The sequence below is a fragment of the Oreochromis aureus genome, linkage group 5, assembly GCF_013358895.1.
Source record: "Oreochromis aureus strain Israel breed Guangdong linkage group 5, ZZ_aureus, whole genome shotgun sequence".
NCBI classification, from domain to species: domain Eukaryota; kingdom Metazoa; phylum Chordata; class Actinopteri; order Cichliformes; family Cichlidae; genus Oreochromis; species Oreochromis aureus.
In genome coordinates, this window is record NC_052946.1 from 16344168 (window position 1) to 16460211 (window position 116044).

General features: G+C 39.4%; 8 protein-coding genes across 15 annotated transcripts; 3 read left to right on the top strand and 5 right to left on the bottom strand.

Annotated features, from left to right (window-relative positions):
• Positions 1–3617: 3617 nt before the first annotated feature.
• Positions 3618–33997, top strand: mapkapk2a (MAPK activated protein kinase 2a). Its single transcript, XM_031747757.2, has 10 exons — positions 3618–4403; positions 21547–21686; positions 26933–26997; positions 27437–27516; positions 27652–27778; positions 27887–27962; positions 28055–28179; positions 30871–30956; positions 31111–31191; positions 32180–33997. Exons 1-10 carry the CDS (start codon positions 4158–4160, stop codon positions 32321–32323), a joined length of 1170 nt encoding a protein of 389 aa, XP_031603617.1. The 5' UTR covers positions 3618–4157; the 3' UTR covers positions 32324–33997.
• A 4638-nt stretch (positions 33998–38635) lies between these two features.
• On the bottom strand, positions 38636–47498 carry il10 (interleukin 10). Its single transcript, XM_031747775.2, has 7 exons — positions 47361–47498; positions 46343–46892; positions 40396–46260; positions 40175–40234; positions 39890–40054; positions 39166–39228; positions 38636–39046 (listed from the first exon to the last, which is right to left on the bottom strand). The coding sequence occupies exons 3-7, from the start codon at positions 40558–40560 to the stop codon at positions 38951–38953; spliced, it is 549 nt and encodes a 182-aa protein (XP_031603635.1). The 5' UTR covers positions 40561–46260; positions 46343–46892; positions 47361–47498; the 3' UTR covers positions 38636–38950.
• A 5362-nt stretch (positions 47499–52860) lies between these two features.
• On the bottom strand, positions 52861–56043 carry il19l (interleukin 19 like). The gene is made up of 7 exons (XM_031747881.2): positions 55693–56043; positions 55030–55242; positions 54546–54734; positions 54358–54420; positions 54026–54178; positions 53875–53937; positions 52861–53125 (listed from the first exon to the last, which is right to left on the bottom strand). The coding sequence occupies exons 3-7, from the start codon at positions 54705–54707 to the stop codon at positions 53030–53032; spliced, it is 537 nt and encodes a 178-aa protein (XP_031603741.1). The 5' UTR covers positions 54708–54734; positions 55030–55242; positions 55693–56043; the 3' UTR covers positions 52861–53029.
• Positions 56044–57760: 1717 nt separating this feature from the next.
• LOC116326558 (proline/arginine-rich end leucine-rich repeat protein) lies at positions 57761–67208 on the bottom strand. 5 transcript variants are annotated; one of them, XM_031747902.2, is made up of 7 exons: positions 67080–67208; positions 62296–62731; positions 62023–62208; positions 61765–61922; positions 61494–61690; positions 59673–59748; positions 57761–59487 (listed from the first exon to the last, which is right to left on the bottom strand). In XM_031747902.2, the coding sequence occupies exons 2-7, from the start codon at positions 62725–62727 to the stop codon at positions 59397–59399; spliced, it is 1140 nt and encodes a 379-aa protein (XP_031603762.1). In that variant the 5' UTR covers positions 62728–62731; positions 67080–67208; the 3' UTR covers positions 57761–59396. The 5 variants fall into 5 exon arrangements, with proteins under 5 accessions (XP_031603762.1, XP_039468436.1, XP_039468435.1 ...); XM_039612502.1 differs by having other exon boundaries at positions 67018–67183; XM_039612501.1 differs by lacking the exon at positions 67080–67208 and adding an exon at positions 64222–66046.
• An 11122-nt stretch (positions 67209–78330) lies between these two features.
• zgc:113307 (uncharacterized protein LOC553753 homolog) lies at positions 78331–93746 on the bottom strand. 4 transcript variants are annotated; one of them, XM_039611932.1, is made up of 6 exons: positions 93647–93746; positions 91315–91433; positions 81306–81637; positions 80818–81142; positions 80213–80530; positions 78331–79155 (listed from the first exon to the last, which is right to left on the bottom strand). In XM_039611932.1, the coding sequence occupies exons 3-6, from the start codon at positions 81615–81617 to the stop codon at positions 79004–79006; spliced, it is 1107 nt and encodes a 368-aa protein (XP_039467866.1). In that variant the 5' UTR covers positions 81618–81637; positions 91315–91433; positions 93647–93746; the 3' UTR covers positions 78331–79003. The 4 variants fall into 4 exon arrangements, with proteins under 4 accessions (XP_039467866.1, XP_039467865.1, XP_039467867.1 ...); XM_039611931.1 differs by having other exon boundaries at positions 93620–93742; XM_039611933.1 differs by lacking the exon at positions 93647–93746 and having other exon boundaries at positions 91315–91511.
• Positions 92046–95794, top strand: fmoda (fibromodulin a). The gene is made up of 6 exons (XM_031747837.2): positions 92046–92110; positions 92659–93046; positions 93671–93793; positions 93909–94049; positions 94133–94400; positions 94697–95794. Exons 2-6 carry the CDS (start codon positions 92681–92683, stop codon positions 94846–94848), a joined length of 1050 nt encoding a protein of 349 aa, XP_031603697.1. The 5' UTR covers positions 92046–92110; positions 92659–92680; the 3' UTR covers positions 94849–95794.
• Positions 95795–100996: 5202 nt separating this feature from the next.
• Positions 100997–108287, top strand: slc6a14 (solute carrier family 6 member 14). The gene is made up of 15 exons (XM_039611775.1): positions 100997–101474; positions 101866–102010; positions 102121–102252; positions 102789–102950; positions 103233–103326; positions 103414–103546; positions 104528–104668; positions 104757–104892; positions 104980–105072; positions 105398–105523; positions 105621–105739; positions 105862–105961; positions 106050–106159; positions 106332–106499; positions 106675–108287. Exons 1-15 carry the CDS (start codon positions 101409–101411, stop codon positions 106828–106830), a joined length of 1881 nt encoding a protein of 626 aa, XP_039467709.1. The 5' UTR covers positions 100997–101408; the 3' UTR covers positions 106831–108287.
• Positions 108288–111762: 3475 nt separating this feature from the next.
• LOC116326465 (acidic mammalian chitinase-like) lies at positions 111763–113338 on the bottom strand. The gene is made up of 6 exons (XM_031747787.2): positions 113114–113338; positions 112888–113008; positions 112585–112767; positions 112384–112503; positions 112134–112272; positions 111763–112052 (listed from the first exon to the last, which is right to left on the bottom strand). Exons 1-6 carry the CDS (start codon positions 113230–113232, stop codon positions 111883–111885), a joined length of 852 nt encoding a protein of 283 aa, XP_031603647.2. The 5' UTR covers positions 113233–113338; the 3' UTR covers positions 111763–111882.
• Between the last annotated feature and the right edge of the window lie 2706 nt (positions 113339–116044).

Below are 116044 nucleotides of genomic sequence, written 5' to 3' on the forward strand. Positions count from 1 at the left end.
AAAACACCGGTATCATTTCTTCTGCTGTGTCCAGGTACTATATAAAATCAGCTTTGGCAGAGCTTGGCCACCATTTAAGTCTGTATGGTGAAGCTTATAGGAGCTAACATTTTTAGATCTTGATCTGTGATAAAAGTCCTATTTTTGTGGCAAAGATTCATGCTAGAAACCTACTGAGAGATCTGGGTGCATATTGACATGATAGCATCACATTTCTTTGCCCTGTTCTTCTGTAGTGAAGGTGCTCTACTATCTTTTATTATGAACCTGTGTAACATTTCCTGTTATTGGCTAACAGGAGTGACACTTGGTGTGGTCTTCTGCTGCTATAGCACAGATGCTCTTCTGCATACCTTGACTGTAATGAGTTACTGTCAGTTTTCCTATGAGCTCAAAATGCGCTCACCATTTCCCTCTGACTTCTGACATCAACAAGACACTTTTTTTGTCCAGAGAACTGCTGCTCACTGGATATTTTCTCCTTTTCAGACTGTTTTCTGTAAACCCTAGAGATGGGAAAATCCCAGTATATCAGCAGTTTCTGAAATATTCAGACCAGCATGACTGCCACCAATAACAATAAAAGTCACTTAATGATCTTTTTTAACCATGTCTACATGGCTAAATGCACTGAGTTGCTGCCATGTGATTAGCTGATTAGATATTTATGTTGATAAGCAGCTGAAGAGTTGTGGTCAGTGAGCATATGCGGCATTTCTACTTAATTGTGAGCCAATTACTGGCAGATGAGTGTATGTGTATTTCCATTTAAGTTTTTTAATAATGTGGCGCTACTTTGGATAAACCTTTAAAATCTTGATTTCACACATTAAACATATCTTAGTGGTATTCTCTCACTTCTGATGGCAGTGAAGTAGACTTTGATTTCATTCAGCAACACGAGCAGTCAAACTTTATCCTACTCACAGAAAGAAAGTTAACCAAACTGACCTGTGACTGATGGAAGCACAATGAGAATGACCGCATGAAGTTTTTTATACTACATATGAATACTGCAATAATGATTGTGTTCTATTAACATTCTAATTTTTATTAAAAGGTACTTTTTAAGTTGAAATCTTCAGAGGAGGTGCAGCATGATTGAAATAAACAATACTTTGCACAACAGGAAACCAAAGCATATACATTGTTGGAAGATCGTGTTCCAAACAGATTTTTCAGATTGTTTTTAGATTTGGCTAATTACCGTTTAGCCAAATCTAAACACAACTATATTAGTATCCTACATACCAAAGCATTTCAAGGGAAAAAGCTTTGCAAGCTCCTTAGATCACTGTTAACATTTTAAAAAAAGTTTAAATAAATAAATTAATGTTAATGTTATCCATATTGTACAATGTACACTTAATATTCTTCTCCGGTGAGATTAAAAGCACGATGTAATATGCTTTGAGGAAAGCGTTTCGTTAAGACTTGTCTGCCATCTTCTGGTAAAAAAGAGGCGCTGCATTCAATTTATAGCTTATCTACCGCCATTAGTTCCGGACCACGTGCTTGACTCTGTAGTAAGAAATTAAAGTGGCAGAAAAATAAAGGGAAATATTGCACTCATCTATTTGTGCATGTTTTTGTTTGTTTTAATTGCAGGCTCGTTGTTATTAGGCCAAGGCCAGCATCACACCATATTAACTTGAATAGGGAACCAATAAGTCACTTTGCTGTTCCTTTGGCAACCCCCCCCCCCGAACCTCCCCCAAAAAGAAAAACAACAACAACAACAACAACAAAAAACTGCTTGCACTCATACACTTTATCTTTTTAATATTTCAGAGGCCAAACAGGAGACCTTTCCTCCCGGTGCAGAGGTGCATCAGTGAACTCACCAGAACAGCTGAACGTGAGCGTGGAATATCCTCAACAACCTTCCGCTTGTTTCAGAACTGTAGAGGAGGGTGACGCTTTAAAAGTAGCTCACCAACCTCTATTCTAGATTCAAGGACATGTGAAGAATACATCCCAAAGTCTGGGAAAGATGGAAAGTGGACTTCCTTAGGTTTCTGAAGACGTGTCACCACCTCATGTAAGAAGTGTCTTCAGTTCTGAAAATAAAGGATGGAGAAACCCAGGTATTTAACCCCTAGTGCCTAGTGGGATTTTTCTCCTTTGGAAGTAATCCTGAAGATTATCACATGAGCCAAGGTGTGAAAAAAAATGCACAGGTCAATACCATCAATGGGGGTTAAGGGTTAAAACACTGTGAGACCTTACCCCACCCTATTGAGGTCACCTGAGGCAAGGTGTGAGGGAGGGTTAAAGAGCCAGGGAGGGGATATCAAGACTGCATTGTAGGTGGCTGATAGCTGGTGTTGTAAGCCACCTCTCCTGTTCACCGATGGCTGCTCACAGTGGACATAGATGACCTCCTGTACTCCTCTTTCAAATCATCTGTCTTCTTGGTCTAAAATGTGGACATTATCATCCTCAAAAAGTGACCTTTATCCTTTAAATGCTGATGTGCAGCTTGGGTCAAGTGTACTAGGGTTTCAAGACATGGGTCTCTCCAGCCTCTTGGATGATGTCTCCACTAGCTTAAAGAAGTCCAGCTTCCTTTTTTTAAAGCTCTTAAGACTACCTTGACATGGACGACTGAGAACCTACATAGACTGACCTGCAGAGGCCCATCTGTTCAGTTTCCTCCTCAGTCATGCTGGTTACCACAAGTCTTCCCTTATCCTAATATTTTTTGTAATCATTTCTTTTCCACAGTTATTGTGTTGTCTTATTCCCTTGCAGATTAGCAACACAATGTATCCATCAGTCCTCTGAAATACAACAATGTTGCAGTGATTTAGGCTGTCAGAGACTAGCTACGTGCTGTAAAGGTACCAGAGTTTAATGAAAAACTTACGGACCAAAACACCCTGTTATATCTGTGTTTTGGGTTGAAACTGGAAATTGTATAACCTCAAGGAAGTTTTCATTTAATAATTAGAATGTAAAAATGATTAAAGTGATTGATTGCATGGGCTCTCGCTAGCATTCAGTGCTGCTTTTAGGCAAATAATAAGGTTTCATTGTTTGACAATCACAATATTAGTAGTTGCATACAAAACATTTTATATACTGCTGCCCTTTGACATTTGCATACATCCAGGAAAAAGACAAAGCAAGATAGTGATGTGTGTACAATCCTGGTTGCTCTGTAACTTGTATTTTCAATACTTTCATGCAGATTTGGGTTCTAATTTACCAATATCGTGGCTTTCCCAAAACAAATCAATGTGTAAGTAGGAACAGCAGAATTAAAGGCACACAAGCCCTAGCACTGAGGTCACCTATAGCACTTTGGTCCTTCTGGTCAGAGATTAGTGTGTCTATTTTCGTCCCTGTCCCTGTTAGACTGCTAATAAACTCTGGAGGGGGATCTCTTGTCTCAAAGACTGGCAATTAAAACCCGCGTAGCGCTTCATACTGTCATATAGGAAACACACAATAAAAATGCAGGTTACTCTTTGATTATCTTTTGGCAAAGTAAGTCTCTGTTCTTGTAAACGCCTGTGCGTGTGCCCTCTCCTGGCCGACGCTCCAGTCTGTTGTATGAATCCAGCCGTTTCCTTTGGCGCACTTCTCCTTTAAGCGCCGAAAAAAAGCCCCGGCCATATGACGTCAGAAGCTAAACCTGCTGGGTGTCTGTCCGTTGGAAAGTGAAGTGTGTTTGTCGTGCTATTGCTATCGGAGTTTTTTCCCCCTGTGTTGCCTGTCTTTCGTTAAGTGTTTCTGTTGTTTTTGTTTTTACTTCCCTCGAGGGGTTTCACGGTATCGAGTGAAAAAAACAAACCCTACCGCTGTTGCCGCCTTAGAGGATGTTTTAGAAAAGTTCCTGAAGGGTTCTTTGAGGAAACCGGTGGACGGCGGACACCACCGGAGATGGATAAGCTAACCGATAGCTGAGTTGTTAGCCGAGAATCACAGAAAAGACTCGAGCTAGGATGCTAATAGCTAGCTAACTTGGCATTTTACCGGCTAACCGAGTGACTTTGTGAACCTGTATCGTTAGAACTACTGCCAGATTTTCCTCGGGCCTGGACGCGACGCGCTGAGCAGTTTGTCAGAGGCCAGCTAACTCAGGAAGACTCGGTCTCTGTATTAAGAACAGTATTGTTGAGGGGAGGCTGCTTACCTCTCAGCCCAAGACTATGAACATGCTATCAAACTCACAGAACCAGCCACTGTTTCCCAACCCGGCGGGGCAGCAGAACCCAGCCGGGCAGCAGAACCCTTCGGGTCAGTTCCACTCCTTCCAGCCCAGACCCACCTTACAGATCAGGAAGAACGCAATCACTGACGAATACAAGGTGACCAGCCAGGTGTTGGGGTTGGGAATCAATGGAAAAGTGCTCGAAATAGTACAGAAGAGCACTGGCGACAAGTATGCCCTAAAGGTAGGTCATATCTGTAATGAAGCAACGCAATTTTGTACAGTAGTCCATCTTTTGTCCAGCTATGAGTTCATGCAGTGGTCACTATTTTGCAATTAAGACTTTTAAAGTTCAATTCTACATATCTGGACGCTCTAATAGGAAAGCAGAACCAATCACACGTTGAGCAGTTCATTTTTGTCCCACAGTGTCGTTTTTAGACTTATCATTTAGACATATTTCTCCTTGTTTGTTCTCCTGCAAAGTATTACATTTAGCCTGCTGTTTGGATAAAACCTATCAGGACCTCAAACTTTTAGGAAATTCGACTTTTAGTTTGCTTACATTTTACAGGATCCAAATTTCTATTTTTTTTGTCTTTCTCTTCATTAATGTGGTAATGTTGGTAAAAGTTAATCCACGAATTAAATATTTGATCACCTTTGTCAATAATTTCTTACCCTAAAATATAGCCCGATGTTGTCCAACAAGTGCCTTTTAACTCCTATTATTAGAACATGTAACTTCATCGCACTAAGGTGGTGCACAAGCAAATAGTGAATTGATACACAACAGGTATCTCGCCAGTTCAAGTGTGCAGTGCTGCTTCTTGTGACTGGAGGCTGGTGTGTGATGTTAAAGGTGTTTCTCAATTGTGGTTTTTTTTGGATTTCACATTGTTATTGTTTTACGTGTCACCCACTTCCACCACTTAAGTAGTAACAAGGTAGAATGTCATACATAGCTTTAAAAAAAAAAGTGTGTATGAGTGGGGGGTAGGGGTTGTTAGGGTTGTGGCTGTAAAGTGACACTGCAGTATCAGGATCTACCTCTTAAGAGATCATTTTCTGTATTGGTCAATCATTGATAAAGGACAAACGTCACAACAGCTATACACACACAAGTGACTGAAATGTTATCCAGTGAGGCCAAATATCACAGAAGGCTTTTTTTCCATCATCATGATAGGGAGTATAATCTTAAGATTCTCAGCATGCATAACTGTTGCACAGTCCTCCACAAGTGAATGAGTCAGGGAAAGACAAGATGAAAAATACAAATCTAAAACCTGAAAAAACAGGTGACCGCTTTCTCTCTTTCTCTGTGTGTATGTTTCAAACAGCAAATTCCACACAAGCTCCCACGCAACCGTCAGTGAGCCATGTTTTTGTTTGTTGTTAAAACACTTGTAACAAGTATAAACTTAGAAAGTCATGTTGAACTTTCAGGCCTTCTCAATTGTCTTCTCAGCTGTCTTGTGTGAGCAGGGGCATTATACATTGATAGCGCTGCATGTAAAACTATAGCTGCCTTTTATGTGAATATAGTTGTCATTTTTAAAGTGGAAGTGGGCTCAGTTCACAGTGCAGTGTAAAACATTTCTAGTAAAGCAGTATTTAATATCCAATAGAAGTGCAAAGGTGAAAGCAAGTTGGCACAAGGTTGCAACTTCCCATGATTATTGTTGCAGTTGATCAGTAATTCATGCCCTTCAAAAATCAGTTTTGCGTTCACACTGTGAAAAATTTTCCAAGTTAAAGGTCCTCAGATTGCACAGAAGTGGGCTGAAATTCTGTACTTATTAATTTTTTTCCAGGATTTTTGAGCGCTTAAGGCTGAGGGAGTAGAGAAGTTTTTTCCAAGTATGATATAATATATTGGGTCATTCTTTTATTAAATCTTAGTCTTATTAGGTTTGACTGAATGTGGCATGAGTGGGGTCCTGGAGGGTAAATTCAGTTGCAAATGCTGTCAATTTTCCATCAGTTTCAGACCAAAAATATCTAAATTCTTTCTCAAAAGAAGTAAAGAAAAGATATATGAACTGCAGCTGGTAACTAACTAGTGTTAGCTAGATTCTGTTTCAGAAGTCAGCAATTCATTTTAGTGTAACATTTTGAGAAAAGTAGTAACAAAACCGTCATACTTTGATTAGGTTAATTATATTCATCTTAGAATATGAATATAATTAAATCCATTTCCAGTGTCAATTTAAATGATCCAAAACTGAAAAATACTTTGCACATCTGCCTTATAAGATCAGTGCACTAGAGAGGGATAAATGGCAGGCGGTGAGAGGGAGACTCTTACAATTGGTAATGAAATCATTTTGTTTACATCATTGTTAAATAATTTTAATGTTGTAATAATAAATCTATTTTCTTAATTTACTCAGTACCAAAACTAGAGATGTTCCTGGCGACTAATAGACCTTTTCCACTAGTACCTACTACCTGCTTGGCTGGACTCAACTCCATTTTGCAGGGTTTTCCATTATGTGGTAGTACCTGGCACCAGGTACCTACTTGGCCTAGGTTCCAAGTGATCTGAATTAATTCAAAAATGTGATGTCAACAGACTCCATGCCACTGATTGGCCAGTTATTGTTGTCACTCAGTGAATCATGAGAGCAGCTCCTTCAAAACCACAATCTTTTTGAAACCCAGCAACAAAGGAAAAGGCTACACAAAAAACAATATCAGGGTTAGCAGAATTTGGCGAACCAAACTTAGCAATGCTAGCAGCAGTGGCCTTCTTCCATGCTAGCATTCACACCCTGACAAACGGCCACTTCTTCTTTTTTTTGGGTGACAGCCATGCTAGCCGGCTGTCATCTGTTTACTTTACCCCTTGCTTGTTTGCAACTTCCCTTCAAAGAAAAATTAACAGACAGAATGGGGGTTGCATCTGTCTGTCAGAGCTACAGCCCAGGTTAGTGGCCAGTGGGGTCATAACATCTTTGATCCTCTAACTGCTTTTTTTTTTTTTTTTTTTTACATTAGGTCCTTGTCCCTTAGAGACAATATCTGAATACCTCTCCTGTATCCTTAATGATATGTTTTGACACATCACTATATGTCAATAAAGATGTGGTTCAACTAATTCTGACATCCTTAATTCTGACATTAGAATACCAAATACCAAACTAGCAGAGGTATTTACCAGCAATTTTATCAAATCTTTATTAAATGCTGTTTTAGGAAATTTTCTTTGCAACTGTAAGGGTCTTAGACTGGTTTGGCCACACCGCTTAACTGAGAAATGGTCTCACCCCTGAGCAATAAACTCCTGAACCAATCCATTAAGCCACTACAGACTATTCATAGTCTCTAACACTGGAACACCCCATTAGATTGCAAAGGAGCTTTCTTCTGCTGCCTAGTAGTTTTTTCTTTTCTTGTTTGTTTGTTTGTTTGTTTTTTACCAACTTTGTTTAGCCAAAGTGACAGATACCTGTTAAATTGCATGCATTAATGACTAGCCAATCTGTTTATTCACAAAGTGTAGAATATGGTTCATGCAAAATATTCATTTTTTCACACAGCAGCCCAGGTTGTCAGTAGTCTGGTACTTAAACTGATCCAGAGCTGCAGGCAAACTCCTGAACACTGTCTGCCTTGCAGAAAATTAACTGCTAGGTTGGGTTTAGAAGTAGGTATCAGTTTATATAACTCGAAATTAGAAATTCTAATGGCTTTGCTTAACACTAGCGTTTCATCTAAGTTTCTCTGTGGGGCAGGGCATTCAGGACACTCCATGAGGGATGGTCCATGGCACCCTGAGCTCCCAAAGACAGGTTCCAGAGCTGTGTTTCACCTAGAACAATATAAGAATAAGTTAATATAATAAGAATAAGAATATTGTTTCCATAACACTACAAAAAACACTAAAATTGTAATTCTCAAATTGTGACTATGGTCCTGAGCCTAAATCTAATATGAGCTATAATAAATAAAGCAACTGCTGCTGCATCTCCTGACTCTGGTCACTTGGTGAAGCTTAGTAGTTGGCATTATTGCACATTAATATAATTATTTTGAATCTCCAAGCATTCCTGTGTTGAGAGTTGTGTGAAAGTCTGAATCTGTGTCATTTTCTGGTGGTGTTGTGACATTTATGAAGCTAGTTGCAAACACCCAGTGCAGCAGGTTTTTTTTTTTTTTTTTTTTTTTAATAGTACCATAAATAAGCCAAAGCATTTACTGGCATAACTGAAAACTTAACAATACTAAAAATGAATCACACTGAGCAAACACTGTTTTGTGGCATCTCTCCAACTAAATATACAAGTCTGAACTAAGTAAAGTTGATACACATAAGACACCAAGATGAATATTTTTTTTCTTCCTACCTGCATGCGCTACAATTTACTTTGCCTGGTTCCTTCACTCCTGAGTGTTCTTTATTCTGGTCTAGGTGCTGGGAAACTTTGCTATTTTGTTACTGTGTTCTTTGCTTTGTGTTTCTAGTGCTGTAAATGCCCAAATGAAAAACATGGACCTTAAACAAAACGTAATGAAAGTCTTAGTTTCACCAATTTATTCTGGCCGACTGAGCAAACAAACAAATTGCACTAATGCTTTGACCTATTGCCTTTCATCAGATACTGGGGAAAAAAGGGAGGTTGGGTCACGTGATTGCTTGTATGACAAAGATGCTGCAGTTTGGCGTTTTCTTTTTTGTTACAGTGTACAAGCTGAATATTTAGATGTCTTTTTTTCTTCTGTTGGATATGGTGGTTTAATGCTTTTTCTTTTTAGGTGTTTTGTATCTCTTATTGTCTTTACGGCCGCTACATTGAGAATATTTTATGCCACGCAGTATTATCACATCTCATTTGATATGCCAGCTGTAAAGGTTGTTGATGTCTGAGTGTAATCATGTGGAGCAACAGTTTTGTTTTTTGGTTTGAAGGTGGGTGTTAGGGTCATTTAATTTTAGACTGGTTCACGTGGGAGGGGTTTGCCCTTGGTAATTATGGTGTGGTATGGGTGTGTTTATTACCGGGCAATAATAAACCCTGTCTTTTGCATCTACCACTACCCCATTGTCCATGCACATCCGCAGCGCCTATGTCGTATTGCATCTGCTAATGCAATCAACTTTTTAGGGGCCAATATGGGTTTTTTTTTTTTTTTTTTTTTTTAGTGTTTGTTATCGTCAGACTCGAGTGGCTGTCAACAGTGGATCATTTTTATCATTTTAATCACAACACAACAAATCTTTTAACTGCACAGATTAGGTTCACTAAAATGACTGAAGTTATAAAATCTGAACCCTTGAGTCCCTCCTAGGATGACAGTGGACAAGGTGGGGGGGGTCACTGAGTGGTTGATGAAAATGACATTGTCAGACACTAGATCTCAACCCACTGAAGTCCTATTGGAGTTTTTGGAGTTGCATATTCAACAGTACTATAGACCACCATCAAAACATGAAATGGGGGAATATGTATTAGTTTTAGAGACTTGCGCACTCTCTGCCAAGGCACATTACAACTGGCTGCACTTTGCAGCCCATAACCTAAGATATGGGGTGCCATATAGATTTTCCGTTTTTGGTCGTGTTGCCAACCCCGAATTTCCATCAGCAAAGCAGTCCTTCCCCCGATATGAACATGTATATTTAAAAATATTTGCCAGAAATAGCTGCCAACAGTGACAGAGGGTTTAATTAATATTATATTGTTGATAGTACAAAGTCAAAACTGTTGTTAAGACCTCACTGATAAAATGCAATTGAAAAATTAGATTAGAAGACATGTTGTTGCAAAGACACTCCTAAAATGGAAGAACAAATTACAGTGATGAAAGATAACGTTTGGACAGAACACTTTTGTTCTCTCTCCTAACCGGAGACAGAAGTTGGTGGGGATTGCTGTTTATGTATCACAGTTACAGGAAAGTTGGTGAAGATTTTACCTGAACTTTGTGCACTGTTTGAATGACAACATACATACGCTTCCACATAAATATTCTTATGTTTTAGCATCTAGACAGATGGCTTTGTTAGCTGCCTGTCTGATTTCATAGACTCAAACAGTAATATTGTAAAAAGCTACTATTTATTTCTTCCATCATCATTTCTTTCATCTGAGCCCCAACTAGGGGTTGGTTTAAAAAAAATCAAATTTCCGATTCAAATCGATTTTAGCTTGAATAAAGCAATATCGATTGATTACATCCTGAATCTCAGGTTAAAGCTCACCAAACTATTTCAACAACTGCCAAACAGCTAAAACAGCAAACGAGAGCCAACATGTCACAGATTCTGAAGCTGCAGGTTTTGTCACTCTCTGACCAAAATTCACTGAACCAGCAGCAAAAGAAGATCAAAACTATGTTTCATGTTTGATAAACATTGTCATTAATTCCCTCTTACTTTTCCTTTCTGCTTCTAGCACGATAAAATCACACTTCCTGCACAGCTCTCGCTCTCACTGTGTACTTCAGTTTCCCATCTCAAATCTCTGTTTTCTGCATTATTTGCTTGCTTATTACGCACCAGTCTACTGTTGTGTACAGCGCTGTGGGCTGCTGTTGTTTTTTTTTTTTTTTTTTCTTTTCTTTTTTCACAAATGATTAAAAATTAAAAATGATGCCAAATTGCAAAACTCTTAGCGCCTCTAATAAAACCTCTGTAACTTTGCTCTGCTTCACTTCAGCAGTATCAGGTAATGTTCATATGTTGATTCATATTTTTCTTACATTTTTGATCTACAGCAGGATATTTTTAAGGCGGTCATCTGCTATAAAAAGCCGGGCCAGGAAAATCTCCTTAATGTTTTTCTGTTTAATCGTCAGTTACTTTGAATCTTTGCATCTGCTGTGATGCTTACACCTCTGATGAAGTCTCACAAGTGTCAGCTTTGTTTTTTTATACATAGATATAAAAATGTGGATATGTGCTGATAAATTATCATAACTATAATATTTCTGACTGAGTCAAAATTGAATCTAATCGAATTGAATCGGGACACTGTGAATCGGAGTCAAATTGATTATGGAAATCAGTGACAATACCCAGCCCTAGCCCTAACCACCACCTCCACTCTCAGGACTCTGCTGACATCTCCCACAGTGGAGTCAACTTGTAAAATGTATTCTGGAACCAGGTTTTATGGTAGTAACACAGATGAATAATTCATGATTATTCATCTGTGTTTGCAAGACGGACTGTAGTAAAGAAGCGGAGTCCCTGAAATAATTCGTTGCAACCTTCTGATGTATTGTGCTTAATATAGTTTGTCACACAGAAACACTAGCTTTGACTTCTTGACTTTTGTGGGAGACAGTGTTGTGTGTCCTTGTTTGAGCGTCTCATGAAGGCAGTGTTCAAAATATGTGGTACAACCGGGTCCGCAGGCTACTTGTGCTTGTGGTGTTGAAAAGGGCGAATTATAACATAAAAAGAGAAGAAGTGAAAACAAGTGTTTAAAAACTATGAATTGTGTCCACTGCAGTCCCTGTCTATGCTTATCAAATTGCAATTTTGTTTGTTGATGGAAGCAACAGACTCCGTTCTGGAGGTCACTGGAATGGGAGAAGCCTGTTGCACTCTTCCAAATTTTGGCCCACTTTTTAGCCAATTGGTATTGGCTATGCACAGCCAAACATGTTTGTATACATTCACAATCCCTCTCCATAGGCAAATACCTAATGGATGCATCTCTGTACCAAAAAATGGGCACAATTTGGTTTCCCTTTAATGTGTCCTAACACAGGTTAACCCTCACAAGGTGTGAAGCACTGCTGGTGTTGTCTTACAATGCCTGCATTTTTATGCTGACAAGCAAGCAGGGCATTGGAAGCACTCAAATTCAAGGCCACATTTTAATCGAAACACAACGGGTTTTTATCTGTGCAGTTGTTACATGACACATTTTAGAAAATGAAACGCCTCCATACAGTCCTAATGGGATAAGGCATTCATTAGTTCAAAGACTTGCTCGATGCCAGAATGCTACACGGTTTCGCAGTTTTACTGCTATCATATTTTTTTCTTTCTCCCTCTAATGTGTGGTAGAAAATGCAAAATAATGCAGTTCCCATTTGAGCACACTGTGTGTGTGACTTCAGTGTCAGGACTCCTTGCTGTGCAATTTCAGTGGTGTCTTCACAGTAACTAAGGAGGCTGAGTACAGCAGGCACTTTAGAGGTTTAAACTTGCACGATCTGGGCGGGTACATTTATTTTTTAGATCACTGAGGATTGTGCCTGTTTATATAGGCTTGTTATACATTATGACTGAACTGTGTTCCAGCTGGAAGTGAAGTTTACAGTGAAGCCTGTTTGGTTGACAGAAGGGTTATTTTAGTGACATACTTTAGCGTTATGTGATTGTAGTTGGCTGCAGTTTGTATATTATTTAAATAAAGACAAATAAATGATGTTAGATGAACATTAACAAACTAACAAAACCATAAAAGGGAATGCAGAACAAGGCTGAGAGGGCTTTAGGCCTTCTAGACAATATGGGCTTAGAATGAGCAGAGATATTTTGGAAACTGTAGCGATATTTGGAATAAATACATCACCAATGGCTTTTATAATTCTGTGTGGGTCTAGCTTAAATTATTATAACTATATATTCTGTTTTGGAAGAAAGCAGGCATCTTGCTGTAATCAAGTATTTTCACTAGACTAGGATGTTCGCATGATGTTGACCCACAAATGCACAATTAACAGTTTGTTCTCAAAAGAAGATATCCCTCTGAAGTTTGTTCGTATCTGGAAAGGAACCTCCTGTACTGTGCATTATTAAGGTGTTTAAGCACTTTCCACATGAACTGAATTTTATTATCAATGCTTTCTTTCTCTAAATTGTCAGCTCCTAGTATGAAGTCAGCGTGATGTGGCCATGTGTGAGTAGTGCAGGTAACTGTCACTTGGACATCGTGTATATTGCAATATTTCTCGCAGTGAGAGGCAAACTTCCTCTTTATGCATCAGAAAACGAAACTTTGAGCAATTTCCCAAACTGATTCTCCTGACGTTGTGTGAAAATGGCTGTAGACAGAGAAACTAAATCCTCTGGTCACATTTTCAGAGTTGTTCCAACAGTTGTCCCTTCTGGGGTAAAAAGAAAAAAAAAAATGCTTGACTTATTCAAGTGAAGTAAACACCTGTCAAGGTTTGTTGAAGAAAAGAGGAAGGGGTAATCTTAGGCAGTTTAAATGTGTGTTTTTGTGGTTTGCATTTCCACAATTTCACTTGGACTACAGAGCAGAGGAAACCTGTCTAAATGGCGCTTTAAAAGTAGTGTCTTTTGAAACGGCTAATAAAAAGTCTAACATCATAAATTCTTGTGACTTTAGGCTGGTAAGTTGTCTGATTAAGTATTAACACTGATGGAGGAAAAACTGCTCACGCGTTAATCATGACATGGCAGGAAAAGGAGGGACGAGGAGGAAGGAAGAGGTTCTCCTTTGGTCTCCTTTGAGTTATTTCTCTACCCTTATGATTTTCCCCTATGAGTTTGCCATCTCCTCTCTCTCTCTCTTTTCATTGCTAGATGAGGAGCTACTCGTGTTTCCATTATGCATCTGATTACCTGCTTAAGCAAGATTGAAATCCCCCTGCTTTCAGCATACATTTAGTCATCACTGATTTGCTGTGTAAAGTGAGTTAAACAGAATGTATTACTCAATAATTTAATCCTTAAATCTCTAAAGGTATTCTTTTTATTTTGCCATTAGATACCAGATGTACCAAACTTCTGGCTAAAAATATTTTTCACTCTTAGAATAAATAATTTCGCTTACAGGCCTGTTAATCTACTGAAACTCTGATTTGAATGTATTTTCAAACTGAAAAATAGTCATGTTTTTCATTTTTAAAGAGTGAAGGGAAAAGGGGGATGTCTGAACAGCAAGAAGAAAATGAACTGACTTGATGTTATAACTCTCGGTGTGTATATGTACCTTTTTATCTGTGGGCAGAGAGTGGACTGTTTACTTATTACTTAGTCAGTAGCTACAGTGACGCAGATCATAGGTATGACGCTGAAACAAAACCTGTTGGGTTTTTTTTTTTTTTCTCACTACTTATTGTCATTTAAAAAAAGACTATTGTCTACTCTTTCTGCTTGTTTTCTTAGTCTGAAGGTCACAGGCTCAGTGACAAGTGGGATCTGTATCATAGCATTATTTAAATCTTTATTGCTGTCAATGTGGTGGCATATTTACCTCCCAAAAATGTGTTTGACATTTGCCACAAACAAAGAGATTAGCTCAAGCCTCATAAACATCTCAGGGGATTTAAGCTTCTTTGGCCTAATATGATTTAATCACTTACGTTGTCTGTGATCAAGTGTAGTAACCACCCAAACATGTAGATGTTGCTTGACTAGTAGATAAATGAGGTATGGTGCATCTCTTCTTTGTGAATGTGGTCCCTGTGAATAAATAACTAAGATTCAACTTAAGCCACCCACACATACTGACCATGTCTTTTTCTTGCATCTCTTTCTGTGGAGGGAAGTGCTTTTGGAAGGATGTGGTATTGTGGTTGTGAAAGATGGTCCCAGATGTAGGTAGGCAACTGTAGATGTGACAGAGTAATTTCCAAGTTGATGCAGTACTTTGTGAAACTAAATTAGCCCGTTTCTGTGTACTTGCAAGTTAATCTGAATCTGAATCAGAATCAGAATACTTTATTGATCCCTAGGGGAAATAATTTCCCCTAGGGATCTTCATGTAACATAATTAGGTATATTTTATGTATTCATCCTCAGTTTTTTTTGTTCTTGCTTCGTGTATTTTTTTCTGCTCGGGTCTTATGATCAGTTCCTAATATGGAAAGAGCACGGTTAAATAGTGCTGAATGGTGTTAACAGTAACGGGAAGTGAGTGGTTTTTCTTGTTCAGAGTTCATTCATGCAACATATCACATAAATCTGTTGCTTTTGTTTCAGTTGTGACACAACACTAGAAATTCACAGATTTGAAGCTAGTTATGGTCATTTAAAAGCAAAAGTTGCTGTTGTGCAACTTTACAGCTTAAAATCATGATGCAAAATAACACTGCTGAACTCTTGAGGATCCTTAATATTCAGAAGAGTGGAACTTCCTTATAGCTCAACTGTTCTGGTAACTTGTCCCGCTAAACATCTTAGTTTGTCTGTCTGAAAACACTCTCACACACTCACACCTGTGACTAACCGGGCACTGGTCACATTGTTGGCCCGCTGTCATTTGAAAGCACTTGATAACACGCCAGTTTGCTTGTATTTATATAGTAAAGCCACAAGTGCAGGTGGGGATTTACACAATGAATCACAGGGTGGCCAAAGGGAGGCGGTACTGAGGCTAGCTAAAAGGAAGGGTTAGAGTCAAAATGTTGCTAAATGTCATTAGTCTCTATTTCACTATTTCACTTCTATAATAATTCTGTCCACTGCCTCAAACTGTCTCCATCTGTCCCAACTTAGCTGCTTCTATTTAAAAAAAAAAAAAAAAGAAAAGGAAAAAAAAAAGCTCCATCATCTTTCAGTCTATATTGGGAAGTGAGACAACTTGGTGTTTTTTGTCATAGAGACATAGTCCTGTCTCATTTCCTCCTTTTAGCAAGCCACTTGTTTTTTTTTTTTTTCATGAATTGAAATGCTGAAAGCTATCTGTCCTGATAGGTTCACAGTCATCATTATTGACAGAACTTCAGTGCCGTTTGGTCACTGGTGAGACATTCAAAACATAGATTTTGTTTTTAAATTAAACAAATTCTCAGCTTAAGTGCCACAGTTGAAAACTGTGTTTACTTGCGACAAACAGTATGTTCTGTGCAAATGTTAGCTTTAACCAGCTGTCACAGGACCAGAGGCAGAGCACATCTTGGACAGATTGTCCGTCCATCACAGGGCTACGCATGAACAAGCTGCATTATTATTTTTTTATGTGTTTTCTAGCTCAGAGTGACAGACCTATAGAGCTCACCGGGAATTCGAGGTCTTTGTTTTCTCTCTCAATCAGCCCATCTTACTCTTACCTCTGTATATCTCTTTATGTACAAACATTTCACCCAACTACAAACAGTATTCACCCATGGATGTATAATTTGCACTGTGCAGGGTGAATTTGGATCTTTGCTTTGTCTTGACATGCAGTCACTCTATAAAATTCTGTTTGTATTTAGCTGAAAAATGAACTTTTTACTTGTTCTGACTGCAAAATTGTACTCCTTTGTATCTGCATTAAACAGTAGTATTGGAGACTGCTTATTGAAATGTTAGTAAACGTACAGATGTATGAATCTAATTGCGTAGATGTGCAAAACATGATTTCATGAAAGTGTGCAGACACACAACAACAGATGTGATTGTATTTTGGGACTTAACAGATGTCTTTAATCAGATCATGTCCTATTAACACACAAACATGTTTGGTGCTTCACTGAGCCCACAAAAGGAAAAAGTCACATACAGAAGCAAGTCTACTGCTAGAGTGTTGTTTAACCCTTTTTTGTTTTTCTAATTGAACCTAGCTTAACCTATCACCTCTCCACTGAATTACACTACCCTACCACCCTCTGGTCTCACTCTAATCAGCCCTGGGCTTTTCCTTGGCCCAGGAATAGCAGGTGGAGGATGCTTACTTCCTTTAGCGTAACCCCATCCCACCTCCCACTGTCCTGCTCTGGGCAGGGGAGCTTTTGTGCCGGCTAAAGGAGGTGTATTGTGTGCCCATCTGTCTTCCACATATCCCTCCTTCTCTCCACAAGCTTCGGTCTCAAAGGGCTACCAGCAGATTGGAGGGGGGGTTGCAATGCAGTAATGCATCAGCTGAAAGGTGACGGGAGTATGTTCATCTGCGCCCATATTCTTAAAGAGGTGGTGTGAGTGTTTTATACATTTAGTTTCGTTTCCAGTACATGCATGCACACTAGTCTTCATTTAAATTTTGCTTTTACAATTGGGCAGCATAATGATAACCATAATAATAGCATAATAGTCAGTGTAACAATAATTCAGTCATTCTCAGTCACAAAAACTGAGCCACTGTAGCTCGCTTTCTAGTGTAAACTATTATTAGTGAGGGTGCACAAAAGACCAGAGGGCTAATATCTAGAAATAATTAATAAATAATACCAAATTTAAAAACATTTCCACAATATTGGACTGTTTTGTTGTTTCTCCTTACAGGGTGAGTCCCAGGTTGTGACCGATATTCAAAATATTTAGTGTTTTAGAGTTTAAAATGAACACATTTCATGTAAATAACTATTGCACAGTGTTTAAAGGCCTACACCATTAGCATACTCTTACTGATGGAAAACAGCCGGTGCACTAACAAAGTGTTCCCAGTGTAACTCACGCTTTGTTATTGTACTTGTTCTGTCCAGAGAGATATTACAGTGTATTCGGTAATTAATTGAATCACAGAATGTACTGAACTAAGGGAGTTGGTTTGGTCTGTCTACTGCAGCAGCTGTCTGTGTTTTAGGCTGCTTTTTTGATCTTTTATCTCTTTTTTTTGCACCTCTTCCCCTTTGTACTGAACTCTGCTTTCAACAGCATTTGACCTACGCATAGCATCATCACCGTCTGGCTATGTACTGTTTTTGTAAGCCTGCCTTTGAAGGTTGCAAACTCAAAATCCTTCACTCTACATAGCCAAACGCCTACATGAACAGACACAAAGACAGCAACACTAATTTGTTAAATATGCCAGATGTATTAAAAAATGGTCTATAGTAATTTTATATACTAAATTGGGAGCATATATGTGTATATGTACTTGTTTTATGTGTTTAAGGTATTGGGCTGTTTTTTGTGTATGTTTGTTTGTGCCATTTTATTTGTATCTAGAAGCTGGGGTATGTTTGTAGTTTACATTGCCTATTGTTCCCGCCTTCCCGCACTCCAGGGGCCCGTTCTTCGTACCTCGCTAAGTAAGTTAGCCGGATTTGAATGTTGACGATTTCGCGTGATCTTGGATCATTCGGTTCTCCAAAGCTCATCCGGGACTTGCTGTCATAGCAACAGATCCGTAAGCGTAAACCTGGTCGGGAGCAGGCTTACTTTATGTAAACAGGATTAGATCGCGGCCACTCAGGTATGTCCGCTGCATTTATACGAAAGCAACAGCGATATTTCGCCACTGTTTTACCATAAATAAATATTATCAATGTAACTAAAGATAATGCAGCATTTGATTCTTTTATTGATTTCATACAGATACATACAGGTCATTTCCGAAAAAAAGGGAAATGTACTATTAATCATTCTATGTCATGTAGTAGATTATTTCAGATGTAATTCATATTTTAGGGTAGTAATAGTAAATTACTTCATGCAATCAAGATGAGAGACCACGGCTATAAAAGCGAAGGTGGATTTGGGAAGTCTGTCGCAGCCATGTCCTGTCCGTTTGTACGCGAGCAAGGAAGGTGCAAGATTGATAAGGAGAGTATTCAGAATTCAGCGTATATTGCGGGATAGACGGGATATATATATATCTATATATATCTCAATCTCAATTTACTGTGCATGCTTCAGTCACCCCTTGCATGGGAACAGGTAGAAGTGATGGAGTGTAAAACTACACAAAAAAACCCCACAATGTCAATAAATGTCACAGTACAAAAAGCATTTTAATTAAGGCAACAACCAAATATTTTACATTGTACAAATAGCACCAGTTATGAAGGTGCTGCTACTGCACCCCGGCTGCTGGTCTAAGGAAGAGCTGCCCCCAGGGATGCCCTCAACAATGGGTCTGGTGGCATTCAACCCTTCACCCGTTGCCTACTGGTGGTGGTCAGAGGGCCCGGTGGCGCCAGTGTCCGGCAGCCTCGCCTCTGTCAGTGCGCCCCAGGGTGGCTGTGGCTACAACGTAGCTTGCCATCACCAGTGTGTGAATGGGTGAATGACTGGATATGTAAAGCGCTTTGGGGTCCTTAGGGACTAGAAAAGCGCTATATAAATACAGGCCATTTACCATTTTTACCATTTTTTTAATTTTATTTCAAATGTGTAGACTGTACAGCCTGCTGTCAGGATGAAGGACATGTAATGATGTGCCTTGCTGCGCTGTGGATTTGTAATTATCAAAGTCCTTTTATTTTTTTTAATTGATTCATAAGATGTGCACAAAATATCAACTGTTATCAGTTAATTTTTATAGCGGATTTAAATGTCACAGAAGCCTCTGTTCCCTTCATGCCTGTGTATCCATAGACTTGTTCCTTTTTTGACGAAGGAAGTAAGATCCACCCTTGTTTGTTCTGTTAGAAAGGGTGGTTGAACTGTGCTGTGAGTTCAGTGTTGAGATAAAGTGGACTCATACATCACGCCATACTAACTCCTCCTGGGTAACACTGTCACTTTTTAATGGTCAGTGAGCCCTAAGACATTTGATTCTCACCTTAACAATTCATCTGTTTTGTACCATGCAGGGACATTCCAGTGAAAGGTTTTGACACAGTGACTTTTTTGTTTTTCCCACTTTTCCCACTGGAAAGCAGTGGTGACATCAAAACCAAAACATAAAGCATTTGGATATGGGTAGGAAGTCAAAAAGTGTAGTGGAAAAGTGGAATTTTCAATTCCTCGCACAGCTGCCGCTTATACTGATAACGAGCTCGTGCATACTTAGCATTCTCATTGCCAGCTTCATGATAGTTGCCTGGAATTTCTTTCCAAATTCCTTTAGGTGGTTCCCTCATGTGGTCAGCATAGTCCAGTTCAACCTAACCGTCTCAGTTTGGGTTAAGTTAGACAATTATGAAGGCCAGATCATCTGATGCAGCACTGTCACTGACATTAGTCTAATAGCCTGTACATGGTTAGGTGTATTTTGACATTTTAAAATTGTGGTTTTTAAATATACCCTTAGATTTTTCAACAAATCACCACCTAGCACCATTTAATGCTAATGCTGTTTTTGAACTCCAGTCCAGATAAAACATTATTTAGATTGATGTTACTGATGGTCTGACTAAAGGTTGAAGAAAGTTTGTACATAAAGCAGATAAGAATTTACTTTAATTGTAAGATAAGGACAGAATGCTTTCTAAAGGTAGGGTGTAGATGATATGACTGAAACTGTTTTTTAACACGCTGTTTAATTTCTTGTGTGACCTGGTATTTCAAGGGAACGAGGTTATCATGTAGATATGTAAATCTAATGATGCTCAGCCAACAGACTGGACACTCCAGCTGGAACTAAGCCCACTAATTGTGTTTGTGTGTGTATGTGGGTAGAGTTGGAATGTAATACACAACAAAATAAACAGGCGGCGGCTCATTGGCTAAGCTACATGGCAGAATTCTTTCCGTGGACTGACAAAGATATTTTAAGGTTGTGGGGCTACATTAATTATCTTTTAATTAAATTTGTAAATAAAAACATGTAGTCACACACTTCTATCAGCAGTGCAACTGAGTTAAAAAACAAACAAGTCTTTAGAGACATTATGAAAAGTGTAGTTAATGTTTTCCTGCTTGGTATACTTAATCTATTTTCCTTTATTTGCTATTTAAGAAAGGCAGGAGCTTATATTTTAGACCTTCAGGTCCATATTTGTCTAAGGAACTATTTTTACTAGTGTAACAGAGTCAGCTGGTTTCCTGTGTCAATCTCGTAGGCGTTTTAATGTGTTATTTACAATGGGCAGGGTCATAACACCCTGACCCTTTCCTTTAACTTAGTGTTAATTACATGTGTAAATTTAAGTTTAATTACATGTGATCATAATGTAGCAGTAATAAATAATAAAATAAACAGAATATTACATACCAGCTGAGTGTGCCTGAGCATGGCGTTTACCAAGGTCAGCTGATTGATGCCTAGCTCCTCCTGTCCATGTGTTGAACTATCCTTGGGCATTTTCCTGAACCCCGAGCTGCCCTCCATGAATCCATCGGAGTGTCTTTGAATGTTAAGCAAAGTGCTTAGGTAGAGTTAAAGGCACTGCATGATTGTGTATGACTGGCTGAATGAGACACCTAGGTATGTTATAGATTCCAGTCCATTGCATTTACTGTATATTGTTTCAGTGGCTTATAATGTTGAATGGTGCATTGACCGGGTGTAACCAACAGAGGGTGCCACTTTCACATGAATGAAAAATGGCATACTTCATGATTTTTGTCGCCTGATGGCAGCACTGCACTCTTAATGGTTGGTTATTGGTGTGAATTGGAGGCAATTTCCCCCTTGTGGGACTAATAAAGGTATATCAATCAATCAATCATTGGTTGGTCTGCAAATTCAAACTTTTTAATCTCTACTCCAATTAAAAAACAAAAACAAACAAACTTTAAGATACACCTGATAATTTTAATATAACATGGACTTCATTTTCTTCCTAAAGCCTGTTAATTTCTTTTATATTGTACATTTTAGATTTTTATTAACCTCCATGTCTCTCTCTGTTGTTCTACTCAGATGCTACAGGATTGCGCCAAAGCCCGCAGGGAAGTGGAGCTTCACTGGAGGGCATCACCTTGTGACCACATTGTGCGTATCATCGATGTTTATGAGAACCTCTATCAGGGCAAAAAGTGTCTGCTTATTGTTATGGAATGGTGAGTATGCAGTTTTGGGGTGCTTTTTTTTTTTTTTTTCTTTCACTGAAAACATGCAATTGGGTCTATAAGTTGTTAGACAGTGACACGGGCTTTACAGATTTGACTCTGTACACTGTCCAAGTGGATTTTGAATCAGTCAAAATTGTTCCACTGACAGTTTGATATACAGCAGTTTGCATACATTATCAAAAAAGTCAGAGACTCAATGAACAAACTAATAAAATTCTGAATTTGAGGTTCATTTTAATAATTGGATTTTAGTAATGCTTTTTCTCATTCTTCAAGTTCAGAACTCATGGGCATGACTAAATGCTGTGTTTCCCTTGAGATGCTTTCCCAGGCCTTTATTGCAGCCACATTCAGTTGATCCTTGTGCGTCTGCCTTCAGTTTTGTTTATATTAGCTAAATATCCCATTTCTCTGTCTTCACTGTCTTTTTAAAAATGTACTGATGCAAAATTACTTGCCTGAGTACTTTTGGACAAACTGTTTTTCAGTTGTATTATTTTATATTGAAATAAACCTGCTCAGATTTAAGTTAAGACATAGAGTCACCACCATGCTACTGTGGCACCCAAATGTGTGATCATCTGCTCAGATTGAGTCATGCAAGAAAAAAATGGCCCCAAGTATCGTAGCAAATCTACAGCAGAAACTCTTGGGAGGAAAATAGTGTTACAACGTCCCAGTGAAAGTCAGGACCTCTGTATGATTGAAATGCTTTGGCTTTACCTTAAGAGAACTGTGCATAAACACAATACCCACAAACCTCAATGAACTGAAGCAACCCTGTAAAGACGTTCCTCAACAACAATGTGTTCCTCAATATCATACTAAATTGTTTTCTGTAAGATTGGAGTCATGCAGAAAATTATGTTATTACTGCTAAAGATGCAAGCATGATGCCAGCTAAGATTAGATGAGCGTCATTGTCATTGTATGCACAAGTGTACAAGAAACTATTGAACTCGGAGCACACAGACAAACAAACAGGTATTCATGGGTTTTACTGTAGCTTTTCAGAAGACTGCAACAGGACAGTAATTTGATTTGAATTTGATAGTGCTCTGGCTAAGAGCTGGAAAACGCATAACTCTCTGGATACTTTTTTGAGGGGCTTCCCCTTCAGAGTCAAAATCAAATTGTAAGGTGGAAGAACCCATGCATTTCCCAGTCGACTTGGTTCCCCCTCGACCTGCCCGATCATGCAGAATGAGCATCTAACCGCTTGACATAGTCATACATTCTCTGAATATTACTTTGAATAAGGATCTTTGGTGCTGGCTAGCTAGCTAGCTAGCTGCCTGCAGAGCAGTAGGCAAGCATATTTTACACTTTCACTGGTCATTGAAGAAAGGTAACTTCCTGATGCACTCTGAATGCACTTACCCTTTTCTGAAGAACAATTAGAACATAACCTAAAAGACTGAACTGTGAAGAATGAACAATATAAGCACAAATCAAGCTCAAAGTTTGGGGGAACTTCTAGTATTTAACAGTGTTGTCTTGAATGCAAAAGGGCTGACCCAGGACCCTGGACACAGTCGGTGGCTGCCATTGTGCTCAAATGCAAAACTGAGGATTAGGTAGAGGTAAATTAAAGTTAATACTTTATTAAAGAGCAAGTACTTATGGATTACATTTTTCATTAATGATACTTTCTTCTTTATTATTTCTTCATTTAAAAAAAATGCTTAAATGGTGGGAGAAAGGGCAGCACGGTGGCACGGTGGTTAGCACTGTTGCCGCACAGCAAGAAGGTCCTGAGTTCAATTCCACCATCAGGCCGGGGTCTTTCTGTGTGGAGTTTGCATGTTCTCCCCGTGTTTGCGTGGGTTCTCTCCGGGTACTCCGGCTTCCTCCCACCGTCCAAAGACATGCAGCTTGTGGGGATAGGTTAATTGGATAATCCAAATTGCCACTAGGTGTAAATGTGCGAGTGAATGTGAGTGCGAATGGTTGTCTGTCCCTGTGTGTTAGCCCTGCGACAGACTGGCGACCTGTCCAGGGCGTACCCCGCCTCTCGCCCTATGACAGCTGGGATAGGCTCCAGCGCCCCCCGCGACCCTGAAAAGGATAAGCGGAAGCGAATGGATGGATGGATGGATGGTGGGAGAAAGTATAAACTTTTCAAAAGGTTGTAAGCAAGCTTAAATTAGATCGATAACAATGTGTTCGATATGTGACAGGATTGACAGGATTTGTTGGGAACAATCAGAGTGTTGGTGAGCATCTTGTTTACTTTCATCTTAAACTTAAATTTCTTTGTTTTAAAATCCATCCAAAAGCCCATTCATCTTTAACCTCCTAAGACCTGAACTCTTCCATGGCATGCATTTTTAATTTCTCTTTGATATTTGGACATATAGGGACCCGATGAATGTAAAAACAAAGAATTACCAGATTTTTTTTTTTTGTTGTTGTTTTTTTTTTTTTTTTTTTACCCAATTTTTGTTTCTGAGAAAAATGAGATCCACATATGGGGATATTTGTTTAAAATTTCAGTAGAACAGTGGCAGTATAATGTCCTCGTAAGTGGATATGAGGCCCTTGTAGAGCAAAATTTAGTATTTTGGTCTAGACAACCCAAAATGTGATGTCCACATATGTGGACGCCAGGACCTAGGAGGTTAAGTATTTCTTGTCTATGGGCTATTATGCCAAACCATAAATCAAGTGAAATTTTCATTTGTTGCTATATAGTTTTTAGTTTCTAGAATCTGAAAGGCAGGTAAGGTAAGATTACCTAGAACAAAGGTGAAGTGATACTCATCTCGACCCTTCTGTTGCTCTAAGCAAATTTCTGTCAGGTTAGTTATTGTAAATCATTTGTGTACAACCTTAGAAGTGACCCATTTCTTCTAAATGACATTGGTACAATTTCCTTGCGTTTGTATTTCCACTTTGAAGCATTTTAAACCACCATCCCCCCATCCCCCACTACCAACTTCAAACACGTGCACTCATTAGGTTTGCGGTTCCAATTTGTAGTCGTCGGCGTTAGTGGACCGATCTGCCTACACACTGACATGCGAAAAAATGGCTGACTCATTTCCTTGAGAAAATGTGCTAGGCATGAAACGCCAATGAAGTTTTCTGATGAAGCTAAATGATTCCTAGAAAATCACCTGTGGACAGAGAGAAACACACATAGATATGCTGAGTAACTGAGTCAGTGTGATGACCTACATTTTTGTTTTCTCCTGTGTTGTGTAAAAACCCAACATGTGAATATGTCAGGTCCGCAACATAATTTTGGAAATTTGGTGCTGGTCATCTCTCCTGCATGACAAATTGGAAGCGGAAGTCTGTCTGGAACTGCTGGATAAACATGTATTTATACAACCTTCAGCGCAAACTTGGTGGTTTGAACCGTATGGCATTGTGGTTATGGGATTTCTTTAATTTCAGAGTGCTAACCACAGCTGCAACTACCACTGCTGATTGCTAGAAACTTTGTTCTTAATATTACACTCTGTTATTAGAGTTTTAGTTCCTTAGAGCAAATACAAACCTGCCTTTATGATATATTCATTGAGAAAAATCAGCTTAAAAAATCCAGTTTTATAACACTGTACCCTCCATATGTACATGTGAAAGACTGTAGCTTAAAATGTACAAGTGTTTTACAGTTTGCTGCTGTTATGGTGTAAAATGTGTGCAATTCCTTTGAGCTTTTGAAAATATTAAAAGAAGTGTGAATTCTCAGCAGAACAGATGCTTCAATAGATGCATTTACATTGATGAACCCTACCGCTTGCAGTGCACAAGTATAAGATAAGTTTGAATAATGGCTGGATTACCTCAGAACTGGCAGTTTAACACGTTGATCTCTCACACTTTTTTTTTAATCAAAATGAGTTCAATCAAACTGCTGCCCATTTCTCAGTATGCAAAATGTGAATGATTAATTTAAAGAAGTTCGAAGTGTGCTGTGGTTTAGAAGCCTTGTCCCGTGGCGTCCCCGGATCTTGCTTGCTTGCTATACGTACGCACACTGCCATATACCATTAGACACACTCGGATACAAAATTGACGTTGATGATTCTACCTGAAACTCTCACAGTCATACCGTGTGTGACGAGATTAAATGAAACTTAACATCAAGCATGCTAAGTGCGAGTTTCTCATACTCATTTGAATTCAGGCTAACATTCATTAGTTTACCAGTGGTCAGCATCTGCTTACATCCTTGACCTTTTCTTCAAGTCTTTCACATGCATATGTCTGCGCCTCATTGGTAAATTACTGTGGGGGTGTTCCGTGTTATCATAATGTGATGAGGGGCCATGCTTGTGTAAGCAGTATTTTATTAAATCTGACTACAATATAAATATAGGTACTTTCAAGATGGCTCATACATAAAAATACTCTGCATAACAAGTTTTGGAAGCATAAAGGGGGCATTTAAAGACCTCAAGGTTGACAGCTGTGTTGAACACATTAACATTCTGTTTAGAGCAGTCTTTAAAACGTTTGCGCAACACAGGGAAGCAGAAGATCAATCAACCAGCAATCTGTCTGTTAGTCATACTAAAAGTGTGTAAAAGACCATAGCAACCTACTTCTGTGCCTTTCACACACTGGCTGGACCTAGTAGATTGCCAGTAAAATAGTAGTAATTTTTATCGTAAATTTACTTGAACTAACTTAAAAAAAAAACATGCAAATTTGAATTGTTGCCGTGCACACTTTGTGGTATACAAGATGAACTAGTTACATTCATGGAAGAAGGAAGTAACTGTAAGATTTAAATACCTTACAGATGGCAGATTAGGTTAGTTTGCAAAAGGTGTGAGAAAAAGTCATTTTATTGGTTTCGCACACTTTTGTTGGTCAACCAACAGACCGCAGACCACCTCTACAAGGCAGAGGAAGAGAGCATCCTCTTTGCTTTGAAACGGCTCGAATGGTGTGCTGTATTTCCTACAACTAGGGCACACACCAAACCCCACATCCTGACAGCTATTTTAGCTTTTGTGCTACCCCCCCACATGTTTCAGAGGACATGTGTTTTAATGTGTTTCGCACATCAGTTAATTTACCAGAGTTTTTCTCTCATTTTAATTTTGTCCCAGTGAGAGCAATTTCCTGTCTGTCTCTATTGGTATCATTGCAACAAGCCATTGATTGTTTGGACATCTGGCAGGGTATCACGCTGTACATGCAATAACCTGGAATCAAACACTGTAAAGCATGTGTATTTACTGACATAAGGCTTTTTTTTTCTTTTTCTTTTTTAGCATGGATGGTGGCGAGCTTTTTAATCGAATCCAGTCCAGAGGAGACCAGGCCTTCACAGAGAGGGGTAATAAACCTATATTGCCCTACAAACCCCAGCATTTCTTACAATGCTTTATGATGTGATTATGTAGAGCAGGGGTGTCGAACTCCAGGCCTCGAGGGCCGGTGTCCTGCAGGTTTTAGATTTCACCCTGTTTCAACACACCTGAATCAAATGATTAGTTCATTACCAGGCCTCTGGAGAACTTTAAGACATGTTGAAGAGGTAATTTAGCCATTTAAATCAGCTGCGTTGGATCAAGGACACATCTAAAACCTGCAGGACACCGGCCCTCGAGGCCTGGAGTTCAACACCTGTGATATAGAAGATTTGATTCATCATAAAGACATAAGCATTCTGATACCAGCTAAATACATGCCACAGTCTCCATTTGTGACGCTTGACATTTGCTGTCACAGTCACTTAAAATCTGTTAAAAAACTGAATTGTCTCATCACTTCAGAGGCTTCTCACATCATGAAGAGCATAGGTGAGGCTATCCAATTTCTACACGCAATCAACATCGCCCACAGAGATGTCAAGGTACATGTTCTTTGCATTGGCTTATCGTACTTATTCATAAGAAATAAACTTGATTTTTCTTTAAACTGAGGATGACTTAAAGTTACTAATGTTGTAATCTTATCTTTTTGCTGGATTCCTGAATACTCCTTGCAGCCAGAGAATTTACTGTATTCCTCAAAGAGACCCCGTGCCCTGCTCAAGCTCACAGACTTTGGTTTTGCCAAGGAGACCACCTCACTTAACTCTTTAGCTACTCCTTGCTACACGCCCTACTATGTTGGTAAGAACCTGTTTGTGTTTATTACTACGTTACAGCTGCTCTCATTGATAACTATTTAAAAACATCCCTCTCTTGCCTTTTCCTTCTTTTCTTCCTTATGGCGTACAGCTCCAGAGGTTCTCGGCCCAGAGAAATATGACAAGTCATGTGACATGTGGTCGTTGGGTGTCATTATGTATATCTTGTAAGTTCTTGTTTTTTCCTCCCTCTAATCCTTGTGTTATAGATGTCACATTCAATACGAAAGCGTATAATGATGCTTTACAACTTCCACAGGTTGTGTGGATATCCTCCGTTTTATTCTAACCATGGTCTAGCCATCTCTCCTGGGATGAAGAAGAGGATCAGAAATGGTCAATATGAGTTTCCCAACCCTGAATGGTGTGATGTATCAGAGGAAGGTAAGATCATAAAAATAGACTTTGCTAATGCAACATAGAAACTAATTTAACTGTATATGGGTTTGTAATATTTCCTCTACCAGTCAAAGGTTTGGACACACCTTCTCATTAAATGGTTTTTCTTTATTTTTACATTGTAGATTCTGACTGAAGGTATCAAAACTATGAATGAACACATATGGAATTATGTAGTGAACACAAAAATGTGAAATAACTCAAAACATGTTTTATATTTTACATTATTCAAAATATCCACCCTTTGCTTTGATTACTGTTTTGCACACCTCTTGGTATTCTCTTGATGAGCTTCATGAGGTCATCGCCTGAAATGGTTTTCCAACAGTCTTGAAGGAGTTCCCAGATATGCTGAGCACTTGTTTTTCCCTTCACTTTGTGGTCCATCTTATCCCAAACCATCTCAACTAGGTTTAGGTCAGGTGACTTTCTAGCCAGGCCATTTGGCGCAGCACTCCATCACTCTCCTTCTGATAGAAAAATAAATGATGGTCCTACTAAACGCAAACCCGATGGGATGGGATGGCATGTTGCTGGAGGATGCAGTGGTAGCCATGCTGCTTCAGTGTGTGCCTTCAATTTTGAATAAATCCCCAACAGTGTCACCAGCAGAGAACCCCCACCATCACACCTCCTCCTTCATGCTTCACGGTGGGAACCATGGATGTAGAGACATCTGTTCACCTTTTCTGCACACAAAGACATGGCAAGTAGATCCAAAGATATCAAATTTGGACTAAAGCATGGATTTCCACTAGTCTAATGTCCATTCCTGTTGTTTCTTTGCCCAAACAAATTTCTTCTGCTTGTTGCTTTTTTTTTTCTTTTTTCTTTTTTTTTAAAGTAGTAGTTTCTTGACCATAAAGGCCTGATTCGCACAGTCTCCTCTAAACAGTTGATGTAGAGGTATGTCTGCAACTGGAACTCTGTGTGGCATTTATCTGGGCTCTAATTTGAGGTGCTGTTAACTTGGAATTTCTGAGGCTGGTGACTCGGACGACTTTATGCTCAGCAGCAGAGGTCACCCTTGGTCTTCCTTTCCTGGAGCGCTCCTCATGCAAGCCACTTTCACTCTAGCGCTTGATGGTTTTTGCGACTGCACTTAGGGACACATTCAAAATTGTAGCAATTTTCCAGACTGACTGACCTTCAGTTCTTTAAGTGATGATGGACTGTCTTTACGTAGCTGATTGGTTCTTAATATGAATTCTAACAGTTGTCAGATAGGGCTCTCAGCTGTGTACAAACCTTGACTGCGCAACACAGCTGAGGGTCCCGAGCCCATTAAGAAGGCAAGAACCCCAACAAGGCACGCATGTGAAGTGAAAACCATTTCACGTGACAACATCATAAAGCTCATTGAGAGAAGGCCAAGAGTTTGTAGCACTATCAACAAAGCAAAGGGTCACTATTTTCAAGAATCTAAACTAAAAGACATATTTAGAGTTATTCAGCAATGTTTTCTTTGTTACAAAATTCCATGTATTTTGTTTCATATATTTAATGTCTTCAGTATGTATCTACTGTAGAAAGTAGTAAAAATAAAGAAAAAAAAAACATTAAATGAGACGGTGTCCAAACTTGTGACTGGTGGTGTATCTATATGTAAAATGGAGCTATGGAGATGCCTTATTTCTAAACAAGAAATTTCAAAATAGTATCACTTTCAAGTCTTTATAAAAGATTTCACCTAAATATGACAATCAGACTGGTCTTTACTTTATTATCAAGAAATAGAAACTTGATGTGTTTCACATCCTGTCGTTCACATTTTCTACAATTGAAAGTGATGCGTTTATTCTGTGATGGATTTTTGTTTAAAAGAGAAAATGCAAGCTGGTGTTGCTCTATACCTTCTAAAATGACTCTAGTTTTTGTGGAAGTTGTGTCGACTGATGGGTTGTACTTACTGTAATGCATTACTCAAGAAGCAGTGCAGTATTTACTGTCGATAAAGTCGTCTACTTCAGAGTGGGTTTTTTTTCTTTTTAACCACAAAACAGACAAAGCAGTATATCAAAGAAAGATGAACTCTAGTGTTTACAGTGTTTTGGTTGAGGCAGCCAAAGTATTACCATCATACCAAATCTTACACACTTTTTTTTTTTTTTTTTCAATTCACATAACCTAATTTAGGAAATAGGCAACAGAGGTGCTTAGCACTATTGTACCACATTAAAAAGATTTGAACCTTGTGGTTGCCTGGGTCTTTGCTGTGTAGAGTTTGCATGTCGTCTCTGTGCCTGGGTTTCCTCTGGGCACTCTGGCTTGCTGACACAAGTTATTGGTGATTTTAAATTAACAATTTGGACTGGTGACTTGTCCAGGGCGTAGCCTGGTTAAGAACATGAATAATTTGGAAAAGTTTTCAAATATGGGATACTATGGACTCTCCCTGAATTGTGATTATATCATTACATCTGGAACAAACAGACATTCAAAATGCTAATTAGGTTTGAAAGTCAAAGGTCGCTGAGATCACATTACTCAAATCTCCAATTGGATACAGTGTTGGAGTTATTTTGGATTTTAAGTCTCAACTTCACTGTGACATAATTGTCTATAAAACATTCTTTTTGATTCAGTTCCTTAAATCAGATTTGTAAATGCATACAAAGGGTGGTTTCATACAAATGTCTCTTTTATTTTTATTAATATAATAAATTATTTTTGCAGCGAAACAGCTGATTATGACTCTTCTAAAGACTGAGCCCACCCAAAGGTTGACCATCACAGAGTTCATGAATCATCCCTGGATCAATGTAAGCACGCAAGTTAACTTCTGCTTAAACAGCTTACTAAATTTTATTTATTTAATCTTTTTTTTTTCCCCCTTTGGTTAAAATCATGAGTGTTTTTCATCATAATCTATATATTTAAGTAAGAATGAATTTGCCCCTGTGTGTCGTCCTAAAGCAATCAATGGAGGTTCCCCAGACCCCCCTTCACACCAGCCGGGTTCTGATGGAAGAGAAGGACGCATGGGAGGAAGTCAAGGTAAAAGATGCCTGCTTATCTTTGCACCATCCATATGTTGTCAGCTTTTATGGTGACAAATAGTCAAACAGAAAAATTACTTAATGTGAAAGTTGACACCTACCACCTGTTGCGGTTTCAGTTGTTTGATAGGTGCAAAAATCCATTTACATTTGAGTTTTTGGGGATTTTTTTTCCGTGCAAAAATAAATTACGTTCCAAGCAAACATTTTAAATAGCTCATGGATATCAGAATCCAGAATTAACATGGAAAGTTGTATTTTTTTCATCATTCATTTATGAATCCGAAAACACAAACTGCAAGTTTCTTGTGTAAGCAAAAGGTTACGACTACTTCATGTGTTGCATTGGGAATGCTTGCAGCTAATATACTGGAACATCTGTGCTACCTGAACCGGTGTAACCACAAGCTTCAGTGGAACTGTATTTTTTTTTTTTCTTCTTCTTCTCTTCCTCTAACACAGTGTCTGGTGAAAATGGTTATATTAATCACATTAGTTTTCATTCATGTGAACAGAAACTTTTACAAGAAACAAATTGCAATGTTGTCATTGAGACTGTGAGCAACTATACCAACCCAGCGTGTGGATCTAGAGCAGTGTGTGGAAACCAAGCAGTCTACCTAAAAGGAAAAAAAATAAACTTTTGGAATCACATCATGATTTTTGTTTGTTAATCTATTATTTCTACTTGAGTGTGTTTGCAACAGGCTTACCAAGTAAAACAGATGAAGTATCAGTAGCTCGTTGGTCTCTGGTAATTTGAATGGATGGAAATATCAAAATCTGGTGTGAGGGTATTTTGTCTGTGTTGGATTTAAAAATGAAAACCTCCCAGTAGTGACTTCACATCAGGTGCATGCCAGGCTCTGGCACCCGCTTTGCTTATTTGATAAACCAAATAGTTTAAATTTATGTCTCCCATTAAAACCACAGATTTTGATAAGTAAATAAAACTAATGGCCTTGTTTTGTTTCTCAATTTAACAGGAAGAAATGACTAGTGCCTTGGCAACAATGAGGGTCGACTACGAGCAAATCAGAATTAAGACCATTGAGGACTCGACCAATCCACTGCTAATGAAAAGGAGGAAGAAGGCAAACAACGCCGTGGCTACACCTGCTGCTCACTGAAAGATGCATGCATGCCTGCCTGCACATACAAACACAGGTTGTGAAAAGGAAGCAATAATTTGTCGACACGTGAGTCGGGTTGCATGGATTTTTTCTTTTTTTTTTTCCTCAGTGTTTTATTTTTCATGACAAATTGTAATGTTTTGTAAGAGTGTTTGTTTTTATTACGCTACCATTTTAACAACTCATCGCTCTGCAATAGCAGAGGGGATGTTGATCTGTGTTTTTACACCACTGAAGAGATTATGAAATTTAGAAAAGGGGAGAATGGGGAACTGACACATCCTCTCGCCTCTTCTTTCCTAAATATCAGGTTGTGTACTCACAGGGGCTCGAATGTTGGAATAGGAGATGTACGCCTTAGCATTAGCAGTAGTTATTTTACACCCCCCCCACAAGCCTGCTCCAGCCCCAAACCTTTGAATGTTAACTCTGATGGCTAAATCCCAAAAATGGAAAAACAAAAAAACACAGACACACAAGGGAAGGTTTAGTTTTTCTTACATGCAAAATAAGCAGATGTATTTTGAACTGACAAGTGGAATGTAAAGACTCTGTCCTCGATTGTTGGAATCAGCTGGAAGTAAGCTGCTGATTCCCGGGACTCGGAGTGTGTGTCAGGTTCAGTTTGTCTTTGTGAATGTTGAACACAGGCCTATGCACTCACACAGGGGCCGTTCTGACAGAGCACCTCACTCGTGGCCCCTCTCTCCTATCTTTATCTACGCTTGTTTTTCAGGTACACAATTTTAGGGCAGAGAGGGAAGCCAGATTAAAATACAGAAACTGGCCCGTCTTTCTCCTGCATGTAGCTCATAGGAGAGTTGGAGGCAGCCTATACTGTACTTTTTATGAATTCTATGAACGTTTTAGCATAGGCCTTAATGAGTACTGCTAAATCAGCAAATGGCTTTTAACTCGTACTTAACATTTGGTTCAAGCTTTTACCAATGTTTTGCTTCAGAATTTAAAACGTTGCCAGATTATATTTCAGGTTAATGCTATGCAGATGTTTTTTGTAATCAAATTACGAGTGATTTCTGTTTTCAGATGTGTTGAAGAGATGTTGAGCAACTGTAGGGAGTGTTCCCTGTGTTTTTATGTAAGCAGTAGCATCCCCTTGGGAGTACAGAGTGCACACTGGTCATTTCCAGTTACTGTTGGTTGCACCAGGTGTCAGTCAGGATATTCTCAACATGACTAATCTAGTGCAGTTCCATTATCATCCGTCATTTTTTCACAATTCCTCGGAAACTGATAGGTTGCAAAGTACGTAATAGCTGCTCCTCATCCTTGAGCACAGTCTGACTTACCACCAGCAAGCTGTCATCACATTTAGACAAAGTATAATGGTCTCTCCTTCTGTAGTGTTTTGTTAATGCAACAGGACACTTCCCAGCTCACTTTGGGAATCATGGGAATATTATTGTATAATTTTGTCAGTTTAGGCCACTTCACTTTGTAAGATCACATCCACTTTATCAGTCGCATTGCACCTAGAAATTTCTTATGGGGAAAAATGTTCATGAAATGTTTGTGACAATGTTTATTTTTTATTTTTTGTCCCTCCCAACACATTTTTGTAGTGGAAACACAGATGTCTTGGAATCTGTTCAGCTGCCGTACATTTGTCTGCTTCAGCTTTGGATTAAAAAAAACCCCTTAAAACACAAACTTTCTCTTATCTCTCTTTTTTTTAAAAATCGGGATCTGCGTGTGAATGCCTGTGTTACTGTATAGTATGTATTTAATCAAGATCTAATCACAAAACCGAGACTTTGAGCTCTAAAACCCCCTTCCGGTGCCCTCAAAGTAAAACCGAAAGTCTTTCACTTCAAGTTTGTTTTGTTGCATAACTGAAATTTTGTGAAATTCAATAAATAGGGGGAATATATATATATAAAATATCTTCCTCATATTTGACCTATGCCTCCACATTCAGGGAATTTTTCAACTGAAACACTTGTCCGGTTATGATTCAGGTTCTTGTGTCGATTTGGGATTTGTGGCTTTCAGCCGAAGTGCACAGACTCAACTCGTGACCAGTTTGTATCATCCCTGCTAGAATGAGTGACTCCTGGAATATACGCATTTGCGTAGCAAAACAGCACAGTGGCATTGAGTCAACACAGACATTTGCCAACAGTGGGGTGTTTAGAGCAGTTTCCCGCTAGTGCATATGGTTCAGGTGCAAGGCAACTGTAGACTTTGAGCTTCCAGCTCTGAGTGTGACGAAACCCACAGTCATCTCTGTAAGACGTGTGTCTCTGCCAGGTAAGTGAGAGAGGGGGTAAATTGGGCCCAAGGGGAGTCCCTCGTGATAGTAGTCCTGTGGAGATTCTACCCCCTCACTACAAATGCATCAAAACCTTAGGGCGCCCACTCAGCATGCTTTTCACAAAAGATGGGTCCCTGGTCTCTTTCTGCGGTCTGGGTGGGTAGAGATGAGCAGCACTGTAAAATGTCATCACTATATGTACATGTTTTCTAAAGTAATATTCTCAGCAGCTGATGTGATTTGTGATAAATGTGATCAGAGGAAGTTGGTTTAGATGCTTGTTTTTTCCCCCTCATCAATTTAAAAACAAGTGATTAAATAATTTTTCCTGGTCTGGAAACTGTCAGCAGATTGGCCTCCAATATGTTATTGTTGTGTTCACCGTTTTTAAAAGGTGTGGGGAAATGTAGAGGATGGAGACTTCTCAGCTGAGCTGGTGACACACAGCTCAGAGTTCTTTGAAGTGGCATGCCATCCTGATTCTCACACACACACACACATCCTCTCGTACGTGCCGGCTCTGACTTGACCTGCTGTAGACAGTAGAGCCGTAGATGCGGCACATTACCTCAGCAAGAAACCCGCAGCACAGAGTAAACCAGACATGAAATGGAAATCCTTGTTTTGTCAGTTTAGCATGTACAGTGGCTTATCTTTCACATGTGATGGAAATCCACATCATCTTACTGTCAAGAGCAGCCCAGCGTGCATGTTGTGGTTAGTGCGGTCGCTTTGATTGTGTTTTTCTGATAAATTTTCTTTAGGTCCCTGTAACAAAGGCGTGCTTCTTGGAGAAACGCATGTTTTGATCTTTAAAGCTGAGTTGCACAAGGAAGTGTAGTATAGTGCAAGTTATAGATACTGGAAAGCAAAGTGAGGGGCCTTTCTAGAAATAATACAATGGGTGGTTTTTGATTTCTCAGTCACTACCCAAATCTTTTTTTCTTTTTCTTTCTTTTTTTTGTTTAAGAAAAGCTGCTTTTTCCTTGGTTTCAAGCTTTAATAAATAAATTATTTTGGAGAACAGCTTATGAATTTAGGCTCTCAGTGGCTCCTCTGTAATTCTCAGACTGTGGTGCTGAGATCTGAGCTGATGGCAGTCGGACCGCCTGTTGCTGGATTGTTTTTCAAGATTGTTCTCTGCGAATCAGGCTGCATGTTTAGGCTCATTGTGGTGCTACAAAATGAATTTGGGAGCTATCAGATGCCTCATTAATATCAATAATAATGATAATAAGTCATAACAATAGTTGTTATTATTAACAGTTTTTTGTGCTAATATTCTGCCATGAAACACTGTGATATTTATCTTATATGCAGTTATGCAGTGAGTAGTTATAGTCAGATAGGATAGTACTGTGACAATAACAGGCTTTTTGTGTGTGGCACTTTTGTCATTTGAAGGATGTAACCTAATATGGTTATGTCTTTTTTCAACAAGTACCCAGTTGTGCAATACGCGGGGGACTTCTGTTAATATTGTTGTGTTTGCAAAATCTGTCACAACATGATCAGAGCTCACACCGATGTCTTTCCAGTGAACGATGCAGGAAAGGTTGCCAGGAAGAATATCCGTACTGTGCCTACAAAGTGACGTGTCATGCACGGTGCTTTACTCATCGTGTCATGCCAAGGTGGGCTAATGACCTGGTTTTTTTTCCAAGTTTGATGTATTGAAAACTCATAATGACTCATAATTGAGTGTGCCACGTTATACCTAAAGGGTGTCAGTATCCCTGAAGGATCTAAATTTGATGCGTGTGTGTAAAAATATTCTTTGCAAACACGATGAATCTTAATTATTCTAAATAATGAATCATAGCTGGTCTAGTTGACATCTGACTGCTGTTTCCTTTTCTTCTTGGAGATGCTTTTGTTTCCTCACATAGCTTCATGATTTCTAAACAGACATTTTTTTTTTTTTAAAATTAATAGAAAAAGTATTTCCCAGTCAAACTTGACTATATGGACTTAACTGTTGAATTTCAAGTTGTCCCATTATCATAGTAGTTTAAAATCTAACCTTTACAATGATGCGTGAAAGAATGGATCGTTATAAAGAGCTCACCGAATTCAAGTTTGGTACTGCAATAGGATGCTACTATTGCAACATGTCACTTTGTGAAACTTTTCCCACCTCAGTAGTATTCCACCATCAGCTGTAAGTGGTATTGCTGCAAGATGGAAGCAACTCAGCCAAAAGTAGCAGACCACGTAAAGAATCCAGAGGGGGCTGAAGCTCAGATTGCACAGAAGTCACGAGCTCTACTGATTCACTCTGTGTGCAAAGACGTCCATAAAGGCTTCGCTGGATGAGTTTGGTGTGGAAGAATCTGACTGGCCTGTACAGAACCCTGACCTCCCTTAACCCCATCAAATTCACCTTTGAGAAAATATAGAACAGAAATTGCAAGTCAAGCCTCTTGTCCAACACCACTGTCAGGTGGTGGGCAATCATTCCCAGAGACACGTTCCAAAGTGTCATAGAAAGTCTTCCCAGAAGAGCAGAAGACATCATAGTTGCGCTGCCTACGCATTTAGGATGGGATGTCATAAAACCACCTGTGAAGGTGCCCCTTTTTGTCCATATAGTGTAGCTGCAAAATGCCTCAACTTTCAATATGCACTTGCAGCCTTAGAGCCACTCTTATAAGAGGTACCTTCCCTTTGATTAATTGCCTCGTGATCGAGTACCGAAACCTCTGAATAAATGTTTTTTTTTCCAGGTTGCGAAACACATGCGTCTGTGTGCACTGTTTGTTACTTTCCTATACACGTGATCTATGAAACAGATGAGTGAAAGACTTTTTTTGTTTGTTATATTTCCGTCAACAAAATCAGACACGCATGCATCTGTGAAAATGTTATATTCACTGAAAACACCACCAAACTTAATTTTCAAAGATTCCACACAGCCGTATTTCATTTGCCCAAGGAACAGATATTTTAATTGCTTTCTTTATTGTGACCTGCTGTTTGTGAGCATCCCTGTACAATATTCAGAGATGTTGCATTCTGCTCAACGCCATGCTTTAAGTGGATGTGAATATTTAGTGTAAAAGAGTACCAGGGTGATACTTGTGAAAATGATTCTTCAGTTTTTCTCAGCCTGCTTTGAAGCTACTGCTGTCTGAAAGTCCACTCATTACATAACAACCAGATGTGATCTTAATCGGTTTACGTGGAACCGATTCCAGAGCTCTTTGGGGGGAGGGGAGGGGGGGACTGAAGTGTGAATCTGCAAGCATCTTTAAAAAAATCGAAATTAATAAAAAACACTGACCACAACACTGCTGACAAACTGCTTTTTGCACAGGTCAAAAAAATACCAATGCCCTGTTAGAACAAAGTTATGAATGATATCTTTTTGCAAGGTACTGTCATTGCTAAATTGATACTATTCATCCCACGTTGAGTCAGCAACTGACTGACGAAATGTCCTAGAGTAGTTTCAGTGCAGTCCTGAGTCAGGTCAGGAACCTCACTGATGCTTGTGAGGTTGTTTTGTAGATGCTTCACTTTGAAAACAATCAAAGATACTACAGTACACAGAAGGTGTCTGTGTACAGTTTCTTCTTCTTTATTTGCAGTTCAGATCATTGACTGTTGTATGATGCTTTCACCACCACCCCTTCCCAAACCAATCTGCAATTGCTCCCCATGACTTTGTGCTTCCTTCATTATGACAGAGTGGTTTTAGTCTGCCTGTCAGTTTTGTTCTAAATGTGTGTGACTAAGTGAGATTACTTTTGCATGCGTGCAAGTGTGCATATGCCATTGAGGGTGAGGCTGGCTAGTTGGAGTTACGGTAAGTTAAGATACAGCAGTGTTGCTGCTGGTAAGTGATGTATATGGGTCACGTTTGAGGTTAGTGCATCAGCATGTTGACAGTGCAGTCTATGGTTCCTCACGTATACTGCAGCACTGCAGGATGTGATGTATTCAGTGCTCTATTCCTTTTAATGGCAAACGATAGCAGCTTTTACATATCGTGAAAGCAACTCTAAAGAGACATCTGTTATATTATTAAAGTAATTTATTGCAATTTAACAGAAGGCACAATAAATATAAAAAACACAGAATGACACATCTTTATAAATAATTATAACAAATGTAATATTATTATAACAAAGTGTCCTTTTTTTAAACAAAATGATAATGATTCAAAAGGATCCTAACAGAAACTTGTCCATAGGACAAATTAGTTATAACGTCTCATAAAAAATAAAGACAACAGTTCAGTAAGTCCCATACAAAAAATTCACATCTGTCAATGCTTGTAAAAGTTCTTTTTCTCCCAGAGATGAGCTTCATATCTTGATTTGGGTCAGCAGGTCTTCGAGCAGAGGTTATTGTCTGTGTCGCTTAGAAGCCAGGTACGTCTCAAAGTAGTTAAACAATATGTCCAGCTCTCCCATGGCCTTGTATAGACCTCTGCTCTCCATCTGCAGATGAGCAAAGACAGGTTCATTTAGTACAAATGGCGAAAAGTATAAGCATGCACGTTCTTTTGAAATCAGGATTTCAAATATTGCCTCACTGCACGTGAGACTTTGACACTCACCTGAGTGTAAGTAGAGTTCAGATTGTTGATGTCGAACTGTTTTTTGCAGGAGAAGTATTTCCTCTGTAAGAAGAGCAAAAGAGACATGATGTTACTACTGGTAAACTAGGTCTGCATGCAGACAGCATTAAGAAAAGAACCTTTCGGCGGCAACATTCAGTCTCTTGTCTTCCCTTTTTGCACAATCTGGAAGATGCACACTTGTGCATTTCAAAAATCACATGACTAATGCAGTATTGACTCGTTCTGTGAGCACTCGCTTAAACCCGTATCAACCTGTCGCAGGGTACTTGGAAATTTTTTGTCTCAATGAATTAAGAAATTGAATAATTGAATATTTGTAAATGCAGAGTAGAAGCTAACTTCCTTGCAGATGATCACACAAAGTCAAACGGCTATTTTAAAAAAAATCAATATAAAACTAAATTTATGGGTGTATTTTATCAACCTAACCCTATCCACCTGACCAAACATAGTGATTACTTGTAAATAGTTTTGATTGAATTCTGCTCCTTTAATAGCATTCAGCAGTTTCTTTCTTTTTTTTTGCCATCTTCAACGACTTGAGCGAACATAACAAAAAAGTAATATAAAGCCACTGAATGGTACTTTAAGGCATGCACTTGCGTATTCTACAGAGGATACCCGTGACCTTAAAGCAGCGCGAGGTGAATATTTACACGGTTTGTTTTGCTGTGGGAGTTAACACGTGTCAGATACTCACACACTGGGTGACATCTCTCTTCAGGGTATTGAAAATTTCTTGTATGGACTCCACGTGAGGCTTTAAGTCCTTGATCTCTTCAGTCACTCCGGCCATGGCTGTCGGCAGAACCGTGTCCAGGTAAAATTCCAGTAAGCTGTTCATGGCGTAACAGGCAAACGGGCTCTGATGGAGCAGAACACCAGCGTGGTTAGTTTCATGCTTTTCTTATCAAATCCTAAACTCTGCGCATTTTCTGGTTCCGCGAGACAGAACGAGGAGGCTTTTTTTTTTCTAGAATCTTACCTTAAAGGAGTCTTCGACGGACTGATCTAGCAGCGCTGAGTCTAAGTCGTCGTTTGCTTCCTGCAAAAACAGAGCGAAGGAGAAAAAAATAGTAAGTGCGCCGTGAGAGACCCGTGCACCCACAAAGACTGACAGGCAGAAGTGAGAAAGTGCAGCATCCCCGCTGTGGGGAAGGCTGGTGATGCTGCAAAAATGCCTGCAGAGAACATGCTTATACTCACGTAGAAATCTCTGATCCGTGAATAGTCCTGTCTGAGCTTCTTGAGCCTGACGGGGAAGCCCTCCACGAAACGGCAGCAGTGGTTGTTGCACATAGGAGAGCACAAAGCAGAGCTGAAGAAAGACGCGAGCGCCAGGACGCACAGGAGGACGGTCTGAGAAGTCATTCTGCTGGATAAGATGCTGAAGTATTCTGGCTGGAATGAAGAGAATAGCTGGTCCACAGAAATGCTGATGCTCCTGCTGCTGCTGCACAAAAGGCTTTGTTGGATCTTGCTGAATTGCTCAGAAGAGAAAAATGTGTATACTAGAGCTCATCTGTTGCCTTAATTTATAGCAAAATCTGGCGATCCTTTAGGGAGGAGGGAGGGAGGAGACTTACTGGAAGAGAAATGGTTAAACATGCTTCATACATGAAGGGGATTTTTTTTTTGGCCTAGAAGCAGCTAGTGTGTTGCATATGTTCTACCACTCCCATCATATGGGTTGGTATTGACACCATGGAAATAAACTCTGACATCATTTTCTGTGATCAATAACTGAATTAGAAGCTATTGATTCTTTTTTAAAATGATTTTTCATATGGTACTAATATTGCATATATAATAAAAATGCTGCCACCACTACCAGTAATAGTAAATATAGTTATCCTTCCACACATCATTATTATTATCATTATATATTTTGAATTTTTATTCAACCTGTTGCTTTTAGGTGACAAGTTTACACACATCGACCCTACTAAGTTCCTAAAATGAGCAGATAAAGAACTCCAAACTGATTTTTCAGTGTAAAAACTGTGTTTAAAGTCCATGAAAAGCAACGTATGACTCTATTCACAATAACAAAGGAAATCGAACCCCCATATGGAAATGACATGAATTGTGGTTTGACTATGATGACGCTGTGGATTCTCGCTGCATGTCAGACATACGTAATAAGAGTGCTTTTCACTTTGAGTTGGAGTTACTGCAATCTTTCTTCAGATTCCACTATCTTTTTTCAGTTAACCATTTTGCATTAAAAAAACGTATATATGTATTCATATTTGTAATAGGGAAACGGCACCGAGAAGTGATTCAGTAATGTTGGCAGAGTAAGAGGTATTTCCCCCCTTAGTACTTTTTTTTTGAATGGAATGTCCAGCAGTCCAGATATTTGATATCAGTCTGTCCAATTCACACGTCGTCTTAGGTCGTGCATGTTAGGCAACACTGGCATTTTCAAAATACGCCCATTGGGGGGGGGGATCATTCTGTGATCGCCTCTGTGTGATAAACAGACTTTGCAGTCAGCAGACAAATGAAGGGTCAAGCTAAAGTTCATTTACCACATGACACACACATCATTTTGCAATAATATTGTAATAAGAGATTTAATAAAAGGGTTTCAAGTTGTTTTTAAAGGCAGAAGATTTGAAATGTCTAAATTATGGTGTAACTTTCAGTTTGTTACAAAAACTAAACAGAACAAGGGAACGCGTTGCGGTTTGGGTTTGGGAGGAAAAAATCAAGAAGTGGTCAAATCTATCCACGATATCTGTTATCTGTAAAATCTATGGTGTAGTCGTTCACCCGTTCACGAACGTGTAAAAGATCCCTGGTTTGAGACTGAGAGCCGACAAACTCCGTCCTCGGAGGGTCATGAGCTAGTGTACTCTCGTTTGGTCCCATGGTTATGTCATTAAGGCCAATCCAGCGTAAAATCTATGCATGGGGCAACACCTTAGGAAGTAAGGGAACAGCTGAAGTTACTCCATGTAAAATAAATGAATCAGCAGTGACCAGTTCATGGGAAACGCCTCGTACTTCACATCAGTGCATGCATGCGCTCTGCATTGTGATTTTATAATTTCATGTGGTTGTAGTTGCTTTTAAGATGCCTCTGACTAGTCTGATACGTCATTTTTCGTTCCAAAAATGACAAATATTCGGAACGTAATTTATCTAGATAAACTCCTGAGTAATAGAAACCCACACCACACAATGAATGAGGTCTTCAGACCTGCCATTCACAGAACTGAGGTGTTATCAAGGTATGATTATTTCAGGTTGAAATTGTGTTACTGGTATTAGTAATGCTAATCCCGTTTGCCATGAGATATACCTGAAACCATATGCAAAAGATTAGCAAAAATGATGTCATCCATTGGTTTGTGGGCTACCGTTTTCATGCCTCCAGTTAAGCATTTCACCACACCTTCCTGTTGTAGGTAGGTACTGAGTTGGAAACCTTTTTGTCTTAACTGCCTTAATTCTTCGTGGCACAGATTCAGCAAGGTGTCGGAAACATTTCTCAGTGATTTTGGTTCACATTCGCTTGACAGTTATGCACATCCACGATGAGAATCTCTTGTTCCACCGCATCCCAAATGTGCTCTGTTCGACTGAGATGTGGTGATCGTGGAGGCCATTCGAGTACAGTGAACTCAAAGTCATGCTCAAGAAACCGGTTTGAGATGATCTGAGCTTTGGGACATGATAACCTGCTGAAGGTGTCTATGAGAAGATGGATACTCTGTGATCACAAAAGGATGAACATACCCAGTAAGGATCCAATAATACACCAATAATGCTCAGGTAGGTAGGCTGTGGCAGTTAAGTGATGCTAAGTTGGTACTAAAGGGTGCCAAGAACATTATACAGGCAGCAGCAGCCTGACTGTTGATGCAACACCCTGCCAAATGTCACAGCACAAATCGAGACTCATCACACCTGACGTTTCTCACCAGTTGTGATGAGCCCATGCAAACTGTAGCCTCTGGTAACACATTCCCGCTTACGGGGAGAACATGCAAACTCCACACAGAAAGACCCTGGCCTGATGGTGGAATTGAACTCAGGACCTTCAACAGTGCTAACCACCGTGCTACCGTGCTGCCTGTAGCAAGCAAAAACTCTTCTCAAGACTGAAAAAATCTTAACAGCAATCTTAGGCAAGGAAAATGTTACTGAAACTGAAAACACAGTGCTCAAAGGTCAAAGTATTTACTGGGGTAATAAATCAAGAGAGAAGTTGGGTCATTTTCTTTAGGGGCTAAGGCACTTTATAGTTGACTTCTCTGTTCTGGTACAGAGGTTACATCAGTACTCCATCCGTCAATTATAACAAGCTGTTTCCTGGTTTTGAATCAGTATGTAGCACCAAAAAAAGGAAAACCGCATACATTTTAATATAGCTGCCTTTCTCGGGTGCCATTTGCATTTCTGTCTCATTTTAATATTCAATAAAGTAAACTGACAGAGTTGTGACTTTCACACTAGAACTCTGCAAAAGTCAAAGTGCGTGAAGTTTTATCTCTTTGTTTTAGCAATTTGACGATACTATGAAAAAGAATCTGCGCTGTCAGAAAGTTAAGTTAACATTTTCATTACGCCTTCATCTCAGTCTGTAAAAGGTAACCTGTCAAACGAAACCGCAAAGAACTGCTTTAGCAGTGATATTTCCCACACCACACCAAACAACGGTTTTCTTCTGCCAACACATCCCTTTTCGTGCCCTGTTCACAATTTGCTTCAATGAAATGGGGACAAAGCGGAGCCAGAGCTTATCTTGTCGTTTTGTTGTAACAGTCGGCTGGGAGGCGTATGCCTTGTAAATAATTAGATGTCTCTGTTGTCTTTGCTCTTAACCCTTCACCTCAGTTTCTGTCTCAGATGCTGTCATGCACCAGTGCTGAGAATCTGCTGTCAGCGATTTTCAGCACTTTACATGAAATTACTGCTGATATCACATCCAGTTGAAACCTAACCCACTCCTGGAACTTGACAGAAACGAGCTGATATAACAATGCAGACGCATTCAGACGAATGTGAATTTCTTGTGCTCTGCAGACCTGATGACTTGCACTCTGTATTGTAGTTATGCCTTTCCTCAGCCTTGTGCATCACATTTTTTGTCAGTTTATCAGAAACTAAAGCGTCTTTACAGTCACATTCACCACACTCCTCTTTCACTTTCACATTGTTTGTCCGTTTGAATGCGCGTGTGTGTGTGTATGTGTACTCTTTTTTCCCCTCATTTGTAGCACACAACTCTTCTCAGGTATGTTTCAGTTATTGTTTATACTTTGTGGCTTTGGTTATATAAACATAAACAATTGTTATGAAGTCTGCGTGTGTGTGTCTTCACTAGTTTTATGTAGCTTTAGAAATTCTCAAAAAGGAAATTATCAGAACTGCAACTGCAACTACTATGACCAGGGTCAGTAAGTATCGCTTATACCGCCAGTAACTCTCACATGAATGGGTGTGGTAACAAGTTGCATGAGATCTGATGTGACAGCTGGTAACGGGGTGGATAGATGCCTATTTTGAAGAATGCTCAGAACAGTAAAAGAGCAAATTTCTTGGAGCTTTGTCTTCGTTTACTGTAGTTGACCAACAGAGAACTTACGAGTAATTCTTTAGTCACTGAACTGTCCTCCCAGCTTACTCACTCTGGTGAATGTGGTCTGCTTAGTGATGGAAATGAAAAAACAAATTCATCATCATTTATTTATTATGTGATGCACACTTGACTGCGAATCGACTGGTGCTCATATAGCGCTATTTACTCTAATTGAGCACTTGAAGTGGTTTTTACCACAGGCCTCATTCATTCATTCACACATACATTAATACAAGTGCTTTTTGCCAATACCTAAGTGGTTTTAACCTGACATACACACACACACAGAAACACACATGCACATACGCGGGCATGCAATAATAAATAAAACGTTCTCAACAAACTTATTATTTCTGCAGAGCTGTACAAGCGGTACGAAAAACCCTTATTGGTGTGATGTGAAACTTAAGTAGCCCTGCGCTCATGTTGAGTAGTCATCTGTCAACTGGAGACACTCTGAAATTCCCTGTGCACACAGCGTTCAGCTGACCCGGACCTACTCACTCGTTAATCTACTTTCTGGTTTCGTTTGTAACTGATATGCTTCAGTTTGATATGATCAAGAATTAGGTTTCATTCTCCATACTGTCTGTATTATTAGCGTTTTTTAAAAAAAGTCAAAGTGCGTAAGCACATGCACATATTTGGTAATTTGCATATGTGCCTAAGATGGTGTTAACCGCACATAAGTAAGAACTGCTCATTGTGACAGCTCATGTTTTCCATATTCCTTTTTAATGTGTTGTATAAACGCTGAATTGGCGAAAATTAAAAATAACAGTTTCTCCGTGCATCTGTAATGATGAATCACAGTTTCATAGATTCTTATCGTTTTAATTCCATGCTTGGTCTGCTGTTCTTCAGATATATTTTTTTTTTTTATATATGAACACAGTAAGTAAACTGGCTCTTACATAGCACTTTTCTACTCTATGTGAGCACTCAAGGCGCTTTATACCACATGCCTCATTCACCCAATCACTTTTTTCCTATGTGCAAGTGCTTTCTGTCTAATATTCGCACTCTGATGGATGCATCGGGTAAACATCTTGCACATGCATATTTGGCATGCAGACTGGAGCAGCCAGGGATCTAACCACCAACCTTCCAATTAGTAGATGACCTGCTCTCCCTTCTGAGCTACAGCCACTCCAGACAATCGAATAGATATTCTTCGAATTACATAGTGTTTTGATATTATACCCCCTAATAATCAGAGTGAATGAATCATTAAACGATGCATGTTATTTTTTGGGCACTCGAGCTGCATGAACATCATATGTGTATTTAAACCTGATGACCAAAGCTATCCCAACATGATGTTTCACTGAACGTCTTGTGATATTTTGAATACTTGACAACTAACCTTAAGATCATTTTGCCTCTTCCCTTTTTCCAGCCAGTCTCAGTAAGATTATTGTGATGAACATGCTCCCCAAATAGCCACACTGACACAGGGGACATGTTTTGAAACACATCTGCAATGATAAATCAACCCAGTGAGGTGATGGGTAATGAAATACTGACTTTGCTTGAATCCACGTAAAGTCATGACTTGACCTTTAAGTCGTGACTTGTGACAGGCCTTCTGCTCATGAGTGCCTCGAATTAGCGTCTTGAAAACAAAGAAAGCATGATGTACTCATCATCTGATTATCACTCTTGATCTCCCTCCTTGTTTTCTGGACGCAAAAATTGACTCATTCCAAAAAGTTGATGCTGTTCATTTGGACGTGACGTTTTCAATGGGAAAAACGTCTTGTCACGCATCCAAGGGACTTCTTCAGTCTCAGCTGACTGCAGGTTTCCCCAACCCCAACAGTATATAAGAGGTGTAAATCGTTGGTGTGAATAGATTGCAAAGTCCTGGCCTGAGGAGGTAGGTCTTCTGTGTTGTGCCATCTGCTTAGCTGGAGGTTGTTTGGTTTCTCAGATGTATAAATCACGGTAATCCTCCTGACAGCATGCACAATATTACTCTGTTTCTGCCGGGGGACTGGATCCCTGGGTTGGAGCAATGTTTGGCACAGCGAGTATTGGGATCCGGTCCCCCTAACACAAATGGATCAAATGCAGCCACTGGGCAATATGATATCCGGTTTAGGGATCTCTGATCAATGCAAAAGAAAAAGAAAAAGAAAAAAAGCCTATTTAGTGTGTTCCTCTTTCATTCTCAGCAATGCAAAATAAAATAAAATATGGGAATCTTTGACAGTTTACAAACGAGGAAGGCAGGCTTAGTCATCTCAACATGCTGACCTAATCAAATATATTCTTGAAAGGCACAAAAGCTAGGCTGTTTACGTATGAAAACAGAAACCAACTCATGCAAAGCAGCTCCTGAATAAGCTCGAATATGCCCAGAATTTACTGGCTTTAACAGTAAAAAATGTTTAAAATCAACTTAAGTTGCACAAACTGCAATAGAGGCCAATGCATCACATTTTTGATGTCTGCAAGTCTCTTAACTTGGAGATCCAGTTAGAAAAATCAGTAAAATAGCTTTCAAGCTAGTGTGTAGGTTAGTGTTACAAAACAATATAATGCTGGGTTAGTGCTACATGGAAATACTACTCACGCTTGGATCTGTCAAAAAGTTCCATTTCTTGAGCCTGATGAAAAGGCCCTCTGGAGAGAGACCATGAAGTATTGTGTGAGACTTCCGAAGAAGTGCTTGTTGAATGTTAGAAGTCATCCCCCTTGTCGTAATGTCTAGCAAAACCTGGGATAGATATGAGAGGGAGGAGACTTACTGGAAGGGAAATGGTTAAACCTGCTTTTTTTTCCCTTAAATGGTAGCAATGCACATGGGGGCACTCGCATATTCTCACTCTGACATGTGTTCCGTCAGTGTAGGAATGTTCCAGAAATGCAGTCTATTTCATCCATTAAAGACACAGATGCTTTCACCTAATAACACCTGGAGGGATGCAACAGTCTTTTTATCTGCTTGAATTGAAAAAATACTGCTTTAGACAGGGCAGAACTTGGCAGCCAGACTTTTATCCAGAATTAAGCTGCAAAGGTGAATAATTTCCCTGTTATTGTCCTTACATCTGCAACTGAAAGAGACAAAGCAGGAGGACTCTGGCCTGATCTGCCAGAATAAAACTGGTTTACTGAATCATTGACCTACTTTACAAAAATCTTTTATTAATGACAACAACAACAACAACAATAATAATAGCATTAATAGTATTATCAGACCCACTAAACTACTAAAAATAGAAGTGAACTTAGAGCGGCCACATAATATTGCAGGGACTTTACCTTCCAATTTAAAGCACCTTGAGGTGACTCTTGTTGTGATTTGGTGTTATATAAATAAAACTGAATTGAACTAAATTTAAAAAAATTGTCAGAAATTGTGCCCATCCAGTCATTCTCTTCTGATTAACTTTATCAGGGTCACGGGACGGCTTGAGCCCAGCCCGGCTAACACAGAGTCACCAGTCTGTCGCAGGGAGAAAATAAGTTGTGGCTTGAGTCTGATGACACTGTGGATATTCTTTGGTTTTTGCTATGACCCAGAGACGAGAGTTTTCTAGTTTTTCTATAGAGAAGTGGTCAGGTACTCTTTCGGGTTGGACTCTTTCAGGAACTTTTAAACTTAGATGTTATAAAAAAAAAAACTGTGACTGAGTCACTGTGGATCAAAGATTTAAAAAAAACCCATGGGTTAGGGGTTAGGGTTAGACAGCAGGAAAAGACGTGGGAACAAAAGACTCTCCAGGAAAGAAACAAATTAAAATGTGTATTGTGTTTCGGTGTGTCTGTATATAAAGGAAGGAGGGACAAGTGAAAAGAAAATCCCTCCTCAGGAGCCCTGTCAGTTTCTTCCCCCACCTTGATGAGTCCTCAGGTTGATGTGTTTAAGGTATATTATTGGTGTTAGTAATGCTAAATGAATTGAACTGAACTGAATTTGTCATGAGACGTACGGTTCTATATGCAAGAGATGGATGCAGTTTGGTTGGGCTTTGACTGCACTGTCTTGGCATTTTACATCATTTGGCTGTGAAGGTATCTGCCGTGACTGGTTGGGAGTGAGGGGAGGAAGACAGGGCAAAAAAAAATGTATTGAGGTGTTATTTTGTATGCTAACTGTGGCTAGTAGCAGCAGACTTCTTAAGCCTGGATTAAACTCTGCTATGGTCAAGGACAGCTGGAGAAACGATAACTGAGTGGTCATATTTGTTACGCTTCTCTGAAGTCCGGTGTCTGGGGCACACGCACATTTGGTGCAGTGTAATATAAACTCTCCACACACAAGTCTCTATGGTCACTGGGATTTCTGCATGGACCCTAGAGGACTAGGACCCAGATTCAAGTGGACCCTAGAGGACTTGCAAAGGATAATCAAGGCTTTAGAGTGTGTTTTAGTTCATCTGAATGCTGAACAAGACGATTTTGATGAAATATAAACTGAAAACAAACTGTTACAAGCTCAAAATATTTAACTCAAGTGAAGAGTAGGGTCATTTTCTCGAAGACTTCTACGGAGTTCAACTTTTCTTGCAACCAGAGGATTTTTGCATGTTTAAGCAAGTTCCATTCTTGCTTCTCTTTTCAGACCATATAAGTCTTTTAGAGTTTTTAGCGATTTGTTCCTTATTTTCGAAACAGCATGCTACAAAATGCAAACCACACAAAGTTTAACACAGCTGCTTTTCTTGGGCATTTCTGAACAGTAACCATACAAATGAATTCCTGACTTTGACTTAAAAAATGTATGCGATTTCATAATACTACCAAAACGCATCTGTGCTAGGAGTTAAAAAAAAAAATGTTTGTCAAGTGGTTGTTTCACATCATCCTGTTAAATGTAACTGACAACTTAAACCGTGCCAAATCTTTCCTCTTCACACTTTGCTTTACTGAAAAAATAAAAAGAGAGCAAATCTTATCTTGCATCTGCCTGTTCTGCATATTTCAGATGTCTCTTTGTAAGTTTTGGTCTGAACCCTTCACCCCTTCAAAAGTTTCTAATGCTGTCACACACGAGTGCTGTTGAGTGCTGAGAATCTGCCATCAGCGATTTTTAGCACAGTGCCTGAAACCAGATGATGCTGATATAATATATATCCAACTGAATGAGTCCACTGCTGTAGCTCTGTACTGAAGTGTGATGAATGTCAGTAGCTGTTTGCAGCCCTGTGTACGTTCTGTCTCGGCAAGGGGAGGTTTCTAAGTCATCACTTTCCTCGTTCTCTATTTGTCAAATTTTCGTATCTGCCTCGATTGTTATATGCAGCTTTAAGTCACCTCCACACCCTAACGAGGGTGCTTGCTAGTGAAATAGTGGCCCACGCCGCCCACCACTGAGGGTCTTCCAGAGCTTTTGTAATACTTCCTAGGAAACAGAATTGAACGGAAACCAGCATTTCCCTAAATGGTGAAGAATGGTGATTGCAAAAGCACTAGCGGCCTGTTAGGAGACATGTTTGAGTATGACATGTTTTAGATTGGAACATTTGATCCTGACTCTTTGCAACCAGTCACAATTAGTGTGATCAAGTCAAATAATACCTTCACCGTGCTTGGAATTAGTGATCGGAACTGCTGGCATAAATCGTGGCACATCCGTCTGTAATATCCGTCAAACTTTTTTTTTGATCTGGTCCTCCAAGGTGTTAGTCACTCATGACCCGGAGAGCAAGAAAAAAAAGGAACAGAGTGAGAGAGACGTAGAAGGGTGCTGATGAATCAAATGAGAAACGACTTTGAGGAAAAGCATTTGCATTCTGAAAACTGTTTCGAGAAAGCTTTCTAGGAACAGAGGGTGAGAGTTTCTTTGGCCATCCGCAAACTCCTCTCTGTGGTTGCTGCGAACCCTGTAAATATTTATGTGCTGTGTAAGTTATACATCTGTACTGTTAGGTGTGGATAAAGGTTATTACATAGTCTGTTGAGGAGTAGGGCCAGAAAGCAAATTCATGTACCTAAATCATTTTTGAATACTGATGAGATTGTCTTGGGTTTGTTTGATGTGGTGACTTATTGGTAATATTAATATTTTGTTCTATTAGATTCAATTTTAACTGTGGGCTGTGGGCCAAACGATACTGGAGGAGGTGAGCGAGTCCTAATAAGTAATCAGGATTGTGGATATTTGTGTCTATATGATGTTAGTGATGAACCACCACGTTGTTGGAGTAGGATTAAAGCTCTTCATTGGATGTTGCCTTTTATTCTGTTCCCTCTATCGAGATGATCCCACACTTCTCCAATATCATTGCGGTCTGAGCTGTGGGGAGGCCAATCCATGCCTGATAGTGTTCCATTGTGTGTTTGGTATCAATTTCATGCTGAAAATCGAAGCCAGTGTGAGTCAGATGGTTTTTAAATGGGATCAAAACCTGATCAAACTTTCCCGCTTTCATAGTTCCATCAATTTTGACAAGATACGCAGCACAGCTGGCTGAAATCAAATCTCACAATTAGATTAATCAGTTCGTGAGAAGCACTGTTGGCGCTAATCTTCAGTCCAGTTCTTGTGTAATTTGGCATAACTCAGCCTGTTTCCCCTCCTTAAGAATAGTTTATTTACAGTGGATATTAATAAAATGTTCTTATACATTGTTGTAAGTAGAGCTGTAAGTGTCAACAATCCAATCGCTTATATATCCGTTACTTGGCTCACATTTTCTGAAACTAAGCACACGGATTCATGCCTAAGTAAAAGATCTGTACAATATGATCCCACACATCAGGTTTACTACTTATCTCATTTTCATTTTTCAGCAGATTGTGACACCAGAAGAGGAAAATAAATTGGCCACAAGTTTCGAAGAAAGATAGTACAACATTTTAGCTAGAACTTCATAACTTAGGTTTCACTTTTACTCCAATTTAACCTTTATCAGCAAAGTGAAAAAAAAAATGCCAGCAGCTTTATGGATTCACAGAACATGAGAATTGCAGTAAGTAGGTGTTAGTTTTTTTCCCCTGTGCTTCTTTTTATCATACTTTGTGAGGCGTTATTGTTCCTGTGTAAGACATGATTACATGTATACTCTGTCACACGTCTGTTGTTTCTGCTGCTGCAGTGATTAATAATCAGAGGAAGCAATTTCCTTTGTAATATTTGACACAACATTCACAGTATTGGCATGTATTCAAGCAGCTAGTAATCAGATGTCTGTTCAGACAGAGCCAGAGGGCTTGCTACACATCCACTCTTAATCATGAAAGCATGTGTGTGTCCTGTTAAGTCAAATTGTTGAATGTTGTCATTGTGTTTCTTAGATTTGTGAAGTCTTAGTTCAAGCAGTAGGATCAAAGCCGACTCAACATGTCCCTTAAAGCTTGCTCAGATAATGTCCCTCAATTAATTCTTTTTGCAGACGTGACAGGCTGATTTGTTCTCAGGTGATTTATTGGAACTAATAGGCCCAGTCATACAGTATTACAGGCATAAAACAAACCACGCATTAAGAAGCTGAGAAGGCAGAGCAGCCCGCCAGATCAAGTTATCTACTAGCTGTACATCTGCTGCACATAAAAAAGACACATCAGATTAAATGGATTTGATCTGATAACAGTAAGTGAAACACATTCTCTCTTCTTCTCTTCTCTTCTCTTCTTTCAAATATAGATTATATATTAGAGGAAGCATCACCATGACTTCCAGCCATAACTTTATCGTGTCTGGACTTTAAAAGATCCCCTTTAACACTAAATCCCAAATATCATAAAAATCATAAACAATGCCTTTGGACTGATGTCAGTCCTGACAACAGAATAAAGCAATTTGTCCACATGTTCCCAGATACTGTCAGCGTTTGTGCGAAGCAGAATACTAGACTGTGATAAAATGTGGGCTACACCATGAATACTGATTTGAGACAATTTCAGAAAGCACAGAAGCAGACACACGAGCAGGCTCCTAATCTGGTATTAGGACAAACAGTTTCAGAAAACTGCATTTTCACTGATGGCCACTAGATGGTAATGAAGAGCAGACATCAGCTGTTGACAGGAAACTCTCAGAGAGCACACAGTACAGTTGTATTTTCTTTAATTGATTTTTAAATTAAAGTATTTACAAAAATAAAAACAAACATTTAAGTCTAGTAAACAATCTTACAGTAACAGCTTCCTCAGAAGTATACATGTCTGTTTTTGTTTAGTTATAAATATAGCAAACAACTTCAGTCCACATTAGTGGATACAAGTTCTTTCAAGTGAAAAAATAGAAATGCAACATGTCACAAAACTTAAATTAGCACATTTGTAAAGAGCAGCTCAATTTCTTTGAGTTTTGGGTCCCAGTGCTTCCAGCCACTCCAGCACAGTGTCCAGTTCACCCACTGCCTTCTGTGCTGCCCTGTTTGCTTGTAGCTGCTCAGCAGAAAGAGGAACAAGGGAAAAATGGAAAAAAGGGTTAGATAAGAAAATAAATAAATCTAAAAAATACAACATGTGCAAGGTGATACGATTATCATATAAACTCAGATTTTATTCACAATAGAACATAGAAATAATATCAAATGTTTAAACTGAGAAAAAATTAACTGATTTAGAATCTGAAGGTGACAACACACGCCGAAAAAGTCGAGACAGGGGCAACAAAAGGCTGAGAAAGTCAATACAGGAACATTTTGCAACTAATTCAATTTATTGGCAGCATTTCAGTAACGTGACTGGGTATAAAAAGGGCCTCTTAGAGAGGCAGAGTTTCTCATACGTAAAGATAGACAAAGATTCAACTATCTGCAAAAACATCAGCTAATTGTTGAATAATTTCAGAATAAAGTAAAACTGCTTTGATTATCTCGTCATCTGCAGTAAATAATATCATCAAAAGACTCAGAGAATCTATTGTGAATAAAAATTAGTTTACAAGACTTAGAAATCATTGCAGTTTTAGGTATTTTCTCTGTGTGCTGTGTTTCTGAACAGTAACCCTTTTGTGTTTGTTTCTTGTTGAAATCCAAAACAAAAAGTAACATTATTAAAGATATTATTGACATACAACAAAGTTTCACAGATCACAGCTATTTCCTAACTAACTAGGTTATATTAGGAAAATCACAACAACTGATCTTGGGGCTTATTACTGAGCATCTAGATTTTATTGTGTGTCTTACCTTGATAAACTCAGCATGCACTGAATCAATTGTTCTCTGGGTTTCTTCTCCACATTGGCAATGCTATACACAGAAAAGCACAATTATCATTACAATCTATGACAGCTTTTCATTAAATAAGGCACATTTTGAGACTGGAGAGCAAACTTACACATTTATGGATGTCTCTTCTGATGCTCACGAAAGCATTGGCCAGAGCGCTGGAGCAGCGTTGTTGCTCTGGCTCAGATGAGGCATAGTTGCTGAACACTCTCTCAACATAGAAACGCAGCACAAGACGCAGGAAACAGCATGTCTGACCATCCTGAGGGGGACATGGCGAAAGTCAGATTCTAGCACCTTTCACAACCTATTTTCAGAGCCAATATACTGGTGATAGAGACTTAATATGTGGAAGACACTTGTCAAAAAAAAAAGGGAAGCAAAAGTAAATATAAAAGGCAAATCATCATGACTCAGTGGCAACACAACGCAACAGCTCACCTGAACGTTTTTCATCAGTGATCTATCCAGAAGTTTCATTCCGATCTCGTTGTCTTCCGAAATCTATCACAAAAGAAAAGAAAAACACAGGATCCAGTTACAACGACTTTCTGCCAGTTTAATCTGACGTTACACTTGTGCAAGTTCTTGCCAGAGGTTTCGATTGCACGACTGCTCGCTGAACTCACCGCGTTTGATCGTATGTGTGCGTAGTATTTGCGCAGCTCGTGTGTGTGAACACTGACAGAGCAGCTGTCCAGATGCAGAGTTCGGCTCTCCGCAGGTTCAGTCAGACAGCTGAGCAGCAGGAGGAGGAGGAAGGAAGCAGAGCAGCCGAGAAGCATCTTCATCCTGATGATGGCGATCTGGTGAGAAAGCTAACAGAAGCGTTTCGGTTTGTAAGAATTGTGTATTATGTAAAATTGTTGATTGTTGATTAATTTAGGAAAAAGGTTCATCACAGTTTCCTCAGATCATCAAAACAGATAAAAAACTTCAAATCCTCAAATTAAAAAATACTTTATGAGCATTTATAGATATATAAATGGATACTGGATCATTTAAAAAAATTGTTTATAAACTACCAATATCCAGAATAAAGGAAACACTATGTCAAGTCCATCAGCTACCATTATCATTGCCTAGAGAAGCATCACCTGTATTCAGACTCACCTGTGCGCGTGTCACTCAGAGGGAGAGTTCTAGTGAAGCTGTGTCTCTGTGCCTCCATCCTGTGTCCTCTTATAGTGTGGAGTAAGGGGATTTTTTACCAGGTATCGAACAGGTTAAACATGCATGGGACTGCACAGGTGCATGCATGTGAATGGGTTTACAGGAGGAGGAAGTCCGGTGCAATTAAAGGAACTCCCGGTGATGTTTCAGTCTCTGATTGGAATAATGGAAAAAGGAATTACTGCTGATTTCCTCCTCTTTGGTGAGTAGTGCTGTCATTGTGAAGAAAAACTTTCACTCTCAGTGATGCGTGATGTAAATAATGGATGAGTAATCATTGTTGCTAGATTAGAGTTTCATCATTAAAACTGAAGCTGCTGCAGCTTCCGCATTAAGAAGTCACTCCCTGCATCAATTGCCTTATGACCTTTTAAAGTCTGTGTTGTTTTAATGTGATTAATTGTAAAAGAAAGTGTTTTGTGGCAATATCATTTTATTTCGTGTCTCTTTTAGATTTCAGATTGATTGGTATATCTACTTCCAAATGTTGCATAACACTGTGGGTGTGTACTGGAAATAAAGCCTCTCATCGGCTTTTGTCTTTTTACTCGAAGGGCATTCTGACATCACTTCAGTCAACAAGTCCTGATTGGAAACACCTACCAGACCTGCTCGCCAGCCTGTTTGACCAGGGTGCTTTTGGCGTCTTCTAAAACTTCGCTTGCAGCGGTAGGAAGCAGAAAAACCCAATGAAAGTAGGAATAACCTGTAAATGAAGTCAATTAGAGACAGTTAAAAAGCCTCTAATGCTTCTCTATTGTATTCTCAATTCCACCAGAGTTGCAGTCATGCAGTACTACCTCTTTAATACAGAGCCTCGGGAACAAAGTGACTTTTTTCTTACACTGAAACCGGCACTGACCGAATAAAATAACACAAAAAATTGACAAAATTGCCAGCGTAGCCACTGTCAGTTTCTCTCAACCCTTTTTCAACTGTTACTCTTTGAAACCAGTTGAAATGTCAGCATGTTTCATTGAAATCGTTTTTAGACATCTTAAAAGGTAAAATCATCAAGCATTTTAGAAACGAAGTGGATATTAAATATTTTCTTATGATGTATCTTATGAGAGTTTGGCTTAATCCAGTCATTCTTACGTGCACATGGTTACTTCTGTTTGCGCTGTGTTGTGCAATTTTGCAGCCTTTAGTCACTTCCGCTTTATTACATGTTAAACTGTCACAGTCAATAAACACAGAATGAAAAATCCTTTAATTCAATTGTGATTTAAACAAACATGCATGTCTTTGGACTGTGGGTTGAAATCAGAGCACCCACAAAAACACCACCCAGACCATAGGGTCAACATGGAAACTCTACACCAGTGGTTCTCAAACTGCGGGGAAGGCCCCACTGGTAGGACACAAAGGTACTGCCAGTGGGGCGCATCAGGCAAAAAACACAGTGAAGTGAAACTAAATGGAATTAATTTTTTTTTTTATGAAGAATGAACCAAAGCAGTTTGCTGATGCTATTGTGATGGTGTTTCAGTTCTTTCTGAAAAGTTTGGTTGTCATATTTGTCATTTCACAATGCACCAAATGTCTCCAGTTGGTGGTAGAGCCAGGCCCTGCATGCTAGTTCAGCACGCAAACTTCTTTTTTTTGTAAAGTCATGTTGTCCTAACTCGTTTAGCATGTGGTTAACTGCTGCCTTGCTAAATAAACAAGGGCCTCTTATGAAAAAATGTTTTCTGGATGCTAGCACATGTCACTACAGTACCTGTGTATACTGTTCAGCATTAATGTGAGCTTGTATAAATGCTGTCTTTTCGATGAGCTCAGGCTCACAGGAGGTGGCACCATTTCTGGATCTTGTTTTCATAGGATTTTTTCTTTGAATGTTGCAGCTTTAACTTGTATTTGTGACTCAAGCGTCAAACTGTGTTCAGTAACGGTGAGGCCATTCAGTGATTTACACTACTAGGTTCTTGTCTCTTGTCTGGATAGTCTGACTTTTTATTATGTCACCCTGAGAAACAAATCTTCAGATTCTCTGAAATTTTACATTTAGAAATTATTATTCTCAAATAGCCATGTATATATGAGTTTAAAATGAAGCCAGCGAGGAAGTGCACAAACCTGTGGTTCCTGCCACTTGAAGTTAGCTGCCAGAGGAAGTCATGATGATAAAAAGCCAAACTTTAAAGCATTAAAAAAAGGCATTTTTAAGACCTGGTAGAAAAAGAAATGTATATAAATATCCACCTGGATTATTGAGTCGAGGCCTTGGGTGGGTTCATTGACAGGTGCTCTGGCATATACATATCCTAAGGTCATGAGAGAGGTCGTACCTTCTTTGACTGTTTTATGGTATGGTAAACACATCTGTCTGTTTAGGTATAAGTGCCAGCAGATTTAGGGGAGTCATTCAGTCTCCAAACAACCAACATGGCATCGGCCAAAATGCTGACCTTGACGTTATGGTGCTACACCCGTCTTTTATGGTTTTTGCACATAGCCTTTTACAGATAGGTGACACCCTTACCTCTAGCTTCTTTGGAATGTTCCTTTTATAGCTGGTCAGTTACTGACATGTTGATTTTATCCAAAGGCTCATTTTATTGTGAAACAGGTTGGGTTGGTGTCGACTAAGCTGAGAGAGCGGTGAAGCATATTAGAAAAGCGAAATGAGGAAGAAAACTACACTTTTTATTTCAAACATCAAGCATTATCAGATGATCAAGGAGAACTTTTATTTTCCATTGTTTGTACAAAGCTTCTTTATACAGAAGAATAATATACAAAAGATTAGGGATAACAAGAATAAAATGACATTTTTACAAAGAGTATCTTGAAAATCACAGGCACATTTGAAACAGTTTTAACTACATGGAGCTAGTTATTTAAAGCTGGTTATCTCTTTTAACTTCCACTGCGTAGTTATTCGTTGCCTCTGACTGCTGCCCCACTCTGTTGACCTATTCTTGTTAACCTAACTACCGTTTATGTCTGTAGCATGTCTGTAAATGTCCCTGTGTTTTCAGACGTTGCTCAAGCTATATTTTTCACTTTTTTTCTTTACATGAAGTTTTGTAAACAAAAAACACTGATAAACTGCAACTACTACAGAAACCTAACTCTAAATGTCAGCATAGCCACATTTTATGCTGATTTGTAGTGTAATGTTGGGACTGTCCAAAAAATGGCAATAGTTAAATTTGTCATCACAATTAAAGAGCTTGAACCATCCAAGTTTTGCAGTTATTTGCAGTCCCTCTTTCAGTATTACAGTAACACAGCGTCTACTGCTGGGTTAACACCATACTTTACAATGAAATGCACTTAGCACAGAGTCTATGTTTTCATGGATATGTGTGTGTGTGTGTGTGTGTGTGTGTGTCAGTAGTACTGTGCAAAAGTCTTGAGCCACCCCTCATTTCTTGTTGTTTTGGAGCCAGACTTTCTTGTAATTCTTTATAGTAGTGAGCAACAGTTCTCCAAGAAATTAAAATCTTTTAAAAGTTTTTCTGAAAGTTATATTCAGAAGAAATAGGTCAAATAATCCAGCAAAGATCTGAAACATGACCCGAGAGATGCATCTGACCCTTCAGTTCATTTACTGTTCACTGAAGCCTCATCAGAAATGGAAGAGCGGCTGTTAAGAAGCCATTCTTAATTAAGTAAAATGGAGAAAAGGTTAAGGTATGTCAAATTACACAAGAATGGGAGCAAATATCAGTCCTAACAGGTCTTCTTTGAACCAAAAATTTGAATTTTTTAGTTCAAATTATGGTCAATATGTACAGAGGAGGTCAAGAAAGATGTAGCACAGTGTGTGTCTGCAGACAAACATGGCAGAGGCCCTGTCATGGTTTGTGGCTACATTGATCCCCAACAGTGTTGGGGATCTTGTCAAATCAATTGACATCAATAATGCAGAAATGTACAGTCAGATTTTGATCCACCATGTGGTACCATCTGCAAAGTATCTGATTAGCAGAAGCTTCAACTTTCAGTATGACAAAGATCCCAAACACACTGACAAAGCAGTTAAAGATACCAGGATAGAAAAACACACAATTAAACACTGTCAGTCATGGACTGGCCTCTCCAGATCCCGGACCTCAACATTACTGAAGCAGTGTGGAATCATCTTGATAGAGAACAGAACAAAAAGATGCCAACATTCAAGGAAGAGCTTTGAATGTCCTTTAAGAAGCCCGGAGAACAATTTCTGGAGACCACTTAAAGAAATGACAAGAAAGCACATTTTTCACACTTTAATAACAAAATATAAAGAAATGGCGCACAGCTCAAGATTTTTGCACAGTACTGCATGTGCAAGCCCCCATGCCCCCATTTTCCTAAATGACAATAGAGTGAAGGAGCCTGAAGCACATGATGACATCCAGAGGGATGGGAGGGTTCAGGTGGTTTCCATCCAAACGCAGATACCTAAAAACAACAGAACAGTTATCTAATATGTCATTGGGATTTTCGCTCTTTGAACCTGGCATTTCCGGACAAAATTCTTTTGTTCCTGTTTACTTCCTGTTAACACACAGGTCACAGGTGCAGCTCAGACGAGTTCATTCTTTAGGTTAGTGCTGAGACACGCATTATGACATAATGTGAAATACCTTAGCTTGGGAACCTGGCTCATATCACTCGGGTCAGCTTGCACGCTGTATGGGCAGATCTGGGTGCCATTGATGCCTGTCAGGAAAATACACAGTCATTAAGATCTACTGTTCAAGTGCTCACATGTGCATATAAATAAGAAAATATGCTAGTTTAGATTTGACGGTTTTGTTTGTTTATTGTATAATTTATTTCATTATAGCAATTTATATACAGGAAGAGCGGGGTATAGCCTGATAATAGCCTGAGAAGATAATTATCTTAAATATTATGCATGATCTGAATTATTTATTTAAACATGAAGTGCTTAGCATAAATTTTCAGAAGAAATCTTTATTTTTTATGATGTTTTAACTTAGAAAATAGCATGAGAAATGTTTTTAGGAATAAAACAAAGGATACAAAAAAGACAGAAATATCAGTGTGTTTAAATGCTACTGAAGTGGGTATATTTGAGAAAAAAACAAACTCACCTTTAAACAGAGCTCAACTGTAAAATTGATTATACTTTATTGGAAAACACAAGTAAGTATTTTAAATGGGATCACATCTGATTTCTCTGTAATGCAACACATGCTTCAGAAAAGTAAGTGTTTCATGTTGAAAATATGATTAAGTGTTACTGAGTCCACCAATATTAATACATTTCTAACTGTGTAGTTAAAACCCCCAAAACAAAACAAAACCCAGCAGCTAATTCAGTATTTTTAACGTCTTCTCTCCAACGATGTGGAAGAAGATTGCATTGTGTAAGCCCTTAAATTATTGCGTCAAAATAACTAAGAAACATATTTTTAAAATAAATTCAAATACATTGGAACAAGAGGAGATAAAAAAATAAAATACATCTCGTCATGATGATTAATGTCAGTGGAAGTTGAAAAAAAAATGGCCAGAAGCCAAAGTTGTTTTGTAATCGTGGCGCAGAAACAGGTATAACAGAATATCTGAAAAAATACTTTTGGTTTGTGTTGCACGCTGATCAAATTACAGCTGTAGTGTCAACAGACTACACTAATCTGTCTTCATTAAAGTCGGCATAGGACACAAGACAATCGGGTATAACTAACCAAGACAATTTACAGCGGTTAATACATAAGTTAAAAAGAGGGGTTTAAATCAACGACATATAGGTTGCTTCTCCCAAATACAAGAACCAACAGACTTAAAACCTCCTTTGTCCCACACGCCATCAAACTGTTTAACTCCTCTCTGGAGGGGAGAGGGAGGGGAAACAGGAGGACAAAGGAGGGGGGAACAACTAAGCTGTAGTGCCTCTTCACTTCACTGTGCAATACTTTTTGTTAATAGCCAACGGTGCAATAGACTTCAATACTTGAAATGTGCAATTCCCTTGTATTCTTATTCCTATTTATTCTATTTATCCCTTTCGTATATTTTATTTATGTATGTCTCTGTATTTATATATGTGTGTATATATATAATATTCTGCTCACGTTCTGTAACTCCTGTTGGTGCTGTGCTTTTGGAAACCGAATTTCCCAGAGGAACCCACCCGAGGGATTAATAAAGTTTTATCTTATCTTATCTCTTATCTTATATTATTTGTTCAGTTGCCACACGACCAGATCCACCAGATCCAAACAGAAACAGGGAGACACGGACAACGCTAAGACCACATTGAACTGAGAAGCTCAGGTGACCTGACACAGCTGCAAGTTGCTGAAAGTTACATGAAGAGCCCTGACATTCAGCCCACGTTGAGACAAACTGTGGTTATGCTCCCTGATGTGGAGGCCTTGCTTCAAAAGCACAGTGATGACCGCTCACTGGGACTGACGTGTCTGCTGGTTACTTACTCTCAATGGTGTTGTGGTCGAGATGCAGGTGCTCCAGGTGACTGTTGAACAAAGGAATCGAAGCGAGCTGGTTGTGGGACAGTTGCAAGTCTAGCAGGCTGGAGACATTGAACACATTCTTGGGAACTCCTTTATCACTCAGCTGGTTGTAGTTCAGCCTCACAAAAGCCAGGTGAACATAGTTGTCAAAGAAGTTTCTGAAAAAAGACAACAACAAAGATTCTCAGTGGGAATAATCAACTTTGGGACAATGCGTGCGCCGTATACTTGCTTTGGGATGTCATCGATACGGTTCCTATCCAAGAAAAGCTGCACGAGGCTGGTTGGTATACTAGTAGGCATCCTCCTCAGCGTGTTATGAGCCAGGTTGAGCTGCACCAGGTTCGTAAGGCCCTTAAAGCTGTTCTTACCCAGGCCACTGTCACTCAGCTGACAGAAAAGACATCACATATTTGCTCCACAAATGCTAGAGATTTAGTTAGGCTCCATACATGTCTAGATAGCACAGTGTTGTAACAGTGAGGTTCACCTGGTTGTGATACAGATCGAGCATAGTCAGGCTCCCCATGTTGTTGAAGGCCCCAGGTGGGATCTTGGAAATACGATTCCTACTAAGGCGGAGCTGTTCCAGAGTTTCTGGGAGGCCTGAAGGGACTTCATTAAGCTGGTTTCGTTGGGCGTAGAGATACAGAAGTGCTGGAAGCTTTTCAAACACCTGCGCGAGAGATAGATGCAAAGCAACTGTAGTAAAGTGATTCTATTTCTTTAAATCCTGAGCATTTATAGAGGTGAACTCCCTGACCTGCTTATCTATCCGATGAATACGGTTGTTTGCCAGATTGATCCAGCGGACCTCAGAGGCGTTGAGGAAGGGCTCCGAGGTTATCTCGGAGATGTAATTGTTCTGGAGATACAGGTAGTGAGTCCTGGATGGAATCACTGGGATTACACGAATGTTCCGGTTCTCGCAGTTGAGCGCATTCGGGTAGCTTGGGGCGCAAAAACACTCCCGGGGGCAGTCAGGAAAGATGGAAGGTGGGCCCAGGATGGGTGGGGGGAAATCTGTTGGTTCCTTTGGCTCAGGCTGGGGTGGTACAGTTGGGAGACGAGCAGGAGGCTTTCTGGGGGTAGCTGGGCGCCTGGTGGGCTTCTTTGGCCGAGGCCTCTGTGTGAACACTGCCCCCAGTAGGAGGAGCAGAGTCAGTGCCGACAGGAGTCTCGCACCAGCCTTCATTGTCCTAGGAAAAGCATGAAGTGTAAGTAGCGATTTCTACCGACTGTGCAGTATTCACAGTGAAAGGCATTAAGTTAAGGGAGAAAGATGCTTCAAAAAAACAAAAAGAAAAAATAAATAGTTCAATTCAGTACAATACGTCCTTTTGGTGCTTCTTTCTCCATGTGGGTGTAATGACTCAGCCGCGTACAAACCCTCCTTTTTTCCTACAAGGCTACGTGCAATCCCGGGCATTCATCTTATCTCTGATTTTACTAAAAATATCCGTTAGTTTGTATTTCTCTTTGGAAAGATTCCACTTTCAAGCTGGTTGCTGTTCGACCAGTTTTAAGAAGGTGTTTTCAGGGTTGAACTGAGTGAAACAGCATTACCAAAGCCTACGTGAAGCAATGCTCATCTGACTCTATGAAAACATTTAATGTTATATACCAAGATTGTCCCACAGCCTACCTTAAGAATTGCTCCCACACTTCTATTGCAGTTTAAACTAATGGAAGATGGACATGTGTAGCTCCGTAAAGTAATCTGTGTTTGAAGAGGTGGGATTGTCTGAGGAGGAGCCATACTTCCTTAATTTGATTAAATTCAAGGGAGTGTAGGGCAGATACTGATACAGGAAATGAGCGCTTATGAAAGGTTTAGGGATAAAGGCACTATTGTAAGCATGGGTCGAGAGGGGAGAGCTGTGTAGAGAAAGCAAGCCTGCAAGGTTAAAATATGTCAACAAAAGGGAGGCGCACTGGAATGAAGCTCTCATGAACTCAATATGTGTTTACAGCATTTTATAATCAGTGTTTGTTTAAAGCTTCACACCAGGAAGATTTGTTTTGTGTGTGCATGAGGAATTTTCCAAAGTTGCTTGTAAGAAGGAATTTCCATTTTGTATATTTCATCACATTGATCAAGGAGTCATCTTAGGCACACCTATGAGCTTGCATTTCACCATGAGAGGACAGGGGAGGTGATTTGTACATGTTCTGTAACTGACAGGGTTTAAGAATATATAACAATTGTGAGCAAATCGGTTTAGCTACAGTGCTGTGAAAAAGTATTTGCACCCCACGCCCCATTTGTCACACTTTCATGTTTCAGTTTATAAAACACATTTCAACATTAGACTCAAATATCCAGAGTAAATGCAAAATGCAGTTTTTAAATGATGATTGCATCTATTAAGGGAAAACAAAAAATAGCCAAACCTACCTGGCCTGGGAAAATATTCTGTGGACTAACAAGACTCGTTGCATCTGGTGTAAAACTAACATAGCAAAAAGTACATCATACCACCAGTCAAATATGGTGGCGGTAGTGTGATAGTCTGGGACTGCTTTGCTGCTGGACAACAGCTTCAGGTTTTTGCAAGCTCCTGTACAGACAGCATGCTAACGCTAAGCTAGCCAAAAACACAGAGCGATGTTATGAGTATATGCCGACCCAAGCCCAGCAGCCAGACCCTTAAGTTCAACAGGTAAAAAACTGATGAGAAGTTTTTACCTGTTCATGTTTCTACAGTAGAATCACTGTGGCAATCACTTTAAAGTCTCTTTTTGTTGGTTTTCGTCTTTGCTCTGTGTTGTCAGCATTGTGTTTGGGTTCATATGTCTGTCCTCATTAGGATCAAGATTTGCATCGGTGTGTGGGACTGTAGCCTGTAGGTGTATATTGTTAAATGTATATTATGAGGCAATGCTTTTCAGCTCATTTTATGGAAAGCAATGTAAAGAGTAAGTAATTAAGTATTGTACTGCATTACCTTTAATGAAAGTGTTCTGTGTAATATTTGTAATAATTACTTTTTTTGAATAATGACCCACAAGGGGAGAACAAGGGGGAGAAATAACTCCACAACATGCACAAACATTTGACCAGGCACAGTGCAATTCATTTGCATGAATGTAATATTGACATGCTGGTTAGAGATGGTGGTGACTCTCAAAACAAAGCCAGTGAGATCCCAGAATCAATAAGTAATACTGTAATAATAATGGAATCAGGGGCAACTTTTGCCCCTTTTACTTTTTCACAGAGGGCCAGGTAGGTTTGGATAACTTTTTTCTCTTAATTAGAGAAGCCATCATTTAAAAACTGTATTTTGATATTAAAATCTGTTTGATGATCTGAAACATGTAAATGTGACAAATATGCAAAAACATTAATAAATCAGGAAGGAGAGGGATACTTTTTCAGAGTTCTGTATGTGGATAACAAAATTACGTCAGACTGAGACTGAAACACACACACATACATGCTGTTGTTTGGCTTACCATTGCAGGTATTTACCCTTCAGTGAATCGAATTCACTTTTCAAAGTGAAACGATCTTTTTCAGGCCATGGTAAATATGGCTAAATTGTTATTCTCTATATTATCAGCAAAGCCCTGTAAATAAGTATCACAAAGATTAGGAAAAACATAAACTCTCATCACAGATCCACCATTTGTTTCCAGCGCTCTTTCTCTTTGCCTTTGTTCAGTTTGATATAAATCATCAGGCAGGAATGAGCCTCATATCTAAAATGCCTGAAATAACAAATCTGAAGATTTCTCTGACAGCATTCCCTGGCACTGCCCTTCATTTTCCCTCTCAGAGCCTTGCAACCCCTCGTTTAAATCCACAGCCAGATTTCCTTCCTGTCGTGCTGCTGTTACGACCAGAAGTTTGGCAAACAATTAAAGACTCGGTGTCCACAATGGCTGATTCACCAGTTTGTTATTTATGACCTCAATGAGTTAATCTGATCGTTATCAGCATGAGAACTATACTTAGGACGGTAGGACAGAGATCACTGCTAGTACATGACACAAACTGTTGCAAAGCTTTAAAACAAACACGATCTACTGTGACTTTGAACTGGATCTGCATATTTTAAACATCAGATACTTTTGTCTTACTGGACTTGATGAAGACCATGTGGACCTACTAAGTGGTGGTATTACGTTCTCAACGGCTGTTTGCAAGGTTAAAAAGATATATGCAAGCACTGGTGAGATAAAGGTTAAACATTACTAAAAAATAACACATTCTTACTTTACTGCTGATATTTTTCAGACAACTAATCATATGTTTATGTGCAGCTATTAAACAGTTTGCTTTATATATATATTTAAAGTTTAGAATTATCTGGTTAAAGGAAAAGTAGAAAGTCATAGAACTAGTGTGAGTTTTAGGTTATATCTAAAGCATTTCATCCTCAAAAATTTTCAGTTTCATAACGCCCTTTTCATCACTGATGATGGGCTCTTTCCAACCTTCTTTTTTGGCAGAACAGCCCATCATTCCTTTACCAAAAAAAGAAAGAAAGAAAAAAAACTAGCGTTTCATAAAACCACTTTTTAAAAAAAAAGCCCTGACAAAAAGTTACATCATCCCCAGTCAACCTCACTTATCTGAGTCAGATATCTTTAAAAAAAGACCCGTGACTGTGACTAAGCACAATAACCACAAAATTTATGGCAAGCTCTAACATCTACAGATTCTTTCCATACATTTAGAAATACAAAAACTCCAACTAAGTGTGCTCTTCGATGCTCTAATAAAACATGATAAATTTATTAAGAAACCAGACGACAGTAGTTAGAATGTAAACATAGCTGAGAGCAGAAGGACGAGCATCAGAAATCTGGAAACTGTCATCCCCGCGTCTTTGTACACATCGCCATCAGCCAGCTCCAAAGTAGCTGCTGTTTTTCTTTTCAAATTCTTCACACACTTCACAAACCTTCTTATGTCAGCACATCATGTGATTGCACTTTTTTTTCAGTGCATGCTTGTTTTTAAACCAGAACGTTCCATTTCAGCTTTTTAAACTGTTGGTTTACACCCATGTAGGAACTGCATCCATCTGAATTCACCACAGAAGAAGCCAAAAATGTAATTGTGCACCGCCTTTAAAACCCCTGGGGATCCATCTGATTGCCAAAAGTGAGCAATATGGCATTTCTTTTTTTTTTTTAAAACAACGGCTAAAGCTCTTCTAGTCTGCATATTTTCACTTGCACTGCAGTGGTAGCTCTCTGTACTCACTAATGGAAAAAGATGAAATCAAGGTGAGCGTTCAGTAGCAGAGAAAAGCAGCAGAGTCACAGCGTGTGGCAGCTCCCTGGAGGACAGAGTACCACTTTGTATGGCAAACTGTTTCTATAGAAACTCGGCAGCATGGCCCAGCTGTGCCCGTGCCAGGATTCCCCTTCTGTCCACAAACACTTCTCTCACTGCCTCTCCTGGCTTCTCTGTTTCACACTCACACACACACATACACACACATGCACAGAACTCTGTCTGCATTCTTACCTTTACTCATCAGGTCCCATCAAAAACAGCCCCCAGTGGAAACAACAAATAAAGGGTCTTACCTGCCTCTGGTACCTGCCCTCTTTTGTCAAGCCACAAGTTTTGTGTCTTTTCTTCTCTCTGCCTCTCTCACTCTTCTCCTACCCCTCGCTCCCTCACTCCCTCTTGCTCTTCCTCTGTTCCTCTGGTCCCTAGCCCTCCCTTCCCTCTCTCTCCCCCTCTCGCTCTCCTTTGGTGGACAAGCCTGCCTGTTGGGTTTGTTCCCTGGCTTCTTTCCCTCTGAAGGTCACAGTGGTTCTTTTTTTCCCCCCTTAGCTTGGCTCGGAGCCAGAGAGATTTAATCTTAATTCCTTCTGGTAGACCACCGGCTCTTTTATGTGTCTGAACCGTTGTGCAGTTTGTTATTATTTTGTTTTTGTCACACTATATGATGAGTGCGTAGGTCTGAAAAATGAAATAACTAAATACATAAACACCAGGGCACCGTGACGTGTTTGCGTGCCATATTTGCATGTTTGCAACAAGCCTTAGTTTCTGTATCTCAAGTCTTTGATAAACAAACACTGGACCTCTGCGAGGGAAAGCCCAGCTGTAACTGCATCCCTTCTTTGTCTCCCACCCACCCCGCCATTGTTTAGATGACTGCACTCAGATCCAGTCATGTGCTTTTCATTAGAAGCATCTCTCCGCTGACTCCATGGCATCTTTTCTGTGTCAGTTAAATGTCCAGGAACGCTCTTTTTTTTCTTCTTCCCCCTCTAGTGTAAGTACACGAAAGCAGTCTGATTGTCGAGGTCCAACTGTGGAGTCGAGGGTGATGTGTTCGGGCTCTCAGGATGTGGGGCTGGTGGCATGAAGTAGGGTCTGTGTGTGTGTGTGTGCATGTGTGTGTGTTTAGCTAATATGTCACCGGGGGTTTGGAGGTGGACATGTGTTTGCTACCCTGCATTCCTGCAGAGTGAGCTGCAGCTGAACGATAATGAGGTGAACATATGTGGGGATATGTCTTTAAGACACATGTACACACATGCCTCCTTTTCCCGCCGCGCTCCTGTCTCCCACTCAGTCAGTGATTATGATACAGCGTCGGGTCAAACATCTGGACCAGACTGTTCCCAGCAAAGGAAGGAGAGTATACTTTAACAAACAGGTCGCAAGCAGCAAAACGGGTGTGTGTAACAAATACGTCATTTTTTAAAAAATTTTTTCCCCTCCCATCTGCTCTGCTACCATTTACATGTGAGAGCTTTTTAGTGACTCAGCTCTAATCAACGTCAGCGAGTTTTTCTTTTTGCAGCGTTCGAGGATGACATCATTGGAAACAGCTGCTCATTAGCAGCACCAGTCCAACATTTGTTTAATGTTTCATATATCATGGAAATAACACAATAACCAAAAAGTTTACACTGAACATCCACCCAGCCATTTTCTCTCTCTTATCCAATTCGTGGTTGCTGGCGTGGGGGTTGGGTTGGAGCCTATCCTAGCATTCTTAGTGTGAAAGGTGGGGTACACTCGGGACAGATCGCCAGTTTGATGCAGGGTTTAAACTGAACAAATTCTAAATTAAATTAAAGGCTTTTTCTGAATGAGGTAGCCCGCCACAAATTTCTCTTGCTGCTGTTTGGCCCTAGACCCACACTAAATGTGACAAAACTGGTCTGTGGCTGCAGTGTTCTCTACACAGAGGTGGGCATCCATGAAAAAGGGAAAAATCTGCGTGTTAACTAGGCTTAATGTTGGCAGTGTACTCATACCCTACCTACTATGCAATAGTGCAACAAATGAAAGAAACACAACAAAGAGAAATAGCAGCAAACTAAGACATCTATGTTTTAAGTATAATGCAGAGTCAATAATTATTTAGCTTTTTAACTTTCACCTCACTGGTTGGACAGTCACAAGAGAGCCACTTTCTTTTTTCTTTTTTGTAGGCACTGATGAAAACAACAACAACAAATCAATACAGAATGCTGCAGAAAAGAGAGTTTCAGAAATAAGAGACTACATTCTGTGAATTGATCACCATTTAAACCGTGACTGCAATAAAGATTTGACTTGAACAGAATGAGTTGGAAAACCACTTCATTTGATTCAGTCTTTCTTATATAGCACCAATGCAACACAACAGTTGTCATAAGGTGATTTGTGTTTTACGGTAAAATCCTGCAATAAAGAGAAAGAAAGAAAGAAAACCCCAACAATCACACAACACTCCTACCACCAGCAACACCACCCACCCATGAGCAAGAATTTGGTGACAGTGGTAAGGAAAAACTCCCCTTTAACAGGAAGAAACCTCAGGGAGAGTCAGACTAGGTGAGGGGCAGTCATCTGCTCTATCCGGTTGGGGGTGCTGGGAAAGAGAAGTGGGCAGAGAGAGAGAGAAGTGATGAAGAAATGCCCACCTGGCATCACCCCACTTTGATGTTTGCATTTTGATTTATGTTTAATAAGCTACCTTTGACTTAACTGGCTTCCCTCCATGCCACCTACAGCACCAGTTTGTGAAGCACCTCACTCATTATCACCTCTTGTGTCTAAAATGGTGATTCTTGTATTTGCCACAATTTCATAACTGTGCTGATGCATGCTCACCATCTAAATACTGACCTGTTTAGACACCATACATCTGCATCATTTCTTCTTGTGTGTATCAGAGCTTAAGCAGCCTTTGAGGATCAAACTGTGTGGTTTTGTTTTGCATGTGGAAACTGAGTCACATGGCCTGTGGAATGTAACTGCTTGGCCTTGCAGTGTTCAAGTACAGCCAGAGCCTGCACAGAGGTGAATGGATGTTAGGGCTCTCAATTTTTCACAGCTGAATTCAACCTGCTGGTTCTGGAGGGGTGTGTATAATGCCAGACCCTTGTCTTTACAGTAGGAAATCTTTAAGCAGCACTCCTTACTAGAGGTATCACATGCTGCAGCAGCTGTTTTCTTAGCAGATGGATAGAGTGAAGCAGGCTCAGCCCCAAAATGACTTGGTGTGTATAATAATGTGAGAACTTTCCAAGAACGGTCTGTTCTGTCATCTAGAGAGTGATTTGGATGACTGAACTATTTGGTTTAATGGAGTTGCATATTAGTTTTAGCCAGAAATGTTCCCAGAGGAAGTCCAGTGAGAGGAATACTAATATTCTCCCAAACATTTACAGACAACTTTCTTTTTGCTGCAACAGCAAGAAGATATGAAATCCCTTAGGAGAGCGTGTTTGTATATTAAGCTCTGAAGGCCACACCCTCTCTCTTATTTTCAAAGTCGACTCAAAATCCAAAGCTCTCATTCGCTTTATGACTTCTTTTGGCAAATGGCAAGAGTTTATAATAAAACTGGGGTTTTATAGAAGTCTCTGTGTTTGACTTTAAAGGATTCATGCTAAGACAAATCTGGCATCTCATAGATCATTTTCTGATTGCACAAATTATTTTTCTAATTACTCATAAATAAACAGTGTTATTGAAACAAAGTAATGTTTATAGAAATATGAAAGAAGGATTTTGGTCATAAACGCTGAACTCTCTGGGCTAAGTGTCTTCCTTTAGCACTTTAACAGTAAAGCGTGCAGTCTACCCTATAGGATAAAGTCCCAGCAGCTGTTCAACAGCTGGATCCTAAATGCACACACAAAAAAATTCTTGTTATATTATTGATAAACTTAGTGTCTTTTATTGCTAGTTAGGACAAATTCTGGTCGCGATAAAAGCGAAATAAAAGTTTAAGAACTCACTGAGCACCATCAGTGAGTGCGGGTCCAAAAGCACCCGATGAAGCATTTCATGATCTCAAAATGTATATGAAATCATGAAATGACATGTTTTGGCTGCTGTCACACAGTAATTTCCCAAAATTGAGGTCAGATCTGGTTTATGTTATCCTATGAATCATAGTACATAAAATATTAATAGAAATTGCGGTTCCCAAGTATGACGTAAAATAAAGGATCCTCCTGCGCAGTTAAGACTTCCAAATCAAAGATCACGTTGCGTTCAAACATAGTCAGACTTAAACTCACAGTGTTCACTCCCATTCTGAATCAGTAAGTCATGTGTTAGCGATACTTTCCTTTAAATGTGACTAAAATATTTTGTTTGTGTCACTTCTTTGAATATTTGAGCATTACTCTAAAATACGATGTATCTTTGGAGACTTCGATACCAGAAATTTGCCAATTGTGCCGTGGTAGAAGGAGAAGCGGGGTTATATAGAAGTCTTGATCAATTTATTAACTCTGTTAATATCTACAAAATGTTTATCGTCTGCCTTGACAAGTGGCTACAGCGTGGACATGCAGTGTGCTCGTGTAATCGAGCATAGAAAAAAGTGCATGTATTAATGTGTGAATGAGGCATGCAGTATAAAGGGCTTTGAGTGCTCATGTGGAGTACTATATCATGTGGAGTACTAGTAGATAAGCACTATATAAGAATCATTCCATTTACCATGTACAGTTCAAGCACACACACACACACACACACACACACACACACACACACACACACACACACACACACACACACACACACACACACAAACAAACAGTAGTGGTTGATCTGCTGAATTGGAGGTTTCAAAATGATTCTCCGCAAAACCAGTGGGTGATGCCAAGGTGGCTATACACCCTGTGACGCATGGGTCTGATCAGGTGTAATTCACAGCTGAGGGTGTTTAAATTCCTCAGATAAACCAGTGACAGCTTTCATAAAAACAAGCAGCAATGTTCCATAGCTGCGGTTCAAGCATCTTGTTCAGTCTTATCCCTGCTTTTTCACTTAGTTTTGGTTTTATGTGAATTTCTTTCGGTGCTCTATAATTGATCGCAGCACTTTTTGAGAGAAACGAAGTACCCAGCGAATAATTAAATATCAGTGTCTATCATATACTGCGTATTTTAATAGCGCTTTATTTCCTCTAAAGCACTAAAACTCTACTTTCGCGTAAGAGCTTTTCATTCCTACACGTGCAGTTTACATTGTAAACTGTGGAGGATTACTAAGAATTGCCTGTCTTATGAGACAGAGACAGATGAAAGCAGGTTTCTCATATTCTGACTAATGAGCGTTTCTAAGCAGGCTGAAATGACAGCTAATCAAGCTGCTGTTAATGTCGTTTAAGTCTTTCTAGCTGGCGTGCGTTAAAGCAACAACACTGTGAAAGCTGATCCTGACACTGTGCAGCGGTAGCCTTCACACTGACTAACATTATGCACATTGTCTCAACATGCTAAGAAATCTAAAGCTTGACACAGCTGTCATTGCTTGGACGCTTGCTCTGCTTGAACTTGTGGGCTGGCATGAACATGCTTAAGATCTGCATTTGACACCCAATTTTGAATCACAGTTAGATTCTTTTAGATTAAAAAAAAGCCCTCGTGCGTTTATGAAGTGTAAGTGTGATACCGGTGCTAGAGCAGTCTGCATGTTTGCACATGGCCATACTGTGTTGGGTACGTTGCACGTGTTTCACATATGAGGCTGCGTAGGTTAAACGAGGAATGTCTGATACACTTCCCATAAGAGGTCAAACTCTGCTCACGCATAACACACGTATATCATATTCAACCTGGACCCTAAACCTCACATTTAACACCTTTACCCACTCACACAAAGCAACCTCAACCCCCATTCCACCTACTGTCTCCCGTAATGTTTAGTCAAGACGATAATGAAAGTATCGTTTAGGTAAATAAACAGGAAAACCACAATTGCTAAGTTTAATCTGAGTTGTACTGCATTACTAGTTGCCCAAACATGGGTCTCAGACAGGCGCAGGGATTGTGACAAAACGTCAGGACCCCGAGTTATAAACAATACCTTTCAGTAATATGACAACTCTGAGGACTCTGATCATTTATAAATGCAATAAATTTATTAGATCACTCATTTTTCTGATGCATTCATCTTAAAAATAAATAAATACATAAATACATAAATAAATAAAATATGCTGAGACTAAAACTCAAATTTGGCATTTGTTCGAGCAATGTGCTGTTACTCATTTCTTTGGCTGAAGCTTCCAGGCTCACTAACAGAAACTTTATGAAGATTATGCATTCCCCTCCATTTTGCTGAGGCTCATTACTGTAAGCTTATGGCCATTCCTATTTGTGAAAGTGTCTCAGTAAAAAGTAATTGCTGCCATAAGTAACAGAAGAAGTTCTTACTGTGCTACATGTAGAAGGGAGCCTTTAAGGAAGGACAAGACAGCACAATCAGCATCTGTGTGCAGTTTTATGTGTGTGTGTCTGTGTGTAATGAGAGGGCTGGAGGTCTTAGTCCTGCTTGTAAACAGGCCTGTAAATGTAACTAACGGCTTCCTCAGTCATCTCGCCAAAACCACAAGACCCATGCAAGTCTGTGCTGGATTCCAAGCTAATATCTGTGCCTAGCAACAGACTCTTCACACAGCTGGGCGGTTCCCATCAGCTTTATATATAATTACTCTATTAGTCACTATAGGGGGCTGGCACATGAGCACATTCATGATTTTTCCTTAATTGTTTAACACAGATTTAAGGAAAGGTGACTTTATGGGGAATTGTGGGCAGTGACACAATTACCCAATTCACTATCCTGCAAGTACTCTTCACACACACAACCTGCAGCGCAGCTATGGACACACAAGTCAGCCAGTCTTTTACCTAGAAGATAAATAAAGACAGAGATGCTTATGTTTTGTTAACAATCCGGTTAATTCATTGCCACCAATCTCTGGCTTTTTCCGATGAAATATGGGGTTAATTTACTTCTCCAAAGCATCCCCTCACTGTTAAGACAAGACAAACAGGGAAGAGCTGAGAAACAAGTAGAAGAACATATGACAGAATTTGTAACTTACCCCAAGATCTTTCAGATGAACTGGAAAGTCATTCATAAGCCAGAACTAAAGGCCCAGTGAGTATTTAACCTTACTGATGTGCTGCTTTCTGAATGGGCCAAAGCCCTTAAGCTGTTTGCACCGTGGCATGGCACTATGACTTAGTCAGCTATGTTAAACTGGCATTTAAATAACCCATAGCTTCTGAGGTACCCATCAGAGCTTTCTAATTAGTTTATATTTTTATTTCATTTTGTTTTTAATTCAGTTTAATTTCAGATTCCAGAGTGGATTTTCTTCTTTTACTTTAATTTTTATTGTTGGAAAATGTTAAGTTTTAGTTTATTTTTTTATTACTATCAGCATTAGTTTTAGTCTTTTTATTTATTATTGTATGGCGGGCCAGAGGCAATATTTTTGAAACTCAGTACAGGTATTACAATAAAAACACAGAACATTTTCGAAAGCAGATGACTCAGTTTGCAAGAGACGTCCATGAAACCTTCATCAGTGAGGCATGTTTATTGATTTGTTTAAGTAGTTTAAGCGTTTTGCATTTTCAAAATTGAGCTAAAATGGTATTTCATATCTATCTATCTATCTATCTAATCTTATTTTTAGTTTAGTTTCAGTTAACCATATTAGCATTGGCGTGCAATGAACTGTGGTCTGAGCTGTCAGATACCACACAGCAAGTGCTTAAATATTATCTGAAGTAGCAAGAAAACATCCTGCGCCAATGCATTGCCATTTCACCGCAACAACAAATAACAATTAGAGATAACATTAGTTTCCACATTGTTCACACAGTAGCAAAAAGCCCCCGTTATCACACTTCCTGCACACTTGATGCAACATTGTCATTTATTTAAGTTTTTGACTGTGGAGTCCAATGACTCAAGTTCAATATTCACTCTCCTCGGCCAAATACAGGAGGGAGAAGTGTGCGTTTTTGGTGCTAATTTCTCAACTATTTCCGGTGTTCAGTTGCCAGCTGTCTCTCTGCTGTTTGGCACTGAGAACGTGGTGTAATATGGGTTAGAGCCAGTGACAATGAACTAATACAGAAAAATCTGTGACTATAAAATCAACACAAACAATGTCATAAAACTCTGTAGCACTTTGAGAAATCTTGCTCCAAGGCTTCGGGGTCTGTGCCTACATTAACATATTTTTCTTAGCAGCTCAAAATCAAGAAGGAGAACAGATCAGGAAGCAGCTGGGAACCATCCAGAAATATTTGCGATGGTAAAACAGATCATTGACGGCAGTGAATTAAATCGGAGATTCAAAGAGGCGAGTTTTTCCAACACCTGACGGGACAGTTTTGCGGTCAGGGGGATGTGATATGTGAAGCGTCCTGAGCTCTGCAGTTTTTTATGTTGCTCTTATGACACCACAGGGAACTTTGTAGCAGATTGTTTTGACTGGTGGTTTCCAAGGCACAGTTTAGTTCAGAGGAGAGGAATGGTGAGAGCCTTAACGATTTCACCAGCCAGAGTTTTGTTCTGCTGTAAAGATAATACTCCTGACTATGAATAACGTCTAAACTAACATGAGCTTTCAGTCTCTTTACAAAATTTAATACTTATTCAAACATGAAACCCCCAAAAAAACTGAATACACAGAGAGGCTTTTGTATTTTTCCAGATCCATTTTGCAATCTTTCCACTTTGTTTAGGTCATCTTTTGAGCAAATCAGTGAGTCTGGAAGTAGAAAAGGGAAAAATTACACATTATTTTACAGTGAAGGACAATTACCACATCAGTGACTTGCAGTCAGTGCACCAACAACAGCACCTTCAGTCGCTGATTCTTCTCTCAGTGGTGTTTTAAGCAGCCTTTGGGGTGTTAACGCGTGCCATCTGGCTCCACAGTGGGCTCTTCTGTATCTGGCAATCTCACAAACCAACACCTGCACTTCTCAGATGCAGGTGTTGGTTTAGAGATACTATTAATGGCTCACTCTAACAAAATATGCACCATATTTTAAATGTGGTTCCCCTTAAAGTGCACTTTGTTCCAATAAATACGTGGCTTATTTATGATCATCGTGCTTCATGGTTCGGAAAATGAGAAATGCATTAGAGGTCTGGTTTAAGTGTGGGAGGGTGACTGATTTATAGAAAAAATAAGCTAAAAAAAAAATAAAGATTATTACCACAGTTGCTCTCCATAGGTCATTAGTGCAACCACGTTATTACATCTGCCAAGGAGGTTGCAGTTTGTACAATACCATTTTGTCAGGTTACAAGAAGCTTAAGGGAGCGGTGGAACGTGGGCAAAAGAGGAAGCTTTTAAGTCCTGCCGTCAGTGCATTATGCGCTCTAATCACTCACAGTGACTGCATAAAAAAGATATTTAACAATACACTGATTTTCCACTCTTTATTATTAGCACATTAGCAAATTTGCACATATTGGCCTGTCACAGCTAATCATAGCTGCCAGATATGAAATTAGGTAATACCTCAGCAAGATCTCTATCAAAATCAGCTTTGATACACAGACTCAGAACCACATCTTAAAAACTCTTTATATCACCCACCACTTTTGCGGTATGAAGGAACATATCAGAGAACAGCCGATTATTGGGTTCAGTGATGGTGTGCTCACTCTGACTGCCTTTTCAGCAAGTTAAGACCTGTAGATACAGCACACCGTATTGTTCGTATTATAATTATAATGCTTTATTTCCAAAGGTGAATCTAAGGTTATCTTATCACAGAGCCACCATGTTTACACAGGGAGGAGATTGGGCTCGATGGGTGGGTCAAGTATGACCATAGCAAGTCCTACATGTTTAAACCCAACTTTTGTGACAACAAAAAGAGGTAAAAAGATCAATATATTTTCTGCTGATTGTAGAACTGCTGACATCTATAAAGTTTCACAGAAGGTAAGATTATTTGACCTCCTCCTATGTTAACAGTATATATATGGAAATTTGGGGAAATAATTCATTTTTTATAACAGAAAGATGAGAGGACTGATGTCACTTTAAACATGCTGATGAGCTACGAAGCAAAAACAAGGGAAACAAGTGGAAACTATTAGCACAGCTCTGAAACGACTGTTACTCAAAATAAGGAGGTGATCAAGCACGTTTCTGAAAATGTCAAACTGTTACTTTAAGACAGCATGATGTGGTTTGTATTGTGTTTACAGTCCCTCAACAGCAACACCGAACCAGCAAGCTTTTTCCTTCACTTTGTCTCCTTCCACCACGACTTCATACGTAGCCAGCAGACTGCCGGCTGGTTGTCACTGGAACAAACTTGTACACTATTTTATGGTTGATGCTCATCCCTCAAAGGAAGTCTGTGTGAGTGACTCCTGACTCTGGTAAAAGTGGGTCCAGACATTGGACAAGTATGTTCAGACCATCAAAAACATGCAGCGTTTGGAAGAAATTGAATCACTGGGAAAATATGGTAGTGGATTTAGTGAGAAAAAGACAAACCCAAGTACTGTTTTTAAAGTTTTGAGTACCTGTATTTAAGTATTATAAACTATAATAATGATTAAAGTTTCATTTTATTCACTTAAAGAAATCATGCGCGTGTGCTGTTTTTGTTTTTTGGTCTAATCTAACATAGTTCAGGTTTTCAAATCTTTGCTTATGCTAAGTGAATCTTTCCCACTTATTTTATCGAATTAAACTGAATTTACTTAAACTGATGATGCACCTATCTCAGAAATGATCTATGTCTCACAATGATTGGAAAATGAAGGAAATTACGATTATGAGAGTTCTACCTGACTCTTATTAGAAAATACTTTTCCTTTATCTTAGATTATTAGTAATAGTTGTATTAATATTTGATACTAGTCAGCAGCATATAATTCACTGGGGAAATACCAAAATCGCAATTATACATACATTCAGTGCTGATTTGAGTCGATGGCCTTGTGTTTATCTTTACAAATGTAACTCCCACACAGTTCTCAGTATTCACTGCAGTCGGTGACAAAACTAGAAAATGAAAGGTATTATTGCACCCACTTTGTCAGTGCAAATAGAACACCAGCTCGAGACATTAGTTTTACACCTATCGGCATCTTTACATCTTTTCTTTTGCCTCACTGAAATCTATGCCAGTCAAGGTTATTCACCACCACCAGCTCTGATCAGCTGATTAGACGCATAATAAACAGTGAAATGACAACAGAGTGCAGAAATGTTGTGCACAAGTGGCAGTCTACTTGCAATAAGTACTTCAGTGCATAACCAGAGGCCATTTCGAGGTATCGAGAAACAGCCCAAGGACTGTGGTCTTCACTGCATTTGTATTCTGTGTTTTCCTCATTAGGCTTTATTAGTTCTGACATCACTGTGGGGAGATTGAAAAGTTTAAATAGACAGTTTGCAGTTATTACATTGCTGACATCATGTAGCTGCATAAAAATTAAATCACAAATTTTATACATACTGGGTTTTTTTTGCTTGAAAAAAAAAAGACAGGTACGCATGTGATATATATGTATATTTTTGTTTTATTTTATTTATCATGGAAATCAGTTGTTGATTTGAGATTTAAAGAATCTAACAATAAAGAGGTTTACAAAGTCTTCAAAGCATGCTTCAGGTCATGTTCATTTTCCACCCAGCTCCACATGTAGACTGGTGTGGCTGTTAAACAGGGTGCAGCTGAATGAGTCAGATCCACTCCTGGGAAAGCTACTGAATTTTGCCATTCATACATGCTTCCTTTGCCCAAGGGCAGCTCAGTTTAACCAGAGCACATCGTTCAGTAAACTCAAAAATGAGATGGGTTGTCACTGTTCCTATTCACTAATAATACACAGATGTTTAAAACCTGATGATGCAGAACTTGGAAAAGAGAGAAAGCCACGAGGCTGCAGTGGCGGTATAAGAAAGGGTTTGATCAGAACCTCTGTCATTACCAATAAATAACACTGGTTTAGGGTTAAGTTCAAGCTTTGCTATCTTTTGAAGCTCAGTTTTCCTCTAACCACCACCACCTGGCTGCGTATCTACATATTTGAACACATAATCAGACTCTTCTCTGGTTTTAAGCTTTAAAGCTGGGCTGTTAGAGTTCACATTATGAGCTGGATATTGAAATGCTGAGTCGTAGTTGGAGGTTTGATGGGCTGACAGTTACACAGAGCACCTCTGTGTTGGTTTTGTGTTCAAAACGTAGAGTCAGATGTAAATACGTTGAAGGACTCGCAGGCAGAACACCCAGTCGGGAGGCAGCTGATGGTAGGATATTTTGTTTCCATCCAATCGTAGAAACTTCATCTTGGAGTAAGACTGAGGTCCCACCTCTCTGCAGAAACTGGTCACATTGAACTCTGTGGTGAACAGACAAAAAGGTATTTCTATTTTCACAATCTTTATTCACTGGAGTCACAACCATATGAATAATGCTGTCTCGCCAAGACATTATAGGCACTAAGCCAGTCTGGAGAGCTGTAGTTTCACATCATGTGCCATGTGTTCATCACGTTCAGAGATAGATCAAAGTTGAACTGTGCAATCTGCAGAAATCCGTCTTCTTCCCATAGAGTCTGCATTTACCATCTTACAGGTGCTGCAGTAAAGATGAAGACAGAGGAAACCACAACACCCTCTTCATATTTCTCTGAGCCATTTCAGTAGTAAAATGTCTTTCAGGCCAGAGCGTGCGCTTTGGCAGCCAAAGACTGCAGTAGCAGTCAGGCTGCTTGCTAGACGATGAGGTGTATGTTATTGTGGAAGTATTTTGCTGTCTGTCTGTCTCGCTGGTACACAGCCCCACTGTCTGCTGCATCACACATTCAGAAATGAGAGCAAACTTGAATGCCTGAACCAAAACTGCGTGCCAGTTCTCTGCCGCTAAATGGTCATGTGAGTCAGGTTTTGGCTGAAAAGTCAAAAAAATCAAACTGATGGGGAACAGACGGAGAGAGAGGAAAGGGGAGACTGGAGAGGGGAACAGCATGTGCTTCTGGCTCATCTGGCACTCTTACCTTCGAATCCATCACAGATGTTGTCATACCAATCCCCTCACTTTTTTTTTTTTCACTAGCTCCACTTTCCACACGTCTAACCAATTAATATCCCCTCTTCTATTCTTACCTCCACCCTCCTTTCACTCCTTTTCTTTCCTTCTGTCCCTTTTCTGCCTTCATACTTGCCTCACCATCCAAACCCAGCCCCTCCCATGTCTGCATACAGCAAGGAGAGCCGCCCATTTTTAAATGGGATGGGCTGTGAAAGCTTTCCACATTTCTTCTCTATTACAGCAGGGCTTTGTCTTGTTGAATGGTAACATGTATGAAATATTAGGCAACGTGAATTCAGTAACACCTCTACTATGTAAAAGGTGACATCTGTCTGTGCATGCTTTGCTGAACGTATAGTCCTCACCTTGTATTTTATTGGCCTCCAGGTAGAGGTACTGGAGGGTGGTGGGGACTGTGGGAATAGCAGTGAGTTTATTATATGAAAGGTCCAGCTCCACCAAGCTGGAGTGGTTAAAGACCTGCGAGTGGACCCCACGGTTCTGCAGGCCACAGTGACTTAGGCGTAGATACTTAAGGTTGAGAAATCCCTCAAAACTGTCCTCATCCAGTCCAGTGAGAGAGTTGTTTGACAGATAGAGCTGCTCAACGGAGGAAGGTAAGTGCCTGGGAATGGTTGAAAATGAATTCCCGCTGAGGTCCAACAGGTTCAGACTGACCAGACCTACATGACACAAGTCATGCACACACACAAACATGCAAAACTTAACACTGATGCTAAAATAGTTTTTAGGACAAAACATTTCCCAGTGAGATGAACAAACATGTAAAAATATTCTTATCTTTCCTGGCAGTGTTTCAGTACAATACAATTTTTTTAAATTAATGACTTGTTTTTCTGTTTGTTTTTTTGTCAGCAAGATAAGGCTGAGCTCTCTCTTACTTTCCAGCCATACGTGTTCAAAGTAAATTGTGCATGAACAAACAAAAGGAAATGACACATTACGCTACCTCTGAGGTCTCCCTCTGTGATGGTATTCAGTCTGTTTCCCTGCAGCAGCAGCAATGCCAGGCTATGCATGTTCTGGAAAGCTTCTGGGCTGATGCTGCTGATTTGGTTGTAGGCCAGTCGCAGCTGTTTGAGTCCAGCTGGTAAAGCACTGGGCACTGAACTCAGGTGGTTGTGGTTAGCAAAGAAGTACCACAGCTGGGTCTGGCTCTGCAAAGAGTCCTGCTTCAGCTTGTCGCTCTCCAGTTGGTTGTTGTCCAGAATGAGCCATCGAAGCCCGGTAACGTTGGCCAGCACAGAGGAGGACAGGGTTGAGATGTTGTTGCCCTGATAAGAATACAATTCACTACCTGAGGAATTTTGTCATTTAACACTGATGAAAAGCATATAGAATATATTGTAGGTGAAACTGAGGTGAATCCTCAGTTGGTTTACAGTAGACCACCTTAAGATAACACATGCTCACTGTCCATGTCAGTGTTTGTCTTACCTGTAGAAACAGGTATTGAGTTCTGTCCGGCAGGCTGTCAGGGATGTGTGCCAAGGCTCTCTGGTCACAGTAGAGTGCTGTGGGCCACTGGATGGGGCAGTCACACTCTTCAGGGCAGGGCTGCGGATTATTAGCGCGGAACCAGGCTGGATCCATTCGCCCCTGCAGACTCAACACACTGGGCTCGCCTAGCAGGCGGTTAATCCACAGAGGAATGCCTCCATAGTCCATATCAGCTACAAATGTGGCTGAAGCAGACTGAAAACCACTCAGCAGAAACAGGAGGCCAGAGCACAAAAGAGCCATGGACATGGCTGGGGGGATATGTTATGCTGTAAATGAAACATTAAGAAAAACCTGAACACCATCGTAGATTTTACAAGTAGTTTTACAAGTCATGATCCGTACAACTACTTAAATTAGAAAGGAACAATATATCCGTAAGCCAGACCTGGAAGTGTTAATTTTGGATGGTCTGCCAGGCATAAGAGCTCCTTAATAGAGTCTAGGAGGAGGAGCTTCAACTATATAAGCTCCGACGCATCTTTTTTTTCACAATCATGTGAAAAAGAAAGTTTTCAAAGGACTCTGTGCAGTAATCTGAAAAACTGAAAAACCATGAATCAGTAGCATTTTCTGTATGACCTCATGAGTCTCTCACAGCGTTGTGGAGGAAATTTGGCCCATTCTTCTTTACAGTGTTGCTTCAGTTCACTAAGTTTTGCATGCATTAATTTATGCGGAGCTCTTGTGAGGTCCTGCCGCAGCATTTCAAGCTGAGGTCTGGACGTTTACTGTACCATTGCAACACTTTGATTCTTTTCTATTTTGGGTGTTCTGTTTTAGATTTGCTGGTGTGCTTTGGATCATTGTCCTGTTAAATGACCCAATTTGGGCCAGGCCTTAGCTGTCGGACAGATGGTCTCATGTTTGCTAGGTGCCCAATCCCTGTGGTTGCAAAACAGGTCCAAATCATCACCCCTTCATGAGGTGTTTGTGCTGATATGCTGTGTTTGGTTTTTGCTGAATGCAGTGGTGGACTTTATGTTTAAACATCTTCACGTTGGTCCTGACTGTCAAAATGACATTGTTGCATAAACCCCTTCCAATGAAACCATACTTGTTCAGTGTTTTTCTAATTGTGCAGTCATGAACTTTAACATTTAACATATTAAGTTTGACATGTAGCTCTTGAGATTTTTGGAAGTTCTCCAACATTACTTCCTAAACTGCACTGTTTTTATGTAGAGCCTCAAGGAGCCACTGGTGTGACAGTTCATGCCTAATCTTGTTCTATCTGTCTCTGTTAAATTCACCAAATTAATAGAAGTGTGTGAGTGTAAAGTTCCTGAGTGTTTCTTTTAAAAAGACTTTATTATTGTCAAAGGTGGCAAGTAATGAAATACCAATACTTGTTCATGTCCTTAAGAATTCAGGTATCTGTGTTTTACGTGAGTATTTGTTTTTCTGACACCTTTTTACTTTCATGTTGTTTACCGAAATATCTCTACTGTTGGTATCCATCACAGGGGCTTGTTGCATATGAAGAAATGGGGAAAAAAAACAAAAATGAAAAAAATAAAATAATTTATGCATCTTTTACAGCACTATACTGGGGGAATGATCTACACAGCATATCTGGTGTTGATATTTATATGCTGTGCTCACAGTACCTCAATATCATGATCCTCACTTAAGATCAAGGAGCATAAATAGAGTAACATGGCAGTTATTTTGATATGTAATTTTTCTATCAACTCAACAAACATCAGCAAATTTGACCTATATTTTGTGCTATTCAAAGGTTGCATGAACATACTGGGCAGTTTAGTGCAGGCTACACTGGTTAGTGATGTGTTGTGTTGGACTGGTGCAGAGCAGCTCTGGTGTTCATGGTCAGTGTTAGGATATAACAAGGGTAGCAGACAGTAAATTAAACTGGTGAAATTAACTCACTAATTTTCACCTTTACATCAGTTTTGTAGCATCTAGGGTTGGAAGTCAGCCACAATAGTTTGTGAAACATCTGCTGATATCTTGATGAACTGGGTTGTGTAAATCCACAAAAAGTAGCAGCAACAGTAAGCTAATCACAGCCTGCTGCAAAGAAATTCTACTGGAGATCACAAAAGGAATTATTGTGATTTGTTTCTAAATGATTGTTTTCTCAGGTTGCACCACTGCAACTTAGCTTAGGGTCACCTACTGAATCCCACTTTAACTCTTGACTTTACTCATTTTTCTGTTTACGCATGAAGCCAAAGTCACCCATCTGCAATATAGGCAAGAGCAAACAGAGCTAGTGTTTAAGCACATTCGGTGTATTAAAACTTAGGTTGAAATAAAGTTTGCCTTCTATTTACTAATATGATTTTATTATTATCGTTATACAGCACAAGCTTCAGTTTCCTTCGCAAAAAATAGCTGGCAGAAATATCCTCAACCTCAGCTACTTTTATGTACCTTGATTACATTTCAAAGGCAGTACTTTTACACTTTTACATGAGTAAAGAAGCTGAATCAGTGCTTCTGCTGGAGTAAAAAGTATTTTTTGCATGCATGCATCTGTACTTGAACTCAAGTGAAGTACAAGTACCATCTCTGATTATTAAACTGTTCAGTGTGAAAATGAATTATTTTTATCCATCTGAAGCTTCAAAAGTTAAAGCTAAATCTCTGTGTGAAATTGTCTTTGTGATTATTTCTCTTGCAGGATAAATAAAGTAAAATAGAGCAAAATGAATGAACAATAAAGTATATGGCACAGTTTTCAGTCGCTGTGTGTGCAGATTGTTGCTTTTGCTTGCACATTTCTTCGAATTCAAACTGAATCTGAGAGAATAAATTTTCCTACCTTCACATAAAGTGCACAAGAGGACAAACACACACACACACACACACACTCACACACACACACGTATGCAGACACACCTACACATGCACACGCAATTACACATCAAGTTACCGTATAAGATAGCAATTTGTAAGAAATGTTTGCAACATCAGGAAGTTTGACTTGATCTGCATGGTTGCAATGTTGCATTTGCATTCCACACTTACAGTACTGTCTTACACTGCAGCACTGCCAAGAGATTTACTGTAACTAAACAAACACACACTCTTATTTTCATCATTTCCAGTTTTGCCATCAATGCAGAAAGAGGAAATGGAGGTAAACTGGAAACTAACCGCAAACTTACCTGTTTGTTTAGGAGATACAAAAGGAGACAGGTTGTCCTAAATCCCCAGTGATCAAACCCTTGGGATCTTTGAATGAGTGTGTGTCAGGATGTCTGCATGTGTGTATGTTTTCAGGCTACCGGCGGCGTATGCCCCGTCTGACACATTCCTCTGCTTCAAACGCTACCAGACCTCCTTCATAAACTTCCCTCACTCACTTCTTCCATTCCTCGTCTATTAGCCCGCAGTAAAAGCAGGACATTTGGTGGAAACGTGTTTGCTTGCAGAGACGCACAAAAAGATCTGAGAAGGTATGCTAAAGAAGCACAAGCAGGGGGGAAATGAGAGGAAACTGGATTTGAATTGATCAGCATGCAAATTGTATATGTTATTGTTCCTCGAAAGAGTGTGTTTGTGTTTGTGTGTGTGCGTGTGCGTGTGTGTGGTGGTGGCGGTGGGGGTAGAGTATGTGATCTGCCTAGAGGCAATTAAGCTACAAAGTACCTGGGGAGCCAAAGAGACCATTCTGTGTGTGTGTGCCTATGCGTGTGTGTGTGTGTGTATCTGTGTGTGCGTGTTTGAAGGAAAGAGCTTCTTGAAAACAGCTGACCAAAAGAAAAGAAAACGATCCCACATTCCTTTTCTGCAAAATATTACTGAGAGAGAAGAGGCAGTGGGGAAGAAGCAGGCAAAGTGATCTCCTGATCACATCATGTAAAGAGCTCCCTCTAGGATAAACCATGGAGAATCACAATCCTTAATGTGGGCTTCAAAATGTATTAGAGGGGATGGATCATTTCACTTTAACCATGGAGAATTACAAGAACATGTTCTTTAACCAAAAATACCACATCCTAACTTTATTTTGACTGTGTGGACAAGTGATTTTAAGTGTTCATTCCAGTCACACCATTGTAAGCTTTTATTAAGTATATATCACAATTTGCAACAAGACCAGTGGAAATGACGCTAGGTAGGAATACGACCGTCCACGTTCACTCTGCATTCAGCAGAAACTATCTATGATCGGAAGTGTTTGCCACGCAGCTGCTCTTAAAAGACTAGAGCCACACAAGCACGATCAGTTTTGCCTCCTTACGACTTCCCCTCAACTTCAAGGATTACATTTTGACACAACTCAGAGGAGAAACCCTGCTGAAAATGGTGCACGAGGAGGTGATTTTGAATGCGATATTATAAAACGATGGGTTCTAAGTTTTCTGAAGTTAATGTTTCAATCGCATTTTGTGGATTACCAATGTTCACCTACCTATATTCACCTTTATTCTTTATTGCCTTTAATTTGTTTTTATATTTAGTTAGTCATTAGTTTTTCACTATTTGTCCCTGTTAATGTTGATATTTATTTACTATTGAGTGGTGGCTTTAATTTTATTCCCCGTGTTTTAAAGATTAACAATCTTTTTTATTGTTTGCGGCTCTTTATGAACTTAGTATATTCCTCGGATTTCTGTTCTTGTCATTTTTGTTACCGTTGGCATGCAGGTTGGTTCTAGTTAGTTCTCTCCTGTGTTCCTTGGTGTCCCAGTGACATCAGCATTTTCCTTTGTCTTTCCATATTCCCATATCTGGTCCTTTTGTCTTCCTGTGTCGAATTAGTTTTGTCTCCCTGTTCAGCCATGTCTCCCTTGCTGTTTCATTTTTTCATTTCCTCTGTGTCTTTGTGTTTTAGTTTGTATTCTATCTCTTGTTTCAGTTTGCATGCTTCTCCAGCGGCCCCCGTGCCTTCTTGTCAAGTCTTTGAATCTGTGAAACTGTGTTTAGATATTTCCTGTTTTGTTTTGTTAGTCTCTCGTCTCTTGTGCGATGTGTGTGGTTTTGCTTCCCTCGTCTTGCTTCCCCAATGAGTTCCAGCTGTGTTCCCTGGTGTTTCCCATCTTCCTAATTACCTGGTGTGTATTTATTGTCCAAGTCTTGTCTATTTATTGTTGTGTCTTCTCCACATGGTACTGTGTATCCTTGCACCGTGCTCCCTGTCTTTTTCTCCTAGAGTTTCTTGTAAAGTAAAGCTGAGTTCGAGTCTTATCTTCTAAGTCCTGCACTGGGGTCCACTTCCTGCCTTCCACGCTGCCAAACTGTGACAATAACATTGTGTAATCACAGTGCAAAGAGCAAAAAAAACCCCAAAACATAAGTTCAGCATATTTTTTTATCTCCTTTCTCTTAGAATAGTACAATCATAGTCATGACTTAGAAATGCTCACTATAAATGCCATTTACACCCACTATATTAAGGATTCCTGTGAGTATTTTTAAGAACTGACAATAGAGACATTTAATAAGATTAAATAGTAAGTGTTTTGAAATTTCACCTTGTTTAATGAAGTACTCTTAAACTAGATACAAATAATGTCACACATTATTCATCATAATCCTAGATTATTATTATTATCATTATCGCTATTATTCAGACTGTATCATAGCTTTTTTATGATGTGATGCAATAATCTACAATGAGACAGTCAGATCAACACTTGTCTGTTGTTTACAATAGCATCATTACACAATTATTTATGTAACCACTGACAAAAGGTATAATGTCATCGTAGACGTGTGAATCACTCGGAGTTTCTTGTTTAATTTCCTCATTAATGAGTCATCGTCTTTTGTCCCTGCCAGCTACCGTCCTGTTTATGAGTAGATGCACGTTACCATGTCTGCGTAAGTCTCAAGGGGACTGAATGTACAATACAACATTATGACTGATGTTTTTTGAACATTTTCACTTTATTCGTTTTAAACTCATAATGTTTTTTAACCTAGTTTAACCTAGTTTGTGCAATTTTTTTTTTAAACTGTCTGCTTAACATGTTTATTTTAAAAGTGTTATCAGCTGACCAGAGCATAGTTTGAGCTGGAAGTTGTGATTCTGCTTTCCTCTTTCTCGCCCTTCTCTCTGATTGTCTTCAACAGCTTCCTGAACACATCCTTAAATTTCCCATCACTTACACTAGAGGGCTCTCTTTCCTCACTTATCAAAAGCACACGTACCGCATTAATTCCACTAAATCACATATAAGCCCATTTGAAAGATGTGATTTATTAGCAATTTGAAAAATAATAACCAACTCAAAGACTTCAGATGAATTATGATGTGGCAAAAGACTCCTGGTTGTTCTTATAAGACAGATATAACTTTCTTTTGGAGCCATATTCTTTCTTTTAGTGTTACAATTTCCCCCAGGTTTATGGGCCAAAGCACAGTGTTGGACTCCAGATGTTGCAGCTGGAGTCTAAGATGCAGGCAGCTATGCTGAGTCACCAGGACACCGTTCAGTGCAGTTTTAGCGCCTCCGTTCTCAGCGTAACTCAAAAAGATTTAACACTGGTTGAAAAACAAATTATGTCAAGATGTTAAGAAGTTAAATGCTTTTTGTTTGTTCTTTTTATTTTTTATTTTCCTATTTTTGCTCAGGCCCGTAATTATAACATACTTCTTTAAAGAGCTGTGCGTTTTATCCATATGAGAAAAGGTTGAGAATCCTGACATGGTGTAAATTTAAACATCTGTTTATCATTTATGGTTTATGTGGAAGTGTGTGTGCACGCATGTATCTATATGTGTGTATGTGTGTGTATACATCTGCTTTCTATTGCATGGTTTTGCTGCCCCTGTGCCCTAGGGTGCCATGGGTTAAGTTACCTTAAGGAGTCCCTTTGTCCAAGTAGACCATAACACCTTAAAATTCAGAGTATTTTTTATTAAGTGTGCATTTCCTTCAGTGATTATTTTATGCAGCATTTAGAACTGTGTGGAGGACAAGTTAGAATCAGCTATATTTGGAGTGGAGTGCAGTGAGTGAGGAGATCAGGGATGCTTGAGAAGAGCTATTGAAGCTGCTCGTGTGAGTGTGTGTGTCATTAGGGATGAGGTAAAGCATGTTAAGGTTAAGGTTAGTGTCCAGGAAATGAGAAACACAGAGATGTGCAAACTATGCAGTTTAAGAAAAAAATGCATCACAAGTCGTAGTGAATTTTTGTAGCGAATCTCTATTATTATCTTCTTCCATACTTTCTTTTTCAGCAACAAGTAATACACAACCCCAACATCACGTCTTACTTAACTGTTAAACACTGGATTTTTTTAAATTAGTGCAAATTTATGAGGGCCCCATGAATCTCTACCTCAGCCAGCGGAGAGAACATCTGACTGCCATACGTATGTAACGGAGCGCTTTGGCTCATTTTAAGCAACGCGCTGCAAACAAAGTGTGTTTTTCCTGTTTGACTTCATGCTGGAGATAAAAGAAGTTAGTGTGTTGTGCGTGTGTCTTTTTGCAGTTACTTCTGCTTGGCGTTTGGCTTGTCTGATCTCTCTTTGTCAGTGTTTTGGTTTCTTGGTATTTCTTTGTTTTTTTGCACAAGGAGAAATTAGCAGGCATTCCTGCGAAGAGTTCACAGTCTGCGCTAGAAGGATTAGGTTCTAGCTCAGTGCCGCTCATGACCCAGTTTGGAGACGGGGGGGCATGGGTGGGGGTTGGACATGTTTGTGGCTCCTAAAAGTCCATTTTACCCTTTTACTTTGAAGACCTTGAGTCATTTCCCTCACTTTCAAGGGTAGCTGCTGGTAACCTTGAGAATGTGTCATACCGTGTGACAGAAAGGTTATCTTTGTCTCACGCATGCACACGAATGTCACACAACTTTATCTGCCTGACAATCTCATAAAAGCAGATTTCAGTATTTCAAGAGTTATTAACCTCATAACCTCATGTTTAGGGGTTGACTGTTAATTATCAGTCTCTTGGTTCACTTCACAGGTGTTGAACACAACTCCTCAGATGTTTTAAGATGTTTTAAAATCAAATAAATAACTAAAACATTTTACAGGAACAAATATGACTGCTTAAACATTTTGCCAATGCTACATCTGTCTGTGGATGCCTGCAGACAAAAAAGAAAGAGGGAAGAAACTTTTGGCTTAGATGTAATGCAATGTGGACATCTGGTCACTCTTTTCTTCCCTTTTTTTGATGCATAAAGCTTTTTGCTGTCAGATGTCGGACACAATGGCTACAGGAATAACAGCCGACGCGAATAACATGTATAAGGCACAAAGCCAGTTTACACAGCAGAATTTCTGGTGTTATTTCATCTGAGATACTTTTTTTATGACGTGTTGACAAGACAGCTCTTTGATCACTCACAGAGAGCCTGTCTTTTACTGATACAGTCTTTGGATGAGGCTCCAAAGCTACATAAGTGGATTACAAAATTAGCATTTGGGGAAATATGCTGACTTAAAAAGAGTCAGACTGAGTGTGACATCATGTGCAGATTGTTCAAGAGTTGCTATGTTAGATGTGATACAAAACAAAGCTTATTCCTTGAGTTGTTGCATTTGTGGAGGTTGCTCACTCTCACGACAGCCTGCTTGGTCAATTTACGTCTGACCAAGTCAAGAACACTCCTAAGATCGTAGGGGTATCGTTGTCTACAGCTATAATCGAGAGGCATCTCTATGAATGGAAATGCAGAGGGTTTACAACAAATCACTGGTTCCACTCATGAACACGAAGCCCAGACTATGTGTTGCTAGAAAACATCGAGTCGACACAGCTCTGCAAACAAATCTATGGACAGATGAGACCGAGATTAAGATCATTACCAGAATGATGGAAGGAGAAAAATCTGAAGAAGGAGAGAAAAAGCTCATCACCCAAATCATACCACATTATGTGTCAAACATGGCGGAGGCAGCGTTATAATGTCGATATAGCTACCGGTGGAACCGGGTCACTAGTTTTTATTGATGATGTGACTGCTAATATAAGCAGCAGAATAATTTTGAAGTATACAACGCTAAACTCTCCGCTCAGATTGAGTCAAATGCTGCAAAACTGATTGGACGGAGCTCCACAATGCAAATGGATAATGACCTGAAGCAAGCTGCAAGAAAGCAAGCATTTCAGTTACTGAAGACAAAGAAGAAAAATCCACAAACAAGCCGATGTAGATTTTCATCAAGTATTAAACACACTCCTTATATTGAAATAAGTGGTGTGTTTAATGTTTATGTTAGCTTGTCCAATTAGTTTTGAGTCTAAAAATGGGGGACTATGTTTAAAAATGGCTGTAAACTTTGTAAAAAGTTCATGCAAATCATTTGAAAAACCCTTCAAAGTAAAACTGAAAGTTTGAACTTTAATTACACATTGACTGTGCGATCCAGTGTGGTGGTGTGCAGATACTTTGTCTTTCTCCCAACAAATTTTGGACCTAACTGTTTGTATCTTCATGTGTTTCCAAAAATCTTTCCCTGTATATAGTTAAAGCTCAGAGATTTCATCAGTATGTGTAAATATTATTTTCGTGGAAAATTATAGATCTTCCAAGCTTACATCAAAGGAGGAGAGAAAAAGCGGGATAAAAAGAAGAGAGAAAAGTTCCGAATAACCAATGATTGAAAAGATGTGGAGAGGGCAGAAAATGAGTAGAAACACTGGTTCTTATGGACGCTGAGTTGGAGAACATAGAGAGGCAGGAAGAGGCCCACATTGAGACCAGACAGACAACATAAGGAGACTGTCACACATGGTTTCATTTAACCCTTTACAAGATGTAAGCTTGTTGTAGAAGAGCGCACCCATGTAGAAAAAAAAATTAAACAAAACATATATGTAGGTTGAAGGGCATCTAGGTTTTGTCTTAAGGTTATCTTATTATGTTTAATAACGTTTAAACCAACGCCTTACACGTTACAACACAACACAGGTAAAACACTTGTCAGCATATTGAAGCAACTACAAAAGAAGCACATGCAAGGTGTGACAAGGTTTTTGCCGTGTACTATTACAACAAAACTGACCTGTGCTGTACTCCTTTTTCTGCATCGTTTCCCCACACAGATCACAATAAAACCTCCCGCAGGTGTGTGCTGATAAAGGTATGCTTGCTTTGAGTTATTCCAGCTGTAATGATGACCTCCTAAAAAAAGCAGCAAGAAGAAAAAAACACAACCAATTATCCAACTTTTCATTATTCCAAATTACACATTGAAGTTGGCTGGTGAGTGTCTCACCTGCTAACAGCACACCTGTGATTTTATGTTTGTAGCTGCAATAAACTACGATAACAAAACTTCCACTTTTTTTCAGTGCTACAGCTAAAGAATATGTAGTATCAATTTCTGACTCATTTTCACAGGTATTTGCATTTGCACCATATGAACCAAAGTTGGATCACTTTATCATTGCCACTTATGTATGACTTTTATTTTACTACCCTTTATTGTGAAGAAAGAGAGGGGGTCACTTGAAATGAGGAAATGGAGGGCTTGAATGTGCTGCTCGCAGATGGGAACAATCCCTCGAAGCCACTGCATCTCACATCATTCACACTGGAGGGGGAAAAAAAAGGCTTCGGAGTGGGCTGTGGGCCATTCCCGACCAAATGCAATGGGGTGCGGGCAATTGGACAAGGGGGTGGAAGTAATCAAAAGCACAAGAACAGACAGACGGGTGTGGAGGGGGCTGGCATGACAGAAGGGAGAGCAGGGAGGGGAGAAAAGACGTTTCATACAGTGTGTGTCAGAGTACCCTACAGTCCTGAGCACACTCACTCAGAGAGAGAGCGGGGGACAAGAGGGCCAGTGCTTTGATCGGGTAGGTGTGTGTGTTTGTGTGTGCACGCAAGTGTGTGAAATCTTTTTGTTTTCTTTTAAATGGAGATTTATACAAGGCTAAATGAGAAGGTAGACTCAGTAAGAGTAGAGTAATTTTGGAAAAGTAATCACTGAATGTTTTAGCTTAATTTTTACCATAAGCAGCAGAGTGAATATTACGAAACTGGCATTCAAGGAAGGCTTAACGAAGCCAGGAAAGGCTTTTCTGAGCTTCCCTGTGGACTAAGACCACTAAGAACGTGACTGCCTGCAGCTAGTAATATTTTCAAATAAAGTCCATGCCTGCACTGCACCTTAAGCCTAAGTAGGACAGAAGAATAACAGATTTGTTGGCAGTTATACTTCTGAAAGATTTTTTTTGTTCTTTCAAATGTTTAATTTTGCATGTTTGAGCGTTTCAAAACGTTCTAAAACATCTGTAAGATGATAAATCTCGAACATTTTGGTGATTTGTGAATAACTTTTTCTATTTTTTGGCCTTTTTAATACCAGTGCGTGTCCCTCTGTTCTATCTATGTTACATTACAGTTAAGATTTGAGATCTTCCATCATGCGTCTGGTGATCTTCTTTCTTTTGTCTGCCCTGATTCCCCTCGTTCTCTGCCATGGATGGAACTCCTGGACAAATTACTGGCAGAGCCAAGGATACTTTTATGGCTCCCAGTATGCAGACAGAGCATACAGTGTGTCGGCGTGTCCTGACGAGTGTGACTGCCCCTCTTCCTTCCCTGTTGCTATGTACTGTGACGGGCGAGGCCTTACCGCCGTGCCACCGATTCCCTCCCATATCAAATACTTGTATCTTCAACACAATGCCATCACATCTTTGCCGGACTCGGCTCTAAGCAACGCAACAAATCTGGTGTGGCTTATGTTGCATTTCAACCAGCTGACATCTGAATCAATTGGCAAGAAGGTAAACACGTGGTCATAGGCACATCCAGACACTCGTGTGTGAGATTACATGAGTTATTGTCGCGATAAATAGCGGTACGATGGCTGACAGGTGTCTAACAGCCCGAGTTGTGTTTTTTTAATGGTGTGTGTTCTTAATCCTCAAGTTAATTTCCTGTGTTATCTTTTTTTTAAAGAAAAGAAGGAGCCAAAAGGGGGAAAAAAACATGAATAAATACTGTGGTTAGTTTTCTGTCATCATATAATAAACTTGTTATAATTTGAAACATGTTTGGGTAAAGCAGTCTGATCAGCAGAGCAGATGCTCACACTAAACCAGACAGCAGCTCGCTACATCAGAGCCACAGACCTTGTGGTCTACAACCCCCAGCATTATTTCTCCAATGAAACACACTGAAAAACACTTTCACACACAAGCAAAAGTGCACTGTAAGCTGAAAATTAGCTGGTCGTTTGCAAACACATAAAAAGATGTAGTGTATTATCATTTCAATATCACAACCGACAATAGTGCATCTATGCTCTGAAAAGGCCCCTTTCATCATTTTTATTGTAAAAACACCACATAACTTACCATGATTTTTCTTTTTGGGTTTCGTACCTGCTCATGTTGATCATTTTGCAGGCATTTCTGAAGCTGGGGGGACTTGAGCGTTTATATCTACAATACAATAATTTGACCAGCATTCCTTCAAACCTTCCCCTCTGCCTGAGAGACCTGAGAATGGATAACAACATGATTGAGAAGGTAAATCTTCTGACTTTTTAAAAGTTCAAAAATTCACATTCACAGCCCCCCTGTTTAGTCCGACATCAGGTGAGACATTACGCTATGCTTTACAGCTATTGCCACTTTTACCTAGGTGTCACCTGCAGACCTAGAGGGAATGGATAACCTCACTATCCTGTACCTTCATGATAATGCTCTCTCAGAGGTGGGCTCATCGCTGAAGGGGCTGAACTCCCTCACACTGCTTGACCTCAGCAGCAACAAGTTGACAAAGGTAATTGTTTATCTGTTTGTTTCTAAATGCATTATTAAGCAACCAAGGTAATCTCGTTCAGAGATGCTGTGTCACTGTCCCAGGTCCCAGCTCCGCTACCTGCATACCTGCACCAGCTCTACCTGGAGTACAACGCCATTGACTCTATACCTGAGGGATTCCTGAGCCTCTTCTCTCAGCTACAGTATTTTAGGATGTCGCACAACCTGCTCACAGATAAAGGCGTCCCCGCTAACACGTTTAACGTGTCTGGGCTGGTGGAGCTGGACCTGAGCTTCAACAAACTGGAGAGAATTCCTTCAGTTAGCACCACGCTGCAATATCTTTATCTGCAAGCCAATCAGATCAAAGGTGAGAGTTTCTTTGAAGAAAGCATTTTTTAAATCGTCATGTTCTACATTACGATACAGTTTTCTACCTTTAAGCCAGTTTTGTTGATTTCACAATAAGAAATTTCATGATCGTGTATGTACTACTGTGTCATGCACACTTAGATTAAACGAGAACAAAAAGTTGTTTGCTGGATTTTGAGAGATGAGCTGTTGGGCATATCTTTTCCTGAGGTGATTTATACAGTTATACTGCCATTCTACAGTTTTGCATGAAAGTAAACTCATCGCTGTCTCCACTCTTTCCCTTGCCTGTAGAGTTTACTATGGGTAGCTTCTGCAGTGTCGTGGACGTAACGAATTTCTCCAGACTCTTAGTGGTGCGACTGGACGGAAATGAGCTCAGTCTTGTGGACATCCCCACCGACGTGGGCCATTGTCTGCGCCAGGTTCTCGACCTTGAGATCTAAGCATGTGTACAACGCAGTCTGTGGCTCAGTTCACCACATGGACCTACAGCAGGACTATTTTTTGACAACAGATTACAGCAGATATAAGTTGATATCTACAGCAAGTAGCAGCAGTTATTAAAACACGGTATTTTCCTAGTAGTGATTGCAGAGAGGATCACTGTGAGCAAGCTTTACTGGAAAGTCCTCCTCCTCAGCCTTTAATCACGAAAAAACAACAAAAGCTGAATCAAATTTAGCAATGGTTTTCTGACCTTCATCCTATTTACAGCATACTCTGTTGTAATGATTCTTCCTCCATATTTCTTGACGCATGCTCAATCATCCAGGTAGGGAAATGTCAAAAAGTTGATTTTGTTCATGTGGACGTAGCATTTTCAGTGGGAGAAACATTTTGTCACTCATTCAAGTGACTTCTTCAGTGTCAGCTCACTGCAGGTTTCCCCAACCTAATAAACAGGTTGGTGACGCTACGTCCAGATGAACAGAATCAACTTTTCGGGACTTCCTCCATGTGTTTTATTGCTTTGTATAATAAGGTGATGAATAACAGTTTGTATCATATATACTGTGAAGTGTATAATTTCAAATATAGATCATATAGCTCTTGTAGAATACTAAAACACTATTATGGTGTCTACTGCATGAGAATATGTTATTGCACTTGGTTACATTATTTTATCTTTCTGAGAGAAAAATGCTGTGACAGCTTGATTCTGTTTAAGATCGTCTTTTTGCACAGTGAAATTTTCTTAGAGACACAGAAAATGTCTCTGTTCCATGAGAAAAAATATGGATATCGTACTGTAGTAAACCAGACATGCATGGGGCTCATGGTCTGTGAATTAGGATCTCTGTAAACATTGCATGGATTAATTATTATCCTGACAAAGGGTTTTTGTTTATGAAGCCATTCCAGAATAAATAAAGTTAATAAAGATCTGTGTCATTTTTGTCCTATATTGATCAGCCAATGATGAAATGCAATACTGAGGTGATCAGTCAAAAGTATAAACTGACTCTCTTTTACTGTGTAAAAGCATCATCCTGAGGACATTAATTCAAAGTCAGAATGAAGAGGGTGTTCACAGTCAGCAACAATAAACCAGACTTTCCTTAAGACAACATACTGATGCAGCTTATCCAGTGAAGGTTGTTGTCGACCAATAATCTTACCAGCAGTTCTGACGATCCTGTTCAGTTTGTTCCTAACTGCCACGGTCAGGTTACCACACGATACTGAGGTAAGGATGCTTTCAATCAAGCTGACATAAACTTTGATCTGGGATCCGAGGAGATTGAGTCAATGGCTTGAAGTTTTTGTAGCTATTCCTCAAATGGTTCCTTGTAACAACTTAAATAATAAAAGCTCAAGGTTTCCCAGAGTTGATCAGTTATATTCACTTCACTGTTTCACGGTGTTTTAAGTGTTGTTTTTAAATAGTGTTTAATTTACAGAATACACTTTATTTAAGATAACAGGCTGCTGAATTGTCACATATTGCTACAACAAACTTCCTCAGTAATTGGGTAGAGATGAACACAATAAATAGGCACTCAAACAATCAAAAAAGCTTTATTCTTGCAAGCTCCACCTGCAAAGTTCGTGCTCTTTGAAATTACTACCCTGAGCAGGAACTTTGGGGGATTAAAATAATTTACCTAGCACTTAAGTTAGATCCGGGACGCTGGGGTCGAGCCACTTCAAGGTCTCTCTAGCATTTCCTCCTGCAATTGAAACGTGGCTGAAAAGTGTGTTTGAAGTCTTTGAATTAAAGTTTACGTTGATCTTATCTCTCAATGTTAAATTCATACTTATTTCAAAGGTTAATAACAGACATGAGCATGAAGCGAGTATCAGTCACCAGTGAGGGTTTTTAGGGCCTGATGCAAGGTTTCTACATAGTAATTCCCAGGATAAAGAGGTGTTTCATTTATAGCTTATTTACACTTTTAACCCAAGGTGCCCACAGAAACCAGTTCCTTGAAAGAGAGAGAAACCACGAGGAGTCAAAGCCCTGAAGCTGCTCATATGTTTATCCAATAAATTAACCCAATATAACACTGAGGAAAGCTCTTAAGGGGATACTGGCACAAACAAGAGGCACTGGATTCCTTAAAATATTTATATTTTTTTAATTGTACCTCATTAACCTGAATTCTTGAGACTAATTGCTCCTCTAAACAGCTAAGGCGATTTTCTCATGGCTATAGAGATATTTATCAGGCTGGTTGGCTTTACTCGAGAGGGAAACTACGACTCTCTTCTTCCTTCTCATGTTTCTCTTTAGTTCCTTTTAGCTCCATCTTAATGGCCTTCCATTACAATTTAAGTGTATCTTTTGTTTTTACATTTCTTATGCCCGCCATGCTGCAAATGGAGGTTCTTCTGGGATGGACTTGTAATGCTGATAATGTTAACGATGATGTGCCGTTGCATCAGGGCCTAACCCTCTACGCGTCAGCTCACCAGATGTGGGATGGTCAGAGGACACATAATGTCTAAATTTAGGATGTTTTTCACTGTAGTCTGTGGACACACACCACAGGATCATCATTACAGGAAAATGTACATCAAATGACTTCTGTGGTTAACTTGTGGCTAAAGGTCAGTGACCAAAATAGCAGAGAACTCAGGTACAGACCATTGCAAACAGGTACAATGAGTACAGAGAACAACTAAAGGTCTCACACTGTCTGAGTAACTGCCACTGGGCAATAATACTATTTGCTCACAGCTTTAAACTCAAAAGCACTGCTATCAATAAAAGAAGGATTTGTGTATAGTTATGGTGGAGAGTAGTAATGACAACATATGACTCACTTCCTGTTTCTCTATTTATATTCATCCATCTTTGAGTACTGAGTAATTTCGAGGACATTTCATAGAAATTGTGGGAACTTTATGCTTTTACGTCATAGAAAACATGAGAAGATGAAAGGAAAGAAGCAGAGAGATGCAACAAAGGTTGAATTTGAAGCAGAGATGTTGCTACTGCTACTGTACCCATGCACAAGGAAAAGTGCATGAGTACACTCACCTTAGGAGGATTTACAGTTCTTCCACAATTTGACAGTTAGCAAAACAGACTTTGAGGTACTAGCATGACCACTGACAACAACCAGTCACTCACAAACCAAGTTAACAGATCTTCAATTAGAAATTAGCATTAGCCAAACCAGTTACCTAACTTTGTCCTTATAAAATAGAGTGATTACTCACCAAGGTGATCAACTTTTAACAGCTGCATTTTGATGCCTAATAACAAGCTGCACGAGCAACGACCTCGCTCCCTCAGAATAGTTTTCTGTAGTGATTTGATTGGCTCACAGCAGCTTTGGAATATTTGAATAACCATGATTTGACTGACTGGCAACTGTCTTACTATTTAAAAAGCTGAACATTTCACTGCATGCAAGCAAAGGATCCATAATTTGGTCTTGTAAAGCACAATGTCACACCATTCAAAGTGAACAAGAGGTAAGAGTGTTAGCGCCTCATGTTCAGCGTGACAGCATCTGAATGCTCCCAAAACAAAGATACATAGAGATAGGGTGCATTTTTTCATAATCTCTTACTTTTGTAGCAAACTGTATAGTAAAGACTGGATTATCTGAGTAAAATCTGTTGCCCTGGAAAACACAAATAATTCATTAACCGTCCTCGACTTGTTTAACTCCTTTGACTCATAAAACCTGTGGAAAGAAGCTCGTCTAAGTCTGAAGAATGAACAGAATGTGTAGAACTTGTTGGCCTGATAATTACATTTGACCTTTGGATATGACATAAAGTTCCACTGTTATTCTGGGATCTATGGGAAACTCCAAAATCCAGCATACACAAAGCAGGGGTCACAGGCAGCAAACCAGCAAGGCAATCAGAGCAGACAGGGAGCAGGGAAAAAGGCAAAAATGAGGAGCGAACAAAAACGTTTTACAATTTTGAGGTTCTTAAAGAATAAACAACACCAGAAAATGTTGTAATGCAGAATCACTGCAGACACAGAGACAATCTGGCAAGTGGAATAAGGTCTGTTAGGTGTACCCATACTGAGCCAAGTGTTTAGTTGATAGCAGTAGTAGTGAAAATGGACAGGAAACGAGGTAACCTGGAAGCACAGCCAACTTAAGACAACAATAATAATAATAATAACCTCAGATGACAAACGTGCACAAGTTGTTTACTCAGCAGAAGTGCAGATACTTGTGTTAACAAAGATTCTGGTGAAAACTAACGACCAAAGTCTTCATCTTCTGTAGTAAAGTCCAACCTTACATTTATCTGTCATGCTTTGCTTTGTGCTCATGTTCCCTGCGTATGTTTTGTTTTTCTCCTTCATCTCCATGTTTTTCATCAGTGCACGCACAAATATGAACACCAACATGTTCAAACTGGTTTGATGTCAGGAAGGCGCACAGCAAGAAGGAGAGAGGGACAGCTACTTTCAGAAGGGGTCGCCACAGCGGGCAGCTCCACGTGTTTGATTTGGCAGTTTTATGCCGGATGTCCCTCCTGACACAATCCCAAAGGGAATATGTGTCCCTGGCAGGAAATGAAAACTAAGTAGTAAGCTTTATTATTTTTGCACTTAGCATTAGGAAAACCATTAGTATTACTGAATAACAACACATGAGGCCAAACTATTTTAACGCATGTGGGTCAGAACCCTGCAAACAATATCTGGCTGGTAGCATTAATGTCCTTTATTGGTCTCGTATGTCTGCTTAATGTTTCAAATGATGTAATGTCAAAACCAGGGCCCGTTATATTTGATGACCAACGTCATAGTTACGTAAATACATTGTTTTATATTGTTCTATGTTGTTAAGAAGGTCTCCCTGTGATCTGGTTACTTTGTGTCCACAGAGCACTAGCTGGTAAAGTTACAGCTTACCAAATTATGACCAAAGACAAAGTCGGCGTTACATATGCGCTTACACTATTAGCTTATGTGAATGAAATCAATTTAACATCTGTGTTTGGACTGTGCTGAATAATCTGAGGCATTTTTCATTCATCTCCTTTTGTCACCAGTCACCATCATGTGGGCACGCCATCTGTTATTACAAGTGACACAGACACACTGTGGTCGCAAATTTTGAAGCCATCCTGATAACCTTCTTCCACCAACGATGTGGAGATCCAAATCCAATTAAAACCAAGACACTCAAAAAGATGCTCTGTAAAAGAGTAGAATTCTTGGAACAGAGTTTAATACACTGAATCATATGAACAGCAGGAAAAATACATACAGACATTTAGCAAGAAAATTACAAAGCAGAAAGCAAGCAAAGCAAAACCCCGGGGTGTACAGCCTTAAGCACAGACAGCAGAGCAACACAGAGACGGACAGGTAGCAGCAGCAGGAGGAAAAAGAGCTCTGGGGGCGTCCTCTGGTCCCCTAATATAGGGACCAGTATCGCCGCCCCCTGCTGCTGGGTAACTTTCCCACACGCCCCGCACAGCTGCTGGGGTCAGATAGCGGCCAAGGTCTTGGCCAAAGGCCAGTCAGGACTCTGAGTACCCCTGCTCTGGCTTATCACAATAGGTCATGACACGGTCAAAGGTCAGACATTAATCCTAATTATTAAATCTTATTCAGCAAGTGGCACAATCTTATAACATATAATACACAGGTTACATGCTTAAAAACACTTCAGTTTGGGTTCAAAGTGTGTGTGTGTGTGTGTGTGTGTGTGTGTGTGTGTGTGTGTGTACTTTGTATGATATTTTATCGTTATGTGTTCAGGATCTCTGTTACAATGTTACTGTTTTGGTTGTGCTGCATTAAAGATGTTAAATTAATTAATTATTAAGTAAATTATTCAAGAGAACTCTCCCCCTACATTAACTGCCCTGTTACAGTACCAACTTAATAAACCTCGGTGAAGCAAAAATGTCTTGTGCTTAAGACTCTACATGAAAGTTAAAATATATAGGTTCAGTGCGCATAGATATATAGTGTATATAGTTACATAGTTATACATATCAAACAAAAATCCACCACAACACGAGGGTCATCCGTACAGTCATTATGTGTAGATGTCACTGACCGAAATGAGTCCCATCCACGGTGCATTACAGCAGTGGCATTAGGGTGGAGTGCTGAAGATAAGGATGCAGGCTTAGAGTCACAACGCTGAGTCACCCACAACCTGGACACTCGTAAACAGTCAGAGCTCCACTCTTTTTTTATCAGTGTAAGTTTTCACTCCTACACTACACTGTATTTTAGCACCATGATATTATACAGTGAACACGACTACCATCTAATAATAGCTCCACATGATTGCTTAAAGTGACACTGACGTTATCAGACTGTCTGCAGGTGTGTCATTAATTTTAAAAAGAGGAAAATCTCCTTCACTGATGTTTATAACCTCTTTTTTTTAAGATTAGAGTGGGAGTTGAGGTAATTGCATACAACTATCTCAAGGGGAGGGATGAGGCAGGTGATTGGTTGGAACACATCACCAGCTCGCCTTTAGAGAGGTGACTTTAAAACAGATGTAGTTAACTTTAAATTTCTTATTCTGTCCTAACAAGCAGGCGAACGAACATGCGGGAATACAGGTGGCAAAGTTTCAAGAGTTTAATTTTCAGAAATCCTGCTGTTGTCGACCAGGTAGGTCTGCACAACTGACTGACCAGACTTTCACTGGATAACTTACAGCATAAAAATAGAGAAATAGACTGAGGAAGAAGACACTTGCCTGTATAAAGACCATAGTAGTTTTTTGTTGTTGTTTTTGATGTAACTGTCACATATTTAGAAAAAATGGTTCAGCTGAAAAATGAAACCAACTTTGTAGTATATAATTACTATAGTGACTGAGACTTTGTGTCCTGGTGTTGATTAATTAATATTTAAAATATGTACCATACCGTTGTTCTAAAACAGACTCTTCTCTCTAACATCTTTATTCTTTCTGAAAGTCCTGGTGCGTCCGATAATTGCTTACACACGTCACAAGTTTTACAAGTTTTCAACAGTTTGGAACTTTTTAAATGAGCAGGATCCACGTGTGGATGATGGGGATGAGAATACTGAGCGTGGTAACTGGACCAGCAAGAAGGAGTACATTCTCTCTATGATCGGATATGCTGTTGGTCTGGGAAATATCTGGAGATTTCCGTATTTGGCATACAAGAATGGAGGGGGTACATCAGCATTTATTTTCTAATCCATTATCCAAGATTCTATTTGAAAGCAACTATGTTTTTATAACATTTGTTTTCCTCTTCACCACCAAATCCTTGATTTTGAGCAGGTGCCTTTCTTATCCCATATTTCGTGATGTTGGTGGTGGTTGGAATTCCTCTTTTCTTCTTGGAAAGTGCCTTTGGTCAATTCTGCAGCCAAGGTCCAGTTAATGTATGGAGAGCAGTGCCATTAATACAGGGTAATTTTAATGTTTTTTTTTTAATAAAAGAAAATGTTATGAATTAATCAACGTTCCAATAAATATAAATGTGCATTTTTTAATTTTTATTATTTGTTTTTCTTAAGTAGTGCTTGCATGTGACATGAATCATTAACAGTACATTTAATGAGGCTTGTGGCCAATGCAGAGCTGTGTCACCGTAAATCCGCCCTAAACTCGCCTTAATGAGATTTTTGGTTAATGGTCAACTGTGTGACCAAAAACTGACCATAACCCAATTTTTTTTATGACAGCTCTAATGAGGAATACAAAATTGTTTTATGTTCTTCAAACAAAAAGAAGAATGCTGCAGTGTAATTAAAGAAAGTGTAATAAGATTTTTAAATTACTACAGCAATAAACAAAAATAGCATGCATTTATGTATGATCAGTAAACTTATTATGATTAGTTCAATCAAAAACTCATTTAAAAAGAGACAGCTTTTGTCTGGTGAAGTTTCCGATAATATTTTTTGAAATTAATAGTATCTTTTATGCCCTATCTATCCCTTCAGGTATTGGTGTTGCCATGGTTGTGGTGTCTGTAATAGTGTCTATTTATTACAACGTCATCATCGCCTACAGCCTGTACTACATGTTCGCCTCCATGCAGTGTCCTCTGCCGTGGTCCGGCTGTTCCAGCTGCGATGGCAGTAACTGCAGCACCACGCCTGAAGGTGCGTACATTATATTCTTGTATTCTTGTAAAGAGCGGCTGATTAAATCTGCTGGTCTGTGGCATCTGTATCACCACATACACTGATTTAACATAAATTAATATCAGTTATAAAGATTATAAAGTATTTTGATGTGTTTTTGAGTCTCAGTAACCTAAAATGTAATTATTCTGGAGAAATTAAAGCACCCACTTCAGATCCAATCTCAGGTATTTGTGTTGTGGTAAATACTGATTTAAGATTTATATATTGGACACTCACAGGTCCTCTCTCTTTTTCTAGTGTCCTGTAATGTAAGCAGTGTTTTGGTTACCAACTGGACTCAGGAAAACAGCAGCTGCTCTTCGATACAGACTCCGAGTGAACTGTACTGGGAGTAAGACTCAAACACTCGTGCACACAGGCACAAATAAGAGCACTTGTCACACTGTTTGTACAAATACACGTGTCTTCTTCTTTGCAGTAATGTGGCTTTGCAGAGGTCCGGGGGTCTTGATGAAACGGGGCCAGTAGTTTGGCACTTGGCTCTCTGTCTGCTGCTGAGCTCCATACTTGTTACTGCTGCGCTCATCAGAGGCATCAAATCATCAGGCAAAGTACGTCAAAGTCCTCCGTGTAGATGGACTAATATTCGTTTGTCCAGCATACAAATCCACACATGTATTTAGAATAATTTAGTTTGTGATATTAGCTGTTTAGTTTCACAAACTAACTGTATGTAAAAGGTCTAATAAGCATCTGATAAGTGAAGTCACTGTGGTATTTTTTCTTATAGCCAGCAGGGTGTGACTCCCCCTGCTCATGACCTCATATATACCATACACATTCTCAAGGACTTAATACTCTCTATTACTAGATTTAAATTATGTTCATAACATAATTTTTTAAATTATGGTCCCATCCTGCTATTTTCTTTGACTTCAGCAACTCAGGTGTCATAGGACAAAAGGTGCCCTGTATGTATATACATATATATAGGAGAACCCCAAGAGAAACTACATAGGCATCAATACAACAAGCGAACTCCACACGTGGATTCAAAGGCAAAGGTGCTAATTATTGCACCACCATGCTGCTCCAAATGTTTTTCCCCTTTAAAATGGCAAAAAATAAATAAAAAAAGACACCACATGCTTTATATTTTCTATTGTGCAGCCATGTCTCAGGCAGCTCCACACCTTGTTTCTGTTATCCAGTTTAAAAAACTCAGGATGGTTATTTGAAACCTTTTATCGACAGTCTATAGTGCTGGTTTCCTTTTTTAGTTTTGAACGATTTTATAGTAATCTAACAAAATATTCCCTTAGTTTCATAATTAGCTGAATGTACTGAAACAGGACTGATTTTCATCATCTCATCTAACTCGAAGCAACTATTAAAGTATTAAAGTGTTAAAGTATTATTAAAATTAGTAAACCAAGAACAACAAAATGACAGACTGCACTTTTCGTATGTGATGCTAAACTGTCCGTACTGAAATGCAGAGGGCTTGAAAGATTTAGAATGTAGGCTTAAGAAATGTAACAAAATGCAGTCTTTTGCTTTTCCTGCAAAGTAACAAGTCTTTGTATCTCCAGGTTGTGTATTTCACTGCTACCTTCCCTTACGTGGTGATTGTGATCCTGCTGATCAGAGGTGTGACTCTAGAGGGAGCCAAAGATGGGATAGAGTTCTACATTGGTTCTCAGTCCAATCTGACCAAACTGACTGAAGTTCAGGTGGAAACTGTCACTGTTCATGTGGAATCCAATAAAGTCATTTGTTTTCTGAGAAAACAAAGATCTACAGTACAACTCTGTGTTTTAGGTGTGGAAAGATGCAGCAACTCAGACCTTCTATTCTCTCTCTATTGGCTGGGGTGGACTCATGGCTCTTGCTTCCTATAACAACTTTCACAACAACGTGTTCAAGGACTCGTTTGTTGTCACCCTTACTAATGCAGGTAGAGACCTCTCTAACTAAATTTTAGAAAGAATGAAATTGTTTTTGCATTTAATTTTATACATTTCCTGATTTTATCTCTTTCTAGGGACCAGTGTGCTTGCAGGCTTTGCCATATTTTCAATTTTGGGACATATGGCTCACATCTACAAAACGCCAGTTTCAAAAGTGGTAAAGGAAGGTCAGACATACAACACTAACACACTCTTATCATGCTGTGTTAAATACTGCCATTCTGTCAGCTTTGTGCTTTCAGTTTTGCCTGTTTATTAGTTTCAGACACTAAAAAGTACTTGGTTATATTCAGACACTAAAACAAAGAATGCGACTAGGTTTCAGAAATTCATGGGATCCTTTACAAATGAGTGCAAGACTGGTCTCAATGCTGCATGAAGAAAATATTGGCAGTATTTGATATCCTGCAAACCATAATAAGCTGGATAAACCATGTTGGTTCCAGATGATGCTACCAGATGATTTTTCCCCTTTTATTTGTCTTTGTGCAGGGTTTGGTCTGGCTTTCATAGCCTATCCAGATGCTCTGTCTAAGCTCCCCATCTCCCCGCTGTGGTCCATTTTGTTCTTCTTCATGCTTTTGACTGTTGGTTTGGACTCCCAGTTTGCAGGAATAGGTTAGATCTGAAGCTTCAGTTCAGTGTGATGTTTGCAGAACATTCAGCCCACTGCTGTTTGATCTACACAAACTAAAATCTCTCTTCTTGTCATTAGAGGTGATAACGACCTGCCTGCTCGACGCTTTCCCCACAGTCTTCAAATCCAAACATGCCTTATTAACTGTAACGTTATGTTCTATCCTCTACCTACTGGGTTTACCATGTGTCACAAGGGTAAGTCTGTCTTAGCACAACTTTCTGTGGCTGTTATAAAATAGTTAACTTGCTCAGTCTCTCTGTATAAATGTATAATGTATAATGGTTTTGTGTGTTTTTCATGCATGTGTGTATCATAGGCAGGAATATACTGGGTAACCCTAATTGACCAGTTTGTTGCCAGCTGGGTGCTGCTATTTTTGGTGCTTTTGGAGATTATTGCCATCTCCTACATTTACGGTAAGTACAACAATCTAAGTTTGTGCATATGAAAGGTGACAGATGGTCTTAAATTCCAGGATATTTATATTCTTCTTCCATCTTGCAGGAGGAAACCGTTTTATCAAAGACATTGAGATGATGATTGGAATGAAGACTTCCACATTTTGGCTGTGGTGGAGAGCATGTTGGTTCTTCATCAGTCCCTGCATCATAGTGGTGAGTTCACAGTGCTGCCTTGTTTGCTGTACAAGAGAATTTAAAAGGCAAAAACATTGTGTTATGTAAAAGTATTGACTTTTATTAACGTGTATAGGTGTACACAAATATGTTGTAGTTGTTTGTCTCTACCAGTAGTGAACTTTGTGGTTTTTTTGTGACTTTTGTCTAGTTCCTCTTGATCTCGTCTCTGGTTTACTTTGAACCCCCTAACTATGGAGGAATCCCGTACCCAGACTGGGGCATGACTTTAGGCTGGTGCATGATTGCATTTGTCCTGATGTGGATCCCTGTTGTTGCTGGGTATAAGCTGATAAAAGCAAAGGGAAACCCCTGGAAGGTGTGTACTTGTGCAGTGGATTGACTGTGGATTATTCTTGTCTTTTTCTACATTTGAAAGATTGTAGCAGTTGTTGAACTGCTTGGATCTTTTTTTTTCAGTCAATCCCACAAATGATTTGTGAGTATTAAAATAAATACACAGTACTAAAATTTACGCTTCTTATATTCTGCAGCGTCTGAAGTCACTGTGCTCGCCATCTGAGGAATGGCATCCCTATTTGGACGTCCATCGAGGGGAGCGTTACTCAGAAGAACGCTGCCACCGTAGGAACAACAGCAAAAATAAAGCAGAAGTTAATCTGAATGTAATCTCCAGTTCGTGGCTATAATGAGGCTTCTCCTGTGTTTGCTCTATGAATACCTTGTTTTGAACATTCTGAAAGTTAAGTCATTTTTGACCTCTGGGAGGCAGAAAGCAGCCCGAATATAAACTCACAGCAGACTGCACAGAACTTACATGTTAACTTCCTGAAACCTGAGCGCTCTTTGGGATGTATTTTTAATTTCTACAGTCTGTTTGGTAATAGTTGGATCAGCATTATCTTTGAAAAGAAAAAAAAGAAAAGAAAAACTATGTCCTTCGACAGGGAGAATGGGTTTATTTAAGAGCACAATGCAATCAAGTCAACACTGCAAACAAAGTATGAACACTTTACTGAGCAGAATGCTGTATATACTGCATAACAGCTGAGATCTAATGTTCCCAAATGAGGATGTGGACTCTTCTTACTATCTAAACATTTCTTCTTTCTTCTTTTAGGAGAAATGTCTGGGTCTTCTCCCCTGTCTTTATGACCTATTGTATATACTACTGTATATGTCCTGCTGCAGCTTGTGTGAGTTCGTGTGTGTACAGAAAAAGAGAAGACTCAATCACACAAACAAAGTTGACATGGAGAAAAAAACAAATATTTTAATATATGTATTGCTTGATAGGGCATTATTATCAGGTGATATTTTATTGGCAGTTTTTTGGGGGGGGTTGTTTATTCTTATATTAGTAGAGATTGATTCTGTGTCATTAACTATGCTTGTCTTTAAAGCACAGTTCCTTTTCCTGTCAGTTATTTGCTGATATTTAAATGTAGTAAATAAAAATGCAACTGATATTTTTTCAGAATTTGTCATATTTGAAAAGTAGTAAAAGGAAAAGGAAACTATCAGATGTTTTTATTTCAGTCTGTTTTTTGTGTTTTGTTAGTTGGGTGGTTGTTTTATGTATATAAATATATAAACTGGTCCTTTGCAGGCAGGACTGGATTATATAATCTTGCACCCTCCTTTGAATAGATCTGACTTCTACCCTGAACAGAGTACTGTGTGATTATGATGGTAACGAGCAATCATGTAAGATTTTGTCTCAGAAGCTTCTTAAATACAGTTTGCACTGATGTCTTCCATTAATAATAATACTGCTTGGGTGTGACCTGAGTGTGTCACAGTTGGGTATTTTCACATTCTCAGGGTAGCCGCTTCAAAAATTAGAAACACAAGAAATGGAAAAATTAATGTGTCGAATGAATGCACTTGCATTGCATTTTCACTTGCAAGCTACAATACAAAGCATTTTTCCAAAACCATTTCCAGTAGCTAAAAAGGGAAGAAAAAAATAGGATCATGAATTACTTACAGTAGTACTAAAAACTCAAACCCACCTGCAGAATCGTTATGATCCATGGAAACTGGTGAATGTTTTTCATTGTTGTGCTGATAGTATTTTCACCTGTGCCCCTGCACCTTTGTTCAACAACCCCAAAATCCACAAATAAAAAGTTTATCAAACTTATCAAAGTTTATCTTATAACAATCCAGGAACCCTTTCAGGTAGAGCTAAATTTTGTGGGTGATAGCTTTCAGCCAAATGCAACAACTCATTTGCTCATCGCACACACTGTTTAAATCTAAGTATCACTGGTGAGGACCCAAACTCAAACATATCTAGACCTAATTGAAAGATGTTTTTTTTCTCTTTTTAATTATTCACCAAATGCTCAAATGTTTCGCATCAAGAAGGTGCAGGGTTTGAATGCAGTTTGGGGCCTTTCTATGCAGAGTTTACATGCTCTCCCGGTTCCTGAGTGGGTTCTTTCCAAGTGCTCCAGCAGCCTCCCACAGTACAAAGGCATGCATTGGGTTGGGTTCATTGATAACTGTGGGTGTTAATGTGAGTGTGAATGGCTGTCTGTCTTTTTGTGTCAGCTCTGGGACACATTGGAGATCTGTCCAAAGTGTACTCTGCCTCTGCTCTGTGACCCTGAATTGGATAAGCAGAAAAAAAGGATGGATGGGTGAGTGGAAGCTTTGACAATTAGGGAACAAAGAAAAAAACCTTTCTAACTATCACACATCAAAAAAAATAATACTTTTTTAAAAAACATTGAGTTTTACCTTTCTCCAAAATACAGGGTTGGAGTAGTTTTCAGGTTATCCTACTAAAATGATTGGTCATTCAAACCCAGACTATAAAGAGAAACGAGAACGCTGGTACCTCCGACTGCTAACTCTACATACTCAGTGCAGATATCCACACATTTTTATCCAATTTTCCAATTCAGGGTGGGAGTGGGTCTGGAGCCTATCTCAGCTGGGGTACATCCTGGACAGGTTTCCAGTCTGTCGCAGGGCAAACAGACAGACAACTATTCATGTTCACATTCACAACTAAAATTTAGAATCACCAATTAATCACCAGTTGATGTGTTTGTTTGCATGTGTATGACTGCAATGGTTGTTTTAATGTGGACATAATAAGAGCTGAGATATTTGAATAATCTGCTGAGAAATGCTTTGTGCTGTGTTTCTAGTTTACCTGTCTGTAACACCTGTTTTTTCATCTCTGATGGCCGTGACATGTATCACACTGTCATTACAGCGGCTGTACTCTAAGCTTTGGTTAAGTATGTTTCTGACGTCAGCACACAAACTGAGGTCTGGTCAAGTGCCATTAGTTTAAATCATCTTCTGGCCACTCACACTTTGTGTATTACAGCCTATGTTGCTGAAGGACTAAATGGCATACAATTATACACCTCAGGACTTCCAGAGGATGTAAGAGTGGGTCATTTTGTGCTGTAAAATAAGTAAGATTTTGAACTTTGATTTATTGTAGTGCTAATATTCAGTGCTGTCAAACCACGATAGCAGAGCCATCTATGCCCCAGCTTCAGTACAATCTGTTACAATGACAGTTAGTAATTGTAACTCCTAGCAAATAGTACATTTTACTGTTGTTTAAAGTTGTCGTCAAAGACGCCAGCTGTTTTGTGAAATATGCAAACAATACTAAAAAAATGACTGCAACTTGTGCATCCTCTTAAATGTCATTTTTTTTTGCATTAACACTGGTAACAAACAGAAATATATTGTATTTATTTTTCATAGTGTGATGCAGGCACTATACTAATAAAGACCCCAATGGAAAGCCCCAAAAGAAAACAACACATTTTAATGTAACAATTTACAAAAAAGACTTCGAAATGAGTCACATTTGACAGTATAGACTGAAAAACAATATAATTATGCAGTATAATTAAGGGTTTCACCTTTTCTTTCCTTTTTTTTAAGCTTCAAGCAGCATCACCTACGGCAAATCTGTGTCTGAAAGAGGTCACAGACAGTTTCGTTTCTTCGAGTCCAGACAGTCTTTTATGCAATTTGAATAAAAAAAGTGATGAACTAGTTTGTCTAAATATGACTCATATGACTGTTCTTGCTGGAAAGATGTTAACAAGCTGTAACTAGTTATGTAACCACTTTTTTGTTTTTTGCGGTTTCAAAATTTTATGTTTTTTTCACTGTTACAAATCAATGAGTTTTTTGTTAAACATCAATCATATATCTATACATACGTTATATAAAAAGTATACAACTACAACTTTCAGAAACTAATAAATCACCTAATGTTTTGGGGAGAGTTTAATACAGTACACTCACTCAACTTATGCCAAATGTATATGCATTTGAAATATGTTTATTGTATGAATGTATAACTTTTGCATCTCCAGGTTGTGTATTTCACACTTGTCTCTCCTTATGTGTTAATTCTGTTCCAGCTGACAGGGTTGCTAACCTCTGTTTCATACATGAAGCCACCTTACATTTGTCTGTCTTCATCCTGGAAGCCTAAATATCTCTGATATATGTGAAATAGAGCAAATGTACATCTCTGTGATCTCTGATGTTAGTTTCATGTTAGTTTCGTGTTAGTTTTATCCACTGTGCGTGCAGGATTTGGGTCAGTCACTTATTGTGTATCCAGAAGGTCTGGCTGAGCTTTATATTACCTCATTTTGGTCCATTTTATTCTTCATGCTTTTTGACTGTTGCTTTTCATTTCTTTTCTTTGTAATGCTTTTCATTTTTGGCCTGAACTCTACATTCAATCTAAAATTATTATTAACCACTGACACCATTATAATCAATTACAATATAACCTATTCCAAAGAGCACACAGGACAGTGGAGAGAAAATGGAAAAGCTGGTAGAAAGGCCAGAGCTAACACAGAGCTAATGCCCTCAGGGTAGCTTTGAACCCAGGCCTCTCCATTAGTCTGGTGACATATGGTTTGCCTGCTCTAACCAGTGAGTTAAATGGATGCCCTTCAGTTCAAGCTTTCTTGTCATTAGAGGTGATCTTCATCTTCACCACCTCACCTGCTGGATGCCTCTCTTGGCATTTGTAGGGATGCATGTCATTCTTGGACCTTCCACATGTAACAAGGGTACAGTATGTCTGCTCTTTGCTGACTGATGTTATTACCCTGCTTTCCTGAAGTGTGTGTGTATTTCTGAGATAGGCAGAAATATACTGGGAAACTTTAATCAACTATTTTGGTAGTAGCTGGGTGATGCTTATCTCAGCCTTCTGCTACACATACAGTAAACGCATGAAAGGCTTTACATTTAAGAAACTAATCTTCACAAGTGGTTTTAAAGGCTTTACTCTGTTTGTGTGCTATCTATATTTCCAGTCTAATGCAAAAAATAACTAAAACAAATAAATAAAACTTTTAATAAAACACTTGTTTTTCTATTATAATATATTTTATGCAGCTTTTATCGTGTTCTGTTTGTATTTCTCTTTTGGATGCAGAAGAGTGAATAGATGAATAAATCAGTTGCTGATGTTTGAGGCTTTTTGTTATTTAAGAATAACTTGATATTGATTTATTGATTTGTGGACCCATGAAAACAAGTTCACAAAACAGAGATTCAAAGATGCTTTAAATGCTTTATTTAGGTTAAATCAATGGCAGGCGTTACAGAGCCATTCTTTGTGTTGGTGGGCTAGTGGATTGTTTACCCAGCACATAGATTCATTCATTTCACTGAGAGCGGGTGCAGCATTTGCAGCTGTCATCAAACACCTGGCCGGCAGTGCACTACTGGATGTCGGTTTGTCCTTGGTTGCACTTGTAGAATTTCTTCTTGTCGGTCGGGTCAGGGAAGAGTCCGTTCAGCTTGCCAGTACAGAAGCCAGATCCTGTGCTGCCTCCACTGGGCTGCTGGCTTGGTGTGACTGCAGGTGGGGGGTTAGGCTGAGCTTTGCAGGCTGAGGAGAAAAATTAAAGAGATTAACAAAAGGGAAAACTTTTACATGTCTATTCCCAGATGATATGTGGTTCATGCGTACAAGTTCCAGTTCCTAATCCACTTTTTAGAGTGTTGATGAGTGGGTTTCGCCCCTGGCCGCAAAACATGCCGGTGAAGTTGTCCAAAGCCAAAGTCCACACCACAGCGCCACCAAAACGGTTCTGCTTCAACCACTCAGTCTGCAAAACAGAAAATAAACCAAGTGTTTAATCAGCTTAAGAAATGCACATTTGTGACAAGAATTACAATTAAATAATGTAAATAAATTTTTAAAAAAGATTACTTCACACCTTTGCCTGGAAGCTCTTAATATTGTCATATCCAACGCAGACTCCCTGGTTGTAGGCATAGGGCACGTTCTGGGCGTTGTCCCAAGCCTGTGTGGCTCCTTCCTTCAGGAAGGTGCAGATCTGGTGGGAAGAAAAGATTTAAACTAACATGCATGAACTCTCCTATCTAATGTATGCATTCACACAGATTAGGAAATAGACCTCGTAGTAGGCCAAGAATCCAGTCTGACGAGTGAAATGTCCAGCAGGTCCAGGTCCCCTGGCAGGAGCTCCCACAGTTGTGTTAGAGGAAGTCAGGTGGAAAGTGTGGCCACAAGTGGGGAAACCAACAAGCAGCTTCTCAGCTGGGACACCATTGTTCTTCCAGTAATTCATAGCATAGTCCTTAAAACAATAGAGCACAGAGCAGTTTGTCTAACTCTTCCACAATATTTTTTTTATTAACTCAAAGCAGGAGTAAAAAAATGTTTTAGACCGAGGAATAATGACGCCTTCACTTATCACGTTGTAGTAGATCATGGATCCCTGGTCACTAGGGCCCTTATAGAGAGGGCTGTTCTCTCCAACATTATGTTCCCACGAGCCATGGAAGTCATAGGTCATAACATGGATGTAGTCCAGCACACTTACAAACAAACACAGGTGCTAATGTTTAGTAAGGGCTGAGTTCTGGATGACAAATGTGGAGGTATGTAGTGTGTGCATGTCTCAGCTCATGCGCTGTACTTACGCTCCAATCTGGGCAACCTGGTACGCAGAGTCAATCGTCTCCTTTCGAGCAGAGACAGCAGCGGTCAGCAACAGACGAGGACGGTTTGTCTTCTTTCCCTCCTCCTCAAAGGCGCTCATCAACTTCTACAGACAGGCGAGGAACAAAAAGCAGTTACAGCTGTTACATGGTTGTTGTTTTTTTAAACACTGAGAAAGCCTGAGGTCAGACCGTAGGCCTGTTAAAGTATAGATCAGTCGGGTGGCTTGTTCATGTGTTGCTCCCATCGCTACAGTAACAACTGCACACATTAACATTTAAATGGCTCTCTGGGTTTGCAGTCACCCACGCTGAAACATAAAGGATATCTGTGTGGATGTGGAAGTTATCAGAAGACCTGATAATAAAAACTGGAATCACTCAGTAGTCTAGATTAAGGGTGAAATTTAAGGAAGACAAGGGCATCATTTTGGTGAGAGGTCAGGTATGTGATGACTCATCTTCATCTCTGCATTTTGCAGATCATAACCTCTTCTTCTTTGACTTTTGATATAAGTCAAAGAAGCTGAGCCCCCAGATGGTACTGTGCCCAGCTAGTAAAATAACAGGAAAGGATGTACGATGTTCCTGCAAGACAAGGAATAGTTCTTACACTGTAACTAAAATGTGTCTACACACATCAGCCTAACAGTGGATAAAAGACACAATTACCTAAATGCACATGCAGCAAAAGAGCCAGTCCTGCAGAGAAAGGAGATCAAAAAGGGTGAAGAAGGAGAAGGCAGGTTAACTACTCAGCATCAATTTGTATTAACCAGCTGAAAAGAGATATTCTGTTTAAATGTAAGAAAGTTTTTGAAGTTCAACTTACCGGTGCAGATGAGTAGTCTGTCCATGTTGTCTACTGTATCACAGCAATCTGAGGACACTAACGCTCTTTTATAGCCCTCACTTCTTCTACGTATGCGCAATATTTGTTAACTATGGCTGATTTGGCTAATCAGTAAATGCAAAAAACAAAAAACGTATTTGTTTGTGCAACATGAGCGTTTCAAGAGATTTTCAGGAAACACTGATAACCTTCAAGTGCCTTTTGATTATGTGTCCGTAGGTTAAATCAGATCTCTTTGAGGTTACTAAAGTTGGCTGCTCTGTACATCACACTCAATTTCTTAAATGTACTTTTCGCCTAAAAGGAAAAAAGTAACAGAGGCACTACCGGTGTCGCTTAAATCATTAGGAGCAAAAAATTCAGGCACTCAAGGCAGATTTGAAATAAAAAGTTCAGTCGAAGAAGCACTGACACGTATCGCCATATATTTTGCCTTGCTTCCAATATCTAACTGTTTCAGGGGAAGCTCCTGTAAATTTCACTGAAGCACCATTTTCCAAGTATGCATCCTATTTAGTCTTGACTTTTTACGACCTTGGAAATCTGCCTGCTTTTGGAGACTGCGTTTGGGCCCTAACCAGCCACACTTCACACCAACATGACAGTGTGTTCGTTCCAGGTGCTCTGGTTTTTTCCTGCAGTCCAAAGACATGCATGTCAGGCTAAATGGTGATTCCAAGTTGACCGTAGGTGTGATCATGATTGTGAATAGCTGTTTGTCTTTCTGTTTTAGCCCTGCAACAGACTGGCGATCTGTCCAGGGTGTACCCCGCCTCTCTTGTTATAACAGCTGGGATAGGCTCCAGACCAACTGCAATGGATGGATCCTTAAGCTATTTTTTTATGCTTATAAAGCTTCATTAACAGATACTGACTTTTAGTGATTAAAGGAGAAAATGCCTTAAATATAAAGTTATCCACACATGAAACCAAAAAAGTAATTCAATACGAACAGCCTTTACAAGTGTTAGAAGTTATACATATGGGCCATAGCTATACTCAGTGACAAGTGGGGTAATGAGACAGGCAGTTTGCATGGCATGGATTCTGCCTTATATGAACTAAGTTTGATATACAGTCTACCGTATGTGTCTCAGTGTGTCTCAGTTTGTTAGCCAATAATGAGCTATCTCAGGCTGAAGTAGCTCATTATTGGGTATTGAAATTTCAGCCTGGACTGAAGTGGTGGATTGGCTGGCATTGTCATCCCGAGAGCCATTACTAGGATAGAAACACAATCAACGCTGAGCCAGTATCTGAGATGTGCATCATCATGCTGTAGTTTCCACACAATGCTGAGAAATATCTTTTCAAAGACGCACATTATCACCTCCGAACAGCGGGTAGCCACTGCAGTTTCACCATTGCGCTGTTCATTAAACCAACAGTGAAAGCTACACATTTTCCGCTGATATATGTGGCTGCACCACTGTTGCTTCATTAATGGTAAGTACTGTGTATTATGGGCCCAGATATTTTTCCGGTAAAAGAGAGAAAAACATCTTTTTTTTCCTGTGAAAGTCTGAAATATCTTTTTTAGATTTTTAAAAGAGCAATCATTTATCCCACACCAGTCACCACAAGTTGTAATGGACTCGAAGAAATAAAAAACTGAGTGTATGTTTGGATAAAATGTGAAAAAGAAAATGCACCACATTGATAAGTGTGTGGTAAAAACACGAGCAGAGTATTAGATGCACTGCTTAATATCACCACCAGAGAGAGTCAATAAGCTGCGTAGCAGCTGGGTCCATTTTGTGTGAGCTGTTAAGCAACAACAGGCTGTTTATCCACTGATCGTTTCAGTTCCCTCTGCAGTGATGTCATTTGCTCTTTAAAATAGTCAGAACTTTTAAAAGTCAGAAGTACGCTTCAGGCAAAACAGGTCTCGACCTCTGAAACATCAGATCTTGTTCTTTTTTGCTGTACAGATAAATTACATTGAACTTACTGAACCGCAAACTAAACTCTTTCCTCTCTCTCTCTCTCTGTCTCTCTCACCATGGCAACCATGCACAGGGAGCCAGGCAATGAACACAAACCTGTTGCCGTCTCCCACG

Excerpts from the sequence above, each read along its gene's own strand:
- mapkapk2a (XM_031747757.2), top strand. The coding sequence starts at position 4,158 with ATGAACATGCTATCAAACTCACAGAACCAGCCACTGTTTCCCAACCCG. Across the intron at positions 21,687-26,932 it reads CTGCTTATTGTTATGGAATG|CATGGATGGTGGCGAGCTTT; the intron begins GTGAGTATGCAG and ends TTTCTTTTTTAG. Across the intron at positions 30,957-31,110 it reads TGAATCATCCCTGGATCAAT|CAATCAATGGAGGTTCCCCA; the intron begins GTAAGCACGCAA and ends GTCGTCCTAAAG.
- il10 (XM_031747775.2), bottom strand. The coding sequence starts at position 40,560 with ATGACTTCTCAGACCGTCCTCCTGTGCGTCCTGGCGCTCGCGTCTTTC. Across the intron at positions 40,055-40,174 it reads CCGTCGAAGACTCCTTTAAG|AGCCCGTTTGCCTGTTACGC; the intron begins GTAAGATTCTAG and ends CTGCTCCATCAG. Across the intron at positions 39,229-39,889 it reads AGAGAGATGTCACCCAGTGT|AGGAAATACTTCTCCTGCAA; the intron begins GTGAGTATCTGA and ends CTCTTCTTACAG.
- il19l (XM_031747881.2), bottom strand. The coding sequence starts at position 54,707 with ATGAAGATGCTTCTCGGCTGCTCTGCTTCCTTCCTCCTCCTCCTGCTG. Across the intron at positions 53,938-54,025 it reads GAAGAGACATCCATAAATGT|CATTGCCAATGTGGAGAAGA; the intron begins GTAAGTTTGCTC and ends TTCTGTGTATAG. Across the intron at positions 53,126-53,874 it reads TGCATGCTGAGTTTATCAAG|CTACAAGCAAACAGGGCAGC; the intron begins GTAAGACACACA and ends TCTGCTGAGCAG.
- LOC116326558 (XM_039612500.1), bottom strand. The coding sequence starts at position 63,992 with ATGTTAGTTTTACACCAGATGCAACGAGTCTTGTTAGTCCACAGAATA. Across the intron at positions 62,732-63,930 it reads AGAATATTTTCCCAGGCCAG|GACAATGAAGGCTGGTGCGA; the intron begins GTAGGTTTGGCT and ends TGCTTTTCCTAG. Across the intron at positions 59,749-61,493 it reads CGACCACAACACCATTGAGA|GCATCAATGGCACCCAGATC; the intron begins GTAAGTAACCAG and ends TTTTCCTGACAG.
- zgc:113307 (XM_039611932.1), bottom strand. The coding sequence starts at position 81,617 with ATGTCCATGGCTCTTTTGTGCTCTGGCCTCCTGTTTCTGCTGAGTGGT. Across the intron at positions 81,143-81,305 it reads CTCAATACCTGTTTCTACAG|GGCAACAACATCTCAACCCT; the intron begins GTAAGACAAACA and ends TATTCTTATCAG. Across the intron at positions 80,531-80,817 it reads CACAGAGGGAGACCTCAGAG|GTCTGGTCAGTCTGAACCTG; the intron begins GTAGCGTAATGT and ends TGTGTCATGTAG.
- fmoda (XM_031747837.2), top strand. The coding sequence starts at position 92,681 with ATGCGTCTGGTGATCTTCTTTCTTTTGTCTGCCCTGATTCCCCTCGTT. Across the intron at positions 93,794-93,908 it reads ATAACAACATGATTGAGAAG|GTGTCACCTGCAGACCTAGA; the intron begins GTAAATCTTCTG and ends ACTTTTACCTAG. Across the intron at positions 94,050-94,132 it reads GCAGCAACAAGTTGACAAAG|GTCCCAGCTCCGCTACCTGC; the intron begins GTAATTGTTTAT and ends TCACTGTCCCAG.
- slc6a14 (XM_039611775.1), top strand. The coding sequence starts at position 101,409 with ATGCGGGAATACAGGTGGCAAAGTTTCAAGAGTTTAATTTTCAGAAAT. Across the intron at positions 101,475-101,865 it reads ATCCTGCTGTTGTCGACCAG|GATCCACGTGTGGATGATGG; the intron begins GTAGGTCTGCAC and ends TTAAATGAGCAG. Across the intron at positions 102,011-102,120 it reads GGCATACAAGAATGGAGGGG|GTGCCTTTCTTATCCCATAT; the intron begins GTACATCAGCAT and ends GATTTTGAGCAG.
- LOC116326465 (XM_031747787.2), bottom strand. The coding sequence starts at position 113,232 with ATGAGCGCCTTTGAGGAGGAGGGAAAGAAGACAAACCGTCCTCGTCTG. Across the intron at positions 113,009-113,113 it reads CAGGTTGCCCAGATTGGAGC|TGTGCTGGACTACATCCATG; the intron begins GTAAGTACAGCG and ends TTTGTTTGTAAG. Across the intron at positions 112,768-112,887 it reads GATCCATGATCTACTACAAC|GACTATGCTATGAATTACTG; the intron begins GTGATAAGTGAA and ends TATTGTTTTAAG.